Source organism: Carassius carassius, chromosome 28, assembly GCF_963082965.1.
Source record: "Carassius carassius chromosome 28, fCarCar2.1, whole genome shotgun sequence".
Taxonomy (NCBI): domain Eukaryota; kingdom Metazoa; phylum Chordata; class Actinopteri; order Cypriniformes; family Cyprinidae; genus Carassius; species Carassius carassius.
The window spans coordinates 19,854,441-19,976,336 of NC_081782.1; the positions used below are offsets into that span (position 1 = coordinate 19,854,441).

The 121,896-nt window shown below is 37.1% G+C and overlaps 5 protein-coding genes across 6 annotated transcripts; 3 read left to right on the top strand and 2 right to left on the bottom strand.

Moving 5' to 3' along the window:
- Window positions 1–6,497: 6,497 nt before the first annotated feature.
- On the top strand, window positions 6,498–31,745 carry scn4ba (sodium channel, voltage-gated, type IV, beta a). Of its 2 annotated transcripts, XM_059514760.1 has the most exons (6): window positions 6,498–7,126; window positions 28,126–28,289; window positions 28,404–28,623; window positions 28,740–28,869; window positions 30,614–30,701; window positions 30,859–31,745. In XM_059514760.1, exons 1-6 carry the CDS (start codon window positions 7,036–7,038, stop codon window positions 30,928–30,930), a joined length of 765 nt encoding a protein of 254 aa, XP_059370743.1. In that variant the 5' UTR covers window positions 6,498–7,035; the 3' UTR covers window positions 30,931–31,745. The 2 variants fall into 2 exon arrangements, with proteins under 2 accessions (XP_059370743.1, XP_059370744.1); XM_059514761.1 differs by having other exon boundaries at window positions 6,502–7,126; window positions 30,614–31,745.
- A 5,608-nt stretch (window positions 31,746–37,353) lies between these two features.
- On the bottom strand, window positions 37,354–49,906 carry tmprss4a (transmembrane serine protease 4a). Its single transcript, XM_059515169.1, has 13 exons — window positions 49,563–49,906; window positions 45,019–45,076; window positions 44,758–44,898; window positions 43,346–43,498; window positions 42,991–43,120; window positions 42,021–42,134; window positions 41,710–41,753; window positions 41,184–41,349; window positions 39,661–39,830; window positions 39,072–39,167; window positions 38,815–38,957; window positions 38,580–38,729; window positions 37,354–37,628 (listed from the first exon to the last, which is right to left on the bottom strand). The coding sequence occupies exons 1-13, from the start codon at window positions 49,566–49,568 to the stop codon at window positions 37,617–37,619; spliced, it is 1,383 nt and encodes a 460-aa protein (XP_059371152.1). The 5' UTR covers window positions 49,569–49,906; the 3' UTR covers window positions 37,354–37,616.
- A 21,608-nt stretch (window positions 49,907–71,514) lies between these two features.
- Window positions 71,515–78,277, bottom strand: il10ra (interleukin 10 receptor, alpha). The gene is made up of 7 exons (XM_059514762.1): window positions 77,931–78,277; window positions 77,275–77,389; window positions 76,950–77,125; window positions 76,660–76,805; window positions 75,220–75,370; window positions 73,514–73,626; window positions 71,515–72,781 (listed from the first exon to the last, which is right to left on the bottom strand). Exons 1-7 carry the CDS (start codon window positions 77,992–77,994, stop codon window positions 71,903–71,905), a joined length of 1,644 nt encoding a protein of 547 aa, XP_059370745.1. The 5' UTR covers window positions 77,995–78,277; the 3' UTR covers window positions 71,515–71,902.
- Window positions 78,278–94,171: 15,894 nt separating this feature from the next.
- On the top strand, window positions 94,172–106,417 carry tmprss13a (transmembrane serine protease 13a). The gene is made up of 13 exons (XM_059515170.1): window positions 94,172–94,308; window positions 97,499–97,682; window positions 97,937–98,044; window positions 98,152–98,370; window positions 99,149–99,275; window positions 99,637–99,732; window positions 99,834–99,877; window positions 100,046–100,208; window positions 101,953–102,122; window positions 102,312–102,410; window positions 104,483–104,625; window positions 105,614–105,769; window positions 105,862–106,417. Exons 1-13 carry the CDS (start codon window positions 94,291–94,293, stop codon window positions 105,874–105,876), a joined length of 1,542 nt encoding a protein of 513 aa, XP_059371153.1. The 5' UTR covers window positions 94,172–94,290; the 3' UTR covers window positions 105,877–106,417.
- An 11,314-nt stretch (window positions 106,418–117,731) lies between these two features.
- Window positions 117,732–120,534, top strand: fxyd6 (FXYD domain containing ion transport regulator 6). The gene is made up of 6 exons (XM_059514763.1): window positions 117,732–117,856; window positions 119,374–119,448; window positions 119,835–119,871; window positions 119,966–120,015; window positions 120,104–120,142; window positions 120,239–120,534. The coding sequence occupies exons 1-5, from the start codon at window positions 117,769–117,771 to the stop codon at window positions 120,130–120,132; spliced, it is 279 nt and encodes a 92-aa protein (XP_059370746.1). The 5' UTR covers window positions 117,732–117,768; the 3' UTR covers window positions 120,133–120,142; window positions 120,239–120,534.
- Window positions 120,535–121,896: the final 1,362 nt, after the last annotated feature.

A 121,896-nucleotide genomic window follows, 5' to 3' on the forward strand; every position in this document is an offset into this window, starting at 1 on the left:
AATTTTTTTTCTCCATTTTGACCTCAAATTCATTTTGGGGAATGTATCTATTATTGTTTTTAATTTTAATGTTTAGTTCAGTAAAGTTTTATTGTATTATGAACCAAAACTGAGACTTACATATTGTGTTATCATAACTGTTAACTTTTATTGCTATGTATTCAGTTATAATCATGTATTCAATGACACTCATTTACACATGTACATTTTATTTTTGCCACCATGCTTTGCATTATATTTTTACATAATATGAGCAACATCAGGCACCCACAGAATGATAAAAAGTCTCCTAAAGGATATAATAAAACCATTAAGTTCATAATTTGATTTGCTGCACAGCAGTTACCATTAAGCCAGCTAGCTGATATCCAGACTGTGGCCTAATGATTTTATGGCTAGCGCTTTAGAGAAACATCTAAATCCCTGATTTTCTTCTATTAGAGTTAGACAACAAATTCCTAGTTACATGTTTACATGTATTCATAAGTACTGATGTAATAAATGTCATTTAATATAACTTTGTACTGTCAGAAGCCTAATATTATACTGAAGGTGAATTTGATCACATACAGTAGATGATGCAACCATGATTGTACTGCCTTGATGTTTTATTTAATGCATTTGCCTTCAAAATTTCATTTGTACATCAAAATCGTACAAACATAACATATATGTGGGCTTAAAAATAAATTTAAAAAATCAGTCCAGCAATGTTGGTTGGAATGGTTTGGGGACCAATATTTATTTATTTATTTATACATTTTTTCATCATGCATGCCTCTGTTTAGTGTCTCGCTGAAGATGGCCTACTTTAAATACACTGTACACAAATAAGAGCTGCATCACTGATTGTTTTTTGTTTTGTTTTTGTTTTTTTCAATAAAAACAAAGAAACAAAGCATTTAATACCTGCCTCATTTTAAATCTAAAAATGTTTTATTAATTAAAAGTATTATTTAATATTCAAAGAGAGAGTTCCCTCAAAAATGTACTTTGGTAAAAAAATAAATAAATAAACTTCACAATTAGTGCATTAAAAATATTAATTAATGTTTTAAAGCCATGCAAGCTATTTACCAATACCTAAAAGAAAAAAAAAATAAATAAATACATTTAAAAAATGACATTGTGTAGAAGATTATTCTTATTAAATTATGAGCAGGAGCAGGTGTTTTAAGTAAGTTCTACAGAGAGAAGCTGGCAGCAGATCCGCAGTGTGACCAACACCAGCTACTGCTGGAGAAAATTGCTGTACAGGCAAAAGTGATAGTGACTCATGCATGCAAATATTCAACATAGATATTTATCAAAGAGGCAAAATCAGACCACAGCAACACGACAACTTAAAGTTCAAAATAATACAAATCATAGAGCCTGATTATCTGCAAACAAATCTGAGCTGAGCACTAGTCAGTCATTCAGTTAAACAGAGCATATGAGCTGTGAATCTTTTGATCAGTACTGATACAGTAAGTGTTTTTTTTTCTTCCTTTTTTATGTTTTAATGTTTAATATGTGCTAATACTGCATACAGTGACTCAGCAAGACAAATGTCATTTCAAACATCTGGTCTTGTCTTTCAAACAACAGCTAATCAATCGATCCACAATTAGTCTGATATAGAATACACAGATGTGACTATTTCTCATCTTGTTATTCTTATTGGTAATTATTTGTATAATTTCCTCAAATAATAGTTTTGTTCTCTCTTTCTTTTTGAACTGTCAAGTTAAATTATTTGAAACACCCGTCTTACCATTTTACTTCCTATAGCATTTATTGTATAAGAGTTCCTCTTTCCAACGTCCTTGTCCTTAATCATACGTATATAGTCAATGTACAAGATCAAATTTTATAATGATTCTGCAATACTTATTTGAGAACGAATGCTGTTTTGTCAGTTTCTCTTTCTCTTTCATCTTTCAAGGATTATCTAATTAATAAAGTGTCTGCCATTTTTTATGATAGAAATGTGACTATTTGATTCTTCTCTACACTGAAATAAATGTTAACCAACAATAGCAACATCTAAATAAATTGGCTTAAATTAACCAAAACATTAACCTTAACCTTAAAAAAAAAAAAAAAAGGTTATATCAGTAATATATTACTCATGTCACTTTGGTAATGAACAAACAAGCTATTTAATGTGCATCAAGTAAATGTTTATGTATATGACTATATATATATATGTTTATGTATAACAGTTGGTGGTCACCTGCAAATAAAAGGGTATTGATTAAAATAAAACTATAAAATAATATTTCTTAAGGGGGTAACATAACATTTAGGCATAAAAATGATGTATTACAAGCAACCAGCTATATTGATAAGAGTTTTAAAATGCACAATGTATTTTGTAGACAAGTGTAACACCATAGCCTCACCTTCAAATGCATCTCAGCACAAGTGTATTTGTTTGGTTTAGGAAAATGTATGTTATAACCATTTTTAATTACTAATGCTGACAAGTATTTGTCAATTTCCTCATGAACTTCCTCATGTGAGTTACTCCTTTTGTGTGTAAAGAATGGTTAAAAGCATCTCTTCATCATATACATTTTCTACACGTACAAAATAATTTATAACATTTGTCAGTAAACCTACAAATGTGCTTCATATGGTACTAAATTACGTCATACAAACAAAAATAATATGGAATGTTGACAAAGTTACAGCTACAAATAGTTTTTTAAAGAAACAACTGTACTACATACACTTTTTATAGATTATAAATAATATGGAAAAGTACTCTAGACATTTCAAGTTCAAAGAGTTCCAGATGCATTCAAAGTACAACCAGATAAAATGACTGTTTTCCTTACCTGGTAATGAACCATAATACACGAAGACATTTTAAAGGGTAACTCCGTCCTGTGAAGCCTGTCCTGCCCACAAGTCCAAACTTCTGCTCCGCTCTCAGGCCTCAGCATCACTGTTCACCGTCCACGCATCATAAAGTAATAGAAAAAGAGGGAGGGAGAGAGAAACAGAGGCAGGGAGGGCTGCGTCCTCCTGCAGACACTCTTGTAGTTGTTCCCGGGACGATAAAGGTCTGAAGAACTGCAGCATTGTACTTTAATGCAGAGTGAGCGAGAGAGTAAGAGACATAGAGAGAGATTCTAAGGTCACTGTTAAACACTTGAAATGCAGAGACTTTCTCGCTCTCTACCTCTCCGGCTCACCTTCTCACTCCTCCTGGTGTCCTCCACACCTTGCCTCCTCCTCCTCCTCCTCCTCCTCCTCCTCCCCTCCATTCCTCTCTGCCTTTCCCTTTTGGCTAAGTTTTGCAACATCATGCTCCCTTTGCTGGTGCAGTCCAGGGGAGTTGACAACATGTCATATGCTCCAGTACTTGCATATCATTTGATGCGTGGCATCCCAAATGAAATTCATCCTAACCAAGGTCACGTTAATGAAAAATTATTCTCTTTTTCTTTACTATTGCTTAGTCAATCTCAATCCAAAGCCCATGATTGTGTTTCTTTCTCCAAAGCGTCCCAAACTCTGTCTTGTTAATGCATTCCTCCATTCTTCATCTGTGAGTGGGTCTCTCTTGTCCAGTCTCTCTCTCTATACAGTAGATTGCATTATGGGAATTGCTCTCTCTCTCTCTCTCTCTCTCTCTCTCTCTGATACTACACCCTGCACAAGCACACACACACACACACATATGCTGTGATATGGACTCCCAAGGTCACATTGTCCTGAATGTGAATGTGTGTGTGTACAAGAGTGTGACCACAGGGGGTTGATATTAAGTGCTATCCTATAAATCACAACGGCCCACACAGGATGAGATTCTGTCAGTCAGATATCTGTGTGCATTTGTGTGTAAATGTCTCTTTTTGGATCAGTTGTCTGTGAAACAGCTGCTGTCTCTTCTCTGTGTCACATCTGCATCGAGCGACGGCGCTCTTCATCAGCAAATGTTCCCCAACGATCAGTCCTAAAGATTTAATTACAGTCATCAGAAACAAAACATATACTTATCTTTACGTAACCACTACTGTGCAGTGAAAGGTGAGAAATTCCAGGATTGCCTACTGTACCATTTTTGGCTATAGTATGCCATATTAATTTGATGAGTGATAACTGTTATGTTGTTGCCCCTTTAGCCCACGAGTCTAGATAAGTCACATGTCTTGAATGGCCAATGTGATTGACTAGCCAAGTGTCTCAGTCTATAAAACTCTGACCACAAAGGTCCCAGACCACTTCCCCATGTATTAAGCTTTCCCTTTTAACAGCTGCACTGCTGGCTCATTTGCCATTAAATCCAATTGTAAGAATTCTGGGGAGATGAGACACAAATAATCCATGGGATACCACTTTTTCATATAGCTTAGACTCAAGAGCCAGGCTTTTAGTGGGATAAAGTCTGTTTCACAGTTTGTTATTTGTATTCAACTTTTAACAATGGCTGAAAAGAAATGTAAATTTGATTGAAAAAATATGTAATGAATTCAGTGCCTCATAATTCACACACACACACACACACACACACACACACACACACACACACACACGCACACACACACACACACACATATATATATATATATATATATATATATATACATACACTGAATCTTTCAAAGATTCGACGGCCCCATAATTACAAACATAATTTTTTTTTTACAACACAATGTGCGCGGACTCATTGATTTTACACACCATTCAGCTAATCAGAGCTAGAGATTTCAGCTAGTTTTTGCCATGTTCGTGTATTGTAAGCATGAGACGGTCAATGAAAAGACTGCAGTCTGTGAGCGTGTTGTCTGAAGCTGAGGCAACAGAATGTTTAACTTGACATTTTCTTGGCGTAATAATATATCTATGGAGCTTGTGATATTACTGATAAAAATGATATTGTCTAATCATGAATTTTATATGGAAAATGCAATCATTTTGAGCTAAAATAAACAATAGCCACTAACCTAATTAGACAAATCTAATGCTAGTAAAATAAAATAAAAGACTGCTTTGATATTTAGGTTTTTTATGATTTGATTTAATAATTTTCTTTAATAAATAATTATTAAATCATATTCATAAGTTATGAATTTTATTAAATTATAAGAAATAAATAGTGCCATAGAGAGAGGTTTCAACAGTCAGTAATTTGTTTACAAGGCTAATATGGCCACTATTGACTACAAAACTGTTTGGATGCATTACCACTGAGATTAAAACGGCATCATAAATTATGCAGATAATACATTTGATATCCTGAATGAGCTCCGCTGGGATAATACAGGACTCACAAGTGTCCATTACTTCATTTATCATGCATATTTAGTATTTCAGTCAAGGCTAGACAGTGTTCGATCTAGCTTCTCTTCCTGGAACCGTAATCATTGATCCAGTCCTGCATTGTTGGGTGGTTTGTGGTTGGTTTTACTCAAGGCCTGGAAAATCTCCAAATAGAGAAATAGACAGAAAGAGGTAGATATTCATAGGAGGGGGGCTATGAGGATACAAAAGATTTTCAAATGAACTCAAACGTTTCTCAAATGGCTATGCTATCCCTGGTAATTTGCTAGTTCCTTAACTGTATAGTGACAATTTGAGTCTATTTTAATTTCTCTGATGGAATTTTAGGAGAAGCTTCAGCAGGAAAAACTCCTGAGAATTGTCAGATATTAACATTTTTAACAAAAGGAACAATTCTTTCCCCCTAGACCCCCTCACTGACACTGCTGCTGGCCCAAATTGCTCACTTATTCAATCAATCACTATTCCCTATATAATGAGTATGCCACATAGTACACTAACTAGAGAATACAAAGCCATCTCAGGAATAGATCTCGTCTACATGCTCTAGGTTGACGGATATTTTTTTTTTTTAACCATTTAAACATTTAAACCAACCATTATTTTATTTTATTTTATTTTATTTTATTTTATTTTATTTTATTTTATTTTATTTTATTTTATTTTATTGCTATTCGTTGAAAATTATGAGACTCCTGCTCTTTACTCACAACAAGACAGGCTTAAAATACAACTTGAGAATGAAAACGGAACTATATCACATTATATAACAGTTAAATAAAAGGGCATTTATTACAGGGACATCTTGGACCCCACATTTAAAAAATCTGGGAAACGTTTTGTCACATGTAGTGCAGTTTTTGCCACGCGCCATGTTTAATTTCTGACCTTGCTCCCGAGATGTGAAAGAGGCAACCTCTGAGCAATAAAATATTTTTTGCGGGCATTGAAACAAATTTAGAACAGAAAAGTAGGGAAGATAAAACACAGAAGGCAGCAGTAAATGCAAAATAACAATAATAGAACTGACTGAACATAAGTCGTACAATAATACACCCATACTGAAACAGATAGGGGCAGGAATAAAGAATCCCATGCTCACACGCACGGGCTATAACGGGACACACTGTGGTTTTATGATCTCCACAGATGTGATTAGTCAAAAAAGACACCCCCTACACCCCCACTCCCACAACACACACCCATCCCCACCTCACACACTCTCCTGCCCTCCCTTATTTCTCTCCGTCTCTCTCTCTTTCCCTCTCACTCGTCCCATGCCTCTGCAGTGGCTCATTCTTTCCTGCGCCGGCTAGAGACACACACCGCCCCCCTCCACCCCTGCACTGGTCACTCATCCCAGCATGCGGTACCTATTCATGGGTAAGACCCAAGAATGAAAGTGGAGCTCTGCGCTACAGCTGCCGCTAAATGAGTGCATCATTTCCTGCGTCTACAACCACGCTGAGTCAGACAGAGTATCAGCGAGACACTGCCGGCAACTGAAAGCCACTGATCTGAAGATCAAGCAACGGATCAGCTGCTGCTTCCGTATTTCTCGCTCTCTAGTTACCTCTCCCTCCCTTACCAGAACATACTGCAAAGGAGGATCGAGGACAAGGAGGTACGCTGCAAGACTTCCCCAGCTGAAAGTCTAATTTCGTGTCGGGTCCCTTGTGACCCCTCAGACCTACAGTATCCCACTCAAGACATACGACAGAAGACTTGACCAGGGACAGACTGGGCAGACGGTCTGGCATGGAGTTGCAACACAGAAGATCATTCCTGCACAGGTGTGCGCGGTCCGGAGATGTAGTCCACGCCGGTCTGGTCGTCACACTTCTGATTGGTAAGTCTCTTGCAATCGTTCCCCTACATTGTCCCCCTCTCTATCTGTTTACTCCTGAGCCCACCATCCTATGCTTCCCTAGTGGGGTGACTGCCAAAATGCTGCAGTTTTCACATGGCTTGCACAAGTCGAGAGGACCAAACAAGCTGGGTTATATACTTGTTGCTGTTTGTTGAAAGATCTCAGGTTTTTATATCTCGAGAGGATATCTTCTGGGAGGACTAGGTTCCTTCTCTTAACTCTGGTGAAACGAGAGGGATAGTAATAATTTAAATAATTTAAAGTACTGTATTAATACACGGTACAGTACATATCAAGGAGGCATGATCATGTTGACATCAGATGGTTTAAATTAGTCGATATTGATGGGAATCATTAGGTCTATCAAAGATCGTACTTAACATCTTCACCTCCAAAGCAGTAAATCCATCTCACTAAGTGACTGAAATACTCTGGTGACTTTGCGTTTTCTTCTCAATTGTGCTTCCAGCCATGTCCAGTGTACTGGGTCGTAGCCAAGCTAAGTTTAAGGGGGAACACATCTTCCCCAATGTTCATATTAGCGTCCAATTGATAACGTTTTTTTAATGACAGACTCTTGAACTTTTACACAAATCTTGAACATTTTGGTTCATCCATGAAATACAGTCTCCATTTGTACATACTTTTTACATTAAAATCTGATGATCTCACTGTGAAAGGCATTCACTTTACCCCAGCTGCAGGATGATTTTGGGACGTGTGGATTTTTCTGCTTTAGAGCATCTTTATGATGTATTGCGCTGTGCGAGTCTTGAATCACACTGCACAACAGTATGCTGAGTTCACTGAATTTTCGCCACTGAATTATATTAATTATTTTTGAGCAGGTGGGCCTGGTTCTTCCAAGCAAGTCCCCCTCCCCATTTTCTTTACTGCTTGTGAAGGTGAATTAGAGGGCGTTAAACTAGGTCATTTTCACTCTCTCCTTTATAGCATGAACTCAGATGGTTAATATGCATCCTTTGCAGAGTTCCCAGTAGACTCGGGGTGGTATGATATATTGCTATATGTTTGCGGCACATCCGTCAGGTTATGAGAAGGTGCACCACTTAGGGGCGAACCATCATTCTGACAAACGACAGTTTTGCTGGTGGTTTGATTACAATTTTTCCTTTCTCTGTGCCTGCAATTGATTGAATGTGAGGTTAATTGCAATATAAACAACCCTCATTCATATATTATCAGAGTTCATCAGATCTGTCTGCGTCCGTGCCGTAAAGAAAAAAAAAGTGAACTGTCATTTAAAAGTCTATAGAATTATTTTGAAACCAAAGAATTTATACTGCATCAGTGCTGTGAAAAAAGCAAATTTACTCGCTTGTCAGAAGCCTGGGAGATCTTGAAAGACAGAGAAGTTAAATGGCTCTTAACAGTTCTGGTACCAACCAATACAGTGTCCTAATAGTACCAAATGGACATTACTTTTATTTACTAATATTTTGAATAAAATTAAATGTCAATACAGTTTATCCTGCGCAATCTGATAAAAAGGGCTCTAAAAATAGTCCAAGAGCACACGTGTGTAATGTCATGGCATGCAGAGCATGTGAAGAGCAGTTGTGGTATCTCCTCTACCGTCACTAGTCCCTAACACCTTAGAGTGATTAGGACAAACATGATTAGGAGCTCACGCCTGGACCCCATGGCAGAACCTTTATCATCTCTGAAAATTAGCTACTTGACAGTATAGGACCCACCTGATTGTGAGGAAATATCTTATTTATATGTACAGAGTTGTCAGTGTTAACAAATTCACAACAGCTTTTTCATACCCCTTTTAATATCTTTATCAAAAAGCACATCACCACTCTAGCAATTGTCTTGACAAGCCTTGGTTTCTTTCCTTGGAAGAGAATATAATACATAGGGTGTGCTATGAAATTCATAAATGCATGAGATGAAAACAGTCAGGCAATGTAGTGGTTATAAGTCAGAATTGTGATGCTATTTTATACTCATGATACAGCTTTATTGGGAATTTGTATGTATTAAAATGCAATATGTAAACACAGATCTGCAGGGCTTACTTTACGGTATAATGACGTCCTGAACATGCTAATTAGCACATGACATAATCTAACATCATTTAACCACTTTATTAGTGGCAGTCAATTCTTTAGTAGCATAAAGCCATTTGAGATTAAAGTCAATTTTTACTATACTTTATACTATACAGTACATATTGCATTTTTACAGAGTTTACTTTTAAATGCTTGTCTATGGAGAAACTTTTAATTTTTTTTTATTATAAAAATATTGATAATGCAGCATCTACCAGCAGTGGTTAACTGCCAAGGGTAACCAGCTAAATCATGCCATTATTTGTACAGTTTCTCCATCGAGAATGACCCAGCTGTACATGAATGATTCCAAAAAAGCAGCCCTCTGACCACCAAGTGGACTGACTGTCCAGGGACTTTGGTTTAATCCAGCATTAAGATCCAAAGTCTCTAAAGTATGTTTATGATATGCTGATGTCACAGGCTGTACATGGTGTCCTGTAACATAGAGTAGATATACTCTACAGTTATACATCACTCTCCTTTCTCTTTCTTTCACTCAACTTCTCTTTCTTTCTCCCTTCACTCCCCGTTTGACCTGTTAAGTAGCAATATGAATCTCATACCACTGCACATGAGGGTTTTTGGTTATGTATTATGGGTATTGATTATCTCCCAGGGGTGGAAGGTGAGGTATTGAAATCTCTAAATGCAAACTGTTTTTAAATGCATTGTTTTCAAATATATGTTATGTTACAGCTAACTTCTATTTTTTTTTTTTTTTTTTTTGCAATGCATTTTATACAAAAGGCTGGGTAAAACCATCAAGAGTATGTGTACTATAAAAAAATATAATTGTAATAATTAAACAATAATAATATCATAATACCAGCATTTTATATAAATACTGCATATACAATATCCAGTGATATTTTCAAAAAGTGATTTTTTGTTCTTCATTTCATACAACTTAAGTACTTTCATAAATTAAATTGACGTGAAGTTCGGTATCTTATAACTGATTTAAAAAAAATATGTTGAAGTATCTCACGATCTAAATAAATCAACAGGATACACATATCAATCTGGCTTTCATTAAAAGGATCACTATCAAATGTAAACAAACACTTAGATATTGATTTGAAATTAACTTTACAGAATCAGATTTTGTTTTTGTTTTGTTTGTTTTTTGCGGGGAGGGGGGGGGGGGGGGGGCTCTATTAGCTCACTAATAGAACTGTGAGGAAATTACTACTGGACCCAAAATTACAGACAGACACAAGTGAATAAGTCTTTGAAAGTTTATTTTCAGTTTCTTTAATATCAATGTTCTCAGGATGCTGGCAGGTCCTATCCAGGCCAGAAGGTGGCTACAGTGGAGTAAGCAATAGGGGTATAAGTTCAGAGGAAGGTCTGGAGGTTAGCAAGTTAGCTAAGTGATTCCAAGCAGGAACCGAGTGAATCAGCTTACAGATATTGCATGGATCAGTATAGCTAACAGGATTTAGTTGGTCTTCTGAGATGGATGGGGTGATCCGCTTGGGAATTGAACCCTGGTCTACCACGTGGCAGGCAGAGACACAGTCCACTGTACCACACATGAGAGTCTACCAGTGTGTTCTAGAAGGTATTCTGAGAAGTAAGAGGAGTAGAGAACAAACCGAGACAATGCAATCCAATTTCCTTTATCCTCTTCCAATCCAAAAAAATTCCACAATGAATGAATTCCAGAATGAACTGACAATTCAAATCCAGAGCAGCAAATTTACTAGTCAATCAAAATAGTACCTCTTGATAAAGGTTCAGGCAGAGAGAGAAAAGTCAGGTTCCAGGCAGGGTAGAGTTCACACAGGCTTCAAGAATCTGATTCAGGAACTGGCTGGAATGTTCACCAATGAGCTGATGAGACAGTCTGGCAAGGAGGTAAGAGCAAGACTCTCTTTTTCCACAAGACCTAAACTGCTGGCGATATGCTTCTGGTACAAGCTCATAAGCTCTAAGAACAGCTGATTTGAATTTATTATAGCTAGAGCTATCTTTAGGACTTAACGATGCATATGCTTCTTGTGCTTTCTCAGAAAGCACACACTGAAGCATCAGAGCACAATCACCTTCAGTCCAGTTCCTGGCCTTAGCCAGACGGTCAAACAACAGAAAAATATGTATCTGGATCTTTTTCATTAAATTGTGGCAACAAGCGCAAGTTACTTATATTAAAACGGTCAGATGATCTAGACTGCTGCCTGTCATGAGTCAATAAACCAATAAACCATCTCTGATCATTGACAACCGATCTCCTTCTAAATTTATTTTTGCTTTATCTATGCTCTGGTGAATTCTCTCCACTTCCAACTGCTTTTTAACATCCAAATCAGGTTTTATTTTCTCATAGTCCAACTGCAACAGCAACATCTCTTTCTGCTGCTCAAAAGTTAAACCATGTGTTGTTGGACTCGGAGAAAAATCTGCTTTAGGTTCCAACATAATTCCAGCTACCAGTAACTTAGATTTAATGGTTTCTTTAACACGTTTGTCTCCAACAATCTCAACTGAATAATGCTCAGCAAGTACCTCACTTCGAGACCAGATAGACACTCGACGTTCAGCTGTGTGCCCAAGAGGACTAATTCCAAACGTGGCTCGGAGTTCCCCCGCTATCTAAAACCAACATAATTAACTAAGCTCCCCCCTAGTCTTCATGTGGTTAATTGTGGTGGGTATTTATGCACTAGAGACCGCTGGATCAGTAAAGCGACTGGTTAACCAGCAACTCCCCTGAAACCACAGACATGCTCCAAAGCAAAGCTTTTGCCACGTTCACCACAACACTACCTCCCAACAGCTCAACGAACCCAAAGGGGAACGTTGCTACAACCTACCAGGGAAAACTCTGCACCACCCCACAAAACTACACACAAGCAAAATGGAAAATGTCAACTGAATCAGCTGATCACCGTATGAACCACCGCCAAACAACAAGTGCTTATTAAAGCCAAACTTCAGGTAAGAGACAGTACACATATAGCATGTAGCTTACCTACAAAGTTATCTTCAAGTGCGTATCCTTCCTGTTAATCCAAACAAAAAAAGTTTACCAGTCCCGCACCAAACAAATCGTGGTACCAAAGAAAAAAAAAAAAAAAAACACGTACGGATGAGCCCCCAATTTGTCATAACCGGACTCAAAGGCCATGACAAATGCAAAGAGGACAAAAAGAATTGCCAAAAATAAACATTTATTATAACAACTTAAACAATAAACAATATCGAGTGTGTTAGTCAGTAGCATCAGTGGTGTAAATGTGGATGAGTGGCTAGAGTAACGTTTTGGTGTTGAGAAGCTGTAACAAAACAAAATATAACAAAACAAAGGTGTGGTGCTGCTGCTAGCAGGAGTGGAACCGAATCAGAGCCAGCACAAAATCCAAAGAGCCGGAGTATTTATCCTTCCCACAGAGTCTAGAGCAGGTGTTCCCAATCTGGCTCTAGCGCAGGTGCTGCCAATCTGGATTACGGCACTGATACCTTCAAGGACAAAAGGAGACTGTAAACTGCCCAACACCACACAGTTAAAGACCTAACCATGCCTGACCATCACAAGATGGAACTGTAACTTCAGATTCTTGAGATGAGAATAGAGGTGGTTGATACCCATAGACGGTTTGAAAAGGTGTCAAGCCCGTAGCAGAGGAAGGAAGTTAATTGTGAGCATACTCGACCCATACCATGTCCTTAGCCCATGAGGTCCCGAGCACACAGGAGGCAAAGTCCAGTCTCTAATTCCTGATTGAAGCGTTCTGTCTGGCCATTTGTTTGGGGGTGGAAACCTGAGGAGAGGCTTACGGAGATGCCAAGCTGTTTACAAAAACTCCTTCCTGAAAAGGGCTGTAAATTGTGGACCACGATCTGAAACAAATGTTGCGGGGGAGGCCATGGAGACGGAAAACATGTTGAACCATAATTTCAGCAGTTTCCTTTGCTGAGGGCAGTTTGGGTAGTGGAATGAAATGAAACATTTTTGAAAGCCGGTCCACAACAGTCAAGACGGCGGTATTTCCAGAGGATAAGGGAAAACCAGTGACAAAATCAATGGAAATATGAGACCAGGGGTGTCTTGGTTTGGATAGTGGATGGAGAAGTCCACTGTGGGGTTTCCGAGAGGTTTTAGACAGTGCACAATCAGGGCAAGCAGCAACAAACTCCCGGACATCCTCTCTTAGAGATGGCAACCAGAAGCGCTGTTCCAATACAAATGTGGTCCGGGTAGTACCAGGATGACAGGAAAAGTGTGAGGAGTGACACCACTGCAGAATTCTTGGTCGGAGGGCATCGGGTACGTATAATTTATTGTCAGGACAGGCTGATGGAGCAGGCGAATTTCAGAGGCTGTTAATTACTTCTTCAACATCAAGGAGAGCTGTAGCAAGACGGGCAGAAACAGGCAAAATGAAGTCAAGATCCTCACCCTCCTCCTCTTGGGAGTCAAATTGCTGAGAGAGGGCATCAGCCTTTTGATTCTTAGATCCAGGACGATAGGACAGTGTAAAGGTTAAATCTGTTAAAAAACAGAGCCCAGCGAACCTGGCAGGGGTTTAACAGTTTTGCAGCACGAAGATACTCCAGATTCTTGTGATCAGTCAAAACCAGAAATGGATGTTCAGAGCCCTCCAACCAGTGGCGCCACTCCTCCAGAGCCAGTTTTATTGCTAGGAGCTCTCTGTTGCCTAGATCATAATTTCTCTCAGCAGGAGACAGTCATCGCGAGAAAAAGGCACAAGGATGGATCTTGTCATGCTATGCTCTCTGGGACAGAATGGCTCCAACCCCTGAACTGGATGCCTTAACCTCCATAATGAACTGCTTCTTAGTGTCAGGAAGCATCAGTATAGGTGCAGTAGTGAACAGTTCCTTTAGGGTGGAAAAAAACCTTGTCAGCAGTTGGGGACCAATCAAACTTTTGTTTTGTCGAGTTGAGTTGGTGTAAAGGTGCTGCCACTGAACTATAGCCTTTTATGAACTTACGATAAAAATTAGCAAAGCCTAGAAAACGCTGCAGTTGTTTACGGTTCTCAGGTACAGGCCAGGCTTTAACAGCTTCCACCTTCTCTGGAGCCATTCTGATGTTACCAGCTGACAAAATGAAGCCAAGAAATGAGACAGTGCTAGAATGGAATTCACACTTCACTGCTTTCATAAACAGCTTATTTTGCAAAAGTCTTTGGAGAACCGCCCTGACGTGCTGTACATGCTCAGTCTCAGATTTGGAGAAAATCTGAATGTCATCAAGATATACGAAGACAAATCTGTTTAGCATGTCTCCTAACACATCATTGACCAAATTCTGGAATACAGCAGGAGAATTGGTGAGCCCGAAGGGCATAACAAGGTACTCAAAATGACCAGAAGGGGTGTTAAATGCAGTTTTCCACTCATCTACTTCGCGAATTCTGACCAGATGGTAAGCGTTTCTCAGGTCCAGTTTGGTGAATATCACTGCTCCCTGTAACAGTTCAAATGGAGAGGAGATGAGTGGCAGAGGATAACGGTTCTTGATAGTAATTTGATTCAGACCTCTATAATCTATGCACGGCCTCAATCCACCATCCTTTTTGCCGACAAAGAAGAAACCTGCACCAGCAGGAGATGAAGAGGGGCGGATGAGACCAGCAGACAAGGCTTCGGAGATGTATTCTTGCATTGCCTCAGATTCAGGACCAGAAAGAGAGTACAATCTACCCCGTGCGGGAGTAGTTCTGGGAAGCAAATTGATAGCACAATCATAGAGTCGATGAGGTGGCAGAGAAGTAGCTTGTGTCTTATTAAATACTTCTTTCAAATCATGATATAAATTGGGTACCCTAGAGATATCTGGATAAGATTGATTATCTGGGTCAAATTCAATTACTTTGTTGTTAGCGGCAGAACGAAGGCAGGAAGTCATACATTTCGTAGACCAACCTAATACCTTGGCTGACCCCCAATCAATATGTGGGTTATGATTGTTTAACCAGGTAAATCCTAGAACCACAGGATATTCAGATTTCTGAATTAAATAAAACAAAATCTGTTCCTGATGATTATCTATGGCCATCTTTAAGGGTTTGGTCCTTAAAATAATTATGTGCAAAAGTTCATTTAATTTCATTGTTCTCAGGATGCTGGTAGGTCCTATCCAGGCCAGAAGGTGGCTACAGTGGAGTAAGCAATGGGGTTATAAGTTCAGAGGAAGGTCTGGAGGTTAGCAAGTTAGCTAAGTGATTCCAAGCAGGAACCGAGTGAATCGGTTTACAGATATTGCATGGCTCAGTATAGCTTACAGGATTTAGTTGGTCTTCTGAGATGGATGGGGTGATCCGCTTGGGAATTGAACCCTGGTCTACCACGTGACAGGGAGAGACACAGTCCACTGTACCACACATGAGAGTCTACCAGTGTGTTCTAGAAGGTATCCTGAGAAGTAAGAGGAGTAGAGAACAAACAGAGACAATGCAATCCAATTTCCTTTATCCTCTTCCAATCCAAAACAATTCCACAATCCAAATCCAGAGCAGCAAATGTACTAGTCTATCAAAATAGTACCTCTTGATAAAAGTTCAGGCAGAGAGAGAAAAGTCAGATTCCAGGCAGGGTAGAGTTCACACAGGCTTCAAGAATCTGATTCAGGAACTGGATGGAATGTTCACCAATGAGCTAATGAGACAATCTGGCAAGGAGGTAAGAGCAAGAGTGGCTTATATAGTTAGGGTATAGTTAGGGAGACAGGTGAAACCAATGAGGGAAATTAAAGAGGAGCTACCAGACCAGGAACAGGAAGCTAGTTGCCAAAATAAAAGTCTAACAGGAAGTGGTGACAGAATCATGACAATAACACATATAAGATAAAATGGCACAAAATCTACTCACAACTGGTACATTATCTGCTTTATTATTTGTCATTCTCTGACACTACAATGATGAACTTTAACATATAGTCAAGGGAATGTCTTATCAGGGATAGAGATAATGAGATATGATAGCTGGTTGAAAATTGATGGCCTGAATAAAGGGAAAGAGAAAGATGCTTATGAGGGCCAGAGTGATAGGAGAAAGGGGGGTTGTTTGCTTTAATTAGCTTTGTTCACTGGAGTAATACTCAGTGGAATAGTGGGTGCAGATTTAAGGGGAAGTTCTGATTAATATTATGTGAATCAGATTGAACACAATAAAGTCATTCTATTTCAAGCTATACATTTCAAATTGTAGAATGCATAATAATTATTTTATTTTATATTTAATTTTTTTAAATTTTATCTGAACCACTGCTGTTTTAGTATTATTAATATACAATTTTAGTACTTTGATTTTGTGTTTTGTGGTTGTTATCATTGTTCTCATAAATATTATATAATTATATATATATAATTTAAGGATTTAATAATTTAGTTTTTATAACAAATACTTTCATTAAAAAAAATATATATATATATATATATATATATATATATATATATATATATATATATATATATACATATATATATATATATATATATATATATATATATATATATATATATATATATATATATATATATATATACATATAATTGTTTTTATTTATTCATTTATTTCAGTTAGTTGCCATCACAAAATTTCTCATTTATATTATTAATTAATTTATTTATTCGTATCCAATATTTATATTTTACTTTGGCTTTAATTAAAATTGATTGAAATTGAAATTGAATTAATTGATTTACGTAAAATAAGTCTCAATCCAAAAGGTTGCTCTTTCATTGCTCAGAAAACAAAGTTATTATTTAGATTTTGCTTATAAAGAACAAATGAGTAAGTCCATTGTTAAAAAATACAATTATTACATAAATGCTACGAATGTAGTAGTAGAAACTAAAAACTTTGATACTTCAAGATAATTTCGTCCTGGACATGACACTAAATGTTTTTCAAAAAGTGTTTTATTGAAATCTCTGATTTCAGAGTTTATCATTCGGCAAACCTGAGCACAGTTTGAGACACTAAAATTCTGACACGTGAGATAACCGAGGTCTCAGGAGAGCAATCTTTGAAGTAGAAAAAGAATCTAGAACAATTTATTTAGATAAGACATCTCATTTGTCAATTGTCTTTCCCATTGGAATCTACATGGCTAACGGACCGCCCATCCAGTCAAAAAACAAAACAAAAAAAAACCTTGAACAAACTGGACCATCTGTTTGCAAGTCATCCATCAGTTAATATGGAAAAGACTTGACAAAGTGGCTTGTGGTAAAATGATCAAAATGATGAGCTCGCATCTCAGTGCAATGCTGCAGTCAGTACATTAAACAAGAAAAGGCTGACACATTACTGTAAGCCATAGCTCCTCCCTCTCCTGTAGACTGCGCTCAGAGTCTCAGGGGGAATTAAGGCCAATGGAAACAAATGGGCTGAATGGAGTTACAGAGAGAAAAAGGGATGGGAAACGAGTGTGGAAGTATTCTAAAAACAAGAAAGACCAGCAGCAATGGTAATGGCCCCTGCCAAAGTGTAGATGAATGCAAGATTGCAAAAACATATAACAGGAACATGTATTTATACTTACACCTTCATAATATCTTGATTATATAGATAGATAAAATAAAAGCACCAAAATAATACCATCTCATTAGACATAATATAATATAAGATAGGTAGACAGGAATTTTATAGTGCAGAAAAAGCATGAAATAAAAGAGGATGGATATGAAGAGAGAGATCAAGAAAAACCGTGAAAAGAGTGAGTTAGAAAGAAAGTTGGCCAGGAGAGGAAAAGAGAATGCAATAGCTTTGGGGAAAGTTGGGTATTTTTACGCGAGTGCAGGTGGAGGAAATCCACCGCTCAGAATTCCAGACAGTTTAAAGACTTAGCATGAAAAACTAAATGATAAATCAGATTGTTTCCCACGTGCTGACCTCACCGGAAGGTAAAAGTGAACTCATGCTGAAACAGTCCCCTCAGCAAGAAAGAGGTTTGAGTTGAGATGATGAATTATTTACTGACATCCAGCTTTGCAACTAAAGGGAGAGGCTGGTCAGATGGCAGATATCACTGTATTAAAATAAGTTGTATTGATTGGCATTTAAGAGGCATTATTTTATTATTTGGTATTTTATGAAAAGACACAGTGTTTTCTGTAATGCCTCTTGAATAGAAGCATTTGAGTTTTTAATCAACCTTGACAACTTGGAAATCTGCTCCACAGTCAAAGAGCATCTACATCTTCCTCCACCTTCTGTCACCACCCAAACTCACCCTGTCAGAAGTCAAAGGACAGAAATACTGAATTTACATTGTTTCAAATATTTTATGCTTCTTTACATTATTACAATTAATTAATTGTTTTTTCTCCCAACAATAAAAATGAATTGGCAGAATTTATGATCGATTAAAATGAGCTGGCACATAATGCCTGTTCACACCTTGCATGATAACCATAAATAACAATATAGTAACATTGTATTAGCATTTAAAAATCAAGGCACGATAATATTCAGTTTCTTACAAGTGCATGCTGCAGCTGCATCGTCTCCTGCTTTAAACACTAAAGCTCTGATCAGCTGTCAGTGTTTTATCATTCACCAGCTGAAAAAAAAATTTAAGTTTTAAAAGGTAATGAGGATTCTGATAGAATTAGTACTATTAAAACTTCATACAGTCCTTGGCATAAATGTGTTTTAACTGTCCGCAGATGCAGGACATGAACTAGACATGTCATAAATTCACTTTTAACATTTAAAAAAAAAAAAAAAAATTCACACAAGTAATCCACTTATTTAGTCATAATGTCTTTCCCTGAGGTTTCTATCACTGCTGTTCTTCTTAATTCTGCTAGATGGATGAAATTAAATGCAGAACAAGGAACAGCATAGTTTGTCAGACTTTCCCCAAATTAGCATTGCATTCATGTGATGGTGTTTAGCAATAATAACATCTAATCTGCTTCCTCACCATTGGGTGGGTAGAGTTTTGTTGAGGCATGAATGTGAGTTGATCCACATGGCTGAAGGTATGCTATCCACAGCATTAAGACGTCTTGTTCAGCACTTGTTCCACTATTGCTTTGGTTAGATTAATTACCAAAACCACTGGGCTGTTAAGTCATGAATTGTTTTCTATAACAGAGTGATGAAAAGCAATAAAATGATTTGCAGGGTTGCAGATAAACAGACATGCGTTTGCGTTTCTATTTCTTCTACTCTTTCTCAGAGCATAATTTTTTCAAACACTTTCTTGTAATAGGTGCCAAAACAGACAAATGTATTTTCTCAATTTCACATTTGCTGCACTAATAATAATAGAAGGCCTAATGATTAATGTTGTGTTAATTATGTTGGTCAAACATCATACTAACAATGCACAGCAAGATTACCTTTGTTTGGGGAATTTCAAAGGTGAAACCCAGGCATTTAACTATAGAAATACATGCAATCAGGAATTTAGCTTGAGAGCAAAAGATTTTAAGCCTTGAATGATGTTCGGGTCTGTAAAATTGCAAAGACTAAAGTCTCAAATCTAAAGATATATTCTTTATAAAAGTTAAGACTTGTCCATGCCCCCGGCTCATTTAAACACACGTCCACAACTCTATGTCACCATGTGGGAGTACAGCTTGGGGTCATCACATGTGGTTGCCGCAATCCCCGTCCGCTCCTCGTTCTAGCCGCCGGCTGCTGTTCACTCAAGTCGCTGGCCGTTCCTCACTCAAGCCGCTGGCCATTCCTCACTCTTTGCAAGGACAGTATGGTGCTTCTGACTCACGGTATGTAAGTAGGTTTACATATGTAAAGGATTTGCTAATGATGATTCAAACGCAAGTTTTGCGCAGTAATGAGTAGCACTTGTTGTTTGTCATTTCTCCAATCACAAATGCAGACATGGTTTTATGTTTACGTGGCACGATATGCAACAAAATGCATAAAAAGACAGTATAAGTCATTATAATCAGTAAATATGTACCCACTGGATGTAACAACTGCCTCGTTTGTATTGGGTTTTATTATTTTTGTCCTGCCATGCCAGTGTTCTGAATGGGACACGCGATAACAGTATATGTTGAGGGGTGTAAAATTTCTGTCAGATGCTTGAAACATTTGGCCAATCAAAAAAAACAATGCATTTCAGAAATGGCGGGGGTGGTGGAAACAATAATGTACATTGTTGAAAATAATGTGTATTTTGAACCTGTGTTTTGGTCTGTTGTGAGCGCTTTCACTGCAGTGTAGTGATGTCCGGTTCGTGAACGAATCACTCAATGTAACCGTATCTTTTTTGAACCAGTTCACCAAATCGAACTGAATCGTTTGAAATGGTTAACGTCTCTGATAAGCATTAATCCACAAATGACTTAGGCTGTTAAATTTTTAATGTGTCTGACACTCCCTCAGTTCAAATAAACCAATTTCCCAGGGTAATTAATTTACACAAACAGTACACTTGACTGCACTGCTGTGAAGAGAGAACTGAAGATGAACACTGACCCGAGCCAGATAACGAACGAAAGATTCACTCGTTCTCGAGTCAAGAACCGGTTGCATTGGTTTTCGGATCACCAGTAGTGATGGGAAGTTCTTCGGTTCTTTTCCACAAGCCGGTTCTTTCGGACAGTTCGATTCAATAAATTGGTTGAAGAAAACGGTTCACCTGTTCTTTTGCGCTCGACGTAATGACGTCATTGGGGATGATTGCCCTTGATTCAAGCCTTCTGTTTACCTGCGCTCATAACACGAACATGAACAGCCATTATTATTTCAACGTTATGTTGAAAATAATGTGTTTTTTTAAACTTAAACCAAATAAACACATTTCATTCATTTAAATTTCAAGTAAACTATACTTACAAAAAGTAAGAACACCACAGAACATCTTCCTGTATGTACTGCAATTAAATACTGAGATGGATGGATTTATAAATAGTCCTTCCTGCAATGGCTCTCAGACACATGCTACAAATACCAGAACTGGGATCAGAAACAACCCTAAATGTCACACTGAACGGCTCTTTTTGTCATATTTTGAGAATGCAATTGTAAGGGAATTGTTAGCTCAAAGGGAATCATTCAAGATTTTAAAGGGTATTGAACAGAATCACTGTTACACGGCTGATCACTGAGACGGCCAGCAATTCATTGAACGAGCCGTTTAACATCAAATCTGCACTGGATATTAATATCGAAACTATAGTGAAAACACTATTAATTAGCACAGTAACAAGATCAGCAGTTTTAAACATTAACTTGTAAGCAGAAAAAACAAGATAATTCTCCTTCCAATATGAATAATGCTTTATTAGATAAATCTAAGACACATAAACTAATCTAACACATAAGCACATAAACTCACACATTCACACAAGTTGCAGGAAGAATGAGTCTAAGAGAATGAAAATGTGGAATCCCAAGTTTACAGCAATACGTGAAATTGCATAGACATAAACAGCCATCAATCACTTAATTAACCCTCGCATTGAGTTCCTAAATAAGCTAAAATTATATCAGATACACCAGAACAGATCAGAGTCTGAAGATAGTTACTTGTGTTGCCTGTGTAAAGGGGGTTCCCATTGTTGCCGTTGAAAGGGGTTTCTTGAGGTTGCTGATTGGCTGGAAGTTCAGTAGTCATGGAAGGGACGTCTTGGGAAGCCCGTGGTTGGCGTTGGCTGACGATGCAGGGTTGTGGTCTGGTTGAAGTTGAACAGGCACTCGAGGTCATACTCAGAAACACAGCGTTACAAAACAGAACTCAGAACACGAAACTCTCAACGGAAAAGAAACTAAAGTAAAAGAATAGAAGTAAAGTTTGACGAGACTAGGTGGTGTTTCTTCTCATCGTGGCTAAGTAGCAGCAGGCGTGCAGGCCGACGCACACTGGAACCACGCTCAACGAATGCTAAAAGTCATAACTAAAAGCAGCAGCTGACAAGCAAACACTAAAAGCCGGCATGACTGATAGCAAAAGCGAAACGCAAGCTAAAAGCTAAAACCCGAATTTGATGGAGTTGCATTTGGCAACTCGCCCGCCACTTTGTCCTTTGGAGTCAGAAGGTTCTGAGGTCACTTCGAGCTATTCACATTCCGGGCTTTCTTAACCATACAGCCGACGAGCTGTCTTGAGCAATACTCCCGGGAGAATGGCGACTCCATCCCCTGATGGTCCAGCTGATTTGGAGACGGTTCTAAGCTGCTCAGGTAGACCTGTTTGCTTCTCCAGAGACCTCTCACTGCCAGCTGTTCTACTCTCTGACTGAGGGAACACTCAGCACTGATGCACTGGCTCACAGCTGGCCGCAGGGCCTACGCAAATATGCGTTTCCCCCAGTGAGCCTTCTCGCACAGATAGTGTGCAAAGTCTGGGAGGACATGGCGCAAGTCCTGCTAGTGGCGCCGTATTGGCCCACTCGGACCTGGTTCCCTGAAACTATTGCTTAGTACGAGCATCTATTTCTCTCTAGTCGAGCGAAATGATGTTCTCGTAACAAGGATCGGGAGGAGCATGTCAGATACTTAGCCTAATCAACACAGGTGGACCACAATCTAGTAATCAATCCCACAGTGTAAATATCACTGACTTAACTCTAGCCATTGACGGTTAATCAGCATTCGGCTCGCTCTGTCTGTCATCTTATCACAGACCCAATTTTCCTTCCAACGAAGAGATCTGTAACATTACCGGGGATTTTTTCAGATCTGCCACTTTTTGCCGGACCCATGATCACTCCTACCTTGCCAAACACGGCCGCTGAGCACCATTAAGCGTTATTGCGACAGCTGCTCTTCTTGCCAAGCCACACGTTGTGGCCAATAGACTGTGCAAAGCGCCGAGCTCGTCTCGCTCGACACCACGATCATCCCGCTCAAGACCGGGCTCTCCTCGAGTGCTGGATCGCAGCAGCAGCAGGCATTGAACCAGCCTGGGCCGCACCCCAGTTCTCACCGCAGCAAGTCTCTCTTGCTTCCCGCGGCGGCTCCGCCTTTTCTCTGCGGCTTTTCCGATCGCAGAGCAGTTTGAGGCTGCCTCCTCTAGCGGTGCAAACCACGCGTCGTAAATCAATACATTTTTCAGGTGAAGACGCTAATGCAGGTTTTGCGGCTAAAGTTTGTCTGTAATTAGAAAAGCATGCAAAGTAAATATCTTTAGAAACCGCTTGATAGTAGCTGAAAAAAATAGCTGATCACGGACCCTTTTGAAGCCCGCCTTCTCTGTTTCTCATTAGCCCACTGAAGTGGTTAATCTGAAAATTCCGGGATGAGAAAATCTTAATCAGTCAGTCAGCTCAATATAATTTGCCTTTTAAAAGCATAATCACCTCGATGGCTCTAGATGAATTCTCTCTTCCGGTAGAACAATGATCGTGCAATCAATACGGAGAGAGAGAGAAGAAGAAAAAAAATCTTAAGATCTTGGCCGGGAAAGGATGACATCACCTCGGCTTTAAGCCATGCCCATGCATCCAGATCCATGGCACTTATTCGAGGTACACTGACATGACAGGAAATTCTATTTCATCGTACTCTTAACTTCGAATGCAAGCCGATCAAAGATTTTCTGACATTATCAGAATCAGCTTATTGGATTTGCTAAACCACTACGCAAGTAATCCTCATAGTATCCCATTTAGACAACTCAAATTGCTCTGAGTATTGAACTCTCCATCAGGTGCTGCAAGCGCTCCCAGCGAGAAAATAAAAAAGCATAAATAATTAATTAAATAATAATAATAATAATAATAATAATAATAATACATAAATACATAAATAATAATAAAACAAAATAAATAAATCCATAAATAATAATAAAACAAAATAAATAAATAAATAAATTCTCCAACTACCGGCAAGGCTCACCCATCTGATACAGTGACTATTGTCTTCTCGTCAGATTGCCTCCCGGTCGAGCAAACCCTGCCTTTCTGAAAAACTACCGGCGCAGTTACCTGTCTGATGCCGTGAGTATTTAAATCCCGTCAGATGCTGCAAGAGCTGTCCCGGTCGAGTGGATGTTTCCCTCCAACTAACTGCGTCGCTTACACGTCCGTGTGCGAATATTGAACTCTCGTCAAGGCTGCAAGAGCCCTCCTGGTCAAGCATTATTCTTGGACTCTACGTCTGACTACAGGTATACCCATTCAGTACCGCAAGCATTGATCTCCCACCGAATGCCAGCGAGAGCCTTCCGGCTAGACAACCTTACCTTTTCGATTTACGGCCAGCATAGGCTTACCCGTTCGATGTCGTGCGCTCCCATCGTACGTCGGTGAGAATGTACGATGAGAACTCCCAGCTAAACAGCTCGGTGAGAACTCCCAGCTAAACAACCTTAACTTCCCCTTACGGTCGTTGAGACTTACCCATCTGGTGCCGCGAGTATTGAGCTCCCACCAGATGCCGGGCGAGAGCCTCCTGGCTAGTCAAACCTCACATCTATTTTATGGCCAGCAAGGCTTACTCATCCAATGCCGTGTGCTCCCATCGTACGCCGGCGAAAGCCTACCAGCTACAACCTTAACTTCCTCTTTTACAGTCGTCGAGACTTACCTATCTGGTGCTGCGAGTATTGAGCTCTCAGCAGACGCCAACAAAAGCCTCCCGGCTAGAAAACTTTACCTTTTCATATTTTATGGCCAGAAGGCTTACCTGTTTGATGCCATAGGCTCACACCAAACGTCGGCGAGACTTTACCTTTCCCTTTGACGGTAGGCGAGGCTTAACCGTCCAACGCCACGAGTCTCAACCTCCCTTCGCACTCTGAATAGCAGGGGCTTATCAGCCAGTAGAGCCCGTACGCCGAAACTGTGACCTATTCCAGTTGAGGCAACTCGGGCCCTCCTGGTCGGGCTATACATCCACGCTGCTCCTCCTCATTGGCTGGTAAGACTCACCGTTCCAACGCTGTGAGCTCCCATTGAGCATCGGCTCTAATCACATAGTCACCTCTAATCACATAGTCCAGTACCTGCAGCCGGTAGGGACTACCCATCCAACGCTTAAGACACTCCCAATGGAGTACATAGGCTCTTCCGTCCCTCCAACGAGATGATTTCTCAGAAAATAAAATCAGCCCCTGCCAGTACTCAATGCCATTTTTGGGGGGGCGTTCTTAATCTGGCGACTGTCCTCTTGTCCATTTGCTTTTTGGGGGGTACTCTAGGTTCGGGTCATTCCAGAGCTCGGAACCCTTCCCCGGGCAGCACGCCAAATACGCATACCATACCTCAGCTAATTATATTTAAACGTGAACTCGTGAAATTATGTTCTCGTAACAAGGTTCGGGAGGAGCGCGTCAGATACTAGCCTAATCAACACAGGTGGACCACAATCTAGTAATCAATCCCACAGTATAAATATCACTGACTTACCTCTAGCCATTGACGTTTAATCATCATCCCTCCTCCGCCCCATCTCTTTACTTCGGGTTCACCTTATAAATAGATGGGGAAGGGGGGGTACTCTAGGTTCGGGTCATTCCCAAGCTCGGAGCCCTTCCCCGGACAGCACGCCAAATACGCATACCATACCTCAGCTAATTATATGTAAGCGTGAACTCGTGAATGCATTCAAAATGTTCAAGCGGCAAACTAGACACGAATTTGACGCTCTATTCGCGTTTGGTGTGAATGCAGCATTAGATGGGCCAGGAGGTTAAATCCTTGCCGGCCCCACTCCATACCCTCTTGGGACCTGACTCTATTGCTTAAGTCACTACAGCAGGGCCCATTCGAGCCTTTGCATTCAGTTGAGCTAAAGTTTCTATCATTGAAAACTCTGCTCCTGCTTGCGAAAGTGAAAAAAAAAGTGAAGTGACATTCAGCCAAGTATGGTGACCCATACTCAGAATTTGTGCTCTGCATTTAACCCATCCGAAATGCACACACACAGAGCAGTGAACACACACACACACACTGTGAGCACACACCCGGAGCAGTGGGCAGCCATTTATGCTGCAGCGCCCGGGGAGCAGTTGGGGGTTTGATGCCTTGCTCAAGGGCACCTAAGTCGTGGTATTGAAGGTGGAGAGAGAACTGTACATGCACTCCCCCCACCCACAATTCCTGCCGGCCCGGGACTCGAACTCACAACCTTTCGATTGGGAGTCCGACTCTCTAACCATTAGGCCACGACTTCCCATAGGTGAAAGGTGAAAGGTGAAAGTGAAGTGACATTCGGCCAAGTATGGTGACCCATACTCAGAATTTGTGCTCTGCATTTAACCCATCCGAAGTGCACACACACAGAGCAGTGAACACACACACACACTGTGGACACACACCCGGAGCAGTGGGCAGCCATTTATGCTGCGGCGCCCGGGGAGCAGTTGGGGGTTCGGTGCCTTGCTCAAGGGCACCTAAGTCGTGGTATTGAGGGTGGAGAGAGAACTGTACATGCACTCCCCCCACCCACAATTCCTGCCGGCCCGGGACTCAAACTCACAACCTTTCGATTGGGAGTCCGATTCTCTAACCACCAGGCCACGACTTCCCCCATCAAGAGGGTAGGTGACCTGCATGCATTTTCGGTTGACGATTCGTGCCTAGAATTTTGGCAGGCTGACTCCCAGGTAATCCAGAGGCCCCGGCCCGGATATGTGCCCAAGGTTCCCACTACACCCTTAAAGACCAAGTGGTGAACCTGCAAGCACTGCCCCTGGAGGAGGCAGACCCAGCCCTGGCTTTTCTCTGTCCCGTCCGAGCATTGAGATGCTACGTAGACCGGACACAAAGCTTCAGGACCTCAGATCAGCTCTTTCTCTGTAACGGAGGCTGCAGGCTTAAACTACTTCAGTCTGTGTGCATTTTATTTATTTAATACATGAGTTTCACAATTTGAGTTGAATTACTGAAATAAATGAACTTTTCCTCGACATTCTAATTTATTGAGAAACACCTGTAGAAGCACCTCTAGATACAGTCATTTGGCACAGTGAGGACATTTATTGCATTGACATTAACATTTGACATTTTTGCACAAAACCTTATGGCCAAATCATACCTTCATCATGCCTTTTGATGGCACACTGGATTAATACTGCTACAAAAATTATGGATTTTATGTGAGTTATGCAAAGGTGCTTTATCTTGCATTGCTTGATCTTGAATGAACTGAAAGAAGTACTGAATTAAAAGAAGATTATGCTGTTCTGGTGATTAAATCAAATGTTGTCAATATATATTACACTAATCTTATGTTTTGAAACAATGATTATGATAATTGTCAGTTTTTAAAAGAATGACGAACGCTGTTACAAGTTGGATTTTAGTACTAAGAGATTTTAATTTTATTTACACCTTACATGTAAAAATAGTACCAAAGCGAGAGAAAAAAATAAATAAAAACTGTAATATTTTAAAAACATAACATAGAAAAAGTATATATATATATTTTTTTTTTTTTTAAAGTTTGTATAAACATTTTATTTATATATTTTCGTTTTTTAAAAGAGTCTCACAGTGTCTGCAATTATTTGATCAGAAATCCAGTAACTTTAAAATATTCAGAAATATTATTAAACTGTAAAACTGTTTTTATTTGTAATTTTTTCCTGTGATGTCAAAGCTGAATTTTCAGCATTATTACTACAGTCTCAGTGCCACGTAATACTTCAGAAGTAATTTTAAAAAGCTGATTCGCTGCTGACAAAACATTTCTTATTATTACTAATATTGAATACAATTGTGCTTGTATGATAAGTTATTTTATGTGGAAACTGTGATATATTTAATTTTTTTAGGATTCTTTGATGAATAGAAACCACTTTACACAGGATATGTGTGTATTGCTTGCTCACTGTTTTGTGAATTCTGAGTATTTAATTATTATACAATTAAAAGCTGCTTTATAATGCACACACACACACATATATTTCAAACCATACTCATGTCTTTCAATCACTGTTTATTGTTAAAAAGGTTCTTGGTAATCTGTGTTTATCTCTTCCATTTCTCTCAGGAGTGTGGTACGCTCAGGCACTGGAGGTAAATACAGGCAAGGTCCACTTTATAGAAGTGATGAATGGAAGTTCAGTGCTCTTACCCTGCACTTATGCCAGCTGCATTGGCATTAAAAACCTTTACTTCAACTGGCAGTTCAAAGACAATGGGACATTGATTAAGGTGAGATAACCAACCGTTTCTCAAGCGCACTTATTTTTATGCAGTTCATGCTAAAAAAAAAGGGTGTGGATTAATTGTTCAAATACTCTCTAGTGACACTATCTTTTACCTCAGCTCTGTGAGGCCATCATCCCAGCAGAAGGAGTAGAACCTAATGTGAAAATCTATCATGAGCGGGTGGAGTTTGTCGGCTCCAGCAAACAGAATAACATCTCAATCTTACTGCATAACGTCACCTTCGAGGACCAGGGAGAGTACATCTGCTTCGCCCGCAATCCCAAGGAGAAGGATCGCAACCATAGTGCCATTTTTACTCTTTATGTGGTGGACGAATGTGAGTCTCCACTCTCTATTTTACAAATGGCCTCATTTTAACAGTAGTGTTGTTCTTCCCATTATGTTTGGTGTTATACCCACCCAGATCAACTCAACGTGTGTTTGTCTTCACAGTGAGAGAGGTGGACAACACACTGACCCTCATCATTGTGTCCGTGCTTGGTGGAGTTATAGGTCTGATCATTCTCATCATGGTAGTGAAAGCTGTAGTCCTCGCCATTCTAAACAAGGTCCAGGAGAAGAAGTAAGTCAGTTTTATCCTGATTTAAAAATTCTACAGCAATGAAATGGTAAAGTTTAAACAAATGAACCAATCTATCCTACCCTTGTTTTCTAACTAGTTGCTTGGTAGATATTTAGCTACTAGATCCTATAATTGGTCTCTTAGACACATGACATTATGATGGATGGACAGATGGACGGACCAACGGACAGACAGATAGATAGATAGATAGATAGATAGATAGATAGATAGATAGATAGATAGATAGATAGATAGATAGATAGATGGATAGATAGATGGATGGATCGATGGATCGATGGATGGATGGAAGGACAGATAGAACAGATCTGATAGACAGACAGTTAGAGACGGATTCAGACTGCAATTGACCTCGTCTCATGAGAATTCTCATGTTACGGTTGTCACGATCGCGGATGACAACATGCAGGATAAACACTGTTTGTGTACCGCAGAATACGGTTAAATTAATGTACATTTTACTAGTGTAATATGGAGAGGCACTGAAATGTAGACCTTTGTAAATGATGTGAGCACAGTTCACTATTTAGGTTTGTAATTGAATTACTAACTTTAACATTAGCTGGTTTTAGCCAGAGATACCTTGCTGAAACGCAAGATGACATTAACGTTTTGCTGGAGCAGATGAAAATTGTAACTAAATGAGTGTATGACAAACAGCAAACCTATGAAAGCTTCGAATCTTAAAGTGTTTCTTTATGACACTATGAAACACCATCAAACCTATGAAAGCTTCGAATCTTTCAGTGTTTCTTTATGACACTGAAACATAAAGATGTCCGAGTTCCGCTCCCCATGCAACTGATACTTGACTGCCATTGGCTCATCCTTGTTCGAGGGGAGGGGCTTATCGATAGGTCAATTATGAATAAACTTGGTCTCAGACGTACTCAGGTGGTCTCGGTGAACATGAAAGATTAAAAGCATAAGTAACAACATAAAATGAAAGAAAAAAAACATATCAAATGTCTTCCACTCAAGCCTGATTTGTTAAAGTCTTAGACTTGACTCGGATTGACAAGGTCGGCTCGGACCCAGCACTATAGACCGACCGACAGACAGATATATAGCACATTTTCAATTATAATGGAAAGGGGTTTGCCACAACAGGGAGAAATATGCAGAGTCATCCACCGTTCTGTTCTCTGTAAATGGTGGCATGAGTGCTGCACACTAACAGAGCGACCCACTAGGGTCCAGTGTTTGTCTCCTGACTTTGACAGTTATAAAACCCCTGTGAGACCAGAGCAAATGCCAATAAATATCATTCTGTCATTTTGAGTAAATGCCAACAATAAGGCATTCTGGGTAATGGTTATAGGGGTCATCCCTCTTAGGACAACATTTGCCTAATTCTTCTGTCTGATTCATTATAACTTAACCTATATTTGAACACTTGAATGGATTATTCTGGAATCATTTTCTGAAATAAATTCAATATTTTCCTCGATTTTAAAATAATAATTAAGATGTGTACATTCACATCAATTCAAAGTCAATATTAAATATTTGTCATTTGTCTTTTTTTCTTTTTTTTTTCTTTTTTGGGTGAAAAAATTGACATTAGGTGGATTTTTTAAAAACTTAAATATAAACTTTTTAAAATATGTTTTCTTTCTTTCTTTCTTTCTTTCTTTCTTTCTTTCTTTCTTTCTTTCTTTCTTTCTTTCTTTCTTCATGGCCACTCTTATTTGTCAATGTCTGTCTGTTTTCCTTTTTCTTATAGTAAAGAGTGCCTTGTGAGCTCTTCAGGGAATGACAATACAGAAAACGGCCTCCCGGGATCCAAAGCAGACAGCAAACCAACACCAAAGGCATGAAAAGAGCATGTGTGTGTACATATATGAGCATATGTATACATGCATACATATTCATAACAATATGAAAGAAAGTCATAACAATGGACCATTTTATTATCTTTATCTAAAAAAAAATGCTACATAGAAATATGTGGAAATATATATATTTTAGATTGTGCTTGAGGAAAAATACAAAATGCTGCAGGCTGGATCACACACCCTTTGCTGGACTGAAAAGGCATAAAAAGATATTCGGAAAGCAGATGATGGGAGACACTTCAGTGTGCTTGCATTCTGTTCTTGTCTGTGAGACACAGCACACACACACTGCCATTTTCACGAACTGCCATATCCTTTCAATGCTCAACAGCACAAAACCCACATTATAAAATGTTTGCGGTAAACTTCCAGTGCAACTTTACAACTTCCTCACACTGCATTCCAAATGATCCCGAGGTGGAATCTCTCACAAGCTAACAAGTCAGTAACAAAACAGACACAGAAACGCCTTTCTGTAAAATACTAAACAACTTACAGATTAAAAACCAAGGGTGCCTCTACAAATTGGAATATGTTTACCACCAATTCAAGCAGCTAACCAAGTCTGATTATTAACCACTCCCACTAATTTTACAAGTGATATTGAGGTCATAAAGAATAGGATGCGAGTGCACTTGAAGGGCAGAAAAACACTCTACACAATAGCAACCCTTGTGGCAATGCTGATATTAAAACACATATATTCTGACATTTTGTGTGTCAAAATAAGTTTGTGTAGAGTGTTTTTCATGGCTAAAGCATTGTTTAAAAGGAACTAAAAATAAAAGGACTTAACAGAGATAAGGTGTGTATATCCAGCATCCAGCCCAGCACGGTTTATTTATTTCTTTTTCATTTTTTTCTGCTTTAGATAAAACACAGGTGCCTGTTAATGCTTCAAGCTCCACATGCTTCCTGGGAGCCTTCAAATGCTATATAAATAAGTTAATTAAACAATGCTCACATAAAAAAAATAATAATAAAAAAAAAAAAATCAATCAATAAATAAACACATTAAAATATAAAGACAATCCCCAGAAACCAACTCCCTGTAGAAAATGAATGATCTTCTGATGCTGCTTTCAATAACCAATAACTTTTCCTAATGCATGTGAACGCTTTTATACAGTACATCTAGAGTACTATATATCCATTTCTCTGAATCGTGTTCTCCAGTCTTTTCTTACATGACTGATCAATCTGTGCTTGTCGTATACATCGTCACAGTTCATCTTGTATGTAACCAACATACAGGCATGAAGGGCCACTGTAGTTAACTGGTAAAGCTTATCATGACATCCAAACTTCACCGGGCACAATATTTTTGCTAACTGCTAATGTTGACATTTAGCATCTGAAAACTAATACTTATGTTTTCATATCATCATACAAAAACACACTACTTCTGTGACAAATTATAATAGATAGTAATACCTCACATGCCTCTCAATGGCTAATTACAGTGCACATGTAACTAGCATTAGCATAAACCTCTCAAAGCTTCTCATAGATCAGATTAGTTATTCATTCATTTAGCTAACGCTTTTATCCAAAGCTACTTACAATTGCTATATATGTCAGAGGTCACACACCTATGGAGCAACTAGGGGTTAAGTGTCTTGCTCAGGGACACATTGGTGTCTCACAGTGGATTTGAACCCGGGTCTCTCACACCAAAGGCATGTGTTTTATCCACTGTGCCAACACCACCCACCTTCCTATTTTGTTAGGATTTGATTTTGTTTTTTTAGACGTTCTGGAGCTGTAAAGCGAACTCTGTTTATCAAAAAAAAAAGCCAACTTTCCAAATCCTTCAGTAGTTATTTAAGATTTAAGTGCCAAAACAGAACTGCTAGTGGAACGGTGGATGATTTACTGTTGCGTCCATCTTGTTTCGTTTGTCTTCCTCTTTCCTTTTGTATAGGGAACCCCATAAATGCACAATGCCCGTTCATATCCATATATGGGTTAAGTATAAATGTATCGACAAATTTATAACATGCGATGAATGTCACTTTGCGAATACGCCGCAAAAAAATAATAATAATAAGAAGAAGAAAAAATAAGAAATGCAATGAAACTCTACTAGTCTTCCGCCATAACCCAAAGATGAATGTACGCAGTGGTTGTAGTTATGGCAAAGTTCAGAGGTGTCGTTTCTGGGCACTTTATTCATAAAGATATACGCAGAAGTGTTTTGAATGCTCATTCTTCATGTAGAGCAAAGTAAGAATGATGTAGAATTTATAGTTATGTAGTTGAATAGCTGCAGTGGCGATATATTAAGAATAGCGGAACAGGAATATTTTGTCTCTTTGAATGGCTATATCTCTTGTATGTGCACATATTAGCAGTCTTCCAAATCACTTGACTCTCTTTTAGAAATCAGGGGCTTCGGCAATCCCAACTGTTTGGGATTCTTTGACAGAGCGGTATGAAATCCTAACTTGAAATTCAAGTATTTATTGAAGTTTTCATTGAATTCATTTGAACTGCATCCATAAATGTGAGTTAAAATCAACTGTGCTTTGGACAAAGGGTTTGGTGCCGCTCTGTCTGTAAGATGCACTGTACAGTAATGTGGTTAGCATTGTCGAGCTGTTCACATTGCTTCTTTGATTAATTTATGGCAGAATGTTTTACCATGTTATGCTTCTTACAGGTTGTTGCCTTTTGTCATTTGCAGCTAGTGTATTTGAGGAAACTATCACATAAACAAGGAGATTACGTAGATCAGCAATACTGTAAAAAAAAGAAAGGAAAATGTAAAAAAAAAAAAAAAAAAGTAAATACATGAGTGCCTAGGCTCTCGAGAATGGACTGTTGTATGCAAAAGGTGCAAATTGAACTTTTATTAGAGCTTCTATTTTTTATTATTTAGCTATAATGTTAACCTAATTCCTGTTCTGCTTTGCTTATGTATTTATTTTCCCCCTAAATATTTTGCACTTATTTGAATCAGATGTTTATTGATAATGAATCAGTGAGGTGGTTCTCAACTGGTTTTGCTTTGCATTTTACACCAAGTGGCGTAAACCATAGTGCTTGTTGCATCATGCATTGAAATTACTAATAGATAGATGCATTGAAACTCCAGATGTAGTATTTTAAAGCAGTTTTGTTGATGGTTTCGAAAGTCAGATTAACTGTCAATTTTGGAATCTGTCTTACTAGCATAGGGAGGTTAAGATTTGCCAAAAACGCCACAGAATTATTGCATGATCATATTTTGATAAAATAATGCATTTAGTATTTTTCATTCCATCTGTGCTGTAAAAAACTGACCTTTATTGGTTGACAGCCAGTTGAGAACCACTGGTGTACTGTGTAGCTGTATAGACGCATCGATATATTGGTCTTGTTGCTTGTGTCTGCTGGACTGGTTGGCTCAGATCAGCCAACTCTGGGCTCGATTAGTAATGTCTGGGTAGGCGAGCCTCTGCGCTGAAACCAGACTGCATAGCTGCAGTGTTGCAGTGTGAACCGTATCCTAATAGTACAGCACTGAGCCATGAATCTGCACACATCAGTCTATTTCTCTCTGGATCTGAAGGGTTATAGCAATTAAACCTAAGGGATATTTCTGATTTCTGTCATAAAAAAAGAAAAATCTTTCAAACCGGCCAACATATTATTAAGTTCTTTACACTTTTAGGCTCATGTCACATGTTACAAATACTAATTTAAGTTAAATATCTACAGCTGCATTTTCAGGCAGGCTGCTTGATCTTGGTAGACAGAAAATATTAGATCTGAAATATAAAATGTGCTTTACATGCACAATTTTTCCTCTCTAATTTGCAGTGAGAATTTGTTCCACTGTACTCACGTGGGATGTCCAAAACCACTTGCACTCTTTTAAAATCCTTCTACTATATTCTACAGATTGACCTTTTGTAAAGTAGACTTACAAATAATGGATTTCAAAACAACTGGATTTCACTGCCTGGGTGACTCACTCTCACTGCCAAGCCAAGAGAGTGTGAGGACTGATGTGTGCTCCAACACATTCCAAGACGCTCTGTCTCCCTCTAGTGGATTTTAAGACTTCCAATATTTTTAAATAATCAAGGATTCCAGTCACACTGGCTATGTTTGGAATGGCTAAGTATACTGCTTACTACATAATGGGCAGTATATATTAAGTACTGTCTGGTTTTTAAAAATACTATGTAGAACAGTATGCAATATGCTTCACGTTATGTTAAAATCTAGCAGAAATAATTCCAGGGAGATCAATCCCACTGAAATTGGGGGCGTGTCATGTTGTGCCAATTGGATTGTGGGGGAACATCATTCTATGTCATGTGCTCTGCTGGTGTTTTAGTATTATTTAAGTGAAAGTGACGTGACATACAGCCAAGTAAGGTGACCCATACTCAGAATTCATGCTCTGCATTTAACCCATCCAAAAAGTGCACACACACCCCGAGCAGTGGGCAGCCATTTATGCTGCGGTGCCAGGGAGCAGTTGGGGATTCGGTGTCTTGCTCAAGGGCACCTCAGTCGTGGTATTGCCGGCCTGAGACTCAGACTTAAACCCACAACCTTAGCATTAGGAGTCAAACTCTCTAACCACTAGGCCATGACTTCCCCATTCATGTGCTGTTATTATATTTATTACAATTTTGAATTAGCTTTTATTTTATATGTTCAGTTTTCATCAGTGTTGCCAAGTCTGACAATGGAAGAAACACATTTGTTGTTATTAAATTTGAGTAATTTTAGTACTTCAGCTTTAATTTAATTCACTATTTTTTTTTTTATCTACAGTAAGTGTTCCATTTAATAGTTATAATTTTATTTCGGATTTATTTTAATGCCAATATCCATTTATAATTGTAATATAACAATTTGTTTTGTTAATTAAAAAAACAACAACAACAACACATGCTATAGATCGAACATGTGACCAAATTTAACAGGAATTCCATACATGCAGAAAATCACATATTGCATACTGCAAAAATAGTACTAGTACTATGCTAGCATGCTAATCCAAACCTAGCCATCATATAAGGACAAATTTAGAGTTTTCAAGTTTGTATTTTGCGGGTGTGCACAAGCGTTATTTGTGCACCACATAGTCTAGACAAATTTAAGAGATTTTATTCCTATACGTAAACCAAGAAAACAGCCTAAATATACAACTATCTAATCTACTTAAACACAAGCCCTTCTGTACCTCCCATCAGTGCACCCAGGAGAACGCTCCTTTCATTTGAACTCCCTCTTCTGTACATTTCTAAAGGAACCGGCTAAATAATAGGCAAAAAAGGTCTGGATGGACAGCATTTGAATACTAGTTTTGTGATCACTGGCTCTGACTGAGCACTTTAAACACATACATAAAAAAGAACATTAAAAAACATGTATGTACAACTTCCCTTTGTACCAACATCTGTCATATTTCCTTGTCATAACTATGCATCTCAGTAGATTTCTTTGGATTGTAAAGAATAAACTAATAAACTAATAAATATATCACTATGCGGAATAAAGGTTTGCAAAAAAATATTACTAGTTGTGTTTTTTTTTTTCCGCTGGTTGTGGAGTCATTGACAAAACTTGCTGTTTACCACTTTTCACTTTAATATAATGAATTTGACATGACAAACACAAATCTGTACAATATTTACAAAGAAATATCCTTTACTTTCACAAGTAGGGTGAATTCAGATAAAATAGGCGACTTTTTTGACACTGAGATGACGGTCAACGAAGCCCTAATTAACTGAATCCACCCTAAGTTAAAAACCAACATTCATAAGTTAAACAAGTTGCAAGACATGGATACAGGTTGAATGACGCATCTTAGCTTTGTGTGCAGTTTAAATATGTTTTCTAAACAAATATTAAAAGCCAGATGTGTCTGACTGTGAGTCATTTAGATTGAATACTGGCTCACAAAGGGAAATGTGACGTTCACATACACACAGCAGTTAAATACAGGTGTCACCCTTCTTTTGAGCACTTAATCCCAGTCTATATAAAAAGAGTTGGCCTCTGTATCTTATGTCATAAATTATCATTACATATGTAATATTATATGCACCATTTGTAAAGCGTTTCAAAGGCACCATGGTATTTTAGTAAATGAGCACTGGCTACATGGCACCCAATATAAGACATCAGACCTCACAACAGTACAAGTATAGACAGACATATTAAAAAGAGAAAGAAAAAACAAACAGCAGCCTCTTGTGACTGTTGTCTCAAAGTCCATTTGACGTCTTTTTGATTTAAAGGGACAGTTATTATTATTATTATTATTATTATTATTATTTATTCATCCTCACAAAGGAAGAAATGAAGCAGAATGTCCAAGCTTCTCTTTTCCAAACAATAAATGCAAATGGAATGATATAAACTTTAAACTGTTGTGTGTTCCAGACACAAAGCTATCATATGAAGTCTATCAGAAGTCTTGAGTTATATTTGTGCCTATTTTGGAACTTGATTGACCCTTCAACCCATTTGGAACTTTTTTTTCTTTTTTTTTTTTTCTAAGAATTCTGCAGCTTGAACATTCTACAAATCATCTTCTTTTGTTTTCCCCAGAAGAGAGAAAGTCTTGACTCGGAGCATTGAGTAAATAAAGACAGAATTGTCATTTTATGGGCAAACTGTTCCTTTAAGATTGCATTGCTGTCCCAAAAAAAGTGGAAGATGCACAAAAGATAGCATTTGTGTTCTCATTATATACTGTACATACATGATATATTTCAGTGTGCAAAATCTTTCTCATGGCACCTTTAAGACCCTGAGCAAAAATCCCACAGCGATTCTTCCACAAATTTGTGAGAATCAATAGAATATCTTCTTTCTGAGGACTGAAGATCTCTGTGAATCTGTGCTGTGGATTTTACTGTTTTTCTCTCCATCCCAGACTCACTGGTACTCCTGAAGACAACAAACAACCATTAGTATTCCACTCTTCTACTTTCAGTGTAGGTGTACACAGACACATGCTGCGTCTGAATATGCTTATTTCCATACTATATATTATGTTAAAAGAGCAGTATGTCTAAATTCATTGAATTAAAAAAAAAAAAAAAAACCTTCCAGGAGAGGATTTGTGAATGGCCGTGAAGTGATGCAACATGTTAGATGTAGTGTATTCACAAATTTTTAGCCACTCTCTATTGTGGAAGATAATTGCCTTGATAATTGCCTTTTTCTGAACTCTGACTCGCAATTCAGAGAAAAACGACTGAATTGCAGGATACAAACTCAATATTGCGAGATATAAATGTGCAATTCAGAGAAAACATCACAACTGAGAGATATAAACCTAGAGTTGTGAATTAAAGCCAGAATTATGACTTTTTCCGAATTTATACCTCGCAATTCTGTTCTGCCACACAATGAAAAATGTAAAAGTTAATTGCGACTTTTTTTGCGCAATTCTGACTCTTTCTCACATTTGTGAATTTATATCGCACATTACTGACTTTTTTTTCTCAATTATTTTTTTTTCGCAATTCTTACAATTGTAAGAAAAAAAAACAGAATTTTGAAATGTAAACAATTGCGATAATTGTTTTTTTACGGAACATAGAATTGCTTGGAATTGAAGGGGGGGGAAATAATTCTGTGAAGATTTTAAGTTTATATTTAGCAATTTTAAAGTTTTTACATTGCAATTCAGACTTCTCTTTTCTCAGAATTCAGAAAATTCATGAAGTCACAGTTACCCTTTTTATTTATTTATTTTTATTCTGTGGCTGAAACAATCTTCCATACCTATTCAAACTATACTTATACCAACTTTTCTAGCTGTCAAAAACAGGTTTTGAACAAACATGCCATTTCGTACACAGCTAGAGTTTTTCCAGAACAATGTGCTCATACCTTCATGACTGAATGGACCCAGTCGAGCATCTGGTCCATATTGGTGTAAACACCAGGATGATCTTGTCTGGCACAACCCAAACCCCAGCTCACAACACCCACCAACATCCAGCGGTTGAATGAATACACCAAAGGACCACCGCTATCGCCCTTAGAAAGAGAAAACATGCAAATGTTGTTCTAATAACATGGTAATCGTTTTACCTAATGGTACACAGAAAAAAATTAGACCTACCTGGCACGCATCCACTCCTCCCGTCAAATAACCAGCACAGATCATCCTGGGAGTGATAGAAGCACCGTACACTATGGGGCTTGAGCACTGAGCTGTGTCTACAAGAGGGATCTGAGCCTTCTGTAACTTTGGAGACAAATTTCCTGCAGGCAAACACCCAGATAATGTTTAAGTTTGCAGGCGGTTTTAGAGGTATTTGATGTAAACTGAGTTTGAACAATAAGGGTTCTGTTAGAGAGGGAAAATAAGCAAGGAACCTTTTTCTGTCAGATGTCCCCAGCCGGTCACAACTAAGTTTTCTCCTCCTTTGAGGCCAAGATCTTGAGGTGGCAGACATACTGGCCTGCGGGATTCTGAATGTGAAAAATAATAATAATAATAGTGATCTTTACTCCCATTTGGCATGAACAAAAGAAAAACACAAAACATTGACCTTGAAGGATTGAAGGGATGTAGTGATGTTAAAATTATAGCTGATGCTATTATTATTATTATTATTATTATTATTATTATTATTATTATTATTATTATTATTATTATTATTATTATTATTGTTGTTGTTGTTGTTGTTATTAGTATGTCAATATTACCACAGCTAATAATAATAATAATAATAATAACAGTATTATTATAATAATATTCTTTTATGTACTGTACATGTACATTTCTTAATTACTTTCAAAATACTGATGGGAAGATTAAATGGAATGCTGTTATGTCGAATTAACTCAAACTTTTAGGTTTTGAAAGTCAAACTGTGAGTGTTGTGTGTGTGTGTGTGGTTGTGTGTGTGCGTGCGTGCGTGCGTGTGTGTGTGTGTGTGTGTGTGTCTGTGCGGTGATGTACCTCCTACAGTGATGGGAGACTCAAGTCGTATCATGGCAATGTCATAGTCGTTGTGTCCTGACGTGTAATCTTTGTGGACGATGATCTTGTCCACAGAAGAAGCTCCAGCAGAGCCCAGGTAAGTGTTTCCAGAGACTACCTTCCATCGGATCAGAGCCTTCCTACCCTCCCTGAAGAAGACAAGGACAATGTGACCTTCTTAATGCATTACTCGTTTAAGAAACACCCTGTATTAGTTCTGTTTACAAAGCTTAAATATATGCGTCAGGTAAGATGCAAACAATTCAGTTCTGAGTTCTCTGAGTACATTTTTTTGCACGGTGAATGATGAATGACGTACAGCGTACAGTTTTCAAACTGGGTGAACTTGTTAGGGCTATAAATGATTTTCAGAAATGAATGGAGTTTATGAACATATCTTTGAAGTTAATGATAAAAACATGTTTACTTCCATGACTCATGTTTTCCAAAAGTAACAGACACTTATGAGACTGTTTGCAGGCTTCAAAACAGCAGATCATTGGTTGTGTTAACTACCTGAATGAAGGCTATACAAAATATATAGATATACATTGATGAACCAGGTTTTAATGAAACTGCAAGGTTCTCATGAGCTACAAATGCAAATACACAGCACAAAGCAGCAACCTAAGTGCTAAAGCTATTTCTATCTGTTTTACCCCTTTTTATGTACTTTTAGTGGTATAAATAAATGTATTCAGCAAAATATTAAATAATATTGGATATTAAATGTAATAAACCCAAATTAGTTGTAGACCATACATATAATGCTCCTATTACTGTGATTATTATATATGAAATAATATTAATGATAATAATAAAATATGGCATAAATAATCAGTTAATGTAGATGTTATTGTTTTTAGGTCACCTTATTTTCAGTGTACCAAATTTAAATAATAATAATAATAATAATAATAATAATAATAATAATAATAATAATAATAATAAACAAATATATATATATATATATATATATATATATATATATATATATATATATATATATATATATATATATATATATATATATATATATATATATATATATATATATATATATATATATTATGAATGGTTAGCACATTTGTATATACTATTATTATCTACATTATGAAATATTATAGTTATACAATAAAAAAACTGTGTATCTTATATGAAAATATATATTTATATAAATAATAATTAGTTTAAGTCATTAATACATATTAATTAAACTACATATACATATGTTGATGTTGTTTAGTTAGTTAATTAGATAGTTGTTTGTTATTATTGCTATTTATAATAATAATAATAATAATAATAATAATAATTATTATTATTATTATTATTATTATTATTATTATTATTATTATTATTATTATTATTATTATTATTGTTGTGTTTTTGAAGTATTCATATTTTGAATTCAATCATTGATTTACTGTAGATGAAATGCCTGTGTGAGCTAAAGGGTTAAAGAGATGCATTTGCTTTGTAAGACTGTTTTACACACGCACCCGTTGAAGCAGTGGGCCGCAGTCACGACCCAGTTTGAAGACACCAGTGACCCTCCACAGGTGTGCTGGCCGATGCTCTGCAGGCTGACCTGCCACGGCCAGTTCTCAATGATAGCGTCCTGTCCACCTACAATCCGCTCCTGGTTTCTGGACAACCCACACTCCGCTGCAAAATAAAAACGGCCAAAGATACATCACACACAAAACGTGCCTGTCATCATAAGAAGAGAATAAAGTTGTATGTTCTAATAAAATGTAACAATACAAATATGTCATAGTATAAATATAAAATATATGTTGTTCCTAGCATAGCACTTCACAAGGGATAGTTTAACCAAATATGAAGCTAAATGTCTGCAGTTCTCATCTTGTTCTGTTTCTTTAAAACATGTGTTAGCATGTCAAATTGCCCAGTTCAAATGACTGAACACACCTCTGATGATGTATTGCTAGTTTTGTGCTTGTTGTAATTATCCATGTGTTCCATTATTGATAATTGGCTGTTTGATAATGACTGCATATTTACCTGAGCATGTTAATGTAACGACTTCTCCCTTACTGCATACTTTACTGAGAAAGAGAGAGAAAACATGGGAGAATGTCAGAATGCCTACAGGCAAAACTAATAATGGCTCCAGCAGCCCCCAAAATATGAGGAAACGTGATTCATACTTAAAATTTGACAACCAGAAAAAAGCCAATTCTTTTTGTCTAAATTGTAAACGACATATCTACTGCTTTATCATTTAAGGCCCTTCTTTTACTGAATTGTTTAACTCAAGAAGTGGAAAATCCTTTCAAGGCTACTGTATGTGCAGAATATATGAATCTACTCACAGATCTGATACGGTCGACTGGAAAGTCTGGGGTTTAGATGAGCCCACCGTACAGAAAGACATCTTCAGATCAGTTGGCAATGTACCCACTTGAACTCCACTGTAAGTGGGTTTACTGAGAACAGAAAAACACAAGACAATGGCATTGAGATCAAATGATGAGCTGTATTCTTACACGTATTTAGCGTTCTAATATGTTTACAGGAGGTTTTATTCCAAGATGGATATTAGTTAACTAAAACTAAAACTTTTATGAAACATACAACTCATGAAATAAAATATGAAAAAGCTGATCTTCTTTTAGTCAGCTAGTTGACACTAGCTATACACTATAAACCATAACAAAATAAATAAAACTAAAAATGAAATATTAAATAAAAATCAACACACACACACACAGTATATATAATTATTCTTATTTATTGTATTGTTATTACTAGTATTTTACAATGTGAATATGAATATATAAAATAATGGGAAAAATTATAATAATTATACATATATAATGGGAAAAATTTATAAATAATAATAATAACAAATAAATATATGTATGTGTGTGTGTGTGTGTGTTATTATTATTATTAATATTATTATTATTATTTATCATTTTTTCCCATTATATATATATATATATATATATATATAAAATTTATTTTTTATATATATGTTCATATTCATATAGTGTTAAAAACGAAACAAAACAAAAAACTATTATATATGGTAAAATCACGCAACACAATTACTAAAACTAACCAATATTTCAATGAAAACAGAAAATGAACAAAAAATAAATAAACATAGGCTATTAATAAACCCAGTAGTATCTCAGATAATAGAATAATCCAAGTTTGTTATTCTAATTTAATATTCTAAATCAAATAGTGTTGCAAACTTCGGGTATTGAAGTATTTCTGGTTGAACCAGGAAGTTGTTAAGTGTGTAACGCCAGTGTTTTGTGGACCAAAACTCACACTGAGTAGCCCAGCTGCTGGCACGCTGTCTCAGCATGTTGTTGGGTGAAACTGTCTGAACATACGCTTTTCCATTTATTCTCATCAGGCCTGAATATCTGCAGCACATTGCGGGATGTCATCAGCCGTACTGTAGAGACAGAGACAGAGAAACAGTTTTAAAATCTCTCTCTATATATATATGTATGTATGTATATATCTTTTAACATATTATCAGACAGAAATTAGGTTAGGTTGGGGGATCTGTCTTGTTTTTTTTTTCCTGAAACCAGACACACAGGTTCTAGCAGTGCTGACTGCATACATGTCGGTGAGCAGGTGTGTGTGTGTGTGAGTGTGTGTTTGTGTGTCTTACGGGGGAAGGTGGAGTTGGCTCCAAACTTGGTGACACAGGCTGCCTCGTCCTCGGCTCCGCTGCAGTCCTCCTTCCCATCACAGGCCTTCTCCAGCGGAATGAACTTCACTGACTTGGAGCAAAAATAATACTTGCTCTCGATCAACTGCTTGACTGTTTCATGAAGAGGAGAAAAGAGTAAAAGCAGCACTTGTTATTAAAGCAACCAACAATGAGGTTAAATGAATCAGTCTGTTTTTATTTCTTGAGTCACAACGGTCAGAGGGGTGACTAAATAACTGTTGCTGATGAGAAGAGAAGATAAGACTAAGACTCAATTTGTGACTCATTTTTATTGTAAAAAGTGAATGTGTGAAAGATCATAAACAGAAAATAGTAGGTCAATGTCCCTCACCCACATTAAAAACAAACATTAAAGAGGCCTGCCTCTCAACTGAACTGTATTCACAAGAATTTAATTTAATTTAATTTAATTTAATTTAATTTAATTTAATTTAATTTAATTTAATTTAATTTAATTTAATTTAATTTAATTTTATTTTATTTTATTTTATTTTATTTTATTTTATTTTATTTTATTTTATTTTATTTTTTTATCAGGTCAGATCATGTTGTCAACATTTTAAATATTATAAATGTTATAAAATATATTAATTCATAACTTGTTGATTCAACACATGTTGAAAATCTTTTAAATCTGTAGCATTCATATTTACAGGAAATAATGTATGCAATGTGTAAGAAATGTTATATATATATATATATATATATATATATATATATATATATATATATATATATATATATATATATATATGATGCTTTAATTAATTACAAATGTATTGGAATGTTATAAATGTATGTGATATACTATCATTATTATTATTTGTACAAAGTATTAATTGAAATGTTCACAAATTTTAAATACGGTTCAAGTTTTCATTTTAAGTATTAGAATGTTAAACATTTACATTTTCATGCTTTAAATTGTATCAATTCATACAATGCATTAATTGGAGATTTTACGTTTTCAATCCTATGATCTGTTCATGCTATTTTAAGTCTACCATATTAATATATATGAATGATAGCTTTTATAGTTTAACTGTTAAATCATTTTTCCATTCTATAAGTGTTTTTTCTCTTTAAATTGTCATATATAAGATGTATAATGACATATTTTAAGTGTGACAATTTGCCAATACAGTCTAATAACGCTTGTTCATTTAACTGCATCATTAGAAATGCCCGATAAATTAAAGCAGCCAAGTTTTTAGATTACATTTTTGAGTGTGAGACATAATCCTCCCTGAGCAATTTTCACTGGAGTGAAAGCAGGACAACCAGCCTCAGCCTTCATCATTTTCGGCTCAAATGAAATCCAGACGGGGTTCAAATGACCTAGAACTTACTGAAGTAAGCAGCCACAGCCACGATGGCCAGGACGACCACCACTATGAGGACTGTAATGATGATCTTTTTCTTGTTCAGCCTTTTCCCCGCCTGAGTCTTTGGAGCCGTCATGAGTTTTCTGTGTTTTCCGGGCCGAGCCGCTGGAGGAGAACACGAAAGTCAGTCGAAATCGGTACAGTGTGGTTTCTTTCTGGTAATACACCCACTTAAATCACGAGTACTGGGCTGACACATGAGACCAGCAACCCCAGACACTGTACCTTGTTGCTGTGGTGGGTTTAAGGGTCTGGTGTTCTCTTCGGGAACCTGAACTTCAGTCTGGGAATGAGAATAAGGAAGAGAGAAGAGGAAATCGAAAAGTGAAAGGTTATTTTCTTATTTCTTTCATACGCACAAACCCCCAAAGCTTTATGACTCAGCTGTAGCTTTCTGTAACGCTTTCAGTGTGTCACATGGAATTTTTTTTTGCTCCCAGTTGTTCTTGAAATCTCACACACTTCCTTGTAAAGCAGCCTACTCAGCTTAAACACGTAGGCCGCAGTTTACCTGCAGCAAGAAATAAACAGTAGCTGCATTTATTACACTCTGAGTTTCAGCAGCAGACCGCAGGAAGTTCATGAGGCAGAACGTTTGATAGATAGATATTATGTGTATTATATATTGATTCTTGGTTATATAATCCAATGGGCTTTTGCATCTCTTTCAATTTTACACCTGTTGATCCTGGATGGTTATGGAAAATTATATTAGTCCCAATGTTGTTATGCTCAGAGACCAGTACTCTCCTGACAGCTCAGGCACATTTCTCTCGTGTATTGATGCTAATATAATTTTGATTGTATCAGATCAGACATGGCTCATTGCAACCCTAATATAGACTGTTGTTTCTGTTTTAAGAACATTTTGAGAACAGTTTTAAAAACTACTACTAAAATATCTTTGAACTTTAACGTCTACTAAAAAACCTCTTCCTATTTACTTTAATGTGTACTTTATCGTGGCTGAAAAAACCAGAAATGCCACATCTGAGAGCGCGAGGTGAAACTTCAACATCAGCCAACTAGTCAAAACAATGACTAACACTTAGCATCAGTGTAACGGCTGATTCCAGACACCTCTGTCACTCAAAACACCCCGTAAAATAACAGTCGGAACAAACTGTTCCAAAACACGCGTCCAGTCTCAACAACAGCATGAGAATCTCCAGATAAACACCTCCTTTATCATTGTCGGAGAAGACATGAATGAAAAACAAGGCTTATTTGAATAAGGAAAAATGTGCTGTACTTAATATGCTGTACTGTAAGTTTATTCTTTTAAAGCTACCTTTTAAATTAATTAATGGAAATAACTTTAATCTACCGTTACTGTGTTATTACTATATTATATGTTCCACATATTTGGCAACAACAGAATTCCCTTGTGAAATATTATTTAGAGAGAAATAATAGAAATGGGTTTTTTTGGATTTTTTTTAAATGTCATTTTAACAATTTTAATAGTCAATAATGGCACAGTTTAACAGAAACTAGTCCAAATGCAAATGATCCAAATTCCAGTTTATTTTAATAGAAGCCTATAACTAATGGCACTTGTTCCTATCTAAACAAAGTCATTGGAATCACAACGTGATTAGCCACACTTTTTTAGTTTTACTAAGAAACCCTATGAACTGAGGTCAAGAATGGGGTGGGACAGCTTCCAAATTTGTGGTGCTTGTATGTGTTCACATGTACAACAAGTTCGAGATGCTTGATTGACTTCTTCAATGATGGAGTTGTACTGACACAAAGCATTCATCATGCAGCATCCACAGTGTTCTCAATACAGACTGGGTGTGTTCTTCTTTCTTCTCATCAACCACAATGAGATGGCACACCTTAAACATACATGTGCCTTCTAAAATCAAAAGAGATTTGATAATGGCTTTTCCCAAAAGGCATTTCCTCAAAACACTCCCTTGATTCATATAATTTTGTAACATCACAACTAAATAAGAGAGACAGACATAAGACAAACATACATCAGTAATTTGGAGAAAGAAAAGAAACATATATATATATATATATATATATATATATATATATATATATATATATATATATATATATATATATATATATATATATATATATATATATATATATGTATTTTTGTAATCTATTTATTTATTTAGTTAGCTTCTAAAATCATGTTTCTTATCTTTAACCAGTTGAATCTTGTGTGTTCATGCCTTGGTGACAACTCATAGTTCACTAAACACAAAACTGTATTTAAATTCACCCTTAAATGATTATAAAATTATATTATTAACATACTTCAACACATTACACATCCACTAGAGGTCAAAGATCATAGCCAAAGGGATCAGCAATCATCATAATTAAACTATTTGAAATATTATCCAACATTACAGCGCAATATGGTAATTTTGTAAAGTAATTTGTTGTATTATCACAGAAAATTACCTATCGTCTGCATTGGTTTCAGCATCATACTGTACGGTGAAATTTTGTATTATATTGATGAGAATGCAAATAAAATTCAAATTGAAAGGCTGACATTGGAATTTGAATCCCCCTTTCAACAAATACTGAAACCATTGAAAGCTCTTTGAGAGACAGAGACTGAAAGTGCAACTTTGTGTGAATGGGTCATTATCACATAATGAGATCTGGACAGAGAGAAACCAGAATGCAAACAATAAGGAAAGTTTGAATGTAAAAGGTACAACAACAACAACATATCTAAAACCAGACAGAACAGGAGAAAATGAAAGAATAAGCTAGTAAAACAGGCTCATGTCTGTTTCGGAAGAGTGACAGTTTACTAGAAACTATTAAATTACAACAAACAGTTGCACAAAAGCACAATGTCAGGCAAGAAAATGATGGATAGCTTAAACGTTTTGTCATTTAGCATGGTCTGTCCCATCCAGAATATCTGGATATTAGCTTATACTGTTTTTTTACAGCTCGGTCTGGTACTATTGCTTTGTGAAAGAGATCTAGTCATACACCAGCAATTATTGACTCCATGGCATGCCAAGTGTTGTTACTGATTTTACTGTACAAGCAAAAACGAATCATCGTTCAGGTCCCTTGAGGAGACTAGAAGAATACTATACCTACAGTAACAAACCCAAAGAGATTTCTCAGGTGAGAAAGTATCAAAGCTGACTCATGCCAAAGCAGATTAGATACACATGCCAACCCAACAGCTCCTTTCAAACGGCAGCCAAGCATTTGTTATTAACTTCCCAGTTTTGCAGTTAAAGCTTCAAGCATTTTAATCTCACTTGCACCTTGCAACAGGAACCAGGCCCATTCAAATGACTGAAATGTAAAGTAGGTGTTTTTGAACCAACATGGATGTTTTATGTGTAGTCTCAATATACTCTACACAAAGAGTAACTAACCAATCACATCCACAAATTATAGCTGTGATTATTCCTGCGCTATATAACAAGGATTATTATTATTGTTTATTTATTTTTTATTGCTAGATGCATCCAAACCTTCTTTATCAATGCAAAACCATCTCAACAGAACTAAAAACAATGACTTGGGCTGTTCCAAATATTTAAATTTTGTTTATTTATTTATTTTTATACTTTAAGTCCAGTTATCACAATTAACTAACTATGAATGGCTTTTGCCTCAGTAAACTTCTAATTTGCTGTAGATTAATAGTTAGTATGGTGGTTGTTAAGGAGTTAAATCTTAATTACATTCATGCCAAATTAGGCATTGATATGTGCTTTATAAGAACTAATAAACAGCCAAGATGCTAGTAATATGAATGCCAGTTAATAGTTGTCCATAAAATAAAGGGTTTCTCTAAGAAGTTAAGATCGCGTGACTTACATTTTCGAAACAACCCGTCACTTGCACGTCCACCGATGAAAACAATTCCAAACTGAACACCAGCACACACTAGAAGTGTCTCGTTCCTGAATGCTTCAACTGTACAGTATGTTTTTAAATAAATACGGTAGGTTGAGTGGATTATTCAATGACTCATTTATAGTCACGTTCCATCATGATTAATGGTGTCTTTTTTTATGAATTATTTAAGTGAATGACTCAGTTGTAAAATGTTCACATGTTCTGTTCCTTGAATTAATCAATTAGTTGTATGAATAACGAAAACAGTCACTTGCCACCTACTGGCCTAACAATGTAACCTGAAGGAGTCACCGAAAAATCCCCATTACGAACACAGACTGGTAGTCTGCATACTATATACTATCCTGCTATAAATGAAAACAGTATGTGAAAAAAAAAGTAAAAATTCATAAAACAGTAACGAAAAGTGTACTATTTCTAAAATGTGCATAACAGACAGAAACTTTATAATTCCATGGGGCCACAGGAGAGAAGTAATGAAAATGCATCTGATAATTTACGTTTTCACATGATAATGACATGACGGATGTACAGTAGCAAGGAACGCAACTGTTTTATAAACACTACTACTAAATATTGTAAAAAACTTAATTTTCGGTAAAGTTGCTTTGCAATGATTTGTATAACTTCTTATAATAGCAATTCATCTGCTGTCCATATGATTGTAAATCAAATGAGTTTGGCATGATATAAAGACCGGTGCAAGATAATAGCAAATGTTCAATAATTGCACAATTCTCGACAGATCCAACCATGCCATCCAAAAGTTTATTTTCTTCTCAAAATCACACAACAACACAATCTACACTTGTCAGTCTAGTGATCAGCAAAGTAAATGTCCTGCTTATCTTTGTTCTGCCTACATCAGTTTGTTCTTTGAGCATGTTCACACTCACCCTCATGGTTTTATCACTGCCGTCGGAGCGTTCCTGGAATCTGCCGGCCGTACAGACCTCAGCAGTATGACCAGTGGAGACCACAGAAGCCACTTCTATGCCAAAAGAAGACACCTCTTTCTGCAACCTTCCTTTTATTAATACACAATGCTTCTATTTTTCTTTGTCAGTAACTTCTTTCTCGTCTTGTCTTTCACTTAACAATTACTGCTACCCGATCTTCCCTAATGCTGTTTCAAACTCTCTACGCTGCAAGACTCTGTCTTTTGAAACGTTCCACCTATCCAGCTTCTGTCTAGTGGAGATTTGTTTGGAGTTTCCCAGCCCCCGATCAAAACCCTCACCTATGTAAGAGGATACCGCCCATCTCACCTAGATACGTCAGTCCTCCTGCTGCATTCACTTCCTCACTTCCTCATTTGGACGGTGCTAAATCTTGTGCTTGGTTGAGCAGGATTACAAGTTATTCTGGGTTCAGGGACGGTTTTTGTGGCTGGTTTTATACAGGAAATAGCCCTCAATTTCCCAGATCTCCTTTCAAACAGGTTTCGTTGACTATGACAAGTAGTTTATCATTGTAATTATGCTGTATTTTAAGTATTTTAATGAGGACAGCTCATGAAATAAATCTGTTAATGTAGATCAGGAATCTACCGGTTTGTCACAATGGAATAACTGACCATATCATTCATGTTGCTGTATCATTGCTCAAGTCAGAATGTATAATAACTCAGTGACCTCTTTCTTTAATAAGAAGATTTCAAATGTTCCCTTCAGAAGTCAGTGTTATACTTTTTATGATGGTGAACCTATTTTCAGATTTGATTTGATTGGAGTTACTTTATTTAAATGTACTTAAATTCACTTTACTTCACTGATTCACTGCACTTTACTTCTGAAAATGCTACCTATCAGTATACTACAGTTTATGACTGTGAAATCATTTCCACATTGGTGACCCTGGATCACAAAATGATAGTCAAAAGTGTTTTTTTTTTCTAAATTTATACGATTATACATATACATTATAAGATTTATGAATAAATAAACTTTCCACTGATGCATGGTTGTTAGTATAGGACAATATTTGGCCAAGAAACAACTATTTAAAATATGAATTTTGAATAAGAATTTCGAATATGAAATATTCATTCAAATATATATATATATATATATATATATATATATATATAGCCTTTAGAGTTGTTCAAACAAAGTCCTTAGCAACACTGCATATTACTAATCAAAAAATACATTTTGATATATTTATGGTAGGAAGTTACCATAATATCTTCATGGAACACAATCTTTAATTAATATCCTAATGATTTTTGGCATAAAAAATATCAATCAATCATTTTGACCCATATAATGTATTGTTGGCTATTGCTACAAATACACTAGTCCTACTTATAACTGGTTTTGTGGTCTAGGTCAGATTCAGTTTAGTTTGGTTTACCTTCACTTCAGTCCGTTTAATTTGTTTAATTTGATACAGTTAGATTCATTAACTTCATTTGCATGTGATTCATCATTTCCTCACAGATGAATGATAATGTAATCCTGTTAGGTCTGATGAAAGCTGCCTAAAACTAGTCTTGTACTATTTCCTTTAAGGAGTAAATTTACTCAACGTGACTAAAAAAATTGCCTCACATTTACATTTGACCTCATAATGGCAGAAACTCAATATGTACAGTACATCATGAATTAAACTTCAGAGAAATAAATAGAAACAATCAAATCAGTAAACTTTTCAATAGTCAATCAATCTGGTAAACAAACATAAAACTATTTATAAAATCAAGTGAACCAAAGCAAAGAACGCTTGACCCTGGAGCTCTGTTATCACTTTAATTTCATTTTTGTAGAGAGAGAGAGGTCTCTCATTGAGTGAGATGTAGAGAAAATATTCTCTGTGTAAGTTCTCAGTGGGAAAGTGATCATGTTTCTACAGGGTCAGCTCAGTGTGACCTCTTCTTGATGAGTATGACCCCATGATATTGGTCGACATCTCAGTCTTGTGTTAGGAAACTGTGTGTAACGCATTCCAGCGATTGTTTAACTCATACTGACTAGCCAAAACCAGAGCTGTTTACCTCGCTAAACATGTTGTTGAGACTGCTATCGTAACAAAGTTGCTCAGCAACTATTATGATGTATAGATACTGAAGTACATGCTACTCGATGACTCACTTTGTTTTTGTATTTCAAATTGCTTTAAAACTGAGCAAGAACGTGAAAAACAAAGCCAGTGAGAACATGAATAAGAATGTTGCTTAACTGCTTAAATATATAAAAAAATAGAAATTAAAACAGAGCTCTAGTTCTAAAATGAATGCCAGTCAAGTTGATTGAAAGGAATACATGAATATCCTGAAATCTGATATGCAGAAAAATCTGCTGAAACTAATTATCATGACTGGCATATTGTTCAATACCAATGCAAAAAGAAGGAATTGTCTGCAGAGATGCTGCATCATTACAGTAAAACCAAATTAAAACAGGTTATGAATCACTATTTATTTTACATAAATAATTATACTTAAGAAACTTTATACATTGCCATGTATTGAAACACAACATACTGTATGTATTGATGTACTGAACAATATTTTATTGAGAGGAATGGAAAATAATGTTTACATTAAAATAAATAAATAAAAATAAAACAATAAAGGATGGGACCTGAATATCTGGTAATTAATTATTTCTTAATATTTTTTCTTGCTAAATTATATTTGTAATCTTCCTGTTAAGCCCATGTAAAGCGGAACACTCTACTCACATCCCGCCTGATACAAATACACACACGTAGTACTAAACAGAGTTTACAGTAAACGTCATTTAATTAACTTTTAACAAACAACTTAATTAACAATTATGATGCTGCTATTAATCACAACCCATAGAACAATTACAAGTACATGTAAGCAATATCAGCTGTCTTACATATCATATGTGTTTTCTTTTTGGAAAACTTTTTCTGTCTTTTAAATTTAAATGAATAATAAATAAGCACGATGGAAAAACTAAGCAAGATCTTACTGTTTTGATCTGTATTCCAAAAGGATTTGATGTTGATGAAGACCGGCAGGATAAGTCAGATCACTATGTTCATGGAGATGTGTCTTCACGAGCCAAACCAGTATCAAAACTAACATACATTTCAGAATCAAGTCCCTTTATAACTGACCCTTGCCTCTGTCTTTCCTTTTTCCGACGAACTCCATTGTCCATATATCATGTCATCTTTTTTGTATTAGTATATGTTACATTCTGTGGAAGGATAGAAGGAAGTGCTCTTATTTTTCTTGTAGTGATATCTCAACTCAAATCCTGAAATCTCATATGGAGGAAAATGGGCTCAGATTACCCCATTACCAGTATATTACACAGAATCAGTGTTGAAGGAAGTATTTGTCTATAGATGTGCTGAATAATTACAGAAAAACCACAGTAAAATATGATGTAATAAGGGCTAGGTGGAGCTGAAGCCCCAGGGCCCGGAGATTGAGGGAGCCCGACGTGATTGGCTGAGGAGGAAAGGAAAAGTAGACCTAGAACTGATTGCCCTAAGGGAGCAGCCGAGCTTTTTCCCGGTGTGCCGTTTACCGAAATCCCACCATGCCCCCACATATTAGTGTCTGCGCTATTTCATTAGTGATAATAAGCAGCGCTTGCCCTTTTGAATCCCACACATGACTCTTACTGTATATTTGAACAGTAAAGTCTCTGATGTAAAGCTAGCGGAAACCAGATTGAATAGCGCCGACCATGTAAACTGAAGTGTAAAAATCGTTATAGGATCCCCTATAGCTATTGGTTCAATTTTCAATAAAGGCAATTTTATAAAGGTTTACTAATACTATAGATAATTATGCAAGAATTAGCTTTTCATTAGGACAACTACAAAGGACTGTTTAATAGCTCTAATAAACTTTAATTGCAGAAATATAGGAATTCAATAATTAAGAGCCTGCAATATAATGTATTAATATTAAGTATTAAGTATTAAAAAACATCAAATGTTTCCGTGCGTTTTTTATTAATAAATAATTTGTTCCAATTTCCCTAACCCCAGCAAAACATATATGGGGGACTGTGTGGGCCAGAAGGGCTGGATTTTAGCAGATAATAATACAATTTATAATAATAATAATCAATAATAATAATTATAAACGATTTATTCCTGTTGTAGAGAACATTGTGGAACCAAGATAGGCTACGATGAAGGGGGGCCCTTGGGTTTGCTAAAGCCCCAGGGGCCACATGTATTCTTAATCCTGGCCTGAGAAGGACACGTCTGAGTGTTAAAGTAAATGTTTCAGTCAAAAGATTATAAGGCACTTTATAAGTTTTCATAAATCATCAGCTATTATACAACACATGCTTTAAAGATTATTATATTATATTATATTATATTATATTATATTATATTATATTATATTATATTATATTATATTATATTATATTATATTATATTATATTATATTATATTATATTATATTATATTATATTATATTATATTATTAGGTTAGTAAGTAAATATCATGTTCCATGAAGATATTTTGTAAATTTCCTACCGTAAATATATCCAAACTTAATTTTTGATTAGTAATATGCATTGCTAAGAATTCATTTGGACAACTTCAAAGGCGATTTTCTCTGTATTCAGATTCCAGATTCTCAAATAGTTGTATCTCGGACAAATATTGTTGGATCCTAACAAACCATACATCAATGGAAAGCTTATGTAATCAACTTTCCGATGATGTATAAATCTCAGTTTCCTAAAAAATCAAGTCTTAACACTGGTTTTGTGGTCCATGGTCACATATTATATTATATTATATTATATTATATTATATTATATTATATTATATTATATTATATTATATTATATTATATTATATTATATTATATTATATTATATTATATTATATAAAAAGATCAGATAATTCAATCATAAAGTAACTTTTGTATTGAATATATTAATATTTATTTATTTATATTTAGCCTTCGCAGTGTTTGTACAAAGTGCTCCTGAGCTCAGTTTTAAAAGCTCTCATTTTATTCTAGAACCACAAAGGTGTTATTTTAGGATATTTCAGGCCTGGAGCCTAGCGAGAGGCACGTGACAGGTTGTGGTTGATGCCTTGATCTTCGTGTTCAAAACATTCTGAGAACTCTGCGAGCAGTGAGCGCTGTGTTTACCTGCCTTTCTGCTCTTCTTCTGAACTCTGCAGCTGCCTGTGTGCAGGGCGGCAGCTCTGTTTTCACCAGCTTTACACAGTTTTGAAATAAACAGAAACAGGTGCAAATGGGGAATTCCCCACATGGGGACAGCCATTTCCTCTTAAACAAAGAGTTAATATTCATTGATCCTCCAACTCATATTACATTTGACCTACTCATCTCTTTTAAACATATACAGTACACTATTACGGTATCTGGATAAAACATACTGTACATGCATTTGCTACAGATCCTTTTTTATCACTCATTATGCTGAAAGGGTGGTTTGATATTTTAATGAGACAATTTTTCATCATCTACAAATGAAAATTATATAATTAATTACTTACTATAATCGATAATTAAAACTTTCATGCATCTTCAAAACACAAACTAAGATATTTTTTATGAAATCCGAGAGCTCTCTGACCCTCCATAGACAGCAAGGGTCCTACTACGATCGAGGCCCAGAAGGGTAAGGATATTCTTAAAATAATACATGTGACATCAGTGGTTCAACCGTAATATTATGAAGCTACAAGAATAGTTTTTTGTGTGCAAAACAATTGTGTACCGAAGGGGAATGACGGTGTTTTGGGTTTGGAATGACATGAGGGTGAGTAATTAATTATATCATTTTCATTTTTGGGTGAACTATCCCTTTATCTAATTTATGTGGCATATTTCAAGTCTTATGAACATCATTAAAATTGTATTTCCTGATAATCTGCCCCTCCAGTGATCATGGCTGAGTTATAATTTTAGAAGTAGATCAGTCAGCTTTGTAAATGAATCATTCAGACTGGTTTCATGAATTGGATCAACAACGTCGCTACGTCACTTGTGAAGCTGCCAAAGAAGGCTAATTTTAGCTTCACAAAAAAATGTACAGATTAGTAGATTGTCATTTAAATTTACAATTTGTAAGATATTTGCAGTAAAATATCCAAAAACCACTAGTCTAGTATTATATATTTTGTCCAGCTGATTACTAACAATATCTATAATGTTTTCAACTACTTGTAAATTATGAGAAAATTCCCATTCTAAACAGTGACACGGGGCAGTGTAGTCACCTGTCAATGATGTTAGTTACCCTTTGTGACCGCCTTTACTGACGTAGAAACCACATAACATAAGTAGTGTCTAGCGTCCAGCAAACCACTAGCTTGCTTCAAGCAGTTCCTTATTTACCTCTTCTTGCATGTTTTATGGTGGATTGTGTTACTTATTTATAAAACATAATTACTGTTTACTGTCTGCCACTGGTTCTGTCGATAAGGACAGCTCCCGTAAACGTAAGCGTATGGGCCAACCAAACAAACCAAGAAGAGTTTGGGACAAGAGGAGAGAAAGAGCGAGGATTAATATCGGTGTTGCATTTTCTAGATGGAGAGAGCTTCGACAAACTTCAACTAGAAATAGATGCTGATCTCGCTTGTGTTTTACTCGACAGATGAGTTGTTTTGATTCGTATCTTTACAGAAAACGTATGCCATTATAACGATCAACAAGTTTTTAGTATTATGGGGCATACACGTCAAACGTGGGGCATCGCGTCTGATCCATAGTCTGATCGCGTCTTTGCATCCGTTAAATCCATGATTTATCTTTCCGTCTGATTGATGGCCATCAGTGGTTGGGTAGAAGACAACAAATCCCATCTTTCCACGCTCCTTCTTTGCATCATCAAACCACACGATTGTTATTGTTTTGGTAGTGCGCCCTCTCGTGGCAGGTCCTGCAACCTGTACCTTTAAAGCTTTACATACCATGTCATTAGATTGAAGAAAGTTAGGTTACACAAATAAATAATAATAATTATTAGTAAAATACTACCAGTTTGAAGCAACAAGGTGGTGAGTAAATAATGAAAATCTAAAAATATGTATGCACGTATATTTCTAGAAAGTCATTACAAATCATTTGTTGGTCAATGCTCATTCCCAGCAAGTAGGATTTCACTTTTTAAATGAATGAATTAACTATAAACATATAATCCAGGCCTAAATCTTAAAGATGCTTAAGATAGATTACCCCACAAGGATAAAAATAAATTCGACTCTGGAGCTTATGTCACATTCAATTGGTTTCACATGCAAATAATGCAAATACTGCTCTCATCTGAAGCCCAAAAATCCGGTACCTGTAGTTTCAATTCTAGAAAATATATCTACAGTGATTAAACTAGTATAACAATGTGTTCCAGAACTAAATTACTAACTACCAAAGAAAACTCACATCTGGAGCCATGGGGTTGAACTTGACATGGGCATTTAAGTCTTTCTCTTTCACAAGGCTGAACTTTATCTCTCTGGTTTTGTATTTCCTTCCTTATGTTTCCTGTGCTGTCTTATGCGAGCCCCTGTTGAATTAAAGGGTATTTTATTGCATTCCGAGAGAGGAAGTCCACAAAGGGCCTGTGGTTTATGGACCTGTTGGTTAATGCCCACCGGCCTGCTGTATTTAACATTTCTTGAACAGCAGAGGGCAGTACGAACCATATGCATATTTACGTAAAACCGATCCTCCCCCACAAAGTGTGCACTGTACTGAATGAGAACGCAAACCTCATTCCATCTGATTCATAACCAGACAGGTGACATTAAACTAGATGACAAATGTAGGTGTATATAAGAAGACGTGGTGAAGACATGCTGCGGCATACTTACTTCACATTTACCAGAACAGAACATACCTGAAAACGTTTTATTTTCAACCGAACACATTCTAACCACTTGTCTCCAAATGAAAAAGGGAATGTAGCCTGAGCCTTGGCATGACTGAAAGAAACGTCGTCATCATGAAAACAAACTAGCCAATAAGCTAAGGAAGCAATCAGAACAAGCGAGAGTAGTCAGGTGAAAATGAAGCGTCATTGTAAAAGGGTGGGCCTTTTACAAAATGTCAAAAAAATAGAATAAACACAGACCAGTTTAGAAAACATCAGCTTTTCCCGGTCAGCATATACACAAAGCTAATTAGCGACACAGAAAGCTAGCACTGTATCAGAAAAAAGTCTTGTTTTTCTGAGTAAAAAAGAAAATCTCACCTTTCTTTTGAGCACATTGTAAAAAAGTACAGCTGCTCTCAGGAAAAAAGGCATCATGGGTAAGAAACTATTTTTATCAGAATGTGGCTATTGCTGCTCACAAATACAGTACAAGTCTTTTAACTTGAAGACTTAACGTTTAATAAATGTATAAAAAAAACTGCTATGATGGTGTTATGACAAATTTCTTTTTAAGTTGCTGATAAAAGCATCTACTGAATTAATAAATGTAAATATATTCAGACTAAATACGTTTACAGTGTTCAGAACTTAAGGGATACATTGTCAATGTCTTTGTCAATGTTATTTTGTGTTCATTCGACTTTTAACGTTGCATAATACGTGTTTAGCTAATATGCTAGATTTTAACAATTAGCAATCAGCATTCATAATTAGCAATAGCTGTGATTAATAGTGTATTCTGCCTAGTAAATAGCCTATGTGTGCATTTTTGTCAAGCTCTTAGTCACAAGTTGGGAATTTAATACAATCAGAGATTTCCTGCACTTGTCTGTGGTGATGTCACATAAAAACAACCAAAATGGCTGCAGTCAGTAACAAGTAGCATTGTATAGCTACCAATTACTGATAAGTAATTCTTTTAAAACCTGTTATGTGGTGTGCTTTACTTGTTTTTTAACACCCTATGAGCATGCAAATGAAAGATAAATTATATTAAACATCTCTCAAATATGAGTCTCTTCAGTTAAGCATACATATTGTATACAGTTTGTGATGGAATATGAATCTTGACTCACATATCATGATAGAAGTCATTAATAACATAATTTTAAATTTTGGGGGAACTACGCCTTTAATGGTAAAATGTGTCTTTATACAAATCCACAATGTGGTTGCTGTCAGATAAAACAAGTAATTTTCATTAGATTTTTTTTTTATTACACATTTTATTAAAGTTTATGGTTTTAAACTAAAATCTCTTCCAAAGTGCAATGGGTTGAGGAAAATATTAGCCATTAGAGTATGCACATATCTATACATTGTATTCTTACCAGAACTTTTAGACCACCCACGCTCCTTTGGGACACTCTTTTCAACATATTAGAATTTGTGACATACGAATACTTCACATCCATTTTCAATCAGCAAACTCGTTGACAAGAAATAACGGCCATCACTGCTCATATGACATTCTCTCGATGTCTATAAATAGTGTACATATACCTACAAGAATTGTAACAGATTATTTTACATATTATTATGAAGTCTTTCAATTTATTATTATTTTTTTATTTCTGTGAAAAGTGTGAATCACGTTTCTGAGGTAAAGGTTTTAGTATTGTTAGGGATGTTGATGATTCATTTTCCCACAGCTAGGGGAAAAACAGCACACCTTTATTGCTTTTTGCGATCACTTCTCTTGTTGTTTTTCTCATTCTCTGACATTCTGTGAATTGTCTCACTGTTTCAGTGTCACCACAAAAACACAGCGAAGCCTTCTTCTCAAGTCAAACTGTTTCTAAGTAAAGTAAAGTAGTCCTCTAGGGTAATATATTTCCTGTTAAGCAACATTTATTAGATTTATTAGTCTAGTATAATATCCTCTCTCTCTCTCTCTCTGTGTGTGTGTGTGTGTGTGTGTGTGTGTGTTTCTTCAAATATTATCCTTTACTATTTTTTTTTGTTATTTTTATTTTTCAATTCAACTTTCCACTCAAATTGTTTTGTTCATACACACACACACATTATGAATATATATATATATATATATATATATATATATATATATATATATATATATATTCAATTTATAAAAATAGAAGCACTGTGGTTGCTTTTCCTCTTTGTTCTTTGGTTATCATCATTGTTTTTCATTTGATTCAGTTTATTGCAGTATATCATACAGCACACTAAACCGCAAGCCAGACAGAGCTTCATTAGCTCTTCAACTCATGCAACTTATGCAAACATCTAAAGAGGCTATTTGTTTCCTGAGCTGGCAAGCTACAAGAAAAGCACTGTGGTGGTCTGTAGGAAGTGAGAAACAGCAGTTAACATTTGAGGTTCAACAGCTTTTTAAACTCAGAGACTATTTTTGAGACCAGTTCTGTCAGAAACATCTGCTGGTCATGCAAACCCCACAGGATGATTAAAAAAGACCTTTCTTTAAACCACACAGACACTGACATGCTACAGTGACTTGACAACTTAAATAATTATAGTCATTAGTCATTATTTACTCACCCTCATGACATTCCAAATAAAATCATAATTTACTTTATATTATTATTTATATTAATTTATATATATATATATATATATATATATATACAGTACAGACCAAAAGTTTGGAAAATAAAGAGTTTTCTTTATTTTCATGACTATGAAAATTGTAGATTCACACTGAAGGCATCAAAACTATGAATTAACACTTGTGGAATTATATATGGAATTATATACATAACAAAAAAGTGTGAAACAACTGAAAATATGTCATATTCTAGGTTCTTCAAAGTAGCCACCTTTTGCTTTGATTACTGCTTTGCACACTCTTGGCATTCTCTTGATGAGCTTCAAGAGGTAGTCACCTGAAATGGTCTTCCAACAGTCTTGAAGGAGTTCCCCGAGAGATGCTTAGCACTTGTTGGCCCTTTTGCCTTCAGTCTGCGGTCCGGCTCACCCCTAAACCATCTCGATTGGGTTCAGGTCCGGTGACTGTGGAGGCCAGGTCATCTGGCGCAGCACCCCATCACTCTCCTTCTTGGTCAAATAGCCCTTGATGCCTTCAGTGTGACTCTACAATTTTCATAGTCATGAAAATAAAGAAAACTCTTTGAATGAGAAGGTGTGTCCAAACGTTTGGTCTGTACTGTATATATATACAGTATATATATATAATTCTAATATCATAAAGTGATATGTTTCATACTTTTTTGTTATGTATATAATTCCATATATAATTCCACATGTGTTAATTCATAGTTTTGATGCCTTCAGTGTGACTCTACAATTTTCATAGTCATGAAAATAAAGAAAACTCTTTGAATGAGAAGGTGTGTCCAAACTTTTGGTCTGTACTGTATATATATATATATATATATATATATATATATATATATATATATATATATATATACAGTACAGACCAAAAGTTGGGAACATTACTGTTTTTAATGTTTTTGAAAGAAGTTTCTTCTGCTCATCAAGCCTGCATTTATTTGACCAAAAATACGGAAAAAACAGTAATATTGTGAAATATTATTACAACTTAAAATAATAGTTTTCTATTTGAATATACTTTTAAAAAAATCATCATTACTCCAGCCTTCAGTGTCACATGTAACATCCAGTCTATCACATGATCATTTAGAAATCATTCTAATATTCTGATTTATTATGAGTCTTGGAAACAGTTCTGCTGTCTAATATATTTGATGAATAAAAGGTTAAAAAGAACTGCATTTATTCAAAATAAAAAATAAAATATTCTAATAATATATATTCTAATAATATATTTTCTTTACTATCACTTTTTATCAATTTAACACATCCTTGCTGAATAAAAGTATTGATTTTATTTAAAAAAAAGAAAGAAAAAAATTACTGACCAGTAGTTTATATTGTTATTACAAAATGTTTATATTTTAAAAAAACATAGCTTCTTTTTTTTTTACTTTTTATTCATCAAAGTATCCTAAAAAAGTATCACATGTTCTGAAAAAATATTAAGCAGCAGAACTGTTTCCAACTTTGATAATGAATCATCATATTAGAATGATTTTTAAATGAATTTAAAGTATAATACATTTAAAAACAATTATTTTAAATTGTAATAACATATCACAATATTATTTTTTTTCTGTATTTTTGATCAAATAAATGGAGGCTTGATGAGCAGAAGAAACTTCTTTCAAAAACATTAAAAATAGTAATGTTTCCAAACTTTTGGTCTGTACTATATATATATATATATATATATATATATATATATATATATATATATATATATATATACATACAGGTGCATCTCAATAAATTAGAATGTTGTGGAACAGTTCATTTATTTCAGTAATTCAACTCAAATTGTGAAACTCGTGTATTAAATAAATGCACTGCACACAGACTGAAGTGGTTTAAGTATTTTGTTCTTTAATTTCGATGATTCAAACTCAACAAATTAGAATACTTCATAAAAACCAATAAAAAATAATAATAATTAAAAAAAAAACTTTCTAGTGAGTTGTTGGCCTTCTGGAAAGTGTGTTTATTTACTGTACATGTACTCAATACTTGGTAGGGGCTCCTTTTGCTTTAATAAATGCCCAAATTTGGCGTGGCATGGAGGTGATCAGTTTGTGGCACTGCTGAGGTGCTATGGAAGCACAGGTTTCTTTAACAGTGGCCTTCAGCTCATCTGCATTTTTTGGTCTCGTGTTTCTCATTTTCCTCTTGACAAAAGCCCATAGATTCTCTCTGGGGTTCAGGTCTGCTGAGTTTGCTGACCAGTCTAGCACACCAACACCATGGTTATTAAACCAACTTTTGGTATTTTTGGCAGTATGGGCAGATGCCAAATCCTGCTGGAAAATTAAATCAGCATCTTCAAAAAGTTGGTCAGCAGAAGGAAGCATGAAGTGCTCCAAAATTTCCTGGTAAACGGGTGCAGTGACTTTGGTTTTCAAAAAACACAATGGACCAACACCAGCAGATGACATTGCACCCCAAATCATCACAGACTGTGGAAACTTAACATTGGACTTCAAGCAACTTGAAATACAAAACTTGCTTTCATCTTAAAAGAAGACTTTGGACCACTGGGCAACAGTCCAGTTCTTCTTCTCCTTAGCCTCTCAGGTAAGACACCTCTGACGTTGTCTGTGGTTCAGCAAATTCCTTGACACGTCTGTGTGTGGTGGCTCTTGGTGCCTTGACCCCAGCCTCAGTCCATTCCTTGTGAAGTTCACTAAATTCTTGAATCCATTTTGCTTGACTATCCTCATAATGTTACGGTTGTCATGGTTGGTTTGCACATCTTTTTCTTCCACACTTTTTCCTTCCACTCAGCTTTCTGTTAACATGCTTGGATACAGCACTCTGTGAACAGAGAGCTTCTTTGGCAATGAATGTTTGTGGCTTACCCTCCTTGCAAAGGGTGTCAATGATTGTCTTCTGGACAACTGTCAGATGTCTTCCCCATGATTGTGTAGCTTAGTGAACCAAACTGAAATACCATTTTGAAGGCTCAGGAAACATTTGCAGGTGTTTTGAGTTGATTAGCTGATTAGCATGTCACCATATTCTAATTGAGATTATAATTACATTGAGGGGGGTTTTGTTAAATGTGAGCCAATATCATAACAATTAAAAGAACCAAATACTTAAAGTATTCAGTCTGTGTGCATTGAATTGATTTAATACACAAGTTTCACAATTTGAGTTGAATTACTGAAATAAATGAACTTTTTCCATGACATTCTAATTTATTGAGATGTACCTGTATAAATAAATAAATAAATATATATATATATATATATATATATATATATATATATATATATATATATATATATATATATATATATATATATATATTAGGGCTGTCACGATATTCGATTTTTCATATCACGGTTATTGTGGCCATAATAATTCACAATATCGATATATCGTGATATCTATAGAAACCTTGGAGGGGAAAAGATAAGTCAAATGATTTTTTACTTTGTTTATTGAGTTTTTCTTTTTCACCCAACGAACATAATATTGATACTGATAAATGCAGGGCACAAGACTCTATAAAATAACAAGAGAGAAAATACTGTCAAGTTCAACAGTATGATGAATAAATATTAATGGTAACACTTTACAATAAGATGTCATTTATTAACAATAATGTATTAACATGAATGAACAATGAACAATACATTACACAATTTATTAATCTTTGTTAATGTTAATAAAAATGGAGTAATTGTTCATGTAAGTTCACAGTGCATTCATGTTTACAAACACAACTTGCGATTTTAATAATTCATTAGTGAATAATGAAAATAACATGAACTAAGATAAATAAATGCTGTGGAAATATTGTATTTATTTATATTGTAAAATTTATAATAATAATATTTATTATTATTAATGTTATTTATATATGTTAACTAATGTAATTAACTAATGTTAACTAATGAACCTAATTGAAGAATGACCGCAGATGAGGCATTCAGTGCATGGCACTGCGAACAAACTTAACATTTTATAGAGTTTAATGCAGCAAGATCAGTTTTAATTGTGTAACTGTTAATAGATTTGAACAAAGAAATAAAGTGTGACTACGCACAGGCCGTATTGATTGCAAATACAAAAACTAGACGAGTAAAGAAAACGTGTTACTTATTAAAATAATCACCCTTTAATCAAATATATAAACACAGAAAACTGCTGTTAACAGGTTAATATAACGTTTCCCATTTTATGACCAGTAAAATAATGGAAACTTACTCTGATGAACACGGCTCTCCTCTGAGTAGCTGCGAGCGCTGTGTCTACTACTTGTGTGACAGTGTCAGCGTTAAGGCACAGTACTGCCACCTGGGAGCTCCACTAGGTACTGGCACTTGAGTATTTACATGTGGTGTTATCATAAGAGAACTGTTCATTATGATATTGCGGTTATTGCTAATACCGGTATATCATCACACACGAAATTAACACGATATCTATAATTGTTGCTTTGAATATCATGGTTATCGCCAATACCGGTATATCGCGACACCCCTAATATATATATATATATATATATATATATATATATATATATATATACACACACACACACACACACATCTGTTTTTGTGAAAAGTGGGGACATCCCATAGGCGTAATGGTTTTTAGGCCCTACACCAAGCCTACACCTAATCAAAACCCTCAAAGGAAACTTTGTGCATTTTTACTTTCTCAAAAAAACTCATTCTTTATGGTTTATAAGTGTTTTGAAAAATGGGTACATGGGTTATGTGGTCATAAGTCACCCTCTCCTTGTAATACCTGTGTCATACCCATGTCATTATACAAAGTTGTGTCCTGATATGTCACAAAAACATGCCCCAACACACACACACACACACACACACATACTTTTTTTTACTTAAGGTGTGCTCTTTACCTTTTGTTCATGTAGCCTTTTTTGTTCATGGAAAAATAACAGCATGTGGGTTGGAGTGACATAAGGGTGAATAAATGATGCAGATTCCATTGACTGTGTTCCATTCATTGTTCATTTTAAGTAATCATGTAAGTCATCATGACATGTATAAGAAGATCTGTTAATCCCATGTTCTATATTTGTGTATTATTCCATTACAGTTCCAGTACACACTTTAAAATTACAGCGGCATCAAAATGCTAGCATGAATTAATTATTAGTTTGATTCTTTGCAGTGAAACAGCTTTGCAAAACGTTCTGAATCATGATTCAGTCTCACTGAATCATTTGGAGTGGTTTGTCAGTTAAAGTGTCCCTATTATGCCATTCTTTAAGGTTCCTAATATTGCTTTTGGAGTCTCCTATAGTAAGCTTACATGCATGCAAGGTCAAAAACACTTTAGTTTTGTCAAAATATGTATCCAATATCACCTAACTTTCCAAGGATTCTCAAACGATTTGTTCAAAGCAGTTCTTAGATTGGATGTCAAAGAAGTGGGATTCAAATGACGACTCGTTTAAACTTTTCGTCGATTCTTACTTTTGGGAGAAAACTTTAATTCTATCATGACAACTCTAAGAAGACTTTAGCATGGTAACAGATATGACAATGTAGATGTATTTGTGATCTAGCTATGCTGCTGCTGTTATTGCAACTGTTGTAGATTATTGCTGCTGCTACAAACCAAGTACAAGAACTTCCTTCTGTCAATGCATGCATCGGTACATTGCTATGTATATTTAGATATACTGCTGCAGCAAAAATTCCATATATAATATCTTGCATCAGATCTATACAGGTGGAGCTGGAGAAGGTGAAGGGAAACGTGCTCCATATTGCTATAGTGAATACTAACTAGCCATTTAAATAAAGCAGTAAGTTCATTGCCTGCAGATGCAATGTGAAACAATCAGCTTCTGCCAAGTGCTGTGAATATTGTCACGCCTACCTAAAATGGCTCATTCTAACACACCCCCAAATATCTACATCATGCTATGAGAAGATTTGCATAATGCCGCCCAAATGATCATGCAAAGAAAGAAGATAAAACTGTTATTCTCGCTGTAGTATTGTTGTTGGCACACTGCCATGTTGTGGAGATGCTGTGTGTTTCATTGTGAAAGTTGTGAAAAATATCTGCTTTGTCATGCCTAGAGATGATCCGTACTGGATTTAACTGTGGATGAAGCTGAGTCCAGTCTGGGGTTGACCACTCCTTCACCGAATCCGCTGGCCACGCCGTTCTCAAACTCATCGCCGCTCACTCATGCCCACTGTGTGTGATGCTGTGTTTTGTTGTGACAATGAACCTACTTTGTTTGGCCTTCCAAAAGAGGACACAAATAGAAATAAGTGGTTAAGTTGTATTTACAACATTGTTCCAGAACAATTCAACCCAAATATACAGATGTGTGCAACGCATTTTATGGCAGACTACGATGCTGGCTGTTCTGACTCACAGTCTGTATGTTTTTTTATATTTAAGGAAATTTGCCAGTGATGATTCAAACGTTAGTTTTGAGCAGTGTAGAGTAGTGTTTCTTTGTTGTTTCTCCGATCACAAATGAAGACATATAATCAGTAATTATGTCCCCACTGGATGCAACAAATGCCTTGTAATGGGTTTCAGACAGTGTTCTGACAAATAACGCTACTTATCAGATTATTCTACCAACACTGTATTTACCATATTGTAAAGGTAGGTTTAGGTTTTGGGTAGGTGTACATGTTATTAAAGCCTCAAACCTTATTAATATCATGATGCAAGCCAAATTTAATAGGTAGCACTTTTCGCTATCAAATTATGCTGCCATCTCTTTTAATGGGAGGAGGAAAAATCTGACAGGGTAGCACTGAATTGTCAGAACACAGTATGGTGAGGGGCGTAATAATTCTGTCACACACTTGAGCTATTTGGAAAAACACAATGCACTGGATAGCTGGCATATCAGAGCACACCTCGCTTTTCAGACTGATGATTTGTTTAAGAAACGACGGGTTTCAGAAAGGCGGGTCATAGAGGAGAAACAATAATGTACAGTATGTGGAAAATAATGTGTTTTTTAACCTTATACTACATGAACAAATTTAATTACATCAAATACACAAAATAATGTTCTTCTTATCAAAATCATATGACCCCTTTAACAAGCCATCAGCCAATGCGATTTTGCAGACTTTGCAGATTGTTTACATTCACATATATATTACATGCTGCATGAGATTTGAAATTGCCCTTGACAACCAGAATATTATTTGGGTTAGACAGATGATGGCCTGATTAAAGTTCTTGTGAATTGTGGAATGCAGTTGTAATATGTATGCACGAGGCAATTGCATTCTACAATTAACTTGATACATTTTTTTTTCTCAGATATACTGAGAAACTACAGCTATATAAAAACCACATTCCTCATCAGCCCTTCCTACTCACTTCCTCTTTGATACTCAGCACGAGCCGTGCATCAGTCCACGTTAATGTCAAAACTTGACATTTGAATCTTACAGAAACTTACACTGTGAAACTGAAGTTTAACTTCATGGTTAGCTTCTTGTCGACTCATTAAAAGTTGATAAAAGCATGGAAGTGTGTAGTGGGATGTTATCTCTTATCAACATATTAGAGTGGGACAAACCCTGAGATGATACACTCAAAATCTCTCCATTCAGTGTCGTCCCTGTGTGGCAGATACTATCTGTGAGGGCGGCAAAGAAGCTGGGAAACCGCAGGCATGACTAAGCTGATGGCAGATTTTCGCATGGGGGAGTGAGATGTCAGCTTAACTCACAAAAACTCCAATATTTTCCAATCTTCTTCTAACCTGTAGGCCTCTTTTCTTTAAAGGCTGACACAGATAAACAAATGCAATGTCTGTGGAGTTCACTACTGTAGAATTTCCAAAGATCTAGTTCGTTTTTAGATCTTATTGAGATTCTTGTTGAGTTCTTGTTTTGTTTTTTTGTTTTTTTTCTGTGATTCGTTAATTTTCATTTGGGTAGTTGGATTGACGTGTCAAGAATTCAAAGTGGTCACATGCTTCACATCTAAAACTACTTTAAATTACATGTTTGAATTCTTATATAATTATCACAGATGTTTTGAGCTGTGACATCAAAGACAAAACACAGGAAGTGCATTCTAAAGCACTTCCTGTGTTTTGTCTTTGGTATGTTTCAATTTGGTATGTTTCAACTTCAATTGAATGCATTACGTTGATTGGTAAAGTAACAATACAACTCTATAAAGCGCAAAATAATGCACAAATAAGGATTTAAACAAAATAACTTATGATCATAGTTTTTCAGTTTTAGTAGTTTTTTTAAAGATGTATTGGAAATCCTGAGTGTTGAATAAAAAGTGTATGAGAGAATCATGAGACAATAATTGAGAAAGAATTTAATACTATTGACATCCTTACCGTTAAAAAGTGATTTCTTTGTCAATACTCATTATTAGGGGTTCAAGTGTGTAGCGCTGAAAACCTATTGTAATTGTTAGAATGGCCAAGGATCAGGAATCTTCGAGTAAAACTGATTGTGCAGACCAAACCATAAGTTGTTTAGAATTGAAACTTGTATGGATGGTAGTACTTACACTGCCTACAATGTCACTAAGGCTTGCCTCAATCAGCCTGATTGGAGCGCTACAGTGAAAAAGAAATTGCTCACAACTCCTAAACCGTCAGTCGCAGGCTCAAGTGTCTTGTATTGTTGGAGTGTTCCTGTGACTCAGTGGTAGAGTATTGTGTTAGCAGCACAAAAAGTCGTGGTTTCTATTTCCAGGGAACGCTCAAATAAAAAGTTCTCACTGACTCACCGTCGCAAAGGAGCATCAAAACGTTTGAAAAGGACTGGTCGACTTCTAGTAAAATTCCTGTAAGTCAAGTCAAGTCACCTTTATTTATATAGTGTTTTAAACAAAAAAGATTGTGTCAAAGCAACTGAACAACATCAATTAGGAAAACAGTGTGTCAATAACGCAAAATGACAGTTAAAGGCAGTTCATCATTGAATTCAGTGATGTCATCGTCTCAGTTCAGTTCAAATAGTATCTGTGCAATCATTTGCAATTAAGTCAACGATATCGCTGTAAATGAACTGTCCCCAACTAAGCGAAACAGACTAATATTAGCGTAGATGCCATTCTTCTAATGATGTAGCAAGTACATCAGGTGTTATGGGAAATGTTCCCGGTTCCGGTTTGCCTAATTATTGCAGCCTAAAAATACTTTAATGGATTTGGATATTAGAAGCATATTAGTGTGTTATGTATAAGCCAAGTTAAAGAATGGAATGAGATATCTTCGCCAAAATCAGAACACTTATGTAAAAGCTCAATCTGAGGTCATGGCGAAAAAAATCGCTATAAGGTGCTATAAAAAAACAAAAAAATAAAATAAAATAAAAAACTAAAACAAAACAAAAAACATAAAAATGGCTATAACTGTGCAACCTTTTGTTTTATTAACAAGAAAACTGGAGTGTATGGTCTTGGTCCAAAAGCCACAAGTGTCTACAAGGACATTTGAATATCTCAAAAAATATGGCAGCCATCGGCTGACAAATTTGAGCACATGTAGCGAAACAGCATGTTTCAAACCTTACAAATAATTTCTAACTCAAATCTATTATAACATTAGATTTTCCATCATAGTTTAAAGGGTTCTGTGGATGTGCAGTCTTAGAAAAGATGCATTGCAAGGCAATCATTATTGTCCTTTAATATAAAACTTGAACACTTCGAATCTAAAGTATTACTTTCTCTGGGAATTTTAGACATTTCTCTATAAAATAACATATCATTTACCACCTGTTTCATTGTAGGGTAGTCTGTAGAACAGAAACTGAACCATTTTCGCTTTTTCATCAGCCTGACAGTTTCAGATATGAGTGTGTGCGATTTAATGACAGAGTGTTAGGTGGGTATAAATGTTGTCGTTGTGTTCTGTCTCAGTTGAAGTGGTGTGGTTTCTTTGAGCAACCGATTTGCTATTGAGATGAGAAGCAAAAGTGCCTGCCATTCTACAAATGACTGCAAACACACAACTTTTCGGAGAAAGAAAGTACTGGAATCAATTCTTTTGCTATATTGCAGTCCTTATCAGATTGAGCTATTTCTTTGAAAAAAAAAAAGGATCTGATTATTACTTCTGTGCACATTAATGATTTCTAAAGCAGTACATACACTTCTCTGAAAAGGTTTCAGATACTTCCACAATGTGGAATCGCCATGATTGTTTGACTCTAAATCAGCATTTCCATTCCATGTTTTTTTTTTTTCTTTTATGCAAAGAGCCTTGTGAGCTTCTGTGACAGTATTTTAATCAGACGTGGTTAAAAGTACTTTTTGTTTCCTTACCTATCTGAAGATGGAGGTCAATGATTGTGGCAGAGTTTCGTTCTCTTATTCTCATCCGCTCTCTCAAGTCTGTTTCGTCATAGCTCGGTGACTGTATGGAAATACTGAATAATGGGTTTGCACAAGATCTGTGAGTTCTTGCTTTGGAAGATGTGTTTATATCCATGACTTTACCGGGGGAAAAATGCTCATGGATTCTCCACCATGTTTTTTTATTTTTTTTTGTAGTTAAACTGTTTTAAATAAGTGATGTGGTTTGCACACATCATCACAACATATCACAAGCATTTCCTGTCGTTTTAATACACAAACAGTCACGGGGTTTTGTGGGTTTCCACTAGAGGAAGTGCTGGTTTTTCCTATGTCATTAATATTTGTATATTTATTATTACATTGGAATTTCAGGCATATATTCTTGCCTTATGATTTGCGTATGTTTTTGCTGGTGATATGAAATGCACATTTGGACCACATTTGGAATTTTGGAGAAAATCATTTGTTTCTTGTCCTGAAAGGACACTAAAGTGAAAAGAAGAAAAAAGAAAGAAAGTTTAGCTTAGTGTTACAACACCAAGTTCATGGGTTACATTCCCAGGGAAAGCAATAACTTGTGTAAATGTGTACCTTGAATGTTATGTCATGAATGTAATGCAAAGTCGCTTTGGATAAAAGCTTTTGCCAAATGCATAAAAGTTCATGAAAAAAATAAAAAAATAATAATTATTATTATTATTATTGGTGCTTGCTTAAGCAAAATGCACAAACACCAAAGCAACCACATAGCAACCACCATATATATCATGTTGGTGAGTATTGTATAGGATTAACACACGTTCTTATATATATATATATATATATATTTATAAATATATACTGTATATAATGAAAAAATATGGATATTTTTATTAACACTTTTAGAAAAGCATTTAGCATTTAGAAAATGTAAGTGCATACATATAATGTAAATGTGTACAATGTTTGTGCAAAAAATGACTTTATTGTCATTGATGGTTCTATGAAGCACCTTCTACAAAACCTTTACATTGAGTAAAAGTTTCTTTATAGTAAAACATTTTTTTTTTTCTGGTATTTAAAATGTTCTCCACACTACACTCCTAAATATAAAGGTTCTAAAATGTGGTGTTTTTGCAGTAATGTCATGGAAGTTTACAAATAAACTTTCAGAAGAACAATGTTTTTTTTTTTTTTTAGAGAGAGTGTAACATAATTAAGTCTGTATAAAAATGTATCATTGGTGGGGGAGATACATGACATTAGACTCAGCATCATCGTCATCATATTCTGATAGTATCTCACTCTTGGTCACTCAAGTAGAAGCTTGGATGTCTCCTCTATAGTCAGCATATGGGAAAAATTATGACCCGATGCATGCAGGAAGTCACAGAGGGGCAGCCCCACTTCTGACAGCCCAGTATCTAAATGAGGAATAAATGCCAGCTGCACAAACAGCATGAGGAGAAGCAGATACACTTCGTTCAGTGCCTTCGCAATGATGAAAATGTCTCACATCTCACGTGAATGTCAGTTCTACGTCTCCTAATTTAAGAGACAGAGTGTCCAGTTCACAAGGTTCTTGTAGCATTAGTGGACAGGTGATAAAAAGCGACGACTCGCCACAGTCCTCTTCTGACTGGAAGGATGACTCTTCCAGTCCTGATACATTCACAGACTCTAAAGGAGATTTTTTAAAATAGTTTAGTCTGTCATTGTCATTATTGGCTGTGAAAGTACAGCTGGTTTGGTCATGAGACAATGAATCACTTTCTGTTAGGAGCTTCCTGGTTTTGCACCACATGCAAGTCTCAACATCAGAACACAAGCATGTCACGTGACCAGATCGATAGCCACCGCTAGGGCTGGCCATGTTGGCGTCTACATCACATGGGATGGTGGCCTCGCTTTGAGCATCAGCTGAAGGACTCTGACTACGATATCCATCCCCAACTACTACTATCTCAGAGAGGTCAATGTCCGTTCCCGTGAGATTGTCGGAAGCATCCTGGTTTCCTATTCCCAAGCCACTGTCATCTTTTCTTTCACTTTCATTGCTGCTATTTACTTCACCATCTAGAAAAGGGAGCTCTTCCAGGCTTCTTCTTCCACTGCTGAGACTGTCCTCTGTGCCTGTCAGACTGCCACAGCCGCTATCTTCCTGTTCCATAAGTCCATCTAGTCCTCCGTTCTTAATCGAATTCTGCTGGCCGACACTCACTCCACTGTCTGTACTCTCTCTTCTCTCTTTGTCCTCCTCCAAAAGGTCCTTGTTCTCATTAAATTCTTTACTTTTTTCCACCGTTTTTTTGCTAGTCAGGAGCCATCCCTTGTCAGTGACTGTTTCCACTTGGATCAATCCGACATTCATAGGGTTCCATCCATTCACAGCAGATTTCTGTTGAAAACAAAAATTAGATAATAAAAATTAATTTGATATTTGGAGAGTCAATTATTTGAAATTAATTAATATTATTCAGCAGGGATGCATTCATTAAAGAATCCTTTAATACAATGTAATAAAATAAAATATATTGTTATTTCTATAAAAATATTTAGGGGCTAAACTGTTTATAACACTGATAATTACTAATGAAAAAAAAAACTAAATAAATAATTAAAAACCTTTCTTGACCATCAAATCAAGGATCACATGGCAAAGACTGCAATGATGGCTACTTAAAATTTGGCTTTTCCATAACAGAAGTAAATTGTGTATATATATATATATATATATATATATATATATATATATATATAAACATATTTCACAATATAACTGTTTTTACTGTATTTTTTATCAAATAAATGCAGCCTTGGTAAGCATAAGATTTTATTTTTCTTTTATTTGTCAAACTGAAAGTGTAAAAATAGTTTCATTGTGAGTGGAACTTTGTTATCATTTAAACCAAACATTGAGGTGATATATAGACAAGACTTAAAAAAATCCCCATCATTTCCCTTTTCTGCTGTTTTTCCTCGAAAGGAGAAGCGACACTTATGATATGGGTCAGTACTGAGCTTTCTTGCTTACACTTTATTCCTTTTTTAAGACTCTGAAACTGGCTTGCTCTAGAACTTTTGGTTTTGATGAAACTGCATTTATTTTAAAATCCTCAAGTTGACTCACCAAAACAGCGGGCATTTTACCAGGACGCCTCAGGAAGAAACAGACTGCGAACATAAAGAAAGACATGACTCCTACTACACCAACAACGGCCATGGAGATCACCAGGGACACATCTGACAAACAAGAGAAAGTGATTTAGATTTCACAAAGAAATAATTAATGTATTCAGAAACATACATAGGCCATAATAAACCCAAACAAAAAATGAAAATTCTTGAATGACCCTGTTTCATCTTTTAAAAGGATAGTTCACCCAAAAATGAAAATTCTGTCATTACTCACACTCATGTTTTTATTTTTTTATGAATTCTGAGAGCTCTCTGACCCTCCCATAGACTGCAAGGATCCTACCACGATCAAGGTCCAGAAATGTAGCAAGGACATCGTTAAAATAATGTAACATAAGTGGTTCAAACCGCAATTTTACGAAGCAACAAGAAAACTTTTGTGTGCAAAAATAACAACTTTATTTGACACAGAGGAGACAAACTGTAAAATAAAGTCGTAATTTTTGTTTTCTTTGCGCAGAAAAATTATTTTTGTAGCTTCTGAAAATTATGGTTAAACTACTGATTACACATGGAATATTTTCAACGATGTCCTTGCTGGACCTTGATCATGGTAGGATCTTTTTGCTGTCTATGGGAGCATCAGATACCTTATGGAATTCATAAAAAGTGTCTTAATTTGTGTTCTGAAAATGATCAATGGTCTTACGGGTTTGGAATGACATGTGGGTGAGTATTTAATAACATAAACTAACTTTTTGGGTGAACTAGCCCTTGAGGGCCCTATTTTAACGATCTAAACGCAAAATGTAAAGCGCATGGCGCACTTTTGCTATTTTAACGACGGAAAAACGGTCCGTGTGCTAGGGCACATTTTTGGAATGGGTTGTCCCTATTCTCTTAATAAGTAATGGGCATAACGTTCAATAAACCAATCAGAGTGTCATCTCCCATTCCATTTAAGAGCGAGATGCGCTCGCACCATGGCAGATCGCTATTTACATGGCAGAATTTGTTGGCGGAAAAGCTGAATACTTCTCAAGCGAAGAAACCGATCTGCTCGTGCGCGAAGTTAAAGCGCCTGAGCAAATCATCTACGGGACAAGCAGGAATCCACCAAAGCTCCATGCGATGAGTCAGTTAATAAATACAATATATAAATAACAAAACAATATTGCGCCATTGACTTTTTTTGATGATGTTTTTCTTCCCTTTCTGGACATGGACAGTATACCATACACACAGTTTCAAAGGAGGGACTGAGAGCTCTCGGACTTAATCTAAAATATCTTAAACTGTGTTCCCAAGATAAATGGAAGTCTTGCTGGTTTGGAACGACATGAGGGTGAGTTATTAATAACATAATTATGATTTTTGGGTGAACTATCCCTTTAAAATAGCAATGCGCCTGAACACACCTCTTTTTTAGACCAGCAAGCCCATGGGCACACAAATGGGCACAAATGCATTTGCTAATTAAACGACGCGGTGCTGGACGGGAAAATGCGAACGGCGCCAGACTGAAACTAGCAAACAAACTTGCGCTTCACATTGCCTCGAATTGCACCGGGTGTATGCTAGAGCCTTTAATGTTTTGTTTGCATTATATAAAAACAACATCAGAACCTTCTTCTATTTGAGATAACTCAAATAGATGATTATTATTTATTCAAATAGTTTCCATGTGATTTACAGTACCTTCTGATGGATATGTGCAGCGTGGTAATGAGGTGTTGCTCACATCAATAGATTCCATCTCCACTTTCACTTGGACACAATAGTCCTGCCATAATGGTAATAATGTGAACTCCACCTCTCCATCTTCATCATCATCAATTTCTGTTAAAGCCTACATCAGAGAAAGAAAGAAAAGAAAAAAAAAAACACTGGTTTGGAGATTGCAATGACACACAATACAACTAGCAAGTTCCCCTACAGGACATCAAGCTCATTGAACACTTTGGGAACACCACCGGCGAGACCACTTTTTGAAGAATGTGTGAAATCAGTCCAACAGAGAAGCGAGATGTCACGAGCGGGCTGACGTGGTCAACCAGGAAGCAAAAAGGTGCATCCAACAAGCACACCTTAGCTTCTGCTCTTCAGAGAGTGTGTCTGTACATGTGTGTGTTGCATAAGCACTTTAGTCAGTCAGTATTTCTCTGGTAGAAAGCAAGACATTGCCTAAGTGTAAAAATAAAATCAAATGTGGCAAGTGGAGGGTGTTTCAAGTCGTGTCTTCCTCCATGCCCAAGCTATCTCTTGGGTTTACACGATTTCTGTGTTGTCTGTTTGGGAGGGAGCATGGACGGGCAGCCCTTGATGGGGTTTCTTTTTCACACTGTGTGTGCTCCGCTCCCACCTGGCCATCTTCGATGAAGCCAAGTTTGTGATCCTGTTGGGTCTGGCCCCACTGTTGCTAAGGCACAGTGGCAGCTGCTATTGTGGGGATCACAAGTGAATTTAGCGGAGGGATCTGAGATGGGTTCGTCCTTCGACAAGCACTCTCTTCAAAGCCAGATTGCAACCAACACATCAGGGCCTTCCGTTTTTCCGTTCATCTCCATACCGAGGTGTCAGATTGTAGGAGAAACCATATTCATCCCAACTCATCCAGCCCTACAGTCACAAACTACTCTAACACCATGGGGCTGAATGAGAAGGGTTATAGGGCAATGCCAGTGGTGGAGCAGATGCTCAGGAATTATCTCTCCCCGTCCTCACCATCATCCCACCAGATGAGATGGAGAGGTACAAACCTCAGTATACGGTGCCTAGTCCTCCATCATGTGCTTGTCTGCACAGACATCACATTGGTGATCTCCTACATAATTTGGCTGGGGCATCTGGGTTTGTGCCACCTTTACAAGCTGATGCACCAGGTTCTCCTGTGGGCTCAGGGAAATCTCCTCTCACTCAGAGGATTTTATAGCTCAGGCATCTCAATCAGGGAGCAAACATCCTGTCAAGAACAGGGGCTGAGGCCCAGGAAATCGAGGCTCCAAGCTCCAGGGGCATTCCCAAAGCGTTCAACACAGCATCTTGGCCCTTCAGGGAACCATGGTTACATACGTAACCTTGAAACGTTCACTTACAATTTGTAAAAAACAATTTTAGGATAGTACACTAAAAACCAACCTGACTCTCCTGTCCTTTTGGGTACAGAATGACAGAGTACATTGATCCATATTCAAAAAGATCATTGAGAAATGGCTTTCTGTAAATCTTAACCTTCACCGTATTAGGAGAGGAAGACAGGTCAAACTCTGGAGCCAACAGTTTGCCTAAAACATGGAAGGAAGACCATCATTAACAACTGGACAACCTGTAGACAGTTAAACAGATGTTCTTTATACTTAAAAGAAAGTAGTATTAGCTGTATTTATTACTCTTTTTTTTAGGTAAATAGTTGTCCTACAAATACTTACTATTAAATAAACGAATTCGTCTTGCTGATGACCATGAAACGTTGTAATTTCCTTTAAACAGTCCAATCTTTATTTTCGTATCCGGTTTGTATAAAAAGTTCCCAAGATCACATCTATTTTCTGTAGTCATGTTACACTCTGGCACAATGTCCCATTCAGCATTACGAAGCATGTATCTATCAAATAAAAAATAAGTAGATTAGCTTTGGAGTATTGTAAATTTCATTTACAATAACTAAAAAACTAAAATAATATTTTTGGCAACTGAAAACATATACATTGTTTTATACTGTTTGGTGGATAGTAATGCAAAATTTCTGCTTACAGTGCTGTCTTTACTTGATAAAGGGCATATACGGGGGCACCTTTAGGGGGATCCCAGAGCACAGTTACATTTCCCTCCCATATGTCTAATGTCACATTTAATTCCAGTCGCTCACCTGTAAAAAAAAAAAGAGGAAAATGATCAGAATTATCTACAGACTTCTCCCATATCTCCCATACTTTGACCCAATTATCCTCTCTTCCCCAATAGAGAAGTGGTTTATTTGCGCTTGTTCCAGTCAAAGCTGAAGTCTCACATTTGAGGTATTTACTGTGAATAAATCCTGATCAGCTGTACTTTTCATGTGTAGGTGGCATGAAAACACTGGGGAGTCCAAATTTGGTGAGGAATTTACATCACTCTCATCATCACTGTGACTGAAACTGGGGACTTCAAGTCAAGCGCCCCCTTACACTATGCATGTACTTTTTTTTTTTTTTTTTTTTTTTTTAAGGGTTCAGTATTGTGTATACTATATTTTAATAAATATGTAATGTAAATAAATAAATAATTTATAATATTATCCAGTAAAATATATTGTTATCGTCTAGGGAGAGGGAGAGAGAGAGAGAGCAAAATTAAGAAGAAGCATGATAAATAAATAAATAAATAAATAAATAAATAAATAAATAAATAAATAAATAAATAAATCTTACCTCCTATGTAAGCTGGAGTGTTTATTAACACAACCAAAAAAGAAATCCATGAAGTCCAATCCATGTTTATGTCAGTTGAGCATCATATCCAATATTAAATCCCGATTCCAGTCCAGTTCCGAACAAACACACATAAAAGCTCAGTGTCTGAATTGAACTGTTCCTGATAACTAAATAACTGTGCTAACAGAGCCAGTTCGATGTTCAGTTACTGCTCAGTTCCGTCCACACGTCTCTCTCTCTCTCTATCTCTCATGTGAATGTGAGGTTGAGTGGCAGACTGCCTCTCTATGTATTTGCACTGTGAACTTCCCCTCTCTCTGTTTTTCTCTGTTCTGTCTTCCGTGATGGCAGATACAGTATTTCCCCGACTCTGAGAAAGCTATGTCTCTCTCTCTCTCTCTCTCTCTCTCTCTCTCTCTCTCTCTCTCGCTCTCTCGGTTATAAACATACCAGCAAGCCATCAAGCCAAAACTGCAGCTGTGTACGCGAACATGTGAAAATGAAAAATATTGTAAATCTACACTGTATGTGTAAATCTATATATTCCCATTGTAAAGGGAAATACCAGTGTACTCATAAATTAGGGAGAGTGCCAGAGTTATCATGTTTGTTCTTGGTATTTACAGGTGTTTTTTTTTTTTTTTTATATATATAGTTCATGAAGTTTTTTACTGTTTGTGATTTGCACTTTTTCCTAATCTATAAAAACTCATTCTCAGTACTAAACCAAATATGTTTGCATTTCAAGGTGCGACCACATGCACGTGTGCAGGCATATCTGCGCCTGAAGTGTTAGTGGTAATACATGCAGAGTGATTGCACATCATTTTCATGCATTTTTGCTCATCCGACTGACTATCTTCCACATATCAATTGTTAGCAGATTTTTTTTGTTTTGTTTTTCTGAGTACAGAAAACCAACTTTGACATTTGGCGGGGTGTGGCTGGAGTTTGTAACCAAGTTCTGAGAAGAGGACTGAGCTGTTGTGTATATTATGATTTTCTGTGCATTTTCAGGTTTTGTCGCATTAACCAATCATTTATACTTTTTTTATAATTATGTTTTTTAAAGTATAAAATCTCAATAAATGTATTACAAAGTAAATTAAACATTGTTGTATTAACTTCCATGTTTATACTTTTATGTAATTGTTTTAAACCAAAACATAAAGTATTAAACTTGCAGAGAATGGCCTTTTGCATGAGAAAACTGCAAATTTGACTCACTCGGTCTGAATGTTTCACTTTGCCATTAGATAAAGAACTGAAAACCAGTGTGTTAATACATCCAGCTCACACCCTCACCCAGGCCTGGAGACACATTTATAGTGAAACTCATCATCTAGAATCAGTTTCCTTCCACAGTATGAAGTTATATTCTTCACTATTTGAAAAGCAAAGGCTGGTCAAAAATCGGTCTTCTTACAAACGGACTTACACGCCTGATCTAAGTCTGAATCACATGAAACATGACACAAAACTCACTCAACAAGTCTGCTTTTGCAGAAAAGCTCTTTTGCTGCTAGACATATGACAGCCCTGTTTCTAAATCATTTGGTCATCTAATTGTGATCTTACAATAGCCAGTGTGCATTTTCTTAAGCAGAGTCATCTCACCAAGCGAAACTATTAATAACAATAGTTGTCTCATGCATGCTCAGCTACCGTTTTTCAAAAGTAAAATCATCTGAATGATTTGAAAATTAAAAATGCATAAATAATAGTGTTTGGTTGGATCACGTTTTTTTTTTTTTTTGGTTTGTTTATGTATGTATGTAAATAGGTCAAACTCAGGATGAATCGCATACTGAGGAGCCACAATATCTAGGGCATGTGTCTATATTTAGACTAAAAATGCACATACTGCTCAGATCTCCCTCGAGAGTACAGATCACATTGAGATCATCACATGGCCTCTATGAGAAGGTTCACTGAATGAAGTTGAAGTTTAACTCTGTAACTAGAACACTGATTGACCCAGATTAAAATTATTTGACATGAAGTGCAGATTGTTGCCATGGCTATTTGGAAGATCTCTGACCCCTGTTCTCAGTCACACAACAGAAAATACACAGCACTGAACAAAGAATCCAATCTAGCCACACAAAAAAATAAATAAAATGGCATGATAACACAGTTTACAATTCAGCATGGTACATGTAAGGAGCTATTCTTTCAAATGTGACCCCGGACCACAAAACCAGTCTTAAGTGTCATTTTTTTTTTTTTTCTGAGGGTGCAAAAAAATCTAAATACTGAGAAAATTGCCTTTGAAGTTGTCCAAATGAATTCTTAGCAATGCATATTACTAATCAAAAACAAAAATAGTTTAGATATATTAACAGTAGGAAATTTACAAAATATCTTAATGGAACATGATCTTTACTTAATATCCTAATGTTTTTTGGCATAAAAGAAGAATCTATAGTTTAACCAAACATGTGAAACTAAAATTTTACAGTCTTTTTCACATGCTATCCAAGACCAATAAACATTTAACTTTTAAACTGTACTTTTTAAGTTAAAAAAAAAGAAATACATTATTTTCGGGATTTCTATTTCATAATGTTTTGTTTTTGTAGCCCAGCCCTTGTTGAATAAGGAAGTGTATTTACATTTTGCTTATAACTGGGTTTCATTTGTATATTTGGTAAAATGTGCTGGCGTTTTCGGACTAGTTTCATGGTGTTTCCATGGTTCCACTGCTGCTTTTCAAAAAAAAAAAACAAGGAATAGAAAAAGAATAATGGTCAAAATTGTCAAGCACAACACAGTCTCATTCTTATTCGCTGCTACTTTTTGTGCACAAAGAAAACAAAAATAGCGAGTTTATTAAACAATTCTTCTCTTTCATGGTACTGTGGTGAATGCAGGTCAAAGTCTGAGATAGAAGGGAAGAAACTGTTGAATAAAGTCATTATTTTTGTTTTCATTCCACACAAAAAATATTCTAAGAGCTTTGTGACATTAAGGTTGAACCCCTGATGTCAAATGGACTATTTTAACGATGTCCTTACTACATTTCTAGGCCTTGAACATTGTAGTTGCAGGGGTTGGTTTACATGCTCATACTTTATAAGTATAAATTATGGAATGTAAATAGAATTGTTGTAACGGTTTACATTGGAAAATGCAATAATGGAATTATTATTACTCAATTATAATTTAATCATGACGACAAAATTCCCAATGCCTTTCGCGTCGGCATATTGCTGCCAAAGTTTTCTTATTGAAAGCAATGGAGGACCCTACACATTGAAAAAATTTCATTATAGTGGTACCCTGTGCATCAACAAATTACACCAAAGGGCCCTGACCAAGCGTCAATGTGACGAGTTGGGAGTGAGAATGTGTTGCTCTGAGATGTACAGAAAGTCTAAGGCATGGAAATTAGACACAGTTGTTCCCTTTCTCAGGGAACCTGGTAGCGTATGCAACCTAAGACATTCAGAAGTGGAACTTCGACACTTGGTGTTGACGGTATGGGGAACCAATACCATCTATCCCTTACTGAAGAAATGTTTGCCTCACTAAGCTCTGAATATTGGGCATAGGATTAAATGATTTCGGAGTCAAGAGACATGGCTAACTGAGGGTAATTGAATCATTTGCTCAATGGATTCTTTCAAAATGCAGATTAATTCAAGAACCAAACTATTTTCTAGGGATGTCCCACTAATAGTCAACTGAATGTTAGTCAACTATAAGATGCTTAGTTGACTTAAATTTTAATAGTTTTGTAGTAGTAGTAACTTACAAGGTAACCCTATAAATATACGCTATTATAGCTATTTTCAGAAAATCGTGTTCAGTATAAAAAAGTCCATACAATCGTTGTTGAAATTACTGTACATGATAGGACATTTGTATAGTACGTGCCATTGTAAAGACTGTAAGTGTATCCCTCAAAGCCTTGTTTTCATCAGCGCTAAATTTAGCATGGCATCTAAACTGGTTTAAGTCTATAGATAAGACTGAATGCAGTCATCATCTCACGCGATTGTACACCACTCAGATGACTTTAATTTAATAATGTGTAAAACTACTTGTTATTGTCATTATCGGTGTCATTTTGGATGTCTCGATTCCATCTTTTGAAACACCAGCACTTCCCCAGAAACTATTAAGGTCACCACTGTTTGGATGCTCCTTGCCCAAAGCAAAGAACGGCACCCAATAGAGCCGAGACAACCTAAAATAAGGTCAAACATTGCCCTCTTCTGGCAAGACATACTACTCTCACCAGTGACCAAAGGTTATATCACTCACAGAAGAAGTCTCATGTAGACAGATCTTTGACTAATAGGATGAAATGTGGTTAGTTTCAGACTTATTCTAACCAAAAACCAACTACTTTGATAGAAGTTACCATTTATATTACTTGTAAAGCAACAATAAGTTATCTTTGTTTTACATTTTTCATTGTCATTTTCATTTTTGGGGGCAAGATTATCTAAAAATAATGTCTAACAGTGCTAAACCTATACACAATACTGTAGTACTGAAGTCATATTGCTGGCTTACATGTCATGAATGTGTGAGCTACTGAAAAATTTCACAGATATGGATCTCAACTTGGCCGGACGAGCTGTATTGATGACGGCTGAACGAATCTGGTAAATTAGAGGGAACTTTCTGCCAGGAGTGGGTGTAACTTCTCTTTTGTCTTTCCTCAAAATGCTTTGTTTTGACAGCATCAGCACTTTCCCATGTGTTTTCTCCTGACATACTTCATTTTGGTGTGTCACTTGCTGTCATTATAACATGATTTTCTAAATTAACTGCTTATTTCATCAAAACACTGGTTCGTTTTTCTCGTTTCTGCTAATGTGTGGAAGAGACATGTCAAGGGTGGAATGAAGCCCAACCCAACCTCCGTGATAACAACAACAATAATTATGTGTTGATATTTTGCTTCCTGATATAATTGCATTCTTGTCCTTCTGGCATCTTCCTGCTCTAATAAAACGTGGACTAAATGTATTAATTTCTTCTTTCATGGAAATAAGGGTTTCATACCAACTTAGACTTGAGTTGAGTTTGTGAGTCAAATGGACAATTGTTTTTTAAAGAAATTTAGATAATTTGAAAGTTGCCTATATAATCCAAAATAAATACATTCATAATTTTGGCCAATCCTATTCCTACTCAAACAAACCTGTCTGTAATTATCAAGTTCCTGGAGATTATTGGTGTGTTCCATCTATACTTGTAAATTGGGAATTCCGAGTTCCCAGTAGGGCCTTTTAACTAGAATGCTCTCAGAAGTCGTAGTTCTGAATCGGAATCACAACAACTTCAACTTCAGAATCCAATATGGCTGCTCAGTGCATCAACAGAAGAGAGACAGCAGTAATACATTGTTTATTAGCACTTCTGTTTGTCTGTGTCTCAGTGGTGCACACAGTAGGCCTACTCTTCAACCTGTATTTGTGGACATGATACTATGGCATTATCTGTGCAAAGTACTGCTTTTTATGTGTTTTTAATTGACTGGAACAAGGTTCGTGTGGATGTGACATAATTTCCAGCTCGGACATTTTACTTTCGAGATACACTCACCTAAAGGATTATTAGGAACACCACACCATTACTGTGTTTGACCCCCTTTCGCCTTAAGAACTGCCTTAATTCTACGTGGCATTGATTCAACAAGGTGCTGAAAGCATTCTTTAGAAATGTTGGCCCCATATTGATAGGATAGCATCTTGCAGTTGATGGAGATTTGTGGGATGCACATCCAGGGCACGAAGCTCCCGTTCCACCACATCCCAAAGATGCTCTATTGGGTTGAGATCTGGTGACTGTGGGGGCCATTTTAGTACAGTGAACTCATTGTCATGTTCAAGAAACCAATTTGAAATGATTCAAGCTTTGTGACATGGTGCATTATCCTGCTGGAAGTAGCCATCAGAGGATGGTTACATGGTGGTCATAAAGGGAAGGACAAGGTCAGAAACCATGCTCAGGTAGGCCGTGGCATTTAAACAATGCCCAATTGGCACTAAGGGGCCTAAAGTGTGCCAAGTAAACATCCCCCACACCATTACACCACCACCACCAGCCTGCACAGTGGTTTCAAGGCATGATGGATCCATGTTCTCATTCTGTTTATGCCAAATTCTGACTCTACCATCTGAATGACTCCACAGAAATCGAGACTCATCAGACCAGGCAATATTTTTCCAGTCTTCAACTGTCCATTTTGGTGAGCTCGTGCACATTGTAGCCTCTTTTTCCTATTTGTAGTGGAGATGAGTGGTACCTGGTGGGGTCTTCTGCTGTTGTAGCCCATCCGCCTCAAGGTTGCGCGTGTTGTGGCTTCACAAATGCTTTGCTGCATACCTTGGTTGTAAAGAGTGGTTCTTTCAGTCAAAGTTGTTCTTCTATCAGCTTGAATCAGTCGGCCCATTCTCCTCTGACCTCTAGCATCAACAAGGCATTTTCACCCACAGGACTGCCGCATACTGGATGTTTTTCCCTTTTCACACCATTCTTTGTAAACCCTAGAAATGGTTTTGCTTGAAAATCCCAGTAACTGAGCAGATTGTGAAATACTCAGACCGGCCCATCTGGCACCAACAACCATGCCACGCTCAAAATTGCTTAAATCACCTTTCTTTCCCATTCTGACATTCAGTTTGGAGTTCAGGAGATTGTCTTGACCAGGACCACACCCCTAAATGCATTGAAGCAACTGCTATGTGATTGGTTGATTAGATAATTGCATTAATAATAATAATATAATAATAATTCCTTACATTTATATAGCGCTTTTCTAGGCACTCAAAGCACTTTACATTGTCAGGGGTTATCTCCTCATCCACCACCAGTGTGCAGCATCCACCTGGTGCAACGGCAGCCATAGTGCGCCAGAACTCCCACCACAGACCAGCTTACTGGTGGAGAGGAGACAGAGTGACGAAGCCAATCAGGGGATATGGGGATTGTTAGGAGGCCATGATTGTCAGAGGCCAATGGGCGAATTTAGCCAGGATGCCGAGGTCACACCTCTACTCTTTTCAAAAGACATCCTGGGATTTTTACTGACAGAGAGTCAGGACCTCGGTTTAACGTCTCATCCGAAAGACGGTGCGTGTTGACAGTATAGTGTCCCCATCACTACACTGGGGCCCTAGGACCCACACAGACCAAAGGGTGAGCACCCCCTGCTGGCCTCACTAGCACCTCTTCCAGCAGCAACCTAGTTTTCACAGGTCTCCCATCCAGGTACTGACCAGGCTCAGCCCTGCTTAGCTTCAGTGAGAAACCGGTCTTGGGCTCCAGGGTGATATGGCTGCTGAAAATGAGAAATTGAACAGGTGTTCCTAATAATCCTTTAGGTGAGTGTATATAAGTGAATGCAGCAACTCTAAATTCAGATTCAATGTACAAAAATGTTGTCGTGTGTCCTGGCGACATCATGTGGTCAATATGTTAATGTGACATTATTGACTGACAACACAAAATTTGGATTTTACCCACCTCGTATGTCTAGAACATTCCTTTAAATGGGACAACTGACCTGTAAACTTGGAGCAGATCCATCAACCCCGACTCCAGCAAGACAGCAGCATACCTCGTGTCAAACTTAAAAACTTCAGTGTTCCCGCTTCCGACCTCTTCTGGACCACGACATTAATTAGTTCGTTCTGTTGTGTTTGATCAGGGTTGCCCTTATGAAAATTAGCCATGGTTTTATTGTGGTAAAACTAAAAGTGTAGTAAACTATGGTGTTTTTATTTATTTTATTTTATTTATTTATTTTGTAGTAAAACCATGGATTATTTTCGTAAGGGTGGAGCTGAACTTTGCAGGAAGGTAGTTCTTCAGGAATCTAAAATCCCAAAGCACCCATTCTTCATTTGGCCAACCGGAGGCAGTGTAGAGTGAAAGTACACTACAAAAACAAAATCGCCTCCCAGCTGAGATCATACCCAGTGAATAAGATTGCTAATGTACTTGACTTTAATTATATAATTATGAAAGCCATTAATAAAAGCATTTATAAACAATAAAACTCATTGCTTGCACTCATTTGTTTAACTGCCTTTCATTGTTAAAGGAATCGGATGACTCCCATTTCTCCAAGGATAAATGAAGGACAAGAGGAAGAGACGCTCCTGAGCCTATTTTTCTAATGCCACAAATGAAAACAAAGCTGCCCCTAAAACGTGTTCAGTTATTTATCTTGAAAGATATTCAGAATGTTGCAAGAGTTTTTATTAATTTATTTATTTGCCATCAGTCTTATGAAAGTGTCATGTCCCAACCCTAGCTGTCCTCACCTGGATTACATCATGAGTATATATATATATATATATATATATATATATATATATATATATATATCCCATATATTTACCTTAGTCTTTGCCTGCTGTTGAATGTGTAACCCAAGCCTTTTGATGTGCATTTTGCATTACAGTAATACTCATAATCAAACACTCTTTGTTGTTTAAATGCATTACTGAATAGTACTTTACACTGTGAAATTGTCATTCCTCTTCAGGAACTCGAGCTGCGTCGTAGCGCTTTGGGGAACGCGTTCAGCATACGCGACTCTGAATATCGTGTGTAATCAGTCCAATGGAAGGGCGTGACGTCACCGACGTGGTGACGTAAGCGACCAGAAAGCTATAAAAGCACGTGCCACGCAGCTGGCGTCAGCTTCGCGTCTTTCAGCAAGCGCTCTGTGTGTGAATGTCATTTGTCCGTCTTGTGAGTCTTATTTACTGTTGTCTGTCCAGTTAAAAGAGCTCCTAGACATGCCAAAAAGCAAGGCGAAAGTTAAGCACTCAGATGGCGATTCCAAATCGCGTTATAGGCTCTGTGTTCCTCCCTGCCCGAGATATATAACGGGTGGGGATACACACAACCTGTGCGTGGTTTGCCTGGGTTCGAAGCACGCTGAGTCGGCTCTCGAGGGGGCCGACTGCCCGCACTGTGAGCGAATGTCGGTGCGGCTGCTTCGTTCCCGGAGGGCCCTCTTCGAGGAGGGGGCCTTCGCCAGCGTTCCCCGCGGTGCTGGTCCCGCTTCTGCCGAGGCAGAACGGCGGCTGCACTCGTGGGGTTCGCAAGTCGATCTGGTAGAGGGAATGGAGACGGGCCAGTCCCTATCTCCTTCCACTTCTGCCAGATCCGGCACCCAATCCCTAGAGTCGGAAGCACGCACAGCGGTTTCTTCCACTCAGGGTGAGGGATCGACGCTCCGCCTCTCTTCCTCCGAGGAGGTCGATGTGGAGTCGCTCGATAGGGATTCGCCACCCCACTCGCTACAGTATGAGGAGCTCTTAGAGGTGGTTACTCACGCGGTGGCCAAATTAAGTATCGATTGGCCTGCCGAAAAGTCTACCGAACCGCAGAGAAGCAAGCTGGATGAACGCTTCCTGCGCGCGAGTCAGCCACCTCCCAGCCGGGGCCTTCCATTCTTTCCCGACCTGCATGATGAGATCGCCAGGTCGTGGAAACGTCCATTCTCGGCCCGCCTCTACATCCCCTCGTCTGATTACTACGGAAATGTAGTGGGGATGGGAGAGCACGGTTATAGAGCGATGCCCCGGGTGGAACAGACGCTTGCGAGCTATCTGTCCCCTAGCGCGGCATCGTCTCTGAAGGCCCCGGCATTGCCCTCAAAGCCACTAAGAACAACTTCGGCTTTGGTGGGCAAAGGGTATGCGGCTGCAGGTCAGGCTGGTGCGTGTCTGCACACCATGGCGGTGTTACAGGCGTACCAGGCCGACCTGCTTAAGGAGCTAGACGAGGGAGAGGAGATCAAGTCCCATGATATTTCTGATCTAAGAAGGACCGCTGATCTCTCCCTCCGCGCCACCAAGGAGACCGCCCAAGCGATTGGGCGGTCCATGGCAGCTATGGTGGCCGCGGAGAGGCACTTATGGTTGACCCTGTCCGATATGAAAGAACAGGACAGGGTCTGCCTCATGGACGCCCCGATCCAGCCGACTGGCCTGTTCGGCGACGCAGTTAATTCTGTCGTCGACAGGTTCCAGGAGGCCCGCAAACAGGCGGCGGCGTTCCATAAGTTCCTCCCTCGTCGCTCCCTCGGGGCATCTGGGAAGGAGATGCCCCAGCCGCACCCTAGCTCCTCACACCGCGAGGCCCAGAAACAGAGCGTCACCTCTCGTGCTCCTCTGCGTCAGGAACGAGAGTCTCAGCGACGCTCTAGGCCGAGGTCTTCTAAGCCCAAATTAGATTTAAGGGCGGTTATCGAAGCTAAGAAGTCCTCGGCCAAGAAACCCTGACGCCAATGGCCCGGGGTTTCAGAGGGCAGCCTCCGCTGGGGTAGAACGGTTCACACCGCAGTCCACGGTGCCCGTCCCACCTCAGTGCTCTCTAGGGGTCGTTCTGCCAACCCTGCCAGTGCTCTAGGGCGCAGCGGCCCCGGGCGAGCATCGTTCTCAGTATCCTCCGCCCGTGCGCGTAGCGGGGCTAGGACGCTCGCCGCCCCTGCGGGGGTCTCTTACACCAGAGGTCAGTCTCGAGAGACTGATTCCCTTAGTAGATTATTTAGCAGCGTGGAAACTACTGCCAAATGTATCTCGTTGGGTCCTGCATATAGTAGAAAAAGGCTACCGCATTCAGTTCGGCTCCGTGCCGCCTATATTCAACGGGGTCGTTCACACGATAGTGGGCCCCGGGCAGGGTCTGGTTATGGAACAGGAAGTGAAAACCCTATTAGAGAAGGGGGCCATCGAGGTGGTCCCTCCTCAGGACAGGGAGTCCGGATTTTACAGCCGGTATTTCTTAGTTCCAAAGAAGGATGGGGGGCTGCGTCCGATTATAGACTTGAGGGTCTTAAATCGTTCAGTTATGAGACTGAAGTTCAGAATGCTCACAATCAAGCATGTTGTAGCTCAGATCAGGTCCGAGGACTGGTTTGTCACGATAGATCTCAAAGACGCATATTTTCATATCTCCATCCTTCCTCAACACAGGAAGTTTCTGAGGTTCGCTTTCGGGGGCGAAGCCTACCAATATCGAGTACTTCCCTTTGGCCTCGCACTCTCACCCCGCACGTTCACAAAGTGTGTAGATGCGGCTCTGGCCCCCCTGCGCACGCAGGGCATCCGCATTCTCAATTATATCGATGATTGGTTGATTTTAGCTCAGTCAGAGCAGATTGCGGTTCGACATCGAGATGTCGTTCTCGCACATATGGGGGAGCTGGGTTTGAGACTGAACGCCAAGAAGAGTGTACTTTCTCTGGCTCAGAGAACCACCTATCTAGGCGTAGTATGGGATTCGACCGCGATGCAGGCACGATTGTCCCCTGCTCTTATCGAGTCGATCCTCATCTCAGTCAAGAGAGTCAGAGAAGGCCAGTCACTCACTGTCAAACAATTTCAGAGATTGTTGGGTCTGATGGCAGCTGCGTCCAACGTGATACCTCTTGGCCTGCTGTACATGAGACCCCTACAGTGGTGGCTCAAGACCAAGGGATTTTCCCCCGAGGGGCAATCCGCTTCGCACTATCAAGGTCACGCGGCGCTGCCTCCGTGCCTTAGACATGTGGAAGAAACCTTGGTTCTTGAATCAGGGCCCGGTGCTGGGAGCTCCTTGTGGCCGTGTGACACTAGCGACGGACGCGTCCCTCACCGGCTGGGGTGCGGTCATGAGTGGCCACCCTGCCCATGGTCTGTGGAGCGATCGCCATCTAACGTGGCATATCAATTGTCTAGAAATGCTTGCAGTTTATCGTGCACTGAAGCACTTCCTCCCAGACCTGAGAGGTCACCATGTGTTGGTGCGCACCGACAACACATCAGTGGTCTCTTACATCAACCACCAGGGCGGTCTGCGTTCGCGCCCTTTGTACAAGCTGGCGCACCAGATCCTGGTGTGGTCCCAGAACAAACTCCTCTCATTAAGAGCAGTATATATTCCTGGGAAGTTAAATATGGGAGCAGACATACTGTCGAGGCAGGGGCCAAGGCCCGGGGAATGGAGACTTCACCCACGGGTGGTAGATCAGATATGGAGAGTGTTTGGCAGGGCTCAAGTAGACCTTTTTGCGACTCAGGAGACGTCACAATGTCCCCTCTGGTTCTCTCTAGTTCATCCAGCTCCTCTGGGACTGGACGCTATGGTACAGACCTGGCCGAGGCTTCGTCTGTACGCTTTCCCCCCTATCGCTCTGCTTCCGGGAGTTCTGGCGAGAGTACGCCGGGACGGGGTCCGTCTGTTATTAGTAGCCCCGTTCTGGCCGGGCCGAGTATGGTTCTCAGATCTAGTCTCGCTCCTCGACGGCTCTCCGTGGGAGATACCGATCAGGACAGACCTACTCTCACAGGCGCAGGGCACGATAATTCACCCTCGCCCGGAGTTGTGGAAGCTGTGGGTGTGGCCCCTGAGGGGGCACAACTGGTAGCAGCTGGTCTCTCAACTGAGGTTGTGGAGACCCTACTCCAATCCAGAGCTCCCTCTATGAGGAAACTGTACGCCCTGAAGTTGAAGCTTTTCACTTCATGGTGCATAGACCGCCAGCTAGACCCAGCAAACTGCCCAGTTGGTACAGTTCTGGAGTTTCTACAGGCTAGGCTCTCTGTAGGGTTGACCCACTCTACTCTGAAGGTCTACGTGGCGGCCATTGCGGCCTACCACACCCTTCTCGACGGTCAGTCTCTGGGAAGACACCCCCTAGTTACACGTTTCCTCCGCGGTGCACTGAGGCTGAGACCTCCAGTACGGTCCCGTATTCCCCCGTGGGACTTGGTTGTGGTGTTAGAGGCTATGTGCAAACCCCCATTTGAACCTATTCAAGATATCTCAGACAGACATCTCACACTTAAAACCTCTTTTCTGTTGGCTATTACCTCTCTGCGGAGAGTAGGAGATCTTCAGGCCCTCTCGGTGGCCCCTTCTTATCTTGAGTTTGCACCAGGCATGACTAAAGCGTTCATATACCCCAAGGTTTATATGATATGTTCCCAAGGTTCCCTCTGTTACACCACGACCTGTAGTGCTGCAGGCCTTCTGTCCTCCTCCCTTTCGGGAGCCCGACCAGGCGAAGCTAAACTGTATGTGTCCGGTTCGAGCACTGGACGCATACGTCCACAGAGCTGCCCTGTGGAGAAAAACTGACCAATTGCTTGTGTGCTACGGTCCCCCCAAGAGGGGTTCTCCTGCTTCTAAGCAGACTATTAGTCGTTGGATAGTCGAGGCTATCAATGTCACCTATGAGTCCTCTGGTCGTCCCCCGCTGTCGGGAGCCAAGGCTCACTCTACTCGGGGTATGGCGGCCTCTAAGGCCTTCTTAGCAGGTGTATCCATGCTGGACATCTGCAACGCTGCGAGGTGGTCCACGCCCTCTACATTTGTTAGGTTCTATGGCCTAGATATGCCAGTCACTCCAGGCGCTTCTGTCCTCCTGTCCTGAGCTGTGCTCTTCGGATACACACCAGGCAGGGGTTTGGTAGTCTGGCGGCGTTAGGACTCGTTCCCCAAAGCGCTTCGACGCAGCTCGAGTTCCTGAAGAGGAACGTCTCTAGGTTACGTATGTAACCCTAGTTCCTCGAGGGAACGAGACGCTGCGTCTCGGAGCCATACCCCGGCACCCCTGCCGGCGCTTGCTGGTACTCGAAGCTGACGCCAGCTGCGTGGCACGTGCTTTTATAGCTTCCTGGTAGCTTACGTCACCACGTCGGTGACGTCACGCCCTTCCATTGGACTGATTACACACGATATTCAGAGTCGCGTACGCTGAACGCGTTCCCCAAAGCGCTTCGACACAGCGTCTCGTTCCCTCGAGGAACTAGGGTTACATAGGTAACCTAGAGACGTTTCTTTGATATATTATATAACTATAAAAAATAATCTAATATTATCCAACAAGTGTAATGTGTGCTGCATTACGTGTGTGTCACATCACACTAGTTACTGTAAATAGCAGATATAATGACAGTAACAAACTGTAAATACTGTAATTGAAAATAGGTCACACCCCTTTTTTCAAAGTATTTGTAGATGATCTTTTAGTATAAATCAGTGAACCAGTACCAAGCTTGTTTATGCTCACCCTGTTTGATCATGGATCATTGCTAAAAAAAAAAAAAAAAAAGACGTGTACGTCATTGCCTCTGCTGTCAGTGCTTGGGGCTAGGAAAATATTCCAGGTGCAGCCAGTTTATTGTTTATATGGCATAATGTTGATCACCATAAATATTTAGACTTGTCCACCCTTCTTTAAAAATCAGTTATAATAAGGCGTTTACAGTACAGTTGAAGTGAATGTGGCCAATCCATAAGTATTGATACTAATCTTTTTTTTCTTCAGTTTTATCAAGTTTTATAACATGATTTTATAAAATTAGAAGTTTTACATTTTTGGTTTTAATTTCTCCAGAAACTACCCCTGTTGAAATACAATAAAAGAGTATTGAGAAATATTATTATACTTACAATACAATAACAGTTTTCTATTTGAATGTATTTTATAATGTGACTTTTGATTCACTTTAACCAATGTAATGCATCTAGAGCATGTATACAGTGACACTTTCAGTGAGTCAGAGTAAAAATCAAATCATGTGGTTTGTCATGTCATCATCTGTTCATCAACACTGAACAGGAAGTGCTCCACTGACACCTCACAAAGAGAGAATGACAAGGCAGAAAAGGCAGCTATAATTAAACATCTTTCTCCACCTCAGGTAGATGTTCCTTCATCCACTGTCACTGAGCTTATTTTCATCACACTCCCCATGAATACTTCTTTCTTATATTGATATCGTGCTTGTAAAGTATGTTTGGCCATGAACACTCTTTGTGAACACATCTCTATGCATGAAAAAACACGAGACAACCTTGATTTATTGAATTGTGCAATCCAATATAAACCAAACAATGAATTCTAGAAAATTTGATAAAGTAGAGCAGAATACAATGAAGGCAAAAGATAGGTTACATCAGCTCTTTCATTGGCTATGTGTGCTGTAACACAAAGCTTAAAACACAGTGAGATAAAGCATGTATATTCAGAAATTTATTGTATCAACAAAAGAGAAAAGTGATAAAAGCTACTTTGAAACTAGGATCCACATGATTTGACTGTAAACACGACTGTTACTCCGACTCACTGAAAGTGTCACTGTATACATTACGTGCCCTAGACGTGCACTTCAATATTAGGGCTATTTATTTATTAAAAGTTATTAAATCCTTTATTCAGCAGGGACGCGTGACATTGGTTTAAGTGAAACAAAAGTCAATAGAAAACTGTTATTGTATTGTACATATAATAATATTTCACAATAATACTCTTTTACTGTATTTTTACAGGGGTAGATTTGGAGAACTTAAAAACAGAAAAGTAAAGCTTAATAAAAATCATGTAAAATTGGATTAAACTGCACAGAAAAGGTTAATATTTCAATACTTATGGATTGGCCACATACCCTTCAACTGTACTGCAAATGCTTCATTATAACTCCTTTGAAAACAACGTTACGCCACAAATAAACACAACTTGCCGCACCTGGAATATTTTCTTGACCCCAAGTAATGACGTAGATATTATTATTATCACTATTTTATTTTATAGCAATGACACATGATCAAACAGGGTGAGCGTATACATGCTTAGTACTGCTTCACTGATTTACACTTAAAGATCATGTACAAATACTTTGATTTTTTTTTTTAAATATAATATATATATATATATATATATATATATATATATATATATATATATATATATATATATATATATATAATTGTATAGACAGTTTGAATTAATAAACATTATTATAATTGTAGACAGTTTTGAACTGGGTGTTTGAAACCAACAAAACCACAAATATATATATATATATATCTTTTGAAAGTCTCTGATTAATAAAGCAACTTTTAGTCCAGCTAGTCATCCATACTCATCCAATAGAACTATTTTTATCTCAAAGCATTAACTGTTTTTTTTTTTATGAGAGTGGAGTGAACACAGCATTGTAGTAAATTGCCATTGTTTTACAATATTCATTAGGACTGCCTATAGCAAAACAGTGATTCTCTTTTAATAACATTCCTACAAGGAAGTTCTTTTGGATGCGACACTGTTTTCAGCTCGTTGTTTTCACGTGAGCCAGAGAGGAGTTGAGGGTAGAGTGTCAAGTGCTCTAGTGTCGTGAAACTGGTCGAGCAGGTAGATACTGTATGGCACTGGCATTCATTATGAATAAAAGAAGGAGGATACGAGGGCAGTCCTAACTACGTCTTGAAAAGCAGGTCAGAAATAGAAAAGAGGGTCTCATTTTTTCTTTAGGATTGTAGAGACAGGTTAAAATCCCGCCCCCCCCCCCTAATACACAGACACTTTGGATCTAACCATAGTCCTCCTTTAATGGCAGACAATGACAAGGTATGTTTTTTTATGCATGTTTGACATGTTAAAGTTCTGTATTGTGTGGTCTATTTCAATGGTTTATATAAATGCATTTGTATGGCTTGCATGTATCGCAGGGGTCTCAAACACTCAGGAGATACTTGAGCTGGCTTTGCGTTGTTAAAACATTGAAATTGAAATTATGACATCAAAAAAGGCTAGTCAAGTAACTGAAATAATAAGACTTTTTAAAAATGCATTAATTATGCATGTTGCGTTAACTAATTTTTTTTTCGTGCATTTTCCTTCTTCATTTGTAGGACTATTTACCGATCAAGTTATTAATTAACTGCATGTATAACCTAACATACCATTTGAAATTGATAAAAAAAAATAATAAAAAAAAATAAGTGGGTATACTATATATTGATATATTATATAATAGTAACAATTTACTGTAAGGTTCTATTTGTCAACACTGGTGAACTATAATATTAGTTAACATAAAATAACAATTAACAATACTTTAAAGGCATTTATTAATCTTAGTTAATGTTCAATCCAACATTTACTAATATTTTATTAAAATCAAAAATTGTATCAGTTACTTGATGGATCTGAAATAACTTATAATTAACTAACATTAACAAAGATGAATATATGCAAATATGTGTTGCTCATTGTAAGTTGCATTAATTAATGTTAACTAATTGAACTTAATTGTAAAGAGTTACCTACTGCTCCTTACATATTACTATAAAAATGTAAAGGTAGTGCATTAAAAGACTATATTTCATTTATTATTTACTGTCTCAGCTTGCTGCTAATTGCTTTATATAAATGCTAGTCTCTCTCTCTTAGAAAAGGGTGAGAGTTTTGACAAACCAGTTCCTCCACATTGAAATGAAAACATTCTCATTCTCTGTTTCAGCTTCAGACACAACAAAGCGAGAGCTAAACCACATATCATTTGTCAAATGCAGACGCAAACCCTAAGTCTTATTGTTTGAGGGTGTTTAACCAGAAGTTGGATTATTTCAGCTATCTAAAGTAGATCACCTGCAGAGTATGAACTTGTTTTAAAGCCCACTGAATTCTAAGAATGGATTTAAAGAAATCTGGTACATTGAGGTAGTTTAATAACACTCTCATTGTCCTACATGTCAGAGAGAAACCCACTATTCATTCTGGACTGAATCTTATCCTGGGGTCAGTATTGTTTGGGTATGTTAGTATGTTAGACTATGGCTCTTTATTCTAGACATTTTATCAGTTGACGGCAGTAGGTTTATTAATAGGAGTACTCAAGAAACTTTTACTGATATATTTTCTCAAAGGATTAAAATTAGAATCGCTCACTATTAATAGTACATAATAATAGTCTCTCTAAATCTTTTTATTATGACTGATTCATATTTGACATCATCAAGTTGGCACTGCACCAAAAATGTGACTGGTCTGGTTGAATAGGCTAAAAAAAAGTATTTTTTTAAGGCAGGCAAGCAGTCATCAGAAACCAGATTCCTGCTCGAGCTTTATGCTGTATTGTGATACTTTAAGATTGGTCTCTATGGTGTATGTAAACTACATGAATTCAATATACACCAAGATACACCCACCAAGTCCTGGCAAGGTGTGAAACAGCAGTGACACAGTGAGTGTAAACAGGTTTATTAATATTATTTGGTCAAGAAGCTAGAACCACTTACTGTACACACCTACTCACTGGACAGAAGAGGGACATATTTTGAAAGTGACAGAGAAAGCAGCCATTGAAATGGCAATTTAAGTGAGATAGTCGGTGGCCTTCGAAATACATCAGTCACAAATAAACAGCTCCATACTACTGCACATAACTGAAAGCAGCTGGTTCAAATACATAGTTTCTGAAGGTGTAGACCTACTGCAAAATACAGTGTTTAAAAAGAATAGACAGTTAAGCCAGGCATAATCAAACCATGGTTTTACTACCAAAAAAAAGTGTTTGGGACTAGCATACACTGCCACAACAATATTACATAAATACTGAAGTGCTATGAAATCATTTTACTAGAGTCGTTACGCGAGAGCATCAGTTGCAAAACCCTGATTCAGAGCTCGTTCACGCGAGAGACAATTGTTACATTTTAAGAGACACACCTTTGCCTCGCAGATGCAAATATATTTTAATTAGGTTAAATATCTAGAAGTGTTCAAGATCCAGGTCCTGTGATGTTTTGCCCACATCCTCAAATTTTTGGTAAATCCATTGAAATCAACGTTAAAATCTAGAATGATTATTGAGTCCAGTTTTTGCTAATTTCATTTGTGGAAAGATTCGATTCTCAAGTTCAGCTCATTGACTTACTGATTCGCTCGCAACATTGAAAGGCTCCCTAGAGGAAATAATAGTATAATACTGGACCACTTTTATTTGCATCATTTTAAAGTCATCATCAGAAATGCTCATTTTGTGTTCCACAGAAGAAAGAAAGTTATACGAGTTTTGAATGACAACAATGGAAATTGATATATACTTTCACAGAACTATTCCTGTAAATATAAACACTTCCTGTAATGATATACACCCAGAAGAAGAGACACTGTAATCCTTTTTGCCCATTGTTGTGCTCACAAGGAAGCAATCCATTCGATCCTAGTGACCAAACTGTTTCTGTAGGTTACAGATCAGCATTGAGACATCAACACCTTGTCAAAGATAGTCTGCCAGACATTTACTTTTACTTTTTACTAGTAATTTTACTAGTGAACATTGTTTGTACATCTTTTTCAGTGCACTTTCTGTTTACATAGATCTGTTTCCGATCCATAAATCCATTTGAGCTATTTCACACAGCTATACAGTACAGTACATCAAAACTTAATGTCATGCCAACTTTGTTATTTTAAAGCATGTATTTAAAGAGATATAAAGAGATTTTTTTTTTTTTTTTTTTTTTTTAACGGTAAAACAAAAGTAGACCAGAAATAAAAGTATATTGACATATTTGTTATGACATTTGACTAGAATGTAGAATGGAAAGAATTCTGGTGTGGGAGGAAAGTCAAGGCATTTCGAATGTTTAGGACAAGGTGCACAAACAAATTCTAAGAGCATTGCGTGACATTGTTTGTGTTTTAAAATGACAATACTTTACAATGAACTTGTCAAACCACGCCAACCATAATAGAGCTAAGGGAAAAAGTTTATAATCATCTATGAAACCTTTCACTTTTTCTTTTGTAGAAGGACCCTCCTCCACCATACTACACTGTGGCAGCAGAACCACAGACACCTCCTATAACCTATGAGGAGGTAATTCTTCAGGACAAATATGGGTACACACAGAAACCTGTGCCATGCTATGTTCCAAAGGATCCAGCACCAGTACAGGTAGACGCCGTCATCATCACCACACAGCAAGTTGTTGGTATGTACTGGATCTCTTCATTCAGTTTGGTGCTACTGTTAAAAATAGCTCCTCTTTTTTATGTCGTATTTGAATTCCTCTTTTCAAATATGAAATAAACTGAAAGAAAACTTGAAAACATGTTCATGAAAGTTGTATTTTTTAAATAAATGAACAGTCCTTGACTCGACTACAATTACAGGTCTACATACTTTCACTCGTAATTGTGAGTGGTTAGTTGAGTATGAATTGCTGAAAGAATCTTGTTCCTTTAGTTCCTACAAAAAGGCAGAAGTCTTGTGGACGGAGTGCCAAGTGTTTGGGTGGATGGGTTGGTGTGCTGCTGGGATTGGCTCTCATTGCACTGGCCATCTGGCTTGGAGGTAAGGGAAGGGATGTTTACGGAATTACAGGACTCACCATCAATGCTTACTTTGTATCTAAACCCTCTGCTCTTTTTTCTGTGTACCACTCTCACTGATGGGTATAGTGCGTTATAGATCCAATTCGGATTCTGGAAATTATGAGAATGGCTGCAGGGGAGAAGATTGCAAAGAACAGGAAACTGACTGCAAAGGAAAAGACTGCGGGGGACAAGATCACCACAAGATACAAGATGAAATGAGTATACCTGACACCTGCTCCAACTCCTCCAAGCAGTGTGATGCCATCCAAAACTGCCAACAGGGTACCGATGAGACAAACTGTGGTGAGAACACTTTCTACAGCAAAGAGGCTGACAATCAGATGTAACTGAGGGGCACAACACAGAGAGATTAGTGGTTGAGTGTTTCAGATAGTGGTTTGGCTTTAAAGTGGATCTACACTCAAGGATGACGTGTGTAGATAAGGAAACTAGATTTCAAGATTAGCGAGAAACCATACTGCTCTTAGAAAGGCATTTATTGTACACAGCAAGGCCTCTATTTACTGTGTTATGACACATGTTAGTGAAAGCTGCATTGCTGGTTACACTGCAAAAATTGTGTTAGGTAATAAAACTCAGAGAACATATTGCATTAAGTTATGAATATATATTGAATTGATTAAACTAATTCGAGACTGTTGTTATTGTTAACAAATGTTTATAATAAAACAACTGCAAACTATTTCTGAAATTGAAATAAATGATGATATATGTGACACTGGACAACAAAACCTTAAGTGTCAATTTTTCGAAATTGAGATTTATACATCAACTGTATTTTTATTAAGATCGGACAATATTTGGCCGATATTTGGCCAATATTTTTTTTTTTTTTGCTATTGCTAAAAATATACCCCAGTGACTTTAGACTGGTTTTGTGGTCCTTATATAACTATAAGATGGAAAAAACTTAACTTAAAAGTCAAAATTGCCTTGGCAAATTACTGAAATAAATGACTTGAAGTACTAAGCTGAGATAAAAAGAAATGTTGACAAACATGACAAAATATAAATCAAGGAAATTAAATTTTTTTTTTTTGTTCCTCTTCAATATTCGCAGTACGATTTGGTGAAGGTGGAGTGTTGCAGGTGAGAACTGCTCAGGATGGTCGATTCCTTCCAGTGTGTTATCAGGGAATGGATCAGAGTTATGCTGACCAGATCTGTGAACAGCTGGGCTTTAGAAGGTAAATATATTTAAAATAAATCAATAAAAAATAACAACAACTAACAAGAATATTTCACCCAAAAATGGAAAATTCTGTTATTATTACATTGTTAACTTTTGTAGAATGGTCCATATGACTTATGACTTAATTTTTTTATTATTATTATTTTTATTTTGTATTCTGTTCCATATTAGAAAATAAAGGTCATACAGGTTTGGAACAATACGAGCAAAAATTATGAAATATTTATAATTTCTGGGTTAACGATCCCCTTAATGCGTTACTGGATCTGAACTCAGTGGTCGAGATATGAACAAATATGAATCTTGTCCTAGCAACTATTTTAATATAACTGATGCCTCGGGTTTCTGTGCCTTAGGTCTTATGCATCAAATCCAGTGGATAGCACGACGTCTGTAGCCCTTACTGTAGGACCGAGATCAGCCAAACTAATACAGGGTCTGGTCAATGTAAGGTAAGACTCGATTATATCAGAGCACAGAGTTTGGTTTTGTCAAGATAACAGTCCCCTCAACAGTATATAATGTATTTCGTGATTTTTCTGTGTCTCTTCAGTTTGGGCTGCCAGGATGAAAAAGCAGTCTCACTTAAATGCACAGGTAGGACTAAATCTATTTCTATTAAACCACCAGTCATATTTAATCTCAGTTTATGTTTAATAACTGTGATGCATAACTAAACCTTATCAACTATATTTGTTAATGAGACATTGTGTGGATGAGTTAATGCATGATTCTTCCCATGTTAAACTATGGAATCCTTTTCAGACTGTGGCAAGCAGCAAAGTGCCTCCAGGATCATAGGGGGCAGCACCTCTCAGAGTGGCCAGTGGCCTTGGCAGGTTAGCCTGCATTACACTGGAAGCCATGTTTGTGGTGGATCACTGGTCTCTCCAGACTTTGTTGTGTCAGCTGCCCATTGCTTCCAAGGGTTGGTATTCACTCATATGTGTGTGTCTGTGTGTTTGGGAAACTGTCAATTAGAAACAATCAAATATAATTCTCCTTTTGTGTAATATATGTGAAAAGGTATTCAAATTAAACTCATTAAAATGAACCTACACTACAAAACGTATCCAAAATCAGTTAAAACCATCAGACACTCCAAAGCTATTTCATGACGTGATTTTATGAGGTGGCTAATTTGCATTAATTTGTATGACCTCACTCCTACGATTTTGTACGTTTTCTGTTAGGGGTAGGTTTAGAGGTGGTCTTTCATATGAAATCCTACAAATTTGTTAAATACAAATGATTTTCCGCAAAAAATTTGTATGAGCCAGGGTACAAGTTTTTTAAAGTTTTTTAAATTGATCCTGAAATTAATCAGCGCTAAAATGAAGTGAACAAAGGGCCAAGTTATTACCGATGTGGCACTTCATTAAAAATAAAATTCATCAAATAAATTTTAGCGTTTGGTTCCTGCATAGACCTGTGTTTTACTTATTGCATGTGCGAATCGGTGGGCGCCGCTAAACAGGCAGTGATGTAGAAGCAGGCGCTGTTCTTCTTCTGCAGAGGTGGTGTTTAGTCACACTACTACATCATAAAGTGGCACATTCCTCAATCTGCCATTTTGGCAGATTTTGGCTTTAATATAAGCTTTTTAGACTAATTCTAAAGTTTTGATTTCTGAAATTTGCTAGCACAATGATATATACAGTACAGAACAAAAGTTTGGACACACCTTCTCATTCAAAGAGTTTTCTTTATTTTCATGACTATGAAAATTGTAGATTCACACTGAAGGCATCAAAACTATGAATTAACACATGTGGAATTATATATGGAATTATATACATGACAAAAAAGTATGAAACAACTGAAAATATGTTGAAATATATTCTAGGTTCTTCAAAGTAGCCACCTTTTGCTTTGATTACTGCTTTGCACACTCTTGGCATTCTCTTGATGAGCTTCAAGAGGTAGTCACCTGAAATGTTCTTCCAACAGTCTTGAAGGAGTTCCCAGAGAGATGCTTAGTACTTGTTGACCCTTTTGCCTTAGCTCACCCCTAAACCATCTCGATTGGGTTCAGGTCCGGTGACTGTGGAGGCCAGGTCATCTGGCGCAGCACCCCATCACTCTCCTTCTTGGTCAAATAGCCCTTGATGCCTTCAGTGTGACTCTACAATTTTCATAGTCATGAAAATAAAGAAAAGTCTTTGAATGAGAAGGTGTGTCCAAACTTTTGGTCTGCACTGTATATATATACAGTATATATATATATATATACATATATATATATATATATATATATATATATGTATATATATATATCAAAAGATAAAGGGAATTTTGATTTCTCACTTCAGGACCCCTTTAAAGGAACACTCCACTATTTTTGAAAATAGGCTCATTTTCCATCTCCCCTAGAGTTAAACATTTGAGTTTTACTTTTAGCTTAGCATAGATCATTGAATCTGATTAGGCTTCAACAACTCGCTCAAAAATTACCAAAGGGTTTAAATATTTTTCTTATATTTAAAACTCAACCTTTCTGTAGCTATATCGTGTACTAAGACTAACGGAAAATTAAAATTTGCTATTTTCTAGGATGATAGGGTTAGGTTATGATAGGGATGATAGGGCTCTCTCTCTCTCTCTCTCTCTCTCTCTCTCTCTCCATTATTACATTTATTGAAATAAACATGCTTTTTTTTTCTTGATCACAGCTCAATGAGGAATTCTGGAAATTGGCGTGTCTATGCTGGGTCTATTTCCCAGAGTGCCCTTCAGACATCCTACCTTGTGAAGAAGATCATAGTGAATGAGAACTACAACAGTAACACCAATGATTATGATGTTGCCTTGTTGAAACTCAGTAGTCCTGTTACCTTCTCCAGTGAGTTGGGTTTTCTTGATGAAATAGTTACCCCTAAAATGAAAATGCACTGCTTTTTTTCTACAGTGAAACAATTTATTGCCCATAAAGAGCCACAAATATAACATTTATGGTGTATGACTCTATACTATACAGTGTATACTCTATATTGCAAAAATTCTATAGTAATATTTCTCCCTCTCATTCCAGGCACTGTGCAGCCAGTTTGCTTTCCCACATTTGACCAAACCTTTTCTGATGGATCAGAGTGCTGGACATCTGGCTTTGGGACAACGCAAGAGGGAGCAGGTACAGACAGATAAAAGTGAGAATGAATGAAAACGGAAGAGGAGGAATAACGGGACAAAGTGTAATTTCCCTAAACAGGACATTGTTATACAGAAAGTAAACACAGAACATGTAGTTATTCACAAAAAGACAGAATAAAATAATATAATATTATGTTATATTATATTTTATATAAAAATAAAATTAAATAATGAAATAAATAAAAAATCAGAAAAATTAAGATTAAGATTAAGATTAAAATTCTGATATTTATATTCTGACAATTATTACACAAACAATATAATGTTTAGTAATAAATTTAATAACATAATAATATAATACATTATTATAGTATTGTGTTGCCTTTAAATTATGCTGAGATAATGCTTGGAATTAATCTAGATTAAAATGGCTCATTTGAATTCTGCCGAAGGCATTCAGAATATGTGTGCTACCCAAATAAAATAATGACTAAAAGTAACGTTAAGTCTTTGAGAACGGGTTCCTCAAGCCAGGTGGTGCATTAGACCAGGGGCTCATCTCCTGTTTACAAAATGCATCACAAAGTGCTTGAGAAAGCTGTAAACTAATTCCACATTGCACAAGGTGCAAACAACCTTACGCCTGTTTCACACATAATACGTCTGCAGTGCGTATGCGTTTCGTATTTTTTTACGCACCCATGTTAACGGATTCCAGTGTTCACGCGGTTGCGGTCCGTCAGTGCGTTCCAGGAGCATTGCATCTGCAGCAGTGCAGCGATCGTTTACGTACCGAGTAGTGGACTGCAAACATGTCCTGTGTGAAAGCACAATGAGTATAAGCTGCTTCTGCACCACACACATAACGCACGCGGACTGCATACGCACTGCAGACGGAGTATGTGTGAAACATGCGTGCGTCTTGTCGAGGTTTCCATTGGGAAGCTTCTTTAAAAAATTTTTTTTAAAATTCCCTGAAGCAAACCCGGCGGATTCAGCTGCATCCATGTTAGCACGTCACGTTTGATGTGATAATTTCACAGTAGGCATACACACAGGTTTAAAGACTCTTTCTCGCCCCCTACAGATTTGGCTAGGTATACATCCGCGCTAAAATATCAAGGTTAAAGTCATCATAGCTCGCCTAGTATAGACCCAGCTCCCAGCCCAACTTTGAGAATAGATTAACTGCGATATTTTTTTATGGCCCGATAAGAGTCTCCCATTAACGCAGCATGTTAACGCCGATAACGGCCCACCACATATACATATATATATATATATATATATATATATATATATATATATATATATATATATATATATATATATAATGAATACAACCTTCATGATCATCGGGAAGAAGGAGGCGGGAACCGGCGGACAATCAAATAACATTTTAATAACTCCAAAATAAACACAAAACAGCGCACCAGCCCCTCACAGACGACTGGTGCGCTCAAATAAAACCAAAAACAACTAAAAGCCCAGGCCTGGTCCTCTCTCGTCCTTCACTGTCGTCGCTCCAGTTTTATATCCTTCCATCTCCTACGTGGGACTCGAGACCGGCGGTGGGCCGCAGGTGTCCCTGATTTGCCCAATCATTGCCGGCCTCACTCCTTGTTCCCACTTCCCTCGGCCCCGCCCCACTCGCCACAATATATATATATATATTTTTTTTTAATAGGACAATTTTGACGAAAACAATAACAATCATTATTGAGAATAATGAGAATTACCAATTAATTTTAAAGTAAAGCATCTGATCACATTACGGTCATTACAAATTGGGTGTTAAATCTTAAGAAATAATGTCACAATAAAATAAATAACTTTCTACCTAACAAATTACTATATTATCTTTATTTAAAAAATGCAATTAATATAATTATATGATATATATTCTTAAAAATATTATTACAAAATTATTATTATTACAAAAACTATTGAAACCTTTTATTTTTATTTTATTTTTATTTTATTCATACTTTATAGTTTGAAAATGCAGATTTGATCTTAGGAATCTGCCCATGTTACAGCTTTCAATGTCTATTGTCTTCATTGGAGCTTTAAGCTGACCTTTGACTGTGAGTGTTTCCTTTGCTCTCACAGCCTCTGGCTCTACAAGCCTCATGGGAGTGTCAGTGAATATCATCAACACGCTTCTGTGTAACAGCAGTCAGGTGTACCGTGGGGCCATCACCAAGAATATGATATGTGCTGGTGACATGAACGGGGGCCGGGACTCCTGTCAGGTGAGTCTCCTCAGCTACTAGAGCACAAGTGACCTCAGACAAATGCATTATTCACTGGCCAGGTCTCACCCAATGCTTCTTTGTCTCATGACATTGATTTATTCTGGTTTGGGCTAATACTTTATGCTGTTGTTCACAGTGCTACAACTGTTTTTTATTCAACCAAGTATGTAGTGCATGATGAAATTTGTTTTAAGAATTACTTTGTATAAAAGTTATAATGGGTCAATGATATTACCCCCAATTTTTTTATTAATTATTCAAAATATTTTTTATTTTATTTTCTTTTTTTTGTTTTTAATGAAAGATCAAACAGATATGGATCTGGAGAAATTATGTATGAATAAATGGTCTCTGATCTCTTATCAGTTGTTCTCCAAACTCTTCAGGCATTATAAAAGAAAACTCAAAACTAACATAATACTGGAAAATATATCAACAGGAGGATCAATGTCAATAAGACTCTAATTTTGACCTTATTATGACAAGATACGTTTAGTTTTGACTGCAAAATATGCAATTGCATACAGACTTAGATTTATTTATTTTAATTCAACAAGTACCATTCAACAGCTTTTGAACAGTAAGATTTGTAAAATAAAATAAATAAAATTTAAGTCTCTTCTGCTCACCAAGCTTCAAAGTACAGCAAAAATATTGAAAAAAAAAACTATATATATATATATATATATATATATATATATATATATATATATATATATATATATATATATTACTGCTTTTACTGTATTTTGGATCAAATAAATGCAGGCTTGGTGAGCAGAAGATAATTCATAAAATAATAATAATAAAAAATTTTGACTGGTAGTGAAGACTAAAAATGAATAGTTTTCAAAGAACTACTTATTTATTTATTTTATGCTTATACTTTTATACTATTTACTGTCATCGTTATACATGCCTGTTCACAATGATCTGAAAGTCTATGTTCCATTTGCTTTCTCTCTGTCCTTGTCATTGGTCTCAGGGGGATAGTGGAGGTCCGCTGGTGTGCAAGGGTGATAATACCCGCTGGTATCTGGCTGGAATTACGAGCTGGGGAGCTGGTTGTGGAGAAAGACAAAAACCAGGAGTATATAGCAGAGTGACAAGTCTTCTGCCCTGGATCTACAGCGAGATGCAGGTGAGCTGGACATCATGAGGACACATAGTTTGTTAATTCATAATATTGTTATTTCACTATACTTATTTGAACCTGTCTATATCTTATCTTAGCAAGAGAAGCCCTGATGTCTCTTTTCTATATGATGTGTCCATTCCTGAGGACAACAGTGGATACAGCGAAAACGATGAAGGATTGAGCAATGCACTTTGACATGGGACAATGTTGCAATATATGTAGCCACAATTGGACAAAACAGACTTTATTAATCACACATTCTCAAGTAAGAAAACAATAAAACAACTCAACTATGGAAAGCAGAGCTGCAGGCATCGAGGACCCTGTGATCCCCTTCTGTTGCTTTGCTTTCCTCTTTCTTTTCTTTGCATTTTTACTGGAAGTTCAGGGCACAGCTGCTGAAACGGAGTCTTTGTTGCCTCTTTGTATCGTTATCCTTGGTACTTGGTATCCTTGCACTGATTCTACAAAATAATATAGGGAGTATTCTGAAAAGATGTATTTAATAACCAAAGGGATGTTCATTTTGTTTGAAAATCAGCGTCTATGAACTACGATAAAATGTGGTAGTATTGTTTTAGCCTATGTGAAGGGTCCGTCCTCTTCTATTTATGATTCATACTGTTTCTTTATAAATCATGCCAAAATGGATACAGTTTGAGCTTTATTCTCCTATTGCAACAGAGAACAGAGATCATTAGGGGAGAATGGGGCTAGCTATGAAAAATTCTGTATCTCATTGGGCCGTAGCCACTATGGCACATTCAGATATCCAGTGCAACACTTCATCTGAAAGAGTGAGGTAGTGTAAGATATGTAAACACTTAATATTTGACAACTATTTTACAATAAAAATGTTACACAACCAGGACTAATATCCAGTTATCCAAGCTACACTATTTTTTATTTTTATTTTTTAGAAAATTCTGCCATTTTGAATTAAAATATCTAACAAAAAAAATATTATATTAATATTTTTTTTATTATCATCATTCTGGTAGCCAAGGAATTCAGTTATGTATCTATGCAGCAACTGACTTTCAAAAATAAATCCATGTTGAGAAATAATCACTGGAGTAAAAAGTACATCAACTAGTAGTCCACCCCAAATCCTGGATATAATACTATTGCAGAATCACATCTGTCCCACTTGTTTCTCCTTGAACAACTTTAGAATAAAAAAGAGAGACTGACAAAGGTCAATATAGCCTTAATTATACTTTTGATTGTGTATTAATCCAGATTTGGGGACACATTTGAGATATTTTTAGATCTCCTCTGAATGTGAGGTCGCACCTTGGTCTTTTTCTCAGGAGAGTCATCTTGAGAAGCTGAAGAGTTCAGTAAAAGTTCCGATATGCCTTGCATTATAACTAATTTCTGTTTAAGAAAACCAAAATAATATATCATTTGTAAGAACGCCGGAAAAAAAACAGTATTGAATAATTTTTTGGAGTCACTTCGAAAGACTCCGCATAGACTTTTAGATAAGCTTTGAAGGCTTGTGTTATGTTCCCGTACATGCTTATAAAGACCAACCAACCACTACTCACGACCAACGCGCGCGGTGTCCCTCATTGCGCGCGTGGTGGGGCGGGAACCGAGAGAGCGGGAGAGAAGAGACGAGGGACAAACCAACAGTCAATATATTTATATCAGAAAACAGGAGGTGAACCTTGTTGACTGCTATACAACATCGAACGCTCGTTTAAGTGGATTTTTAACCATTCATAACTTTTCTCAAAACGCAAAAAATCCACTTAACAGACAACGACCTGAGGACCCTACAGTCGTGCGGATCGTGAAGCATCATTTGACCCACTGTTGCCCATCCACTTACAAAAACCCTTAAGGAGATGAGACGAGGTAGGATATGGAGTCACTTATCCAGTTAGGGCGTGTGCTGTTGTTTCTTTAGTCTTAGAGATGTTGCGTGATGTTTCCTCATTATAAAGAAGGAATTTTGGAATGATCTGCGTCAAGCCTTGCCTTTGCTCCAATGACATCATCAGTCTAAGTAATGTAAACATTAATAAACGGACAGTGTCGATTTTATTTTGAGATGCATAATGTAGTTCACACATAGCATAAGTGAATTTGAGTTTGTTGGAACAAATGTGTGAATATAAAATGCTGTAGAATGACAATGTTATTGTTGCGCGAGGGTGTGTCCGAGTTGCTTTATGCGTTATTATAAATAACATAACTGTGCATTATTTGTGTTATGTTTTGGCATATTATTATTGGAGTGATTTATTTGTGTTATAATAATGAAAATGTCTGAAATTCTTCGTCTAGAATGAATGGTGATGGCGCGCGAGCGGATATTTGAATTACTGAGGGGGGAAATGTATCATTGCGTGAAAAAGAAAGACGAAGAAAAACAATGAGCTTTTAGTATGTGTGCTGAAGAAAATCCACAGGTTGGGAGGGGTCCGGTGATGAGCACGACTGAGCTCCGTGCACAACAGGTAGCGCGTTATCTTCGGTTTCTGATCGATTCGTTAACGGAGGGCGCAGAGTTAAAGCGCTCATCACGCGGCGCGCTCCGAAATATCATGTTCGGTTTTGTAAGTGAAACAAGTGGGAAAATGTACACCAACAGACCCCTTCAGGGTGACACAAGACAAGGTGACCATATCGTTTGGGGAAATTATTATCTAATTGTACTCGTCCCTTACAATTTATACATTTATTAATTACATATCCCGCGTTTATATGAATTTTATGACGTGCTGTTAATGCCATCGCGTTTCCAAATAATGTCTGATTTTCCAGAATGTCTAGACAAGGAATTGTCCTGCCCTTTATCAAACAATGATAGCCATCATTTTCAGTTTCCAGGTTGCCATCGCTATATCTTTCAAAACTAATCATAATCGGAATCACCTGACGGATACAGCTGCCATAGCAATATTTCTGCACCCTCGTCTGGCAACGCTCCAATGAAAGCTTTGTTGTCATGGATACAATTTACCCTCGTTGCGTTGTGATGAAAGTCTGAAGGGTCTCACCTTAAATATTCAAAGACAATGAAATGTTATTCATTAAACTGAAATCCTGGATCTGTCACAATGTTCTGAACATAAATATATTGTTCTGCTGAAATATGGTAAGGATTTATTATGGGTGACACTGCATTTGACAGCTGGTGTATTATCAGAAATAATATGAGCCAAAAGGAATTTCTTGCCAAAAAGAAAAGAAAGAGTATACAGTGCGTCATTATTGTTTTGCAGACTATTGTATACTAGCATTTTCTGTCACCAACACCCCCGCAGACATTTCAGCAGTTTACTTATATTGTATCACATTATTTCCAAATGAAAGAGATGCTATTTAGTTGATCACAAATACTTTAGATATAATTTTGCACATAAAAACAGAGGGAGGGAAGGGAAACAGGCACACCATTCTAAACTCATGGCAAATACTCAAGTGTGTGCTGGATGTGAAATTATGATAGATACCATCTACATAATAATAATAATAATAATAATAATAATAATAATAATAATTATTATTATTATTATTATTCTATATGTGCATTATGGTGTTTTAATATTCTTTTTTTTTTCGCCATTTTTAGGTCATTTTTATAGTTAATTTTAATTTGCTTTACTTTTTTATGTTTCTTCATGAAGTTTGACGTGCTGATTACTTTTTGTGTATCATTAAAAGTGCTCATTAAAACTAAAACAAATAATCTTTTATTACTTATGCATAACAGTTACATGGTACGTGCATAATACTGAGCTAACAACAACAGTTTAACATAAACAGTTATCAAATATGAGTTATCCAAAACTTCAGAAGTACACATAGGGTGATTTTTGTCTTTTATGACTAGTTCCAGAATGTTCTTGAATGAAAGCAAAATGTTACATACACTTGTTCCCATCCTTTAAGTTTCTTGAAAAAAAAAAAAAAAACGTAAAAAAAGTACAATAATAATTTACACCACAGCATTACCCCCCCCCCCCCCCCAAAAAAAGGGCAAGTTACAAATTATATAAATATATTTTTTGCTACATTGTGCTATTTTACCATTCTGTTGTTGTGTTATGTGGACTCTGTTTTCAGGTGGTCATCTTCAGTACCCATTTGCACTATGATACTGTAGCATTTTTAGTTGTTTAATGACCAATTTATGCAGAAATCCAGGTAAATCCAGGTGTTCACATACATATATTGATCTCACCTGCAGAAATATTGATCTCACCTGCATAAATTTTCCAACACATTCTGCCTAAAATAGAGATGGCAACTGGCATGAGAAGTCTCCCCCCAGCTGGTGTTTTAAGTGGGCCTAAATAGCATAAAAAAGAGAGCTAATTAGATGGGGAGAGAAACTGTTCCATTTCTGGCAAAATGAATGCGTGTAAACACTTGCAGTCCTCTTACACCTAGTCATGAGAGCTCTCAGCCGGTGCCAGGCTCTGTTGATGATATTATTTGCTCTCATTCATAGGGTGAGTCATATTAATGAGGTTAGATTCTCTCAGCTTCTGACATATAGTCTAGTAACTACTGATTACAAGATCAAACTGTATTTGATGACGAAACCAGTCCGACAAAAATAGCACAACAACATATGCACTTCGTTTGTGACTGGTTGTCATCTTACATAAGATGCTCTTCTGTTCACAATGTGGTGCTCTTGGTGGGACACTCAAAAACAGTGTGAAGAGTCCAAGCACCTAAAACTAAAACTCAAAACTATAAATAAAAAATAAATAAAAAAAGACATGTACATAATCTAGGCCGACTCTACCAATCCTTTTTTGTGCTTGTGCAGGCAGTGGTTTGTTTGTATTTGCGACATATGACAGTCATTGGGAGTGAATTATGTTTTGTCTCGTTCGCAAGCTATCCAGGTATAGCGACAGTCTTCCTTTTGTCCTCCAGGGAGCACAGGAAACATCTGTGGCCGACAACATTGACTCAATTGTATCAATTGTCTCAATTGACTTTAAGGGTGAATTACACGGGTCAGTGACTGACTGGGGAGGCTTTTACTCAGAAGGAGAAATGAATTGGTGCATCTAACTATAGCACTCTGTCAATATGTCTGCTGAGGTCAGAGGCTGTGTTTGATGATTGAAGCCTAACAAGTCTCGTCTCCTAGCGCCCATGAGTTGACAAACTGGCTTCTACTTACTTGTAGTTTGAAAGATGAGAGCAAATGGATCCCAACCTCAATAATACTATGCATGCAAAGACTTTATTTGTGCTCTAATGTAGGGAATAGTGAATAAGGTTATAAGGGCTTATTTCAAACACATATTTAACAAGAATACTTTCAAAATGTTTCCCTCCATTTCAAACAATTCTAAAAAAAGAGAAAATATCACGTAGGCCTACCGTAGAGACCCACACTTTGGTAAATACTTGTATAGAGACCATTAACAGGTGTCTGTTTAGTCAAGCATTGACTGCTTATTGATTTTCTTTCAACACAGAAAATTATTTGAGGTCAGTAAGGCACAAGTGATTTATCCAAGTACATTTCTGTAAAAAAAAACAAAAAAACATAATCCTAACTCTATCCCTACCGCGGATAAGATTCACTTGGTCGGAGCATGATTTTTATGGGTGGGCACTCATTACTGTGATGGATATTGAAACACAAGCGTGGATGGTTTCTGCTCATGTCCCTAAGAGACTGCTTGCCGTTGGGAAGAGAGAAGTCAAACTGATCTAACAGACAATGTCTGTTGTTATACAATATACAAACAATACCATGTTACATTACAAGATACAATGTTCGTAATAGCCTTTAGTAATACTGCTACCATGTTTGAGTATCGTGACCCAAGGCTGTATTTTCAGGTGAGATTGAACTGGTTAAACAGAATAACAACTTTGTTGTTGTTATCGGCTCATTCCAAACACTTCTCCTTGTGATTTCACTGAGACTGATAATGTCCATTAGCAGACTGCAGTGCCTCTGGAATGGGTGACATGCTGATAAGACTGAAGCTCTTAAAAAAGACCAAGATAAGGGCGTTATTATGCTGTGTTAACATTATCACACATAAGGTAGCTGTAGAGCAATGTGTCTCTATATAAAGTTGAAAAGAACATGAGGTTATCCAAGATGGTAGATAACAATACTTCCCAGATGTCCTTCATTTCCTTGTGGTTTTGGCTTATTTGTCCCTTCTGCTGTTTGGACATTTGGAAGCCAAGATGTCTGCTATATCTGTAAAATGATGGATCTAATGAGTACAACATTATGAGACAGTATTGCATTGAATATAATTACTCTACAGACAGAAAATCCCATTAATCCAAAAAACTAATATGTCCCATGTTCAGAATGTTGTCCAATAAGTATACGGTCTGAGTTTTTCAATGGCCAAATATCAAATGAGGTTCAATAGTTCAGTAGGTAGTTCTGGTAGCGCCACTGTTTTGTCTGCAAAATGTCTGAAGTTCAAATATTGCATTTCACAAGGTCAGTGTAAGTGCAGTTGAAATGAAACACTGCCACTTCTTTAAATATGATGTCAGAAAAGTCTGCTCTGCTTTGACTTTTGGAACTATTTTCACTGGCGGAGCAAAGTATCTAAAGTTAATGTGTGTGAATTGTACGTCACGTGTTGGCGCCGATAGCCTTGTGGTTATATAGTGCAACTGTTCTCACAGCAACCTGAGTTCAGTTCCCACCTTGAGCCCCTTTGCTGACCCTGCTCTTCTCTCTCCACCCAATACTTTCCTGTCATCCCTCCACTGTCTCCTCAAAATAAAAGGCACAAATATAACTGTATTGTATTATGGCCATATGTGTTGCATTGCACACTAAATTGAGTTAGGTGAGTGTGATATAAATTAGCAGTATCATGTTTATTTCATTAGTTAGTCCTGGGAACCAGATTTTCTCAGAATGACCCTGTTTCCTTTACAGGTTGACCATGACACCATTTCGAGATGATGGTGCCCTACTTAACAGCAGGGTGGCGATGGCAGGTTTGGCTCTAAAGGTTTCAGAAGCAGCAGGGTTGTTTGGTATTTTTAGTTTTAAACATGTATTTGTCTTGTCTGTGAAGAAACCCATATGAGTGAACAAATATCCATAACCTGACATAATGACTTAAAGATTAAAAAAGAAAGAAAGAAATAGAATTTAAAACTAGATGGCTAAATTCGTAAAAGTTTGAACGCTAACTCAATGACTGTGTTGTGATTTGGTAAATTAATTGTCCATTTGGAAATATTTTTTCTGTGACACAATCCATTTCTTGAAACACTCAGAGAAGAATGATACATGTCCTTCCTGTGGTCAAGGGCAGTTAATCTGCTCTGCCCCGTGTCATTTTCTTGTTGATGGCTCTCCAATGCTTAATGTTCCAGTAAATGACACTGCTCTGACCGGGTACCTGAAAGCTGTCATAGGGATTGTGGGACTACCGGCAGAATCCAGTAATATCCTGCCCATGACACAGAACAAATGACTTTGTCCTTCTATAATAAATGTTATTACAGCACTCACTGACATAAAGTCAAAAAAAAAAAAACCCAGTAAGACAGCTCATTTTGAAGGCAGATTTGTGTGAAATGTGGTTCTAGCGTTTTTCACATTTCCACAGATTTCGAGCTATACAAACAATTAAACAATTAAACATTAAAATAAGGTAAAATACAAAGATGTTCATACCTCTATGAAAACCTTTAGAGATGCAGACATGCTTACAATTTATTTGAAGTTTGTAGAATATTGAATTGAAGGAATTAATATACTGATTTTATTTATAATGAATGGGATGAATTTTGTAAATATAAATAAAGGCTACGTCTCTAAACTAAAAGCCTTTCTATTTTGCATTTTAGAGCAAGTTTATAAAGTGTTTATCCAAAATATATTACTGCATGTGTAAACATTTTGTAAAATACTAATGCTCACTGTTGAAAGTTTGACATCAAATTAATATATGTAAATTAAATATTATGTAATTAATAAGTGTAAATTCAGACCCTTTTTCATTTGATAAAGTTGATGTCATGTCACTTGAATTTGTATATTTCTCACGCTCAACTAACTGTACCATGCTTAACTACAAGGTTAAGTAAGTTGGATAATAATAATAATAATAATAATTATTATTATTATTATTATTATCATCATTGTTATTATTATTATTATTATAACATGTTTATTAATAATAATATTTTTAAAATGTTTTTAACATTTAATTTTAACATGTAAAATAATAAGAAATGTTTCTTGAGCAGCAGATCAGCATATGCTTTCTGACAAATCATGTTACATTGACGTCTGAAATAATGGCTGCTGAAAATTCAGCTTTGCATGAAATAAATAAATTATACATTAAAATATATTAAATTAATTAAATCATATAATACATTAATTATATAATTAAAATATATGAAACCATACTGGTTTACTGTGTTTTTGATTAACACAAATTTGGTGAGCATTAGAGACTAACTAACTAAATAATACCAATCTCAAACTTTTGAATGATAGTGTCTGTGTTTATATTGTGATTTGTAATTATATAATTACTCAAAATGTAATAAATATTTTGGACATACCAGCCAATCCTGGCTGTGGTATGACAACTTTAACTGAGACATTTCATAAAATGGCAGAAAAGAAAAAAGAGGGAACATTTTTTAAAAACCGCAAAATGCATATTTATGATTTCTGGGTCTACAGTCCAAATTCAACCTGTTGTCAGGCTTTCTGACTGTCCTCTTTCAATAACGCATAGATACAATGACAACATGCCAGTCAAGGATAGAGCATTATCGTGATTATAAATAATGTGAGCTTGTGAGAACTCTAGTCATGTAACCCACTAACACCGATTCTCACTCTATTTACTCTATCTCTTTCTCACTCTGATTCTCTCTCTCCCCATTGCAGTTGCCATGGAAACTGTTCTGGTCTTCCTTTTTTCCCTCCTAGTCTATGTGGCGGGTAAGTGCCCCCTCCCTTTCACTCCAGACTCCCTGTGTCCGCTGGGATTGGAAAGAACTGGAAAAGCATGGGGAAAAGCCATGACATGACACATTAGCGCCATCCTAGAGTTCTTAACTGAGAATTTGATCAGTGACCTCTCTAATCTGAGATCACGTGTGTGTGTGTGTGTGTGTGTGTGTGTTTGTGTGTGTGTGTGTGCTCTTATTTTTGTGACATATCAGGACATAACTTTGTATAATGACATGGGTATGACACAGGTAATACAAGGAGAGGGTGACTTATGAGGACATAACCAATGTCCCCATTTTTCAAAACACTTATAAATCATACAGAATTAGTTTTTTTGAGAAAGTAAAAATGCACAAAGTTTCCTGTGAGGGTTAGGGTTATGTGTAGGTTTTTGAAGGGCGATAGAATATACAGTTTGTACAGTATAAAAACCATTACGCCTATGGGATGTCCCCACTTTTCATAAAAACATACGTATGTGTGTGTGTGTGCTCTCTGTAATTCTTCAATGGACTCAGCTCTATGTTTGTGCTGTATATGTGCTTTTACATGGCTGTGAATTGCTGTCCTGCTTTTGCCAAACAAACTTCATTTGTGAAATGAGAGCATCTATTTAAATAACACTCCCATCCATCTCAGTCCTCTGAGAGACTCCACCCTTCTCACAATTAGGCCACATGAAACACACACAGCTCTCTACACTGGTAAAAAATGTATCCTTCAGCAGTCAGCAAACCACCGCTAAAAGCACTGCTGACTGTCAGACTAGTTTTTATCTGGTTATCTTTCACACTGCAACCACAAGTTTCCTTCTATTCTTCCCTCACTCTATTTTCCAGTCCTTCCTTTCATTGTTTCTTCCTTTTTTCTTCTTTCCCTCATGGTTCCTTTCTTCTTTCCTTCCAAACTCTCTAAATTACCTTGAAAATGACAGAGTGACTATTCTGCTAATTTAACCATACATTCTTAAAAATAAAGGTTCCAATATATAATCCTGTATAAATAATGTTGTGCGCAACAGAAAAGTTGTTAAAGGTTCTTCATGGTACCATTTAGATGCCAGTAATGTTATCAGAAACACTGGCTTTCTTTTCGCAGTCACATTTTAGCAAATTGGTGTGGTATAGAAATGGCATTTTACTGGTAATTTGACCATTTCTCAAATTAGATAACTGGCAGATATTAAAGATCCTGTTTAAACATGATCTCAAATCGGTAATTTACCAGTTATTTTTCAACAAAGTTTGCACATGTGGAAGCCTCTCGTGGTCTCCACCTGATCTTCATTTTTTTTTTTGCCTTTTTTTTCTATTATTTGTTCTTCCTTCTTTATTCTCACATTGTTCCTTCCTTCCATTCTTCCTTCCTTCTTCCTGCATAGTCCCTTCCTTCTATCCATCCATTGATCTTTTCATTATTTCCTTCTTTGTCACTTCCTCCCCTTAATTTTTCCTCTTTTTCTTCCTGATCCATTTTCTTCCCGTCATTCTCTGTTCAATCCATCCATCAAACCATCCAACCTTCTTTCACTGTCCTTTTCTTCCATTCATTCTTCATTCCATCCATCTATTCATCCTTCCATCATTCCTTCCTTCCTTCACACTCCTTTCCGTCCCTTCCATCCATCCATCCTTCCATCCTTCTTCCTTCCATCTATCATCCTTCTTCATTCCTTCCATCCATCTGTCCACCCATCCATTCTTCCTTCCTGCCTTCCTTCACTGTCCTTTTCTTCCCTTCCTTCCTTCCATCCATCTGTCCATCATTCCTTCACTGTCCTTTTCTTCCCTTCCTTCCATCCATCCATCCATCCATCCATTCTTCACTGTCCTTTTCATCCTTTCCTTCCTTCCTTCCTTCCTTCCTTCCTTCCTTCCTTCCTTCCTTCCTTCCGTCATCGTTTCTTTTCTTTCATTTATTCTTCACTTCACTCTTTCTTCCATCTGTCCATCTTTCCATCCTTCTTTCAAACCGTCCTTCCTTGACTATCCTTTTCTTCCATTTATTCTTCCCTTCATTCTTCCTTCCTTCCTTACATCCTTCCTTCCTTCTTTCGGTCCGTCTGTCAGTCAGTCCGTCCATACATCCATCCATTCTTCACTGTCATTTTCTTCCCTTCATTCTTTCTTCCTTCTTTCTGTTATATGTAACATTTTTTCACTCTTCCTTCAGGTGTCTTTCATGCTTTGTTCATTCTACTGTACCTTCAGTCTTTCACTTCTTGTCGTTTTTCATTGCCTGTTTTTGGGTTCCATAAAGTTCCTTTTACCTTGCTTTCTCCATCACCTCTTGTGTGAGGATGAGTAAAAAGAGGAAATTTGTAATTTCATTTCAAAGTCAAATGATCAACAGAGCAATAAAGCTATAAAAATCTTCACCTGTCAAATTATCAACTGCCGAGTGGCATATTAATAGATTTGTTAATAGATTATTTGATGCAATAAACTTCCGGGCTTGTATTTAAGACTGTTAACTCCTTAAATACTTATTTCAGTTTGATGGTGATTCTAGTCTAGTATACAATCAACATTTGGTGTAAGTTTAGACAATTTTAAAAGCACAAAACCCATCCTAGACTGCTTGAAAATCATTTTTAAACTCATTTTAGTACTACAGAGAGGACAAATCAGTAAGATGTTAATCATTATGAGTTTCCCCTCCTGTCTCACAGGCATCGATTTAGTCTAATGGAGTTTGAAATACAACAAATTGTACTGACCCTGTCAAAACCCTGTTATTATGCCTGCTTCGGATCACACATTCATTAGGCAATGTCATATTCCTGCCAATATTGCATCTAGCTTAGGGCTCTGAGATCTTTCTCAACAAGCAAAAACACCCACCACAAACAAATAGTTTGGATTCAGTTATTGGTTGTTTTGTGAATATAAAGATCCATAATACTAATGTGTTTCACTCTTCTTATAATGTTTTTTTTTTTTCTGTATTGATCTTCTGTCTTAGCTCTGTCTGAATCTGACCAAGGCAAGTTCTGCTTTATTGCATTTACCACCTCACTACATATTACTATTTTACCATATAAATGTATAGTAGGCAAATGGCTTCATGCATAATTTCTTATTGTTTTCTATCAGATGGAAAAGAGAAGCGATTGGAACCATTTGTATATGGTAAGAATCAATACTTACAAAAGCTCACACAGGTCAGTATTTACTTACATAGCAAGCATTATGTCATTTTATAAGGAACATACTTCTTAAACAGCAGGTACACAAAGAAAGTGGAATATAACTTGGCTTCCATTACCTTTATAGTCACACTTCATACAGTCACATTAATTGTTGCCTTAGAAAGCAGTTACACCCAAATAAATTATATCAAAATGAAATCTAAATTTGTTTTTTACACAGTATTTTGATCATCTCCAGACACTATGTAACATCTGAAAATCTCTGAATTGTCCTGAGTGATGTGACTAATTATAAGATAGTCAATGAAAAATACAGGTCAAAATGTGCTCCAATACATTCTGTATCCACTCAAACCACAATTTCAGCATGTGACCACATCACATTTGCACTATAAATACTAATATGTCTTGATGCATTTTGGGCAGCTGTGAAGGACCTGTCAATCAAACATGTGGTTAAACGAAGATCATTCCAGTTGTAAATAGAGCCTCGCATGTAAAAAAACAAAAAAAAAAAACAAGAAATTCATGTCAGAAATACTATCATCACACTTCTTAGGAACTCCGTGATGATACTATAAAGAAGAGAAAGATTAGAAAAGACCACTACGATTGTAGATACTACATCAAGATGTTCACGCAGATAGGCAGTTTTCAGGGAGAAAACCAAAAGGCCAGTTTCTAACTGGCAGAGCCCCAAAGGTTTTTGACTGCCGAGATATCAACAACCACTTTAGCACTACACAGGTTTAGCCTCTGTTGGAGAGTGGCTAGAGACGAGCCACTTCTGAGTGAGGCCACAGTTACAACATCATGTCTCGAGTTTGCTAGAAGCAAAAACCTGCAATCTACAGACAGATTATTTTGGAGTAACAAAATTCAGAAACAAAAATTCATCTTAACACCCATGGATGGTGGTAACTCAGTGGTTAAAGTTACAATTGAGCATGGTACTTTAACCCTAAATTGTTCCAGGGATTTTCTTTGGAAAAATGCTTTGGATATTGAATTTAGGTATCTGTCAAATAACTAATAACCAACACTGGCCTGAAACTATTTCAGTCTTCTACGGTAACACATATATATATATATATATATATATATATATACTGTAAAATAATAATAAAAAATAATAATAATAATAATAATTTTTAGAAGATACTATTTCAGTCTTCCTACTTCAAAAATTCACGTATAATTAAATGTGCTATTTGAAATTTCTGATTTTTTTTTTTTATAAGAATTTTTTTTTCTTCATTAATAGTAATTAAAATGCAGTACATAATTATCCCTGATAAAATACAATTTAAAGTCCCATCCTACATTTTTTTTAATTTATTTATTATTCTCTGAATATCTCGTTTCATCTGAGAATGTTGCATTATATAAGTAAACTGGTTTGCAAACTGAAATTGTGTTTGTGTGTGTTTTCCACATAAGCTTGAGTTTTTCTTCAAAGACAACTCAAAAAGTAAAATCCTTTTATTTCTCAACCAGACTATGAGAGTTTGAGGATCGGGGGTTTGGCGTTTGCTGTGGTGCTGTTTGCTCTGGGAGTGCTCCTTATTCTCAGTAAGAAACATCGTGTTATTTAATATTTTTAATTCAGCATCTTCATTCAGAAGCTACATGGTGTAGAAATTAGTGTAAAAGAGATTAGAGCACAATAGCTAAACTGAGCTGCCGAATAGGACAAAAGATAACAATTACACAGCAGTGCTTTTATTCAACTGAGCATGAGATGAAGTTTTATTATGAAATAGAGATGCATGAATATATGTCACACTCACATGCTTGCTATTAACATTTCAGTCTGGTTACAAGAATAACATTTGTAAGGGATCATTGTCCCTTATTATCCTAGTCATTATCACAAAATAAAGCCGACAGGTCGTTTGTATGGATCGACATTCATCATCCGTTTGATCTAAATTGTTTTGCTTGTGTGCACCCTTCAGGCCGCAGATGCCGCTGCAGTATCAACCAGAAGACTAGGTTAGTCCCATAGAGCCTCTGTTATTCTCTGTCATGTGTTGCATGAGTTTATAACCATCAGTTATAATTTTCTTCATACTATATATTTTCTCAGGGCTCCGGGAGATGAAGAAGCTCAAGCAGAGAACCCCATGGTCCCCAAGGGTGAGATCAGTTCTATATCTTGTAATACACGTTGGTCATCTTTAAGAACAATTTTAACATTATTTTTTTATTCTTCTTCTTCATAAAGACAAGGAGACCCCTAAAACAGAGAACTGAAACAATCTAGGTATAGAAGACTTTCCTTATGAAAGTGTGATTATGGAATCAGAAATGACCCAAAAAGCAGGGAGCTTGCTGTAATATCGACCTTATTTCTTCTCAGTGCTGTTGAACACATAGCTGTGGCTGAACAACTTCACTGATGCTGCGGATGCGGATGATGATGAAGCTGATTCCAGACCATGGCTATGAGATGATAGAGAGGAGACAGAGATTTGTGGGGGGAGGCGACGATGACTTGGTACTTTAATGGGCCAGTGTCTTGTACGCAGACCTCTAGTCCTGTCACGTGAACAGTAACCGTAGCCGTCTTTTCGTCTGTGCCCTTTTGCAACAGTCCGTCTTGAGTGAGTTGTTTTAGCAAAACTAGCCACTTTCTGCAGATCATTCTTAATATTTTTTGCAGTTTAAAGGAACAGTTCACCTAAAAATGAATATTCTCATTTTGTTTCTAAATCTGTATGCACTTATTTCTTTATGTTGATCACAAAAAAGAGAACATATTAAAAATGCTTCATGTAGCCCTTATTATGTAATGAAAAAAACCTAAGAAAAAAAATGCCATAGTTAAATTTTTTGGATGAACTGTATTTCTAAAACAATTTTGCTTTAACATCCAACAGTGTATAACAGTTACTGTTATTGTTGGTAAGAACACTTGTAATTTGTCTTTTGTGTCGCACCTGCTGTTTTTTCTCTTTTACATTGTATAGATTATATGCACACATATTTAAAGTATTTAATATAAGTATTGATTCATATGTGATGCAGAATATATATTTGGATATACACTGTATGTATGTGTGTGTGTGTGTGTGTGTGTGTGTGCATGTAAGCCCACATTCAGGGCTCCTTCTCCCGAAAATCTTTCAATAATTTTTCCCAGACCAAGCACAAAAACAACACAGTACCACCACTGTACTGTATAGGGGGCGCTATACCATTTTCCTATGATCAGCTGCAACACTGCCGGGCTCAAAGCCCCCATTTGGACCCATAGTCTAATCGTCTGCGGCCTGAGAGTGAGCCCGCAGAAGCAGTTCACTTCACCATAGTGCCACATACCTGTGTCCTTTACCTTGACTATCTCACGGCTTCTGTAGCCTACGTATTCACTTTCATAAAGGAATAGTTCACCCAGAAATGTAAATATTTTATAATCGTCTACACACCCTCATGTCATTAAAACTGATGGTTGTCGTTGTTATGTGGAGCACAAAAGGAGATATTTTGCTTAATGTCCAAGCAGCTGTTTTCCATACAGTAAGGTAAAGCATAAAGTATAGTAGTGCATGTGTAGCCGAATATTTTTTTTTTCTTTTTGCGAACGTAGCTAGTGAAAACATGCGCACAAGAGATGTTTTATTCCTGTTTAGTGTCTGTGCCATATCTATCTAAAAGTTACGAGCTAAAAAAAAAACCTTATTTAAAAAAAAAAAGTAGTTTCTTATTCGACGGTGAAACAACACGCCAGGGCAGTGTTGCCACCTGGTGGACAAACTAAATAAAGCAAAATATGCATCTAGAAAAACATATAAATAAAAGTATATTTTGACCTTAAATAGTTACTACACTTTGGAAAATTAAACATGGTTTTATTGTAGTGGTATGGTTTTTGAGGCAAAAACATAGTTAATTTGTGCTAACTATGTTTTTTTTTTTAATTAAAACTGTGGTTAATTTTCGTAAGGGTGGGACTTTGGTGCAAACAAAAAGCACCAGAAAACTGTATTTCATATGATGAAATATACACAAGGAAGG

Excerpts from the sequence above, each read along its gene's own strand:
- scn4ba (XM_059514760.1), top strand. The coding sequence starts at position 7,036 with ATGGAGTTGCAACACAGAAGATCATTCCTGCACAGGTGTGCGCGGTCC. Across the intron at positions 28,870-30,613 it reads AACAAGGTCCAGGAGAAGAA|TAAAGAGTGCCTTGTGAGCT; the intron begins GTAAGTCAGTTT and ends TTTTTCTTATAG. Across the intron at positions 30,702-30,858 it reads ACAGCAAACCAACACCAAAG|ATTGTGCTTGAGGAAAAATA; the intron begins GCATGAAAAGAG and ends TATATATTTTAG.
- tmprss4a (XM_059515169.1), bottom strand. Across the intron at positions 43,121-43,345 it reads AGCCAACTCCACCTTCCCCC|TACGGCTGATGACATCCCGC; the intron begins GTAAGACACACA and ends CTGTCTCTACAG. Across the intron at positions 42,135-42,990 it reads CAGCAGCTGGGCTACTCAGT|TAAACCCACTTACAGTGGAG; the intron begins GTGAGTTTTGGT and ends TTCTGTTCTCAG.
- il10ra (XM_059514762.1), bottom strand. The coding sequence starts at position 77,994 with ATGGATTGGACTTCATGGATTTCTTTTTTGGTTGTGTTAATAAACACT. Across the intron at positions 76,806-76,949 it reads ACGAATTCGTTTATTTAATA|GCAAACTGTTGGCTCCAGAG; the intron begins GTAAGTATTTGT and ends TCCATGTTTTAG. Across the intron at positions 75,371-76,659 it reads CAAAAGGACAGGAGAGTCAG|GCTTTAACAGAAATTGATGA; the intron begins GTTGGTTTTTAG and ends TCTCTGATGTAG.
- tmprss13a (XM_059515170.1), top strand. Across the intron at positions 98,371-99,148 it reads TACCGATGAGACAAACTGTG|TACGATTTGGTGAAGGTGGA; the intron begins GTGAGAACACTT and ends CAATATTCGCAG. Across the intron at positions 99,878-100,045 it reads AGTCTCACTTAAATGCACAG|ACTGTGGCAAGCAGCAAAGT; the intron begins GTAGGACTAAAT and ends AATCCTTTTCAG.
- fxyd6 (XM_059514763.1), top strand. The coding sequence starts at position 117,769 with ATGTATAGTAGGCAAATGGCTTCATGCATAATTTCTTATTGTTTTCTA. Across the intron at positions 117,857-119,373 it reads ATTGGAACCATTTGTATATG|ACTATGAGAGTTTGAGGATC; the intron begins GTAAGAATCAAT and ends TTTCTCAACCAG. Across the intron at positions 119,872-119,965 it reads AGTATCAACCAGAAGACTAG|GGCTCCGGGAGATGAAGAAG; the intron begins GTTAGTCCCATA and ends ATATTTTCTCAG.